At 42.0% G+C, this 144179-nt stretch overlaps 1 protein-coding gene across 1 annotated transcript; it reads left to right on the top strand.

The window, feature by feature from the left end:
• Positions 1-23605: 23605 nt before the first annotated feature.
• Positions 23606-97302, top strand: STIMATE (STIM activating enhancer). Its single transcript, XM_089681956.1, has 8 exons — positions 23606-23831; positions 60019-60067; positions 71714-71809; positions 78157-78278; positions 81778-81890; positions 82085-82165; positions 86129-86278; positions 94208-97302. The coding sequence occupies exons 1-8, from the start codon at positions 23684-23686 to the stop codon at positions 94322-94324; spliced, it is 876 nt and encodes a 291-aa protein (XP_089538082.1). The 5' UTR covers positions 23606-23683; the 3' UTR covers positions 94325-97302.
• The last annotated feature ends 46877 nt before the right edge of the window (positions 97303-144179 follow it).

Here is a 144179-nt window from a genome sequence, read left to right as displayed (position 1 = left end):
CACAGGTGATCAAATACCATCAAAAGAAAGCTCTATTTGTGTGAAAAAAAGGATGTAAATTTTGTTTGGGTACAGCATTGCGTGACCGCGCAATTATCATTTGAATTAGTGCAGCACCGAGTAGCAAAAAGAAGCCTGGTCATTAAGGGGGGTAAATCCTCTAGAGGGCAAGTGGTTCAAGTAGATTTGAATACGGCTTTGGTTCAAATTTTTTTTTTTTTTTGTATCAGGACAAGTAGATTGTCACGAGGGACAAGTAGATTGGGGCACCAATTTAGTCCCTGGACAAGTAGTTTTTAAAAAAATTTCCACACCCCTGTCATAGAGATGTCCAGGCTGTCCACGAAAGTTAACACCTCAACAGGAGTGTCTTCCAATGAAAAAGGTTGAAGAAAATCACCATGCAAGTTCACTGCAGTTAGCTAAAGAAGTGGAAAGCCAAACTGGGGTGATTGTTTCCCATGACACAATACAGTGTACACTCATGGCATGCATGAGTGTTGTCCATGAAGGAAGCCTCTCCTAAAGCCTATGCACAAAAAATGTATCATAAATAATAAAATGCAGCGCTAATAGCCATAAGTGTTAAAATAAATAAATCTGGGTGGAAAATCACATATGAGTAAAAAACAATATAAAACATATAATCAACTCTTATAAGTCCGTAAGTTATAAGCTGCAGGGTAAAGAGTGAACGCTATAGAAAAGTCAGTCGAGTAATGAAGCAGAATATCCGTGACTCCTGTGTTGGTGAAACTGAGAATAGATTGCACTAACCAGATAGAAGAAGTGCTTGCGCATGGAGTATATAAGACCTACTCCTGGTACTCTGGACATGGAATGCTGGAATAGGTAGTAGTCATCTAAACTGCAGCCACCAGGTGTCACACATCAGGGATCCAGAGAAGGCCTCCAGAAATGCCAGTTACAGCCCCCAGGGGGGTCATCCCAAAAATCAGACGTCAGATAGGCAGGAGTCAGGCAAACCTTCAAGAAGTATGGGGCTCCCATACAAAAAAGAGCCCTAGGCAAAGCCTCTGATAGTGTAGTAGCCTTTAATAATGGTAATGCACATATGAAACAAGCACTTACAGAGTAATAAAAATGGCCGCCGTCCGTCCTCAACAAGCCATGCGGTATGGTAAACCAATGGGGGGCACCTCCCTGACGTGTTTCATGTAAAGGACACGTTTTCAAAGGTAGTGTACAGGGATAAAAAGGACCTTTAAATATCATTCGGCGCGCATGCGCCGTGTAAAGCCGCTACGTCATCACGGATGTCACGTGCATGTGCAGTGCATGTGCGTGGCGGCCATTTTCATGTAGTAATAGGAACAAAGACAATGGACAGATCACGCATGCGCGGTAAGCGTCAGCGGAGGCCATTTTACTGGTGATCAGTCTCATAACAGCCTGAATAGCACTTAGACCACCAGGGTGATTGAACAGAGGAACAAATAGATAAAAATATATTATCAACAAGACTCTTTGGACAGCAATAATTATTCAAGAGTCTTGTACTGCTAGATAATGGCCAGTGAATAGATATTAATATAACAAAGAATAGAAAAAGAAGAAAATAAAACAGTTAGAGGGTAGCAGTTTGCATAGCGCCATCTAGCTAAAGATAATAAGCAGGACAATGTTTAAAATAGATATTAAATGGGTATATCCCCTGTTCAATCACAAATGGGAAGGATAAATATATAATTAAAATACATGCAGATAGAATAGGATGGTCCAGTCAAAGGTGTAAACCTAATAACTGGAATCACCTGATTATAAATATTAAGAGCAAACATAAATCTAATGACAGTATAGTACCGTATTTGCCAGCGTATAAGACGACTGGGCGTATAAGACGACCCCCTACTTTTCCTGTTAAAATATAGGGTTTGAGCTATACTCGCCGTATAAGACTACCCCTCTTCCAACGCACACCAAATAAAAATGAAAAAACATCAGATTTGATTTCAATATGGTATGGTATTTCAGTATGGTATTCAAATGATGGGGTGCTATTCCTCCCACTGACACCAATGATGGGGCATGATTCCTCCCACTGATACCAATGATGAGGCACTACTCCTCCCACTGACACTAATTATGGGGCACTATTTCATCCACTGACACCAATGATGGGGTACTATTCCTCCCACTGATACCAATGATGGGGCACTATTCCTCCCACTGATACCAATGATGGGGCGCTATTCCTCCCACTGATACCAATGATGGGACACTATTCCTCCCACTGACAGCAATGATGGTGCCCCATCATTAGTGTCAGCGTGTGAGGAATAGTATCCCATCATTAGTGTCAGTGGGAGGAATAGTGCCCCATCATTGGTGTCAGTGGGAAGAATCGTGCCCCATCATTGGTGTCAGTGGGAGGAATAGTGTCCCATCATTAGTGTCAGTGGGAGGAATAGTGCTCCATCATTAGTGTCAGTGGGAGGAATAGCACCCCATCATTAGTGTCAGTGGGAGGAATAGCACCCCATCATTGGTGTCAGTGGGAGGAATATAGCCCCATCATTGGTATCAGTGGCAGGAATTGCGCCCCATCATTGGTGTCAGTGGGAGGAATAGCGCCCCATCATTGGTATCAGTGGAAGGAATAGTGCCCCATCGTTGGTGTCAGTGGGGAGGAGGAATAGTGCCCCATCGTTGGTGTCAGTGGGGAGGAGGAATAGTGCCCCATCATTGGTGTCAGTGGGGATAATAGTGCCCCATCATTGGTGTCAGTGGGGAGAAAAGTGCCCCATCATTGGTGTCAGTGGGGGAGGAATAGTGCCCCATCGTTGGTGTCAGTGGGGAGGAGGAATAGTGCCCCATCGTTGGTGTCAGTGGGGAGGAGGAATAGTGCCCCATCATTGGTGTCAGTGGGGGAGGAATAGTGCCCCATCGTTAGTGTCAGTGGGGGAGGAACAGTGCCTCATCGTTAGTGTCAGTGGGGGAGAGGAGCGGCTGCTCCTTCTTTCAGTTCGGCCGCTTGATTTTCGTGGGGCCGTTCAGCTCCGCCTCCTCGCCGGTGATTGGTCGCCTGTGTGCCTTTCCAGTGCTGGCGCCCAATCACCGGTGAGGAGGCGGAGCCGAGCGGGCGGCGGGACCATCGAGCGGCCGAACTGAAAGGAGCAGCCGCGCTTCCTGGACCGGATCATCGTGGGACCGGGACCGGAGCCAGGTAAGGTACAGCAGCCCCTCTGCCCACCCCTGTACTTGGTGTCCGTTGGAGGAGGAGGGGGGGCCGCGCCGCCCCTCGAAAAAGTGCCGCCCTGACACCGGCTCGCTGTATACCGGCGTATAAGACGACCCCCGACTTTTCAAAAGATTTTCACGGGTTAAAAGTCGTCTTATATGCCGGCAAATACGGTACATAAAATATATAGAAATGTATAAAAAATACATATGTAAAATGCAATAAAATGAAATAAAAGCAGAAATAAAACAATAAAACTGAATAAATATAAAATTGTAAAAATTAGCAACCCTATGAGAAATAGAACGTACCAAGATATAATAGTATACATATGGAGATAAACAGTAAAGACAAAATAAAAATAAGCATAATAAAAATAAAAATTAGCTGGTGTCTATGAAACAATTGATGTCTAAATCTATGTTTAGACCATGCGGAGACTGTGTATGTAATAGATAAATCCACTTCGTATCTAACATAGACACTGCCCTCTTTTTATGAACTCCTCTCCAATGTTTTTGAATAGTGTCAATACCAATAAAGTTAAGGAAATGAGGGTTCCTAGTTCCTATTGTGATGTTGACGATAGTGCATGGAGACTGAGTGTTCTCTATAACCTTTTTTAATATTAGTTAAATGCTCACATAGTATATTTCTGAGTCTCCTAGTAGTCCTGCCCACATATTGTTTACCACAGGAGCATTCTAAAAGATAGACCACATACAAACTGTTACATGTAATGGTAGACGTGATATCAAAACTTTTGCCAGTCGAGTTAGAACAGAATGTGTGTAGAGGATTCTTGTGAATGCCATTATGCACACATAGCATGCACCTATTGCACGGAAAGAACCCCTTGCGATCAAAGAAAAAAGTAAGTGGCTTCGGGGGATTAACCACAAATCAGGGGCTAGCTTATTTCTTAAAGACGGAGCCTTCCGATAAGTTATTTCTGGATGGTCAGGCAAAGAAATTCCAAAAACTGGGTCATTTTTTAGAATGCTCCAGTTTTTCTTTAAATTTTTTGCAAGATCCTTAAATTGAGCTGAGAAGTTGGTTAAAAAAGGACAAAATCTTTCAGTCTTATTTTTGTTAGTGGAAGAAAGGAGGATATCCCTGCTGGTGTCCATAGCCCGATTAATTTCTGTTTCTAATGCAATGTTATCATAGCCTTTTTCAATAAATCTATTTTTAAGTACATTGGATTGTATGATAAAGTCATCCAACTTATCGCAGTTCCTGCGAATCCTGAGGGATTGTCCTCTGGGGATATTATTTAACCATCTAGGCAGGTGACAACTGTTCTTAGAAATAAAAAAATTTCTGTCTGTAATTTTGAAAAAAGTTTTGGATGATATCCTTGTGCCATTGTTACACAGGGTTAGATCTTCGTAGTAATCATACTAAAATGTTAACTTAATATTGAGAGTATTATAATTAAGAGTGGTAAAGAAATTCATTAATGAAAATTCATCACCGTCCCACAGTAGCAGAATATCGTCAATATAACGGCGGTAGAAAAGAAGGTGTGGCCAAACCCTAGAGTAAATCAAATCCTCTTCCCACATAGCCATGAATAAATTAGCCAAGCTTGGTGCAAACTTAACACCCATGGCTACACCAGTAATTTGGAGATAATATTTGTCGCTAAACCAAAAATAATTGTGGCTCATCGCCAAAAAAAAAGCCCGCCTAGAAGTCACAAAGGTGAGGAGTACAAAGAAAAATGCATGGTGCCTACAGTGAAACGTGGTGGCAGTGTCTTTCTGTGTGGCTGCATGAGTGCTGCTGTTGTCAGGGAGCTGCATTTCATTGATGGTACCATGAATTCACAAATGTACTGCTCTATATTGAAAGAGAAGATGCTACCATCACTGCATGCCCTTGGTCGTTGTGCACTTTTCTAACATGACAATGATCTAAAACACACCTCTAAGGCCACTGTTGCATTTCTGAAGAACAGGGTGAAAGTGAATTAATAGCCAAGTATGTCTCCTGATCTGAACCCAATCGAACACTGATGGGGAATTCTGAAGAGACAAGTTGAGCATCACTCTCCATCCAGCATCCAAGCTCTAAAATAGGTCGTTCTTGAAGAATGAAAAAAGATAGATGTGGTAATATGTCACCAACCTGTTCATTCCATGCCTAGAAGACTTGGTGATGTCCTTAAAATCATGGAGGTCATACAAAATACTAGATGGAGTAGTTTTTGTTGTAGGGTGTAGCCATTTTTGTATCAACTAATTTTAGTAAAACTGAAGATTGTGTAATCTAAGTTATATTATTAACTTTACTTAAATGTAATGAGCTAAGCAAAACATTTTGGAAATTGTTCATTAAGATATTGATTAAAATCTTTCTTTTCAGAAGAGGTGTACTCATTTATGCTGAGAACTTACTGTGTGTGTGTGTATATATATATATACACACACACACACACTGTACTGCCAGAAGTATTGGGACACCTGCCTTTACACACACACACACACACACACACACACACACACACACACACACACAAACAAACTTCAATGGCATCCCAGTCTTAGTCTGAAGGGTTCAATATTGCGTTGGCCCACCCTTTGCAGCTATAACAGCTTCAACTCTTCTAGGAAGGCTATCCATAACGTTTGGGGCTCACAGTCCCCACTCTAATTCATCCCAAAGGTGTTCTATTGGGTTGAGGTCAGGATTGTTCCCACAAAGTTGGGAGCATGAAATTGTCCAAAATGTCTTGGTTTGCTGATGCCGTAGGAGTTCCCTTCACTGGAACTAAGGGGCCAAGCCCAACCCCTGAAAAACAACCCCACACCATAATCCCCCTCCACCAAACTTTACACTTGGCATAATGCAGTCAAGCAGGTACTGTTCTCTTTGCAACCGCCAAACTCAGACATGTCCATCGCAATGCTAGACAGAGAAATGTGGTTCGTCACTCCAGAAAACACGTCTCCACTGCTCTAGAGTCCAGCGGCAGCGTGCTTTACACTACTACAGCCACAATTGGTGATGTAAGTCTTGGATTCAGCTTCTCAACCATGGAAACCCATTCCATGAAGCTCTGTATGCACTTTGTGCTAATCTGAAGGCCACATGAAGTTTGAAAGCCTTTAGCTATTGACAGTTGGTGACGTCTGCGCACTGTAAACTGCAAACAACTTTTGATGCACTCAAGAGACCAAGGTTGTCACCACTGTGGTAGATAACACTGATTTGCATTTTTGCTTGATTTCCATATACTTTGAATCTGCAGAAAACATATCAAATCATGGTAAGATATATTGTGAGCTGGGGATAAGAAGTGGGTATAATGCACCCTGGGGTGAGCAGCCTTTTCAAGCACAGATACTAGTCCAGTAGTATAGTGACAAACAGTGGTGTGTTATTGGTGCTATTTACAGGCTATAAAAGTGTTGCACATTGTTGCCCCATCATTGGTGTCAGTGGGAGGAAAAGTGCCCTATCATTGGTGTCAGTGGAATAGTGCCCCATCATTGGTGTCAGTGGGAGGAATAGTGCGCCACCATTGGTGTCAGTGGGAGGAATAGTGCCGCATCATTGGTGTCAGTGGGAGGAATAGTGCCCCCTCATTGGTGTCAGTGGGAGTAATAGTGCCCCATCATTGGTGTCAGTGACACCAGTGATGGGGCATTATTCCTACCACACTGACTGTCAGGAATGGACTTGCCAATAGTGGTGGGACTCACCTGCCTTGTGGGCTGCAGTACCAGGGCTGGCCAGCGGGTGCTCTCAACAACCAGAGGTTCACTTCGGCATTTAGCCATCACCTGGGGCTGATTGCAGGTGGTGTATTTAAGGGATGGCCAGACCTGCACTCTGTGCCTTGGTGTGTGTTTTTCCATGGGCCCCTGTACCTTGTAACCTGCATTCCTGTTCCTGTTCCTGCCTGACTTGTTGCCGACCCTGCCTGATCCTGACCTCTGCTGACTTCTCCTGTTTTATCCCTGGCTTGTGACCCTGACCATTCTCTCCGCCTGCTCCTCCTGTACCTACCTGCCCGATAGTTATCGACCCGGCCTGCCTGACTACATTGTGCTCTATATGTGTATGTACCTGTGTATCTATATCAGTTTAGGTTTGGGTTTGTTTCACCTTGTTGTATGTATTTGTGTTAGCTTGGGGTTTGGTGCACTGCGTTTATATTTGTATTGTTAGTCTTAATAAATTGTCTTATTTATACCATATCTGAAGCCTGCGTTTCCCTGTGTCAGTACACACATCTCTGGTCACACCCGCATCTCTGACACTGACACTAATAATGGGGCACTATTACTCCTACTGACACCAATGATACTTCCATTGCTGACCCCTGCTCCAGTCCAGGCTCCCTCCCTTTCCCATCCACAGCCAGCATACCCGGCTGCAGCAGCACCACCTGCTCAGCCCAGATCCTGGCCACACTTACCCTACCCATCAGCTGTCTTCCTTCTCCGCCTGGGTCCCTCACTTGATCTCCGTGCTGCCGCTCAGCTCCTCCTCTCCAAGCTCCACCTCCTCACCGGTGATTGGCTGTCTGTTTGCCTTTCCTGAGCTACAGATCTGGCGGCCAATCACCAGCGAGGGGGCAGAGCTTGCAGAGGGAAGGACAGGCTTCCGTAGGCTGCCCAGTGATCCCGGGGTGTGGCCAGATGAGAGGGGCGGCATGTAATCCCGCCCACATCGCAATGAAGATCCAGGAAGATGAAGGCATCGGACAGACAACCTCTGCACCCCTCCTACAGCAGCACCTTGTGGACCGGATCGAAGTGGGCATGGAGTTGCGGACACAGGTAAGACACAGAAGCCACATGCCGCCATGCTGCCTCACCTGAAAAGTGCAGCCCTAGGCAAACGCCTTGTTTGCCTCACAGCAAATAAGCCCCTGGGGTGGCTCTAATGTAAGAGAGGTGGACTCTGAGAACCTTGATATGGGGGATGACTCTAGAGTTCCTGACATTAGGGGTGTGACTCTGGGGATCCTGATGTAAGGTGAGATGCACTGGGGACCCTGAGGTAAGGCTGAGCACCCTGGAAACCCTGATGTAAAGGGATGGTGACTCTGGGGACCCTGATATAAAGGGGAAGGACTTTGAAGGGGATTCCTGATGTAATGGGAAAATCTGATGAACAGGTGAGCTCTTCCTGATCCATGTTGTTTTTTATGTTAGTGACTCCTGCCCCCTGCACTCTATACATTATATACATAGTTAGTCTGGCTGAAAAAAGACAAAATTCCATCCAGTTCAACCATAGAAAAAAAAAAGTTATAAACCTATACCCACAGTTGATCCAGAAGAAGGCAAAAAGACCCAGCAAAAGCATGATCCAATTTGCTCCTGCTGGGAAGAAATCCTTCCTGATCCCCTGAGAGGCAATTGGATATTCCCTGGATCAACTTTACCTATAAATGTTAGTATCCAGTTATATTATGTGTATCTAAGAAACAATCCAGGCCTTTTTGAAGCAATCCACTGAGCTGGCCAGAACCAACTCTTGAGGGAGTCTATTCCACATTTTCACAGCTCTTACTGTGAAGAAACCTTTCCGTGTTTGGAGATTAAATTTCTTTTCCTCCAGATGTAAAGAGTGCCCTCGTCCTCTGTGATGACCTCAGGGTGAATAGCTCTACACCGAGTTCACTATATGAACCACTGATGTATTTATACATGTTGATCATATCCCCCCTTAATCTCCTCTTCTTAAGAGACAATAAATTCAGTTCCTCTAATCTTTCCTCATAGCTGAGCTCCTCCATGCCTCTTATCAGTTTGGTTGCCCTTCTCTGTACTTTCTCCAGTTCCCCAATGTTCTTTTTGTGAATTGGTGTCCAAAACTGCATATTCCAGATGAGGTCTTACTTATGATTTGTACAGGGGTAGAATGATATCTCTCTCTCTGGAGTCTATACCTCTTTTAATACAAGAGAGGATTTTGTTCGCTTTAGAAACCGCAGCTTGGCATTGCATGCCATTATTAAGCTTGTGATCTACTAGAACCCCCACATCCTTCTCCACAATTGATTCCCCCAGTTGTACTCCCCCTAGTATGTATGATGCATGCATATTCTTAGCCCCCAAGTGCATAACCTTACATTTATCAACATTAAACCTCATTTGCCACATAGTTGCCCAATTACACAGCAGTGCATTGAGGTTGGCTTGTAAATTGAAGACATCCTGTAAGGACATTATTGCACTGCACAGCTTGGTGTCATCTGCAAAGACTGAAATGGGATTTTTAATCCCAGGCCCTATATCATTTATAAATATATTAAAAAGTAAGGGTCCCAACACTGAACCTTGGGGTACGCCACTGATAACCCCAGACCATTCAGAGTATGAATCATTAACCACTACTCTTTGAATATGATCTTTTAGCCAGTTTTCTATCCATCTACATACAGATTTTTCCAAGCCCATAGACTTTACCTTACACATTAGCTGTGTGTGGGGAACTGTGTCAAACGCTTTTGCAAAATCCAAGTATACCACGTCCACCGCCACCCCTCTGTCCAAGGTTTTGCTCACTCCCTCATAAAAAGAAATCAGATTTGTTTGACTTCTGTCTTTCATGAATCCATGCTATCTGTTGCTTAAAATATTTTTTACCAGCAAGAACTCGTCTATATTATTATTATTATTATTATTATACAGGATTTATATAGCGCCAACAGTTTGCTCAGCGCTTTACAATATAACGGGAGACAATACAGCAACAGTACAATTCAATACAAGAGGGATAGGAGGGCCGTGCCCCTCGGAGCTTACAATCTAAGAGGTATTTGAAAGATCAGGATGTACTAGACTGCTGGTGCTTGCTAGTTCACCAAAAGGTAGCGCGGCACTAGTACTGGCACTCTGCTGCATATGAGAGTCATCAAAATTTATCGGCAAGTGCTAAAAGAGATCAGGCCTGATCCTGCCAACACTGAGGTTTTGTGTGCAATGTATCAAGTGACAGTGACCTACTGGCACTACACTTGCTGGGGGAGAAGGGGGGGGGTTAAGCGTAGGGGCTAAACGCAGGTGACGGGGCTGATTCCTCGGAGCTTACAATCTAGGAGGGAGGGGCTAGTAGTACAAAAGGTAGTAACTGTGGGGGATGGACTGGTTAGAAGAGTAGAAGATTCCATTATTAGCTGAGGGCAGGATAGGCTTCCCTGAAGAGATAGGTTTTCAGAGATCGCCTAAAAGTGAGCAGAGTAGGTGATAGTCTGATAAATTGGGGTAGAGAGTTCCAGAGGATGAAAGAAGTCCTGGAGACGAGCATGGGAGGAGGAGACAAGGGAGCTAGAGAGCAGGAGGTCCTGCGAGGAGCAAAGAGTGCGGTTTGGGTGATATTTAGAGATAAGATCGGTGATGTAATTTGGGGCTGAGTTATAAATGGCTTTATACGTTATTGTTAATTTCTTGAATTTTATCCGTTGGGCAACGGGAAGCCAGTGGAGGGATTGGCAGAGAGGGGTGGCAGATACAGAATGGTAAGAAAGGTGGATGAGTCTGGCAGCAGCATTCATGATAGACTGAAGAGGGGATAGCCTGTGATGAGGTAGGCCAATGAGGCGGGAGTTACAATAGTCAAGGCGAGCTATAACAAGGGAGTGAATAAGTTGCTTAGAGGTTTCCGAGGTTAGGAACGGGCGTATCTTGGAGATGTTGCGGAGGTGAAGTCTACAAGATTTAGACAGCGATTGGATTTGGGGCTGAAAGGACAGATGGGAGTCTAGGATTACACCTAGTACCCTGGCATGAGGGGAGGGACTGATTATTGTGTTATTTAATCTTGATGGAGAAGTCAAGGGAGGGGGCACAGGCTGGGGGGAATACTAAGAGCTCAGTTTTGGAAAGATTGAGTTTGAGGAAGCGGAGTGAGATCCATGCCAATATGTCACTTAGTAGGTTAGTAATGCGAGAGGAGACTGAAGGGGTGAGGTGAGGGGTAGAAAGATAGATTTGTGTGTCATCAGCATAGAGATGGTACTTAAAGCCATGGGAGTTTATCAAGTGACCAAGGGAGGAGGTGTAGATGGAGAAGAGAAGGGGTCCAAGGACAGCACCTTGAGGGACCCTTACAGAAAGAGGGAGTGAAGAGGAGGAGGCAGCATTATAGGTAATGCTGAAGGAGCGCTGCGATAGGTAGGAGGAGAACCAGGAGAGAGCAGAGTCTTGGAGGCCAAGAGAGTGGAGTTTTTTGAGGAGGAGGGGATGGTCAACAGTATCAAAAGCTGTAGAGGTCAAGTAGTAAGAGTACGGAGTAGTGGCCATTGGTTTTAGCTATTAGTAGATCGTTATTGAGTTTTAGTAAGTCAGTTTCAGTGGAGTGTAGTGTGCGAAAGCCAGACTGTAAAGGGTCAAGAAGGTTGTTGTCGGTGAGGTGGGAGCCAAGGCGATTGAAGACTAAGCGTTCTAGGAGTTTAGAGGTAAATGGCAGCAGGGAGATGGGTCTTAAGTTGTTCGGGTTGGTGGGGTCCAGGGAGGGCTTTTTAAGTATGGGAGTGATGTGCGCATGTTTTAGAGGGGAGGGGAAGGCACCGTTAGAGACGGAGAGATTGAAGACGTGAGTGAGGGAGCCTAGGATGGAAGAAGAGGGTGACCGTAGTAGTTGTGAGGGGACAGGATCCAGGGGGCAGGTAGTGAGACGGGCTTCTGAGAAAACCTTAGTGACCTCTTCAGTAGTAGCAAGGTCAAAAGAGGAAAGTGTTGAGGGAGGTTTAGTATAAGGTATGCTAAGTGGGATGGATGTCTGTGCAGTGGCAATGCCCCTACGAATTGCTTCAATCTTGTTTTTGAAATGACTTGCAATCTTGTGAGCAGTGAGTGAGGTACTTGGTGGAGGTGGAGAAAGTAGAGAGTTAAAAGTAGAGAAGAAACGACGAGGACTGGATGACAAGGTATTAATAAGAGTGACAAAGTAGGCTTGTTTGGCAGCATGAAGGGAGGAAGTATATGTTAAGAAAGCAGATTTATATAGCGTGAATGCTTGTTGAGATTTGGTTTTACGCCACAATCACTCCAGCACACGGCTATGTCGTTTAAGATTTCTGGTGTGGTCAGTCTGCCAAGGCTGTAACGGTCGGGGCGAGTCTAATGCGGATGAAAGCGAACTGTTGTAGACAGCAGGGGCCAGGTCAGGGCAGGACATGTGTTCTTTTATTAAACTCTCCAGTATCTTCCAAACTATAGAAGTTAAACTAACAGGTCTATAATTACTTGGTAAAGATTTTGACCCCTTTTTAATTATTGGCACCACATTGGCCTTACGCCAATCCAGTGGTTCTATGCCAGTCATTAAAGAATCCCTAAAAATTAGACAGAATGGCTTTGAAATGACAGAGCTCAATTCTTTAAGGACCCGTGGGTGTATGCCATCCGGTCCAGGTGCTTTATTCACCTTTATACTGTCTAAATATTTTTCGATCATATCGATTGTGAGCCAGTGTGGATCATCTGGAGCTGTGTCAATACCATGCCCATTATGGACAAGAGCTCCCCCATGCTCCTTTGTATACACAGAGCTGAAGGTATTAAATACATTTTCCTTCTCTTTGGCCCCTGTCACCTACTCTAGATTATTTTGTAAAAAGGCCTACATGCTTGGACCGAACCTTTTTACTAGTAATATATTTGAAGAATTTTTTGGGGTTTGTCTTGCTATCCTTTGCAATCTGTCGGTCGTTTTTCAATTTTTGCGGCCTTTATTTACTTTTTGCATATTCTGTACATTACATAGGTCTGACCAAAGTGGTCATTGTCCCAACAGTTTCTGGGTTTAATGAAGTTATACTGTATAATAATGCTGTATAATAATAATAAGTTGTTCTTTAATCACTTGGGCTCCGGAAGGTTTTACTCCCTTCATGAGCAGGCCATTTTTTGCTATTTGGCACTGTGCTACTATTAACTGGCAATTGTGTGGTCAATAAAATTTCTATAATTTTTTTTAAACAAATAAAGTTTTCTTTTGGTGGTATTTGATCACAATTGGGTTTTTAAATTTTTGGACTAAAAAAAGAAGACAGAAAATGTTGAAAAAAATATATATATATTTTTACTTTCTACTATAAAACCTATCCAATCAAAAAAAAAAAATCAAATGTCTTAATGTACTCTGCTACATGTTTTTGATTTTAAAAAATTCCAATAAGTGTATATATGTTGGTTTGGGTGAAATTTATAGCACCTACAAGCTATGATATATATACTAGAATTTTTCTTTTCCTTTATACTGCTAATGGAGGCGATCAGCGACTTACAATGGGACTATGGTACTGTGGCGGGCAATCTGACACTGACGGAAACTGACTATCCTGACATCACCAGTAACATTAAAACAGTGATCAGTGATAATACTATACACTGCCACTGTACTAATGACACTGGCTGGGAAAGGGTTAAGATCTAGGGCAGGGTTGTCAAACCAGTGGCCCTCCAGCTGTTGCAAAACAACAAGTCTCATCATGCCTCTGCCTTTGGGAGTCAATCTTGCAATGCCTCATGGGACTTGTAGTTTGGCAACAGCTGGAGGGCCACCAGTTTGACACCTGTGATCTAGGGCAATTAAGGGGTTAAATATGTGCCTAACTATGTGTAATATGTGTAATGTGTGCTGTTTTTACTAACTGATCTTTCAGTTTCTTATACCTGCAAAGTAGAGCAAACCTGAGAGGTTACAAATGCATTCCTTTCTGTGTTGCTTTCAATCAAGGGGATTTGCCAATATCCTTTTGTCAAGTCCAAAGCTGTCAAATAATGGGCCTTCTCTAGTCTGTCTATGAGCTTATCAACCCACTCACTGAATTAATCTTTCTAAACTTGTTACAAAACCTCCAACTACTGTTTGGTTTCGGAACCTAAAACAATGAGAGTAGAGCAGTCACTACAGGACTCTTTGGTTATGTCTAGCGCAAGTATTCTCTCAACTTCATCACTGAAGTCTTTTCTCCTCGCTTTAGGAATCCAGTAGGGTTTGAGTTTGACCTGCATGCCCAGGTTCAATAATAAAAAAAAAGCGCACTGAACTGCATCTAGTGTGAACTAGTCCTTAACCTCCCTGGAGGTATTCCCGAGTGTAGCTCGGGGTAAAGTTTCAGCACCACAAGCGGTAACCTTGAGCTACACTCGGGACTACCTTGTCACTAAATAGAGTAATCCAAAAACATAAAAAAGAGGCCAATTGCGGACTTTAGAGGCACTGCGACAAAAATATTTTTAAAATCACTTTATTATAGGAATGTAAACCATATAAATCAGTGCATACATGTTACTCCGCTAAGAATACAAGACCCCCAAAGGGGGGTAGGGCATTCTATGCTGGTTACAAAACTCTTCAAATATTATTATTACTAAAATTGACACAAATCTACCATATCCTGGTAAAGATATTAAAAGACATAAAGCGAATGTCGATGTGGGTAATCACATAATAGATACATAATGGTTACTCGATGCAACATTGTCGCTTCTTCAGGAGTTACTACATAGAGAAAAGAATTGAATATAAGTGTAACGTAATATCACATAATATAGAATTGGTTGTGAATTATATGATTTCAAAAATACCTTAAGGTATCGGTTACAGTGCAGAAAGTGTGTTGGGATAGATGTCAATAACGCATGGATCAAACGCATGTCAAGCAAGTCAGCAGCATCACTTGATAGTCCCTATAAAGGGGTTGTTTTCAAAATCTATAAAAGGTACATAAATCATAAAATAGCTATATAACCCTTCCCCAATCCAGATAGTAATATAATAGAGGTCAAATAATGTGTTCCACTAACCTTCCAAAGATAAAGGCTGTAAGATTGATGCGAACATGGAGTTTAAAGCCCAAAAGGCCACTAGAGAATATTCACTGAAATAATAAATGTAGATAAGTATATAAGGGTCTCAAAATATCCACTCGACCACAATGGTTGCTAAGCAGTATATGTAAAACCTAAAAGAAACCCAGAGAGAAGGGAAGGGAGAGAAATAAGAAATAAATTGTTAGGGAAGATGTTTCTACATATTTTCATTGTGTTGGAGCTAGCCCCAATGAGGACCACTCCAATATCGGGTAATGAACAGTAATTGCCAAACAGTATCCTGACCTTGTTGTGATACAGGCAAGGATGGAGCAATGGGGAGGATAGGGCCAATTAGGTGCACTACCTCAATTCCACAAAGTAGGAATAGCCCAAGCAGCTGGGGTGGTAGAGCCAATACGTCTCTGTAAATACAAGGATCATATAGGTCTAAGTCTCGATAAATAATAACTACAGCGAACAATCTCTCAAAAGTATATATGACGTATATATAGCATATATAATATACAACATATACACTGCCATACCTAAACTTAAAGATATAGTCTACAGCCAGTATCAACCTAAACACCTCCTGTAGTGGGGCACACTAAGGGATTACCTAGAGGTAGAGCTGCCCTACTCCTTAGGACTGCCAGAAGATGAATTGGGGGTGTCAGATAGAGGAACCACACAGTCTCCGTCCCGCTGTACCTGCAGGATCAGGAGATGCGGCTTCCTCTTATGGAATCCCAACATGGGATGCCAAAAGCTCCGGGAAACGGCGCATGGCATCATCACGCCTGGCCATGGATGGCTGCGCATGCGCAGAGTGGCACGCACCCGCCGCAGGGAGGAGGCGAGATATTGCACAAGCGATGCTTGGCCAACGTCGGCCACTACACAGAGGGGTGGAGCGGCCCAATGTCGCCGCATAGTGGACCCGGTCCACATGCAAAAAGCGGGACATCCAGGCCCAAAAACACCACCGGTCGCCTGCTGATTAAAGCCATAGAAATGCCAGTGATCCATGATAATCCCCCTTGTCCAATCCCACAATCCCATGTCACTACCAACTTATTGGGGACCAGAGCCACGGGTGGAATGGGAATGGGGAAGGAAAAGGGAGAGGGGTAGGACAATCCCAAAGGGTACCCCAGACACATCCTATCTGCAAAAGATAACAAACAACATAGAGCAATAATACAGGATAAACAAACAAAATAGTGGCTGAGACCTTAACAAGATGGCTGTCGCATACAGCTTCCACGATAAGGGATTTTGTCCCCACTGACCCCCCCGATAAGGGGTATACTCCCCACTGACCCCCTCCCGATAAGGGACATTCCCCCCACTGACCCCACAATAAGGGACTTTGTCCCCACTGACCCCCCGATAAGGGGCATTCTCCTCACTAACCCCCCCAATAAGGGGCATTCTCCCCCCTAACCCCCCCCCCCCCGATAAGAGACATTCTCCCCACTAACCCCCTCCGATAAGAGACATTCTTCCCACTAACCCCCCCGATAAGAGACTTTCTCCCCACTGACCCCCCTAATAAGGGACGTTCTCCCCATTGACCCCCACGATAAGGGGCTTTCCCCCCACTGACCCCCCACCCCGATAAGGGACATTCTCCCCACTGACCCCCTCCCGATAAGGGACATTCCCCCCACTGACCCCCCCAAGGGGACTTTGTCCCCACTGACCCCCCCGATAAGTGGAATTCTCCCCACTAACCCCCCCCCGATAAGGGACTTTCTCCCCACTGACCCCCCCCCGATAAGGGACTTTCTCCCCATTGACCCCCACGATAAGGAGCATTCTCACCACTGACTCCCCTGATAAGGGGGATTCTCCCCACTTACTCTACCAAAAAGGGACATTCTCACCACTGACCCCCCGATAAGGGTCTTTCTCCCCACTGACCCCCCGATAAGGGACTTTCTCCCCACTGACCCCTCCAATAAGGGGCATTCTCCCCACAATAAGGGACTTTCTCCTCACTGGCCCCCCCGATAAGGGACTTTCTCCCCTCTGACCCCCCCGATAAGGGACTTTCTCTCCACTGATCCCCCTGATAAGGGGCATTCTCTCCACTGACCCCCCCAATAAGGGGCATTCTCCCCACTGACCCCCCTCATAAGGGACTTTCTCCCCACTGACCCCCCCGATAAGGGACTTTCTCCCCACTGAACCCCCCCATAAGGGGCATTCTCCCCATTGACCCCCCCAATAAGGGAAATTCTCCCCATTGACCCCCCCAATAAGTGACTTTCTCCCCACTGTCCCCCCCGATAAGGGACTTTCTCCCCACTGACCCCAGAGCCCGCTGATAAGGGGGTACCCTGGCCCTCCTCTAGGGGGCCTGGTCCCATCAGCTGCAGAGGGGGGCCTGGGCAGCTGACAAGCCCATCTGCAGCTGCTAAATAACATTGTAGCCTCCTGTCATTCTATCACACAGAAGCTCAGTGTTCTGAATGTAAGGGCTCATGTACACAGGGCGTTTGAAAAACTTTTCTGACAGCTGGAAACTGACTGCTAGAAAACAAAGGTTAAAAATATCAGTTTAGCCGTGTTTATGTGCGTTTAGCTGTGTTTGCGTTTAGAAGCGTTTTTAAAAGACAACCTCAGGAGACCCTCCTAAATGCCCAGAATACACTGAAAATAGTAAATAATTAACTATTTCAGACATTTTGTGAGAAATAGAGCAGAATGTTTTGAGATTACCTGTCTTTTCTGGTTGTATTCACTATGGATCCCATCATAAGAATAATGCAGCACGTTCTACCATTTTTTCCTTCACGCAAAACCTGGAACTGACTGCACTGGTGTATTAGGTCCATTTGAATACATGGAAAAAAATGTGCATGCATTTTTGATGAAGAAAAGAGGCACTGGACAGCATCTGGATATAGACCAGCCCAAAAATGCGTCTAAGCACAAACGCGCATAAACGCGTTTACACATGGTTACAAGCGTTTGAAACGCCAGTAAACTCCTGAACATGATTTTTGTGCTTTAAAAAAAAAATGCCAGTAACCTCAACTGTCTGCAAACTATTGTAAATGACTATGTGTACATGGACACATAGGAAAACATAAAGGAGAGTTCAGGGGCTGCTGAAAAAAACGCACAACTGTTCCTAAACTTCAGTTTAGCAGCTGCAGTGTACATGAGCCCTTAGCTGTGCACCTGCTCTGCTCCACAAGTTTGACTCTGTCAAGTTTCCTTCTGTTACATCTGACTGCAACTTTGTTTCTCTCCTGTCCTCCTTCCAGATACTTGCTGTACTCACTCTGCCTCTCAGATATTTCTGCAATCACACTCTGATGTTTCTCTCTGATATCTCTCATAGTGCATGGTGTCTCCCTGCAGTCCTTCACTCATGTATTCCTCCTCCTGTCAGATCTCTCCTGTCTGCCCAGCCTATATATCTTCCCTGTTCTCTCCCCGGTCCCGGCCTCCCTTAGGCTTCATGTACAGGAGCAGCTCCTAAACTCAATTCAATAAAAGGCTTTGCGTCTATGTACACCTAGGCTTCTAGCAGAGTTTAAGAGCTGCTGCGTTTAGCTGAGGTTAAACCTCCCTCTCCTGAACACGGAAGAATTTCATTCAGGATAGGAACATTTTGACCGCGGACCACGGGAAAACGCAAAATGTGGCAAAACACAGTAACATGTTTTTGCCACGATTTGTGTTCTCCAGCGGTCAGGGTAGGCTTGTGTACATGAAGCCTGACACAGTCACAGCCAACCAGGTCTATTCCTTTCCTGTCACTGTCTTCTATCTTCTCCCAGCACAGCACTATGACCTTTATGTATCTGGGCTTCTCACTCCTCTCCCCCAGACTGATCCCCTTCTGTTCACTGCTACAAACCACTCTTTCCTGATAATACAACTTTGCCTCCTCCCCCACTGTCCTCACCTGTTCCCCCAAATCTATACATCAGCTCTTTTTATTTAACTGTTTACTAAGTGATTTTGTTACTGTGTCCCATTTCCTATCACCTACAGCTCAAATCTAGCATTATTATAAGATTCCTAATTGAATCTCACCACTAGTCTGATTGCATTCACAATTCCTGATCAGTCCCGTTCCGACCTATAATACCCTTTAGGACTTGATCACACCATTTGTGGTGCAGAATCCATGTAAGAGCACGCATTTTCCTGCACAGCAAAGAAATGCAATTCCCTTTGCATATGTGCGCATGCACCATGAATACTTAATTGCAGCTCCACACATCTAATAAACGCAGATGCATTCACAGCCACCAAAACGCATGTTACCACACTACTGTGTGGTTACATGCAACACACTTAAAAAATCATGCCTGCAGTACTTTTGCATGTGGCAGCCCATTGAAATTAATGGGCTAAGGAAAAAAATTGTCAAAAATGCCACATTAACATAGGTCCTCTGGCCTGTACAGCATGAATGAGTGGGTTGTTCACGTGGCTGGAGCCTGCGGTTATGCTATGGGGACACAGAAGCTGTATGAACACAGGTTTTATTTTCCAATCATTTCTATTAAACAATTTTCAAATAACAAATAGACAGATGTCATAATAAATAGGTTTCAATCAACACAAAAAACATGGTTTATCTAACATAAGACATACATTAGGAAACCAGAGAATCTGTATAAAAGCAATTGAATAATTCAAATAGAGAGTCTCCATCATTTATCCAACCATATATAGGTGACGAAGGTAGTGGTGGGGTAAGGGGGGAGAGAGGAAGGCTGGAAAGGGGCAGGAAAAGAGAGAGTCAGGAGATGTAATAGAAGGGGAAGGAAGAGAACCACTGTTCGTAAACCTAAGAATACACACAGAATGAGTGTCATTTGAAACATGACAAATGTTTTAGAGCGAATAGGGACTAGTTTCAACTAACCCCGGAGAACAGAAAAAAAGGATTAGTAAAAAGTAAAGAAAAAGAAGTACAAAAGGAAAAGGAGAGGGTGAGGGTCAAGTAGGGAGACATCAAGGCACGGAAATGTATTGAATCCACGGGTCCCACGTTTTATCAAAGTTTTTTGTATTGTTGTGTAGAACACAAGCGAGTCTGTCATTGATCATAATCCAATTCAATTTATTCTTAACATATTCAAGCGGGATAATTGATTTCTTCCAATATCTAGCAATAGTAATTCTCGCTGCCAACAGCAAATAAGTGAGCAATTTAAGGGATTTTTTTGGAATAGTATTTGGAAATGTATGAAAGAGGGCTGTCTCCGGGGATCTGTGAATATTCACCCCCCTCACCTGATAGATTCAAAATCTGGTTGCTATTGGACATTGCCACCAGCCGTGATACATACAGCCCATCTGACCGCAACGCCGAAAGCACATTGGTGAGGCAGATGGATGCATCCCCGCAGTCCGAGTTTGGACCAAGTACCATCGTAATAGTGTTTTATAATTTGCTTCAATAAGGGTGGTATTGATGTAAACTTTAGATAATGCCAAGGCAATGTCTTGCCAATCAGATAGGTTGTAAGTAACATTCAGGTCCCCATTCCCATTGATCCATAGAGGGAAGCTTACAAATCAAATCAGTGAGGAGGGCATACACCATAGAGATACTGCCTCTGAAGAAATCTTTATTCTGGCAGGAAAGTTCAAAATTGGTAAGAAAGGGTGGTCTGTCTAACAAAGCGATTTTCAAGTGGATAAAAGAGACAACTTGATTATATTTAAATATTTCAGTAGGAGGCATTTGCAATTTATCTTTAAAATGTTGGAAAGAGTGAGTTTGATCACCCTGGAGGTAGTCTCCTATCCGCAATAACCCCTTTATTGATCTACCTTTGGAATGGGGCTAAACCAGGTACAAATTCAAGATTACAAAAAACAGGAGCCAAGGGCATGTGTGGGGAAGCTAGTGATTTGCGATGGCGCACTTTATCCAAGGACTGTCAAGGAATAAGACAGAGTGGGACATAATATGGAAAAGCAAGATCGTTTGGGAATCCAAAGTAAAGAACCGACTGCTAAAGGATGGCAGGAGAGAGCTTCAATAGAATCCCAGAGGGGAGCAGATCCTTTAGCAGTGGTATAGGCCAGTTGATCAGCTTTGAAATATGCTTGAAGATTAGGAAGGCCAATCCCACCGCGCGGTTTTGAGGCGTATAGTGTCTCCTGGTTCATCCGAGGTCTTCTATTTTTCCAAACAAAAAGAACACAGGTTTTAATCTGAAAGGTGTGGGTAAGTGGCCCTGAATGCTCACTGAGGGCCAATTCACACTAGATGCAGTTCAGTGTGCTTTTTTTTTGCATCACAAATGCATACACAGGGTTTTCCATGTATGCCAATGGCCCTAGTTCACACTAGTGCAGTCAATTCCAGTTTTTGGTGCAGAAAAAAGTAGAAAATGCTGCATTTGTTCTGCACAGAACCATACTGGAACATGGCAAACTGCATGGGAACTGTGTGTGGTGTGAACTGTAAGCAAAAACGTATCTGGAATGCATCCGGAGTGCATTTTTGTAGTGTGAACTGGCCCTAGGTTCAGGGCTGTACACCTGCACCCATATGCCTGTAAAATTAGGACCTGCAGCATTTCCATAGTGTAACATAGGTTGCCTGAAAACGGATCCAAGCAGAATCAGCCACAAAAACAAACCACTGATTCACACTCTACAGGCCACAGCACCCATGTGAATGAGCCCCAGGACCTCAATTATACACACCGCTTTATTAACTCAGCACAGTTTTATCAGTTAGATGTAACAGCAATTTTGTTGTGATTGTGTACATTAACCCCTTACCCTTTTGAGGATTTACCCCCCCCCTTCCTGACCAGGCCATTTTTTTGCGATACGGCGCTGTTACTTTAACTGACAATTGCGCGGTCATGCAACGCTGCACCCAAATGAAATTTATGTCCTTTTTTTCCCATAAATTGAGTTTTCTTTCAGAGGTATTTGATCGCCTGTTTGTTTTTTTCTTTGCACTATTAAAAAAAAGACGACAATTTTGAGAAAAAAAAATTATTTTTGAAATTTTGCTATTACACATGTCCAATAAAAAAATTTTAAAAATCAAATTTTGTCAAATTTAGGCCAAAATGTATTCTGCTATGTCTTTGCTAAAAAAAAAATCCCAATACGTGAAAATAATTGGTTTACATGAAAGTTATAGCGTTTACAAATGGTGGTATAGATACTGGGATTTTTTTCTTAACTTTTTACTAGTAATGGCGGCGATCAGCGACATTGTGACACTGGGGGGAACTGACTTGGTGTCACTGACATCCCCAGTGACACCAATAGTACTAAAAAAAAAAAGCACTGACACTGTACTAATGACACTGGGCAGGAAGGGGTTAACATGAGGGGCGATCAAAGGGTTAACTGTTTGCAGGGAATGTTTTACTAGGGGGCCCCTTCTGTGTGCTTCACTGTAATCACACTGCTCTGCACAGCCATCCAGAGCAATGTGCCCGAGGTGACAGGGAGAACTATTCATAAACAAAACAGTCCTCCTCCCTGTCGGAGATGCTCGGTAATCCCCGGCCGCTGGTGGGTAATCACCGGAAGGGACCCGATTGACAGCTGCAAAAGGTGGCACAGGTCGGGTGCATGCGCCCCCTACCTAGAAATGAATTATCACGTTTATATATAGGGGATTTTGCGCACCCCTGCAGCAGTATATGTGCTATAGGGTGGCAGGAAAGCGGTTAATGTTTTTAGTGTATTTTTACCATAAATATAATTTGTATATTTTCTCTGGCAGTGGGGGAGGGGGAAAGAAAACAAACTCTCTTGCGCTCTATCACCCAACAGGGGGTAGGTAGATGGAGTCAGGACTTGGATGTTTCTACCACCAGTGCATATGGGGTTGTGCAGCTCCAAACAAGGCTGGGGAAGCCCGACCAATACTGTGAAGCAAAAACAAAGAACGCACCAACCTTGCGCATTACCTCAGTAAGCCAAAACGTATTAATTACAGAATACTCACAAACACTGAAGTATATCATGCAAGTCCTCAAAGGGACTAAGGATAAAGCACCCTGTATGAGTCCCATCAGAGTAGACACTCAGGGAACAACTGATGCGTTTCGAAGGACAAACTTTCTTCATCAGAGTCCCTTTGAGGACTTACATGCATTATTTACTTCAGTGTTTGTATTATTCTGTAATTAATAAATTTTGGCTTACTGAGGTAATGCGCAAGGTTGGTGCGCTCTTTGTTTTCGCTTCACAGTGGGGGAGGGGGCCCTGTCAGATCGATAACATGGGCCCCATACAGCAGCCCTGACTGACCCCCAATGCACCCTTTCAGTAGAGGTTCCCTAAAACCCTAAATTTCCTCTAAGGGTTCCTGTGGATAAAATCTTAGAGGCTGCTGAGAAGGAAGGCGGCTATTCTATAAACCCCCGCCTCCGAACGTCGGCTGTCCATGAGGTAACGCTGTTTGCCGCCTGCTCGGAGCAGAGCCAAGTCCCGCCGTCTCACTCACACAAAACAACTACATCGTTTTTCCCGCAAGAAACTCCAGTCATGACAATGTTCCCGCCCTCTAGACTGTCAGACAAACAGCTCCGCCTCCTGACTGGCTGACAAGAACGCCTCCTCCTGTCACGTGTTTACACCCATGTGACACCCTGACACGTCCCCTCCCGGCTACCGTCCTGTGGTTGCCGCGGTGACCAGCTGGGCTGGCTCCGGGCCCGGTAACGAAGTCATGGGGCTCAGCACCGGGAATAGGAACGTGACAGCCACGACGGACGTCCCGGGCTCAGTTCAGGGCTGCGGCAATGGAGCGTTTATGGACAGTTTCGGGATCTTTCTGCAGGGCCTGCTTGCTGTGATGGCCTTCAGCATCCTGATGTGTGAGTACATTGTACTGGGCAGGAATGGACAGCTCTTCTATTGCAGTGTGCTGACTGGAAAGTTTTCCCTCTGGGTGTATAGGACCTTCTTGCTGTATATATGAAGAAGTGAGGCTGTGTACACATACTTCACCAAGTTAAAGGGGAACTCCAGGCAGGTAATAACTCATAAAGAACTGACCTTAGACCACAGCCCTGTGATCACTGACACTCCAGTCCTCTGTCTCTGCCATGCCAGAGCTCCCATGTCATCACATAGAATGCCGGAGTAGCAATGGGCGCTGATCCTGGGTTGTATCTGGTGACATCGACAGGAGGGTGTCAAGGAAAAGCGGAACTGAGTAACTGCCACTGACATCCCAATGACGCTAATACAAAGCACTGACACTGGGCAGGAAGGGGTTAACATCTGGGGCGATCAAAGGGTTAACTGTGTGCTGTGTGCGATTTACTAGGGAAACATACTGCTGTGTACTTCTCTGCTGTGCAGAGAAATACACAGCAGCATGTTACTGCTGGCAGGAGAGAGACCTGTGTTGTTTACACATAGGTCTCTCCCCTGTCAGTGATACTTGGCGATCGCCGACGGGGAATCTGGCTGAAACCCAGTGATCGACATCTGTAGTCGCCAATGACGGCGTGGGTAGGGCGGAGTCCCTAGCCAGAAATGCAAAATCACATATATATAGGTGATTTTGTGCAGCCCTGTAGCAGTAGTTCTGCTATAGGGCTGTCGGGAAGCAGTTAATCATGAGTTGTATCATAACTTTTAGATACAATAAATTTTAGAATGGTTCCCTGAGACCGTAAAGTTATTTCAAGGGTTCCTCTGTGTTGAAAAGGCAGAGAAAGGCTGCTTTGTACAATTTACCAAAATATGGGGCCAACCTAAACTATCCACTTAATGTGTATCTGATCCAGCAGGTAGTGCGTCCTTCCTAAAGGAGATTGTACAATCCAGTTGTATATTGTGTGGTCAGATCACCCCTCCCTAAACACCTGACTACTCCACCAAGCCAGTGCTGTCCTGTCTACAGCAGTACTGCTCCCTCTTTCTAGTCTTACAGGAGTCTCTGAGAGCAGTAGGAGCCATAGGCCCCCCTGCTGTTTTCAGTCAAATCTTGTGAGGAGGGAGAAGGAGGCATGGCTGAGCCATGCTTTGTGTGTCTATGGGTGCACACAGCCTGGCTAAGGTGCACATGCATGGTTGCCCCCTTAGCAACCAGCTTGCTGAGGGGGCACTTGCTGAAAGGAGGAGCAAAGAGCACCAGTGGGGGACTTTCAAAATGTAGGTAAGAGACCAGTTTGTGCTATAATATTGCACATAGCAGAGAAGTAAAACATCATTTTTATTGTAACTGTTCTATGCTTTCTACAGGTACAGGGAACTGTGTGTAGCTCGAGATGCAGCTGAACTCTCCATGTCTGCAATAAGCCAGACTGTTTTATTGATAAAGCTTCAAGATTTAATTCAGAGTGGGGTGAAACTATTAAGAAAACCAGATAAGAAGTACATATAATCAATATACGAAGCATACAGAAAACACAATGAATAGTTAGGCTATAGATGGCAATAAGTGATTCTCACCAGTGATGCCGCCTTTAGGGGATGCAAGTGCTCGTTCAACATGTGCTCTGATAGCTTGCTCCTTCTCTCCCAGTTTCTAAGATGGAGTCTGAGCTCCCAAAATGCATCTCTTTTCTTTCACTCAGAATTGTGAGAATTTTTATTAACTCTTATCTATACAGTAAATGTATCTAGGGGTCAAATTTGATATTGCAGGCAGGACAGGCATAATACAGTATATTCACCTGATGGAGGCAGAGCATTAACTAAAATAAAAATTAGCCTTTAATATCACTTTAATTTTGTAGCACAAGGGCACTGCCTACCTGATCGAATACACATTAAAGGTAGCACTAAAGGAAATTGTACAATCAGATTGTATATTGTGTGGTCAGATCCTTAAAGCAGAAGTGAAGTCGGTAAAAAAAAAATTAAAGACTTCCCCAAGCCACCCCCCCACACACAGATTTTAAGTCATAATGTACTTGTATGCAGTGCCTACTAGCACACTATGACACTTGCCTGTCATAATGTGCTCTCCAATGCTGTGCTGTACCGATCCCGTATGCTTGAGTGCTTCTATCTTCCCCTGGTTTTCCTTCCATGTTGCATATCTTTGGGTGCTTCAATGGCCAGGCCGTGATGACATCACTCCTGCATAGGAGTCACGTCACCATGGCACACATTGGATGCTGTAAATGTGGTCTGAGCTGCGTACCACTGACAGGTGGGTGGGATTTATGACAGAAGATAACACTAAGGTCTTTTCGGTTATAAGAACCCCGCCTGTCAGTCTTTTTTATCAAAATTGCTTCAATATCACTTTATTAAAGCAAACTTTAACCCCTTCCAGCCGCTCTTTTAGTGGGACTTAACACTGGGAGGCAGGACGCGCTTCCCAGACACTTGATTCCTGTGATTTGCTGTCACATGGTTGAGAGCCCATCCTGCTGGCTCCCAATAACAGAGACCAGGATCTGTCTGTGACAGCTCAGTCACCGTGCTGGGATTGCAAAGTGAGTGCACACTCGGCTCAGAAACCTCAGCTCCCATAGATGCGTATGTGTGGTGTGTGAGTGTTAAGGCCCTCCCGCCCTGCTATCGCACATATGTTTTGCGTGATCTCCAAGAGATGTAGAGAGACCCTTTTGCCAGACCATCCGTTTTTTAAAAAATCTTCTTAAAATATTATATGGGCAATTAACATATGTTATTTACCTGTAAAAGCCTTTCTTGTGTAGACTTCCAAAAGCCCTGAGACTACTGCTGGGAGCCACCAGCTTGGATGTGATGTTAGCTGCCCCAGGAGAATTTGATCTGTCACTCAAGTGATAATCTATAGTATTCCTTTTTACTCCTCCCAGGCATCTAAATACATTTGTTTTTGGAAAACAGTTGCAAGAAAGCATTTATAGTTAGTTACTCAGTGTAATGTTTGTACTAAAGTGACAGGGTCTCTTTAAATTCTTCATCAGTAAGAGATTCTAGTACAAAGTAAGTGTTTGCATCACTTCTAAATTTGGTGCAAAATTGGGAATACAGTTAGGCCCATATATATTTGGACACAGGCACAATTTTCATACTTTTGGCTCTGTATGCCACCAGAATAAATTAAAACAATCAATCTAAATGAATTTGAAGTGCAGATTTTCAGCTTTATTCAAGGGGTTGAACATAAATATCAACTACAAATTTTAGGAACTGCAACCATTTTTATACACAGTCCCTCCATTTTCAGTGGCTCAAATGTAATTGGACAAATGAATATAATCATAAAATGTTCATTTTTAATATTTTGTTGAGAATCCTTTGCTGGCAATGACTGCCTGAAGTCTGGAACCCATGGACATTACCAAAGACTGGGTTTCCTCCTTTCTGATGCTTTGCTAGGCTCTAACTGCAGCTGTCTTCAGTTGTTCTTTGTTGGTCTTTCTGCCTTTAGTTTTGTCTTCAGCAAGTGAAATGCATTCTCAATTGGGTTGAGATCAGGTGATTGACTCGGCCATTGCAGAATATTCCCCTTTTTTTTTTTTTTTTCTTCAAAAGCTCCTGGGTTGCTTTTGCAGTGTGTTTTGGATCATTGTCCATCCCTTGTGAAACGCCATCCAATCAACTTTGTTGCATTTGGCTGAATCTGGGCTGCCAGTATATCTCTAAACACTGCACAATTCATCCGGCTGCTTCTGTCACATCATCAATAAACACCAATGACCCAGTGCCACTGGAAGCCATGCAGGCACATGCCATCTCACTGCCTCCACCATGTTTTACAGATGACATTGTGTGCTTTGCATCCTTCTCCACACTTTTTTCTTCCTGTCATTCTGGTACAGATTAATCTTAGTTTCATCCGTCCAAAGAATGCTTTTCCAGAACTGGTCTGGCTTTTTTATATTTTTTTTGGCAAAGTCTAATCTGGCTTTTCTATTCTTCAGGTTTATGAATGATTTGCACCTTATGGTGAACCCTCTGTATTTGCTCTTCTGGAGTGTGTCCTTCACTTATCTGGATGTAGTGAATGGGTTTTTCTTTACTACAGAGAGGATCCTGCGATCATCCACCACTGTTGTGTTCCGTGGACGTCCATGCCTTTTGTATGTTGCGAAGCTCACCAGTGCGATCTTCTTTCCTCAGAATGTACCAAACTGTTTATTTGGCCACTCCTAATGTTGCTGCTATCTCTCTAATGGATCTGTTTAGTTTTTGAAGCCTTCCAATGGCCTGTTTCACTTGCATGGACAGCTAATTTGAACACATGATGTAGGTTCACAGCAATAGATTCCAAATGCCAATACCACACTTAGAATCAACTCCAGACCTTTTACCTGCCTAATTGATGAAGAAATAACAAAGGAGTAGCCCACACCTGGACATGAAACCGCTTTTGATTCAATTGTCAAATTTACTTTTGGTCCCTTGAAAAAGGGGGGATGGCTACTCTTAAGAGCTGTAATTCCTAAACCCTTTCTCCACTTTGGATGTACATACCCTCAGATTAAACCTGAGAGTATGCACTTTCAGCCCATATCCATTATATAACTATAGCCTGACTATGTTTTGGTAAATGCCTGAAAAAAAACAATTTTGCCTGTGTCCAAATATATATGGACCTAACTGTATATTTGGTACTTTTTGCAAAATAGTGAGAGCTCTTCTTATGGCACATACATCTCAACAGCGTGACTGTGAGTGATCAGCTATTCAAACACAAGAGGTTGTATTATTACTTACAACAGACAGCTGTCACAAATAGACCATACTGTCCTTTTTCAGTTATGTTGTACAGAAAAATGTAAACAGTTTTTAATTTTATTAGACTGAACTGTCAGGCCTCCTTCACCTAGATAAGTCCCTAACCACAGGTAACCCTGTGCTGTGTGGTTACATGCAAACAACAGCAACTGCTGTCAGCCCGTCATTAGTTTTTATAGGCTGAGCGGCCGTTGCTTTTCTCATGCAACTGTTATTCCAGACGTAAACATCTGCTGATTCTTGTTTCTGGAATCCAGTGGATTCAGCTATATGGCTTTTAACTGTTACATTTTAAAGTAAACATTGCAGCGTGCTAAAATGTAGAAGTCCAACTTTCCCATAGTATAAGTAGTGTCTGCTACCATGTGAGGGCTGCAGTGCAGCATGTATTTTAAAAATTGACGTTTTCTGTGTTTTAGTGCATTGAAAGGCCTATAGATATCAATAGCAGCACATCAGAATGCATAGACACATGGCAACAGTCATTGATAAGTCTTAAGTCAATGGCTGTTAACCCTATCTATTCCAAAATATTAATTAAAAAAATGCATTGAAAATGTGTCAACACTCAAATGAAATGCATGTTGATGCATAACAAAGCACCTGCCTAGCACTTCTGGAAAATGATCTGTATACACAAACACAAAAAAAAGAAAAGAGGCAAGCTAGAATAAGAATTGCAACCTTTAAATTGGTTATAAAGGCTGAAGTTTTTTTTACCTTCTTGCATTCTATGCACACTGCAATCAACGTTTTTTGGCTGGGAAAAAACCCCAGGACTAGTGGGTTTCAAGAGGAGTTTTGTAGCTGTAAAAATGCTCTAACACTGAAAAACGTTTTTTTGACCCCCCCCCCATGTGTTTTTTTTTTTTTTTTTTTTGGTTAAAAAAAAAAACACGGCTAAACTCTAATGCAAAAACGCTAAAAAAAAGCTGACAAACTCATTTTTGTAGCGTAATTTTACACAGCTAACATTACCAGCGTTATCAAAACTCCCAGTGTGCATAAAGACTAAGATTTGATAGTCATATCATTCACCACTGATTTTGCTTATCAACTCTGTCATACTATATTTCCCCATGCTATCCCCATCTCCTTTAAAACGACTGCAGATACAGAAAAATAGCAGTTGAGTAGCCAGATATCCAGCATGCTCCTGTTTGCGTTGACTACACAGTTACTTTGCTGTACTGGATTTTTAACCAGCCTTTCCTGCTGGACTACAGAACTCTCTCTATCCCCCACCACTCTTAGTCTCACTCCACAGGCATACTTAGTTTTCTTTACCTGTAAAACAATGCTGCTGCCTTGATGCAAAATAGCCTGCCTACACTGTTTGTAAGGAAAAGGCTCTTGGGAGATGTATTTATGGGTAGGAACCTATTTCAATAGGCCTGATTTCTGTTGCAACCGCTACAACCTTAAAGCAGTATTAAACCCAAAAGGAAACATTTATTATATTGCAGCTTACCAATTCTTAGATGTGATGGCTGCATTAGTTTTCTTTTTTTTTAGGGTTTCTTTCCTCCCTTTTTCATCTGGTGATCTATCCAGTAAGTCTGTATTTCAATCGATCAAGCTCTCCTCCAAATGTGTCAGTTACTGTGTTGAGACAAAGCATTTAACACTGGCAGGGATGCTTGCAGTAATCCGCTTTTATTTATTTAATACCTTCATCACAAAAGAAAAAAAAAACTGTTACACTTGCTTATGAAGTCCTTAGCTTTGGTTTGGCTTCAATTTGTTAGTGTAACTAAATCTGTTAGTACATCTAACACTTCCCCCCCCCCCCCCCCCCGACTGACAATGCTGCTGTCCAAAGGTGTCCCCTGTGCTCCTTCATCCAGATTGGAGGCACCTTAATACAGAAGGTGTGTTACTAACCAGATCACCAGGTGAAAACAGAGGGGGAAAAAGCCAGTAGGAAAAAAAAACGAATGCAGCCACCACATCTAATTATTGGTAGGCTGCAATATATTAAATTTTTGGTTTGTTTCCACTTTAAAGGCTAAGTTCACCAAAGCATTACACCAGTGATCAGTGATTGCGAGTGCAATGTCAGGCTCCTGCAGACAAGCTATACAGCTTTCAGTCTGCACCTCTGTACATACTGTCTGTTTGAAAGGTGCAGGGCTTGTGAATGAAATACAAGCGCGCTCATAAGTGCTATGGCAGATGAGACTTGTAGTTCTCTCAGATTCCTGTGTATGAGTACTGTAGCTGTTTGGTGGGGCTGTACACAACCATGCTGTTTATAAAATGTGACGGCAGATGCATGGAGAGGATCCCCCACCAGCTGTCCCGTTGGGGGAACAAGTAGAGAAGAGGACATGTACTGAAGCATGTTACATGTGAAAATGAATTCCAGGTATGGATATGTTTACATAAAGTAGAACTAAAGGCAAAACTTTTTTTTTTTTTTTTTTTTAGAATAAAGAGTTATAACCCTGGTAAGGTTTATTTTTGCCATCTTTGTCCCATTGGGAAGATTTCTCTTCACTTCCTGTCCCATAGCCACAATAAGAAGTAAGAGAAAATCCCTCTAAACTGGGGGAGTCCATGGGTGTCACAAGGGTTGTCAGAATTACTGTCCCTATTGGAAGATATCCCCACTATTCTTGTTCTAGAGACAACTTAAAATTGAGGATTTTCTTTTACCATTATTACCAGAAGTGAAAGTAAACAGGTGAATCTCCCTAACGAGCATAACTGGAATGTACTTTTTACCTTTTTTTTTTTCTTCATCTTTCAAATGCAATTTTCTTTCTGTTGTTCTCAGACTCCCCCCTGCGTATGTGAACATAGCTATCATCTCCGGCTTGGCCCCCAGATTGAATACATATTTACCTGCAGACACAGTCAGCTCACTGGGACATGTAGCACACTTGGCCCCGGTTCACAGTGGCGAGGCTTGGAAATCGTGCTACTTCGGCGTGATTTCAAAGCCGCACATCAGTGTGATTTGCACTGCTGTTTTCATTGAGACTTCATATAACAGAAGTCTATGGAAGTTGCAATAAATTGGAAAAAAGTAGTGCAGGAACCCATTTCATAATTGCTGCATTTGAGTTGCAGTGATATGAATGGTTTCATTGTCAGCAATGGGGTGTGACTTGTCATGTGATTTGTAACTGTCAAATCGCATGACAATTCACACTGGTGTGAACTGGGGCTTAGAGTGGAGCATCTGAACAGAAATATCAGCACTTCTCAATCTACACTAGTAGCAGTGAGGTGGAGAATAGGAAGCATGCACAGGACAAAAAAAAGCCTGAAAAGGTTAAGAGACTTTAAAAAAAACAAACAGAGGCATGGAATACCTCATATCTTAGAATAACTGATGTCATTGAGTTTAGCGTCACTTTAACAGGCTGTAGATTAGATTCAGTGTGCATTTACAGCTGTTCTCCCACACATGTATTATTATTATTAATAATAAACATCATTTTTTTTTTTTTTTTAAAAGCACAAAAGTTATAAGATATTTAGGGGAAGTCCTGTGTTAAAATCTAGTTGATACTGTTGCATGAAGAAAGCCTTGTTTGCAGATTGCATGTTCCAGCAAGTAATTTTCCCGTCACCATTGTCTGGATATGTATACATGGTTATGCACAGCTGTGCGTATTATTTCCCCCAGGCAAAGGCATACTACTTAGTGTAATCCCATGGGGGGGCGGGGTTTCCAATATGTGTCTCTTATTGCTTATATGTTAACAAATTCCACTGTGTTTGCTGCATATTCTTTACCTTTCCGAAATAAAAAAACGAATGTCTTTGCTCAGAAGGCCAACATAATCCAAACACTGATATACTGATGTTTATAATTCCCATCAATCTTTTATCTCTCTTACATACTTCATTTGTGAGACTTTTTTTGCTACTTTTACTCTATGGCTGTTGGACTTTCTACTTTAATAATTCAGCATAATGTGGAGTCCAGTCTGGAGGGAATGACATAATTTGGCTTTGTAATGACCACAGTGAATGGTCCAATTACATATAGGAAGCCAGCATACAAATGAGCTTGCCAGCAACTATACAAAGCTATGGTAAAAAGTCATAAATTGTTGCTGGGCAGTTGGTGTTATAGAAGCATTGTTTTATTTATTGTTTTCGTTTTATATTTATTTGTTTTTTTTGAAGTAACGTATCATGAAAATTACCCCAATTGAAGTAAAATCTGGTTTCGTTCTATAGAGTAGTAAATGGATAGAACCCCTGTAATTTATAAATTATTCACCAGTACATTTCCTGTCCTGGTGGGAGGAGACAGAGGCTCCTCTCACTGGGATCAGGGAACACCTTAAAGTCAAAGGTGAAAAGAAGGTTCTTTTGACTTCCTCCCCAGTTATCATGTTTCTTCTGTCAGGAGGAGTCATGTTTTGGAAACTTTGGTAGAGATTCTGCCTTTCCTTTGCTCTTTGATTGCAATTAGGGATGTCCCTCTTAGCAACCCTGCTATTTCCTAGGTGGATCTCCCTGACTACTAGGAATTGGTGGAAGGTGATGCTTCCGGACCTTCTAAGTTTAAATTGTTCCTGGTAGCTGTTGTGAATTTGCTAAATGTATTCTATCCAGGAAGAAAAAAAGTTCATGATTCATTTGCATGATCACACATATCAGGATCTCTAGGAAAAGAAATCTAGGGTATTTCCTGTGCATAAGGTTTTATCCTACTCCCTTACAAAAATATGGGCAGATCCCGAGAGCCATTCTCTGCAATCTTTTCAAATAATCTAAAGAGGTTCTGGAATGCTTGTGGAACAAAAACACTTCTTGAGACACGCATTTCCAAGGTGTCTAAAAATGTGCATCTTGCATTTGAAGATATGTGCTTGTAGCCATGAATCTGGCCAGGAATTTGTCTCTCTCTCTCAATTGAAATCTAAGCTTGAAGCAGGCACCTTAAGAGAGAAAATGTAAGATTCCTGCCATGTGATTTTCAGGACTGTTGGCTTTAAAGCTGAGACCTTCACTGAAACTGTTAGGTTGTCTGCCAGATCCTAATTAATTTGTCCCATAGGACCTGGTAGCTTACGACTTGGTCAGGGGCCCAGCACTTAAACTTGCCCCTATTAGGGGGTATCTCCTGTTCAAGCTTAAATTGAAAGTTGCTGTGTAACATACAACAGATAAAACCTTCCCGATCAAGAAGAAATACAAGAAGAACCCCCTCCATTTAACAGTAACTTTGATTGAGGTGTAAGATTCCAGTCTCAGGGTACAATCAGGGAAAAGAATTGGTTAGCCAGAAGGAAGAGAGCAAAGTGGGAGACGTATTTAACCCTCCTGACCAGCCTGTAAAGTCCTATTGAGATTCTGATTCTTGTGGGAGAAAGGTTAGGAGGGTTTCACCCACAATAGAAACAAGTGATCTCTGGATTTGTGGAGCACGACTACAGCCTACAGTTCCGTAGACCTACCCCAGCTAGATTTCTAGTGACAAACCTTCAGAGAGACCCAGAGAAGTCAAGGGCACGTTCTCTTCTTCTGGGGGAACTGCTTAGAACAACTAAAAACTTACTACTCATCTCTTTGGAGGCCAAAAGACCTTTTGGAAATTCTGATTATACCTAAACCTTAAAGCGGAACTAAAGTGACCAGTACTTAACTATTTCCAGCTCCAGGTGCTGGTCTGCAGCCGTTTCCATTGGCTGGCACTGGATGACATCGCTCTTGCACATACACAAGAGTTCACTCATCCTGTCACACATGATTTGTTCCAGAATGTAATCTGAGCTGCGCTTGATTTTGCTGTCTTTGTTTGGTTAGAAAGATTTCACTTTCCTTCGCATTTCAGTGACAAAGTACAAAGTGAAAACTAAATCCCATCATAGATGTCACCAGAACAAGTGTCCCCATTGTAAGGTTTTTTTTTTTCCTCACCTCCTATTCAGTTAGTAACTGTTATATTTTGCAAAAGTGCAACTCCAGCACAGATGGCCCAAAAACCCAATAAGGTTTTAGCCGTTTCACCCTCAGTCCAAAACTCAGTTTTAGCTTTAGATATACATTAAATAAAACCTGTTATGGCAGGTTACGGACTTGAAAAATGCAGGTTGCGTGACTGTCAGGAAAACCCTCATGCTACAGTACTCAGAGTTGCTAAACTAGAACAAATACCTGTATGCACAAACTGCTTTAAAAATTGGTAAAATGTTTGGTAATCCAAGAAGTCAAGTGCTAGGATTCGCCATATATTTATACCTTAGCCCCATTGTCTGTCCTGTAAAGGTTTGGAAAGCCCAATTGCTTAGACTTCCCCCTTTTTTCTATCCAAAATTAGGAAACCAGATTCAGCTTTAAAGTGGTTGTAAAGGGTGTGTGTGTCTGTGTGTGTTTACTGTTACATTTTCAGCCTTTAGAACCACTTTAAGGTACAGCGGTGTTTTGTTAATTACCCTTTTGAATAGACTAGGGAAGTGTTGCAATTTTAGTCATGTTTTCTTTTCTGTTTGTTTCCCCACTGGGGACTTTTCCTTTCTGCCCCAGGTGACACAACAGGGAGTATAGGGACTTGGACAGGGTAAAAAAAGACATGGGTGCTAATGCCCTGCAACGCTATTTAAAGCGCTTTGCTTTTTATTGATGTGTCCCTGTTGAGTTTATCCTCACATTCTGTACCTGTGACAATTTATATGAAGTGAAAGTAAATTTCCCCATCAAGGACAAAGACGGCAATATATTGCTGAGCGAGGCTCCAAGTGTTCCCCAGTCTATCAAAAGAAAATTTGAACAGGCGTTCTGACTTAAATATGTCAGATCATCATTTTTCATTTAGTTAAATAAACTTTGTCAGTGCACAGTTTTCTTTTATGGTTGGTGCTGTAAAGGGGACATTTTGTGAGGGATTATGGAGCTGCCATTGCTAAATACAGTTCTGTCAATGCTAATTCCCATGCTGTCATGCTTTTTCTTTGGATTCAGGGCTTATTAAACTGCCACCCTGGAACAGTTATAGAAATCGGGAACACGGCCCACATTTACTGCTTGCTTGTAAGGTCTGTGACTCAAAAGTACTTTAAGGGCTCGTTCACACTTGACTTTATTTCTAACTCTTGCCAAACGCCTCTATAGCGTTTGACAGGTGTTAGACAGGCGTTTGGGAAGCATTTTTAACGCTGCTCAAACGCTCCCAAAACGCCACCAAAACACCCTATGCGCGATTTTGAGGCGGTTGATAGGCGTTTGCCAAGTGTTAAAGTCGCACCACAAACTGCTATAATGAAGTTAAATGGTATTAATACGTAGTGTTTGCAGATCTATACCCAGCTGGTACACAGTGATCACACCACTGTAAAAATAAAAGCAAAAATGTCAATGCTCAGATTTAGTTTTAAAGTCTAATACAGCATTAAAAAACACGCCTAATGCCATTAAAATGAATGAATGCTCAAGCGCTAAAAGAATTTAGGTGCACTTAGACATGTTTACACGTGTCGGGTGTTTTTTCTACCCAAAATTTCCTCTCCAGATTTCTGCCTCTGAACACCTGTAAAAGCCTATCTGTGCATGGGCACACAGCCTAACATAGAGGGGCATTTAGGGGTAGAAAAAAGGTCAAACGCCTATAAAACAGGCATTTGACAGCTGCAGAGTACATAAGACCTCAGTCAGATACAGTCAAGCAACATTTTCAAAAGAAGGCCAGCAGTGCAGCCCCTCTCCTGTCATGACAGAGTCACTTTAAACCTAAATCTGAGCATTGGCATTTCTGCTTTTATTTGTAGAGTGATGTGATTGCTGTGTACCAGCTGGGTGTAGATCTGCAAACAACACTATATTGCAGCTTTGTAACCTGTTACGTTGATGTAAAAACAGTTCATGTTTATCAGGAGTGTGGGCCTCTGTGTAGCTTGTGGGTACACTGCATACAGTATGTCATGGCTGGATGGAAAATCATAGGTTTCCAGAACTCATCAGTCATATTCTGTTCTTTGATTTTTCAGTGACCTGAATGTTCACAATGCTGTGGAAAGTCATAGAGGAGTATGGAACACTATCCATTTCATCTAGTATTTTTATAGCATTTAAAGTGTTACTAAACCCAGGACCCTGCATTCACTGTATCTTGTCTCCTATAGTACACAAAATATGGAAATGCACTTATTGTAGTAAATATAAACTGCTAAATACCTTTTCTCATCAGCAGAATCTAGCAGTTTTGTGACTACTATCGGTGTCCGGCTGAGCACTGGTTAAAGCTTGTAAGTTTTCATTCTCCTCTGACTGTCCTATGAGGTTGCATGACCCCTGGCCCCCTCTGTCTGGACAGTGCAAGTGCTGATCACATGCAACCTCCCAAAAAAAAAAAAAACCCAAAAAACCTCTCTAGCAATACACGCCAAACTGAGCATGTGCAGAGTGCCTCCTAGGGCTCTGTGCTATCAGCAGATGGATTGGGGACTGTGGAAGTAAGGGAGGTTCAGTGAAGACAGGATCAAAAGGCCTTTTTACACATTTCAGAGGATTAACCCCTTAGGTTCCACAGTGAGTTTAACAAGCATGCTTTACTGTGTGTGTGTGTGTGTATATGTGTGTGTGTATGTATGTATGTATGTATGTATGTATGTATATGTATGTATATACAGTCATGGCCGAAATTGTTGGCACCCTTGATATTTCTCCAGGAAATCATGTATTTCTCACGAAACGTATTGCATTAACACATGTTTTGCTATACACATGTTTATTCCCTTTGTGTGTATTGGGACAAAACAAAAAAAGGGAGGAAAGAAAGCAAATTCGACATAATGTCACACAAACCTCCAAAAATGGGCTGGACAAAAGTATTGGCACCCTTTCACAACTGCGGATAAATAAGAATGTTACAAGCATGTGATGCTCCTGTAAACTCACCTGGGGCAAGTAACAGGTGTGGGCAATATAGAAATCACACCTGAAAGCAGATAAAAAGGAGAGACGTTCACTTAACCTTTGCATTGTGTGTCTGTCTGTGCCACACTAAGCATGGACAACAGAAAGAGGAGACGAGAACTGTCTGAGGACCTGAGAACCAAAATTGTGGCAAAATATCAACAATCTCAAGGTTACAAGTCCATCTCCAGAGAACTAGATTTGCCTTTGTCCACAGTGCGCAACATTATCAAGAAGTTTGCAACCCATGGCACTGTAGCTAATCTCCCTGGTCGTGGACGGATGAGGAAAATTGATGAAAGATTGCAACGCAGAATAGTCCGGATGGTGGATAAGCAGCCCCAAACATGTTCCAAAGACATTCAAGCTGTCCTGCAGGCTCAGGGAGCATCAGTGTCAGCGCGAACTATCCGTCGACATTTAAATGAAATGAAACGCTATGGCAGGAGACCCAGGAGGACCCCACTGCTGATACAGAGACATAAAAAAGCAAGACTACAGTTTGCCAAAATGTACTTGAGTAAGCCAAAAGCCTTCTGGGAAAACGTCTTGTGGACAGATGAGACCAAGATAGAGCTTTTCGGTAAAGCACATCATTCTACTGTTTACCGAAAACGGAATGAGGCCTACAAAGAACAAAACACAGTACCTACGGTAAAATATGGTGGAGGTTCAATGATGTTTTGGGGTTGTTTTGCTGCCTCTGGCACTGGGTGCCTTGACTGTGTGCAAGGCATCATGAAATCTGAGGATTACCAAAGGATTTTGGGTCGCACTGTAGGGCCCAGTGTCAGAAAGCTGGGTTTGCGTCCAAGATCCTGGGTCTTCCAGCAGGACAATGACCCCAAACATACGTCAAAAAGCACTCAGAAATGGATGGCAAAGAAGCGCTGGAGAGTTCTGAAGTGGCCAGCAATGAGCCCAGATCTAAATCCCATTGAACACCTGTGGAGAGATCTTAAAATTGCTGTTGGGAAAAGGTGTCCTTCCAATAAGAGAGACCTGGAGCTGTTTGCAAAGGAAGAGTGGTCCAAAATTCCGGGTGAGAGGTGTCAGAAGCTTATTGATGGTTATAGGAAGCGACTGATTTCAGTTATGTTTTCCAAAGGGTGTGCAACCAAATATTAAGTTAAGGGTGCCAATACTTTTGTCCAGCCCATTTTTGGGGTTTTGTGTGACATTATGTCATATTTGCTTTTCTGCCTCTGTTTTATATTTGTTCCAATACATACAAAGGGAATAAACATGTGTATAGCAAAACATGTGTTAATGCAATACCTTTTTTGTGTGAAATACTTGATTTTCAGGAAAAATATCAAGGGTGCCAACAATTTCGGCCATGACTGTATATGTATATGTATGTATGTATGTATGTATATATATATATATATATATATATATATATATATATATATATATATACAGTTGCAAGAAAAAGTATGTGAACCCCTTGGGATTACGTGGAGTTTTGCATGAATTGGGCATAAAATGTGCTCTGAACGTCATCTAAGTCACAACAATAGAAGAACACAGTCTGCTGAACATAATACTACACAAACATTAGATGTTGCCATGGTTTAATTGCACATAACATGTACACATTCACAGTGCAGGGAGGAAAAAGTATGTGAGGCCCTAGCTGAATGACTTCTCCCAGAGCTAATTGGAGCCAGGAGTGAGCCAACCTTGACTCCAATCAGTGTGATGATATTGGAAGTGTTGCTGACAGCTGTCCTGCCCTTAAAAAACACACACCTGTTTTGGGTTTACTGGTTTCAAGAAGCACTGTGTGATGTGAACCATGCCTTGCAGAAAAGAGCTCTCAGAAGACCTACGATCCAGAATTGTTGACTTGCATGAAGCTGGAAAGGGTTACAAAAGTATCTCCAAAAGCCTTGATGTTCATGTGTCCACGGTAAAACAGACTGTCTACAAATGGAGAAAGTTTAGCACTGTTGCTACTCTCCCTAGGCGCGGTCGTCCTGTAAAAATGACTGCAAGAGCACAGCGCAGAATGCTGCATGAGGTAAAGAAGAACCCCAGAGTGTCAGCTAAAGACCTACAGAAATCTCTGGCACATGCTAACATTTTTGTTGACACATCTACAATAAGGAAAACATTAAACAAGAATGGAGTACATGGGAGGACACCACGGAGGAAGCCATTGCTGTCCAAAAAGAATATTGCAGCACGTTTGAAGTTTGCAAAAGAGCACCTGGATGTTCCACAGCACTACTGGCAGAATATACTGTGGACAGATGAAACCAAGATTGAGTTGTTTGGGAAGAACACACAACACTATGTGTGGAGAAAAAAAGGCACAGCACACCAACATCAAAACCTCATCCCCACTGTAAAACATGGCGGAGGGAGCATCATGGTTTTTGGCTGCTTTGCTGCCTCAGGGCCTGGACGGATTGTTGTCATTGATGGGAAAATGAATTCCAGAGTTTATCAAGACATTTTGCAGGAAAACAGACGACCATCTGTCCGCCAACTGAAGCTCCGCAGAGGATGGGTGATGCAACAGGACAATGACCCAAAGCATACAAGTAATTCAACAAAACAATGGCTGCAAAAGCACAGAATACGCCTTCTGGAGTGGCCCAGTCAGAGTCCTGACCTCAACCCGATTGAAATGCTGTGGCATGACATTAAGAGAGCGATTCACACCAGACATCCCAAGAATATTGCTACACTGAAACAGTTTTGTTAAGAGGAGTGGTCCAAAATGACTCCAGATCATTGTGCAGGTCTGATCTGCAACTACAGGAAACGTTTGGTTGAGGTTGTTGCTGCCAAAGGAGGGTCAACCAGTTATTAAGTCCATAGGTTCACATACTTTTTCCTCCCTGTACTGTGAATGTTTACATGTTATGTGCAATTAAACCATGGCAACATCTAATGTTTGTGTAGTATTATGTTCAGCAGACTGTGTTCTTCTATTGTTGTGACTTAGATGACGTTCAGAGCACATTTTATGCCCAATTCATGTAAAACTCCACGTAATCCCAAGGGGTTCACATACTTTTTCTTGCAACTGTATATATATATATATATATATATATATATATATATATATATGACTGATTTTTCTCTTGTGGGTTTAGTAACACTTTAAAAGATGTAATGCAAATGTAGAAAAACTACATTTTTCCATTGCTGACCACTCATTCTAAAATTACTGGTTGCCTCCCTCTCACATTCCACTCCATTCCATTCCACATCCCTATCCCTATTAATTAGCCTAAGCCAACCAATGGGCAAATGTTTTTATCTGCAAACTACAGTGATCTGTTTTCTACAAGCCCTCTTATTTTAAAAGGGGTTTGAAGAATGCCTCTGGGTTATTGAGATCTTTAAATTATTAAGAAGGAAGCTGGAAATGTGAGCAGCTTATTTTAGAGATCATAGCCAGCTGTATAACTACCCTGTTCTCTGAAAGACAAGAGTGTAGTAAATAGTAGAATATTTAGTCCTACTGAAAGGCATTATATTGTCTTAAATGACACACGTGATGCATCATTTTATATTATTGATGAGCTCTATGTCATACTTTGTACCGTTTTGAGTTGAGTATAGACAGCATACCTCTTAAACTGCATTTCTATGATAAAGTATTTTTATTATTATTATTATTATTATACAGGATTTATATAGCGCAAACAGTTTGCTCAGCGCTTTACAATATAACGGGAGACAATACAGCAACAATACAGTTCAATACAAGAGGGTTAGGAGGGCCCTGATCCTTGGAGCTTACAATCTAGGAGATAAATGAAAAGTATTTAAAGTCCAACTCTAGTCTGTTCACTAGAATGGTTTTTCCTCAATTTCTGTTCCTGAGACACCAAGAAATATAGGAAGGGGGCATCACAGGGACAGGAAGATACAGATTGCAATAAAGATACATCCCATGTTTGTTCCCAATGTTTGTCCATTTCTCTAATGTTCAGATTTTTTTTGTTATTCCTGTCCCTGTGGCACCCTGTCATCAGGATATTATTATTATTATTATACAGTATATAGTGCCAAAAAGTTTGCTCAGCGCTGTACATTATAGTGGGGGACAGTACATGAGACAATACAGTAACAATAAAATACACGAGGGGTTCGAGGGCCCTGCTCCTTGGAGCTTACAATCTAGGAGGGAGGGGATAGTGGTACAGGAGGAAATGGCTGTGGGTGATGGAGTAGTAGGAGGAGATCGGCTGTTAGGTGAGGGCGGGGTAGGCTTCCCTGAAGAGATGGGTTTTCAGGGTGCGACAAAAGGTGAGGAAGGTAGATGACAGTCTGATGGATTGGAGTAGTGAGTTCCAGAGGATGGGGGAAGACCTGGAGAAGTCCTGGAGTCGGGCATGGGGGGAGGAGACCAGGGAACTGGAGAGTAGGAGGTCTTGTGAGGAGCGAATAGTACGTGTTGGGTGGTATTTGGATATCAGGTCGGTGAGGTAGTTTGGGGCAGTATTATGAATAGCTTTGTATGCCAATGTTGGTAGTTTGAATTTTATATGTTGGGCAATCGGAAGCCAGTGGAGGGAATGACAGAGGGGGGTGGCAGATACGGAGCGGTTGGTAAGGTGGATGAGTCTGGCCGCTGAGTTCAGGATAGACTGAAGCGAGGAGAGTCTGTGTTGAGGTAGGCCGGTGAGGAGGGAGTTGCAGTAGTCGAGTCGTGAGATAATAAGGGAGTGAATGAGTTGTTTAGTAGTGTCTGGGGTTAGGAACGAGCGTATTTTGGAGATGTTGCGGAGGTGGATATGAAGTTAACTTTACTCTCAAGCAAATCTAACCAACATGGACACAGACAACGATAAAACCTGTAAGGTTCTTACCCTTCCCTACTATATCAAAAACTGGATAAAATATCTAGACTGTTGAACTTTAAAGTGTCACTAAAGGCATTTTTTTCAGTTTTGGAACGTGTAGAGGGATTAGAATCCCTGTCAGATCTATAGTTGTCTGTGCCCCGTTAGGGAGATTCACCCTCTCTATCTAAGTGCAGGTAAAAGAAAAACCCAATTTTTAGGTTGACAACAGAACAGGAATAAAAGGGAAATCTTTCAATGAGGACACTAACTCTGGTGACCCTGGTGCTACCCTATGATTCTCTCGCTTTGGAAGGATTTCCTCTCACTTCCTGTTTTGGCTATGGGAGAGGAAGTGAAGGGAATTCTCTGCAATGGGACACGGATGGCAAAACAACCGACTGGTTTTTTAAACCTCCCTTACTGTATCCAAAATGAGAAAGAAAAAACGTTTTGCCTCTAGTGACACTTTAATGCTTTGCTACATTGGATATTTTTGTGTTTGCTAAAATTTAAATCCGTGTGTTTCCACTCAGGTACCAAAGAGTGGTTAAAATCTTTCAGTGGCAGAAGATTAGTCACTCATGTAGTGGTTGTAAGGGCAGAACATTTTTTTTTATGTATGTAAGGCAGCAGTTGTATCGGCCCCTCACCCTACCTTATACCGAGTCCTATTTCATTCCAGCGCTGTGCCTGTCTGCAGTGGCACTCTCCTCTTTTATCTTTCTTTCCTCATAGGACATGGAGGCAGCAGTGGAAGCCATTGGCTCCGGCTGCTGTCAATAAAACTCTGTGAGGAGGAGGTGGGACCTAGACATGCTGTGTGTGTCTTTATAGCCTGCCTCAAGAGCAAGCCTGCAAGTGCGCCACCATTGGAAGCAGCTTCCTATGGGCGTGCACAGAGAGGAAGAGTAGCCAAGGGCACCGGTGAGGATCCCCAGAAGAGGAGGTTCAGGGAATGCTCTTCACAGTACCGTTACACAGTGCAGATAAGCATAACATGTTTATTAATTTCAAAAATGTTGTTTACAACTGCTTTATATCACCCTTTAATTTCTTTCTGTGAACTTTGAAAAGAGATCTCAATAGAAGGGCTGGCTGTTGGGCTGTCGGGCTGGCTGGATAACCAGAGGTGCAGTAAGGCTTACTGGCAGCAGAGCTCCGATCATCATGCTAGTGAAAGGGCAGCCTTCATCCAGAATTACTTTTTCGCATTCTATAATCCAGAGTGGATTTTTCCTAGCTTGTCACTGTTTGTCTCTAAGATTGTCTAGTGCTAGAAGTGTCAACAGAGGATGCTCCCTCTGCAAATGTAATAACAAACATACATGTTTACCCAGTCTACTCATGCTTGCTTTTACAGTGCTTGTTTTAGTATTCTCAATCCCATCTTGGATCATGCACAGTCTGATGGCAATGCGTCATGTAGACTGAATCAGAAGGCATGCATGACGGTCTGACTACACTACCATAGGAATAATGTTAGCATTGTCATGCCTAGGCAGGAAGAACCAAATGCTGGCAGCATCACCAGGTATTTTTCTAATTAAAATTAAATCTAAAAAAAAGTGTGTGTGTGTATGTATGTGTGTGTATATGTGTAATTTTATTTATATATATATATATATATATATAGCCAAAACTTTGTATATTTTGATTGAATAGGGAAGGGTTAAAACTCTTTTCATTTTGCTCTCTGATTCCCATTAGGGAGATTTCTCTATACATTGTCATACAAATACACCAGAAGTAAGGGGGGATCTCTACAAAATGAGGGGACAGTTGCCACTGAAACAGATGTCCCTATTGGCTATATTCCCCTTAAACAACTGTTTGGGATTTTTAATCGTTATTTGTCGTTCTGACAGTGGGCTTCTTGACTCTGCCTATAGGGTCCATTACAATATCAACTTGACAGAGGTTCTAATCCTTGTTTACACTATTCATATTGTTAAAAGAAAACAAGGGTATACATACACTTAAAGTGGACCTTTACCCTCCCCACACACTTTTCCTTATTGCCCTCCTACCCTCCTCTTTCACAATGTATTTATATACATTTATTTATTTATTCTGAATTACCTTTTTTTTCAGGACCCCTCCCAGCATTTTTGGGATTCTCATGTCACAGTGGCCATCGGTCTCCTAGGATACTGACGTCACTAATTCAAGTAGGCCCGGTGCATATGCCACTGCGGGTCTCCAGGGGGGCCAACTATCTCTTCCTGGTTTTTGCAGCCATCCCCTGATGATACGCATATGTTGTGGTGCAGCATGGTTCTTACACTAATTACATTTAATAAGTATATACATAATCTGTATCTGCCTAGAGTTCTGTGTTAACATTATTTTATGTGTATAGCACACTCTGGAGTAAATAATATTATACTACACACTGATTTTACCAAACTGGCAAATTAAAGGACCGTTTTAGCGTTGGGCTTACTCCTTTTTTCCACCCCTTGTGTTGTGTGTACAGTGTCATTCTAGCACATCTATACAAACCAGACTACTGGGGATTTTGAACAGTGACCTTTCTACTCATTAGAAACTGCAAATAGAGTGCAGTATGCCTTGAGGAACACAGATGACACGTAATAAAATACATTTTAAACTTTCATTGTAATTGTGTAATTTCCAGGTGAAGAAGCTTTACAGCATAGCTTAACTGCCCCCCATTTTTCTACTATTACCTGTATTGCTGGGTTATCTTCAAAACAAATACGCACCCGCTCAGTAAATCTTGCACTGTCCCTCTGCAATCTGCTGTTCGGGTGACATATCTGGGTCTTTTGCCATAATCTTTATCCTCTTCAATTGGCTGACTCTTCTGGGTTCAGGCAGCCAGCTCCCAGTGACATGCTAGGCCCATCCTTCTGTGGCTAAATTTTAGGCTGTTCTAATTAGGCACAGCTTCTGGTATCGTCAACACTTTAATTCTCTCTCTGCCTCTCTTACTTTCTTATTGTCTATTACTCTGATGGACTTTTCTACTGGCAAATAGGAAGATGCATGAGGCAGAAAAGGGAAGGCAAGCTTTGACGCTATAGGAAGTCCTGGAGCACTGCTCGAGCAAAAAGCCAGAATCCTGGGTTGTTCAGGGTATTCACAGGTTGACAAGGTGTGTAGACCTGTAGATCAGTACTTGTATGGATCTTGCAGAAGTAAGGATGTTGTAGGTTACATGGAATGTGGACAAAGGTGATTTAAGAATACGTTTTGACTTAAGTAAAATATAATATTAATATATAATAATTTTATCAATTAATTCCCTGACATTGCTTTTATACTAGGTAGGCCTTTAGTTACTTTAAAGTACAGGCTGTTCATTGTCTAAGAAAGCCTTTTTCAACCAGAGCGCCTTTAGGTTTCATCATGGATATCTTGGCAAAATGCCTGAAATAAAAATGCCCAAAAATTGTATATAAGGCATTGAGTGGATGAAGCTCGCCTCTTATTTTGTCTATTATAATTTTTATTAAAGTTTTGCATCAAAATGAACACAAGCACACACATTCACATAATCTTATAGATTGCGAGTCTCTGTATTCCTCAATAAGCCAACCACAACCGGCATTGTCATAAATGATCACCTACATGCTTAAGTTCTCCAATAAAGAAACCTCTTGTGACAACAACTCACCCTGCATAAAAAACGAACCCACAACCAACCAGAAAGAGAAAAAAAAAAAAAAAAAAAAGCCTGCCTTTTAGCTACACAAAGGCACAGGTTTTCTTTGTGCATCATTACAATTTTCCAGCTGCCAGCATCCCATCAAACAATTATACTATCGAATGATAAGGGGGGCAGTATCCTTGTTTGCCTCTCCCTTGCCCCTCTCCATAAACACTGGGGCCACATTAGCTGAAGGAGAAGAGAAATATTGGAATACTAGTCAGTACCAGTGTGCAATGGTGTATTTGCTTTGGAAGTATAAATCAACTGTAATTATGGATAAATCGCATAACATTAGTGGAAAGAGCATTGGGGCAAGATTTGCAGAGAGCAGTCATGAGAATCCTTTAGCCTAAGGCTCTATGCACACTGGGCTTACAAATAACGCCAGTTCCATTGGCAGAAAAACAAACCGCTGATGTGGAGCGTTTTTGTGCACGATTATGCAAATTTAGGAGAGTTTAGCATTTTTTTTCTGTCAGCTCCAATCAAAAACACAAACCAGAAGCATTTTATTCCTGCCTCTAAATGCTGAATCAAAATATGCCTCTAATCGACCTAATGTGCATGGACTGATAGGATAACATTGAGCTGCTTGTACATGCAAAACATTTTGTTTTTAAATTATATACTTATAAAATTTACTTGTACAGGATTGGTTTAGCCTGTTGGCAAATTGTCATAATGTTACATGGGCCCAGTAGAGCCTGTTCTTATACTTTAGCCCTGCTTCTGTCCATTTTATGTATAGACTGCGTCATGGCTCAATAGTACCACTAATCATGTTGGTGTTTAAGCTCCGGAAGATTATAACTGGCAATTGCGTTGTCATGCAACTCTGTACCGAAATGAAATTTGTATAATTTTTGTTCCCCATAAATGGAGCTTTCTTTTGGTGATATTTGATCACCACTGGGTTTTTTATTACATAATTGAAAGTCCAGAAATCTTGAAAAAAAAAAAAAGATTTTTTACTTTCTGCTGTAAATTTTTTTTTTTTTTTTTTTAAACATCACATTTCTTCATGAATTTAGGCCAAAATGTATTTTGCTACATGTCTTTAATAAAATAAAAAAAATCCCAATAAGCGTATATTAACTGGTTTGCATGAAAGTTATATAGTGTATATATACTGGAATGTTTATTTTTTAATACTAGTGATGATGGCGATCAGCGACTTATAGCAGGGCTATGATAGCACGGCCAGCAATCTAACACTAACTGACACTTTGTGGGAACTAACTGACATCACCAGTGACACTAATACAGTGATCAGTGCTAATATATACTGACACTGTACTAATGACACTGGCTAGGAAGGGGTTAACATTTACAGGAAAAGGGTTAACTGTCCTGTTTTTACTAAGCAGTGTGCCAGTTTTTATTCCCTGCTTTACAGGGATACAAGAACCAGAACATCGTCGCTGTCAGTAGAAAGCTCCATGTCGTTTACCAAGAACTGATGTTCAGAAATACATACAGGAGTTCAGTACCCAGAATAGAGTAATGTAAAGGATAGCTGAGCCAGACACTGGTGAATGGAAAGGAGGAGGAAAATGTCAGGGCAGGGGCCGAGGAACGGACAGGCAGGTCTAACAATGTAACGCACTGGCTGACGACAACCACTACCCACAGACCGAAGTCCCTCAGGGCGCGGAGTCTAAGTCCCAGGCTGCCCTTCACCAGGGCCCCTGATGGTGGGGATGGACTTGACGCAGCCAGGAACCAGGTCGCGGCCCCCGAGACACCTCAGCTGCGGTAATGGCCGCCGCCAATGGCGTGTAGCTGGTGGAAGAGACAAAAGAGTAGTCAGACAAGCCGGGTCAACAACAACAGGACAAAACAGTACAGGACAGCAGACGAGAATCACAGGTCACGAGCCGGGTTCAGCAACAGAGGGTCAGATCAAGGGAGAATACAAAGAATAGTCAAGTCACAAGCCGAATCAGATACCAGGAGAGTCACGAGAGTCAGAACAGAGTAATAGCGACACAAAGACACAAGTGCAAAGAGCATGTGCGGGCCACAGGCTTATATGTCATCAGCCACACCCCTCTGGGGGATGGAATACAGAGACCTGAAGGCATAAAAGGATTCCCATCATGCACAGCAGAATCCAAGATGGACGCCAGCACATGCAGTAACATAACCTCAGGGAAAAGGTAGGACCTTGACAGAAAAACAAACATTTCAGGGATGTAAGAACTCCCTTTTTCAAGAATCTTCTACCTAATTTATTATTGCAGCACGTGTTCCTTATATACACTGCTCAAAAAAATTGAAGGAACACTTTGAAAACACATCAGATTTCAATGGGGAAAATATGCTGGATATCTATACTGATATGGACTGGGTAATGTGTTAGGAATGTAAGGATGCCCCATCATTTGATGGAAATTAAATTGATCAACCTACAGAGGACTGAATTCAGAGACACCCCAAAAATCAAAGTGAAAAAATAATGCAGCAGACTATTCCATTTTGCAATTTCATTGCAGCAACTCAAAATGGTACTCAGTAGTTTGTATGGCCCACACGTGCTTGTATGCATGCCTGACAACACCGGGGGATGCTCCTAATGAGACGATGGATGGTGTCCTTTGGTATTTCCTCCCAGATCTGGACCAGGGCATCACTGAGCTCCTGGACAGTCTGATAGACCAAAACATGATATCCCAGAGGTGTTCTATTGGATTTAAGTCTGGCAAGTGTGGGGGTAATCCAGTGGCATCAATTTCTTCATCCTCCAAGAACTGCCTGCATACTCTCACCACATGAGACTGGGCGTTGTCGTGCACCACGAGGAACCTAGGACCCACTGCACAAGTGTAGGGTCTGACAATGGGTCCAAGGATTTCATCCCGATATCGAATAGCAGTCAGGATGCCATTGTCTAGCCTGTAGAGGTCTGTTTTTCCATGGATATGCATCCCCAGACCATCACGGACCCAGCACCAGAACAGTCATGCTGAACAATGTTACAGGCAGCATAATGTTCTCCACAGCTTCTCCAGACCCTTTCATGTCTGTCACATGTGCTCAGGGGGAACCTGCTCTCATCTGTGAAAAGCACAGGGCGCCAGTGGCAGACCTGCCAATTCTGGTGTTCAATGGCAAATGCCAATCGAGCTCTATGGTGCCGGGAAGTGAGCACAGGGCCCACTAGAGGACGTTGGGCCCTCAGGCCACCCTCATGAAGACTGTCTCTGACCAATCAGAAACATTCACACCAGTGGAGGTCATTGGTGCAGGACATAGGGATCTGCAAGGAGAAGGGAGGGGGGAGGATCAAAGGGGAACGAGGGGGAGCTGCTGCCACCTGTGAACTGAGGGGAGGGGGGAGGAAGGAAGAGCAGGCGAGGGGGTAGATTGTGACATAAAGTCACTATTAAAATATAATACTTGTAACCGTTTATTTTTATCATCCCTTGTTGCACTAATGCTGATCCCATCTCACCACTTCTTATCTCCTGCAGTCAATTTCTGACTATATGAAAGCATGTGTGGCAGGGTGACCATAAGGCTCCATGCACACTGGAAGTTTTAATAACGCTGGTAACGTTAGCTGTGTAAAGTCACTTTAAAAATGTGAGTTTTTGTGCGGTTTTTTTTTAGCGTTTTTACATTAGCGGTCTTTAGTGTTTTTTTGCATTTACAGTTTTTAGCATTTTTTTTACCCCCCAAAATTTTTCTTTTTTGCTCAAAAAATGTCCAAAAACGCCTGTTTGCTGGGTTTTGCTGCGTTTTACAGCTAAAAAAAACTCTACAAACACACTAGTTCTGGGTTTTTTTTCCAGGCAAAAAACGCTGTTTACAGTCCATGTGTGCATGGACACATAGGATAACATGCTTGGGGTTTACTAGCTGTTCGCCAAAAGCCTAAAACAGCAGCTGTAAAAACGTCCAATGTACATGAGGACTAAAGGAGCACAATATGGAGATGAGGACAGTATGTTGTCACCATATAAAAGGAAGTTTATGAGCTAAGAATCACGATCACTAGGTATTTTAAAAACTACAGACTTATAATTTAGAATACTGAAAATGTTTTGAAATTACATTACCATGTTAGACTTTATATAAGGTTTTTACTGACTGGGTTAACATTCTTGAGCCTGGGTTCACACTGATGCGGTGAGGAATTTGCAGCGTTTTCTGTGCGAATTCCGCACTGCATCAGAATCGCACCCCGTTCATGCGAACCGATGAGGGTGTGTATGTTAACACCCTGAAATCGGTCCGCCAAAACGCAGTGCGATGTGCAGAATCGGACCGCATAGGTGTGAATACCCATCCGATCCGATTATATTGCAGACCCAAAAAAGGGTCCTGCACCTTTCTGGTGTGGTGCAGTTTGAGCCATACAAAATGTATGGCTCCGATCGCACCACACACAAATCGCATGTGATTTGCACAGGAATGCTGTGCGGTTCCTGTGCGAATCACATGCGATGTACCGCACCACATTAGTGTGAACCTAGCATTAGGGGAAAGTGCACCTTAAAGTTAGAGTAACAGTGTCAGAAAGTTCATCAGTATTTGGTAGTAAATAACTTTTGGGCAATACAACTGACTAGTAATCTTCCTTGAAATTATGTATGAAGTTGAGAGCATTACAACTGTTTTGTTTTTTGTTAGTCTCCCTTTAAATACAAATCAAGACTTTTAAAGTTCAAGAGATCCATAAATTTTGCACATTTGTGAAACCACCTTGGGGTTAGAAAGTTTTTCTATCTCCTATCTCATCTGTGCTTAATAACATAGCTGGATGACATTCATTTTTGTTAAACTACCATGTATCATAAACAATTGCCATATTATTTTCTTTATAAAATACCGATTTCATCATTTTTGTCATTTGTATCTTAGTAGTTCTGATCTTCTACAGACTTTGAGGCCACTTCTTGTCTGCTTGCTTTGCCCCGGCAGCTGCTGCATGTCATTGCTCAGGGTGGACTTCCTAGTGGTGACAACAGCAGAACATGCCTGCACAGTAACTGTATCCACAGCTACTTATTGTCTTCACTGGAAGTGCATGTTACAGGGTGGCAACACAGGAGAGCAATTAGGAGACCGTGTTATCCCCCCATAACAGGAAGTGCCTGAACAAGGGCATACATGAAAAAATGACCAGGTATAGTATTAATGGAAGCTATAGTGTTTAACACATCAAAAATTCCTTTTAAAAATATATTGGCATTTTAAAGATCATATAAGATTTTAGTGAATATCAAGTATACCATTACCGTGGTTCTGGGTTTTTTTTTTAAGTCCTCTTTCCATTGATTTCAGGCTTCTTTTATGTCCTGTGCATGCTCCCTTTCCTCCACTGATGCAATCCATTGCTAGTTGTGTAGGGCAAAAGGTGCCATTATTTCCAGTCTATTTCTGGCTGCACCAGATTTTGCACTCTACAGTTTTAGTAAATCCTCCCCATTGTGTACTTCAATTCCCATGGAGCTGAAAGTGTCTGCAGGTAGATGTGTAGTCCATCTCAGGGGTGAGCAGGAAAGTGTGGCTATGTACACAAGGGGGGCTTCGAGAATGAACATAGCCATTCTAGAACAGGAAGCATGAGAACAGCTCAAAGAGCTTGCATCTGAGAGATGAAACAAGGGAAAAGAGAAATAGAAGGTACATTCTAGTTATATTTAGACATGTATTTATTATGTAAAAAAAGTGATTTTAGCACCACTTTGTGGATGTATGAAAGTATGGCTGTGTGGTTCTGCCCTGTCTAGAGTAATCTGACCTCTACCTTAATGATTAGTGATTTTAAAACGAGTCGTCAATTAGTTCATGTTTTGCAAATATCCACGCAAGTAGCTAAATTGCATTGCTGAGCACAAATTATTCCACCTCTACATAGTAGAGGTTATTTGAAATATGAATTGGCTGTGACTAAAGGACAGGTTTGGGAAAACTAGAATATTCCACAATATAAACTGGGGTTTCTACAGAGGCCTGGACAGTGGAGTTCTGAATTAGTTTTGGATGGTCCCTATATTCATCATAATTTCATACAAAACTATGGAATGCACAAAGCCTATTTTTTTTTCACAATTTGTACCAGTGCCTTCAAAAAGTATTCATACCCCTTGAAATTTTCCACATTTTTGTCATGTTACAACCAAAAACGTAAATGTATTTTATCGGGGTTTTATGTGATAGATCAACACAAAATGGCGCATAATTGTGAAGTGGAAGGAAAATGATAAATGTGCAAAGTGAGATGCAGCGCGAATACTAATAACAAAATGTGAAACACACAATTATAAATTGCCCAGTATAAAATTGCTTAATATGATAACATTCCATACATATATAGGATAATAAGTGAAGAAAACATGCAAAGTTATAAAACCTCTCAGGCACTGCCTTAGTAAAGAGGTTCATCAAATGATGAAGTAAATATCCATACACAATGAAATCATACACATCCAATTAGTGTTAACAACACTCGCACAACCGTGTATGTGATGTGATCCTCCTGGGTCATAAATGTGATAAACAAAAGTCCAAATGGGACCATATTTCCAAATGATCCTAAAATTGGATCAGAAAGTGAAGAATCCAAAAGGACTGGACAATTAATGGTGTTCAGGTGCTGACTGACCCCAAAACGCACTTAATGCATAAATAATTCCCCCACTCTATCAAAAATGCTTCCAAACAATGTAAAACGCACCTAAAGTAACATGCGTGATAGTGCAATACAAAAACATATAAGGTGCTCACACAAAACAAACATAAAAACAATGCATGAAGCTTAATATGCGTTTGCTTCGACACAAATTAAAGTGTCCAATGTGGCAAAATACCACCATAAATTTCTACACGATGAATCAAATCAAAGTGTCCAATGTGGTGAAAATAACACCATAAATTCCTATACGGTGAAAACTCCTCATGCTGGTGGATATATAGGTGTATCAACTGACAGGAAGCTATCCAAAATCAGCTGCAATGCACGCTCACCTCCTTGCCTTGACCTGTCTGTGATTAGATATTTTGTTCCCTAACCATACAGCTGGTTATTTATATTTACCACTGCATATAGATATTCAAGAATAAATTGTCTTAATTAAACTTTGCATATTAACTAAATTATACACCAAGCTTTTTTTAGGTTTCTATCCGATTTAATCGACTAATCGAAACAATAATCGGCCAACTAATCGATTATGAAAATAATCGTTAGTTACAGTCCCAAAATGATATTGTTAACTAATATGGTGTTGGACCGTCTTTGGCATCCAAGATGGCCTGCATTTTCCTGGGAATTGATATACTGTATATAAGACTTTAGATGGTGGATAATGGAATCTGACACCACTCTTCTTTCAAATTGTTCCAGTGTTTGGCAGAGATGCTGGAGACAAAAAAATAAGCCTGAACCTTGTTCCCCAAATTTGACCATAGTGGCTCTATGATATTAAGGTCCAGCAATTGCGGCGCCCAGGGAAGGTGCGTGACTTTGTCTGCATGCTTGTCAAACCATGATTTTACAACACCAGCTGTGTGAATCGGACCATTACCGTCTTGGTAAATGGCACGGTCTTCAGGAAACTGTCTGTGCCATGGGGTGCACATGGTCAGCCAAAATTTGTACATATTTACTGGCAGAGGCTCTACTTTTCAAGGTGATGATGGAGCCTGCGGAATACCAAGATATGGCTGCCCAAACCATGATTGCGCTGCCACCATGCTTTACCTTTGGCAAAAGACAGTCCTGATCATAAGCTAGGGACGGAGTTTGCCACACGTTAACACGTCCGAGGGTTGGGAACAGTGCGAAGTTGAATTCATCAGACCATATTGCAGTCTTCCTTTGATCGATAGTCCACGATATATGGGTGTTGCACCACTCTCTTCTCTTCTGAGCATTAATATGGGTGGTTTGGCAATTGCAGCTCGCCCATGAATGTTTTGCTTATGGAGTTCCCTCCGCACAGTTTTTGTGGAGACAGACTTTGAAAAACTAAACGATCGATACTGCATCCACTCAGGTGAGTGTAAATGGTTACTACTGCTGGATGTACTTAAGGTGGTTCTAAAGGCTGAAGGTTTTTTTACCTTTATGCATTCTATGCATGAAAGTAAAAAACTTTGTGTGCTGCTCCCCCCTCAGCCCCCCTAATACATAACTCAGCCTGATCCAGCACTGTGCAGGAGAGCAGCGGCTCTCCCGGGTCTTTCCCACCTCATTGGTTGAGACAATGGCTCCCGTTGCTGTTAATCACAATCAATGAGGAGGGAGAGGGTGACGGAGCCAAGCCGCACTCTGTGTGTCTCATATCAAACAATAAAAGCAAAAAATTCCCAGCTCAACGTACTAACCAGCTTGCAAACAAACCGAATTAGCCTGTCTAACAATATGCATTAAAAAAAAAAGAGGGGGGTTTAGATGGCACATTTGCAAATATATGCTTAAGCTGCAGAGCCTCTTCACGGCACCCCAATATTCTCCAGTTCCTAACTCTACAAATTTTGAGAGCCCCCATAGTAGAGGCAGATTTATTTAATGGATAGACCAAAGGCAGGTGAACCTGAGGGAGCCCACCCCTCATTAAATGTACAGGAGTGCACTGGGCACCCAGCATATAGCACAGGGGCAGCCAAGGTGTCCAGTGCACCCCCTCACCAACAAGTCAACAGTACACTGGGGCAATGGCCATTTTTTTGTACTGTGTCTCTCATAGACACACAGAGGTGGCTGGGAAGTGAGCACACAAGTGCCCCCAGGGCTCAGGGCTTCTCTGTGCAAAACCATTGCACAGAGCAGGTAAGTATAACATGTTTCTTACTAAAAGGTTTTTTTTTTTTTTTTTTCTTTTAATATAACTTTAACACTAGAGACTCTTTTTGGTTGAAAAGCAGCTACTTATTGGATATATCCTCCATTTGTAACCAATAAAAAAATCCATCGTCAAAGCTGCTAAAACTCACTTCTTCCCCACATAAACTGAGGGACAGGAGACGATTGGGTTAGGGAAGACTTTGGAGGACGCCCAAGCTCATCTCTGGCTGGTTGGCATGTTAAATTGATTCTTTGACATACTCTCTGAAACACCAAAACACAGAACAATTAGCTATTAGTATATACAGTATTTCTGGCTATGGACCCAGGCCTAAACAGAGCTCCCTCTGGTGGTTACAAGAAAACTTTTCCCCAAGAGGGTTATATCCCTTCCCTAGGTATCTGGCTGGCTGTAATTATACCAGCTACCCTTTCCATGCAGTTAGGACTGGTAGGTCTGTTTCTGGGACCCCTTGGCATACTGTGCATAGTGGAACTATGTTCAGGGGTGAATTTCAGCATATGTGAGGTTAAGAAACTTTATTTTCTGTTACAGGGTTTCCTGGCACCAACTATTGTTTGCTGTCATTAGGTTTAGATGATAAGCTCTCACTTTAACTATCTCCAAAGTCCAGACTGCTAGGTGTTGGGAAGGAATACATTGTTTTTTCTTATGTTTTGATTGTTTATATGTTTATGTAATGTAGTTTTCTCCTGGGACTTGTAATGTGGGCCATACCTGTCTAGGGGGAAGATTTTTATGTATAAATGCTGTACTGTTTAATATAATCAATCCTAGATTTCTCTTCAACATTGGTTCTGTCTGATGCTTGGGTTAAGTTTTCTGTATTCTGGTTTCACAATGGAGGAAGCTGTAGTTTGGCAGAGATACCCAGTTTGGGGGGTCAGGCAGTAGGTCACAGGGCAAAAAAAACCCAGCTAAAGAGATTTAGTAAAGTGCTGACAACATAAGCATGTAGTTTTTGTTTTACTGTGTATAATTGTATCACAATTCACCTGATCTGCCTGCACTTCCTTGGAGTGGAACCCATTGTTATGTTTAAAGCTCATTGGATATATGGCTAGCACTTCTGCTGGCAGCACTAGAGTCATAGGTTCAAATCCCAGCCATGGTATCATGTGCCTGGGCTTTGCATGGGTTTCCTTCAGGCACTCCAATTTCCTCCCACGCTCCAAAGACATGTTAGTAGATTAATTGCCTCCTGTCTAAATTGACCCTAGTATGTGTGTATAAATGTGAGTTGGGAACCTTGGATTGTAAGATCCTTAATGTCAGGGACATAAGTGAATGTACAATATGTATGTAAAGCACTGCATAGATTATCAGCACTATATAAGTATTTATAATAAATAGAGCAGATCAGCAACCTTTTCCACATTAAGTGTCAATTTACAAGCATTAAATAACTGGTGTGCCAGTGCACAATAGCAGGCCATAACTGTATCATTTATTTTCCATTTTTTGCACACAGTTGTTGGTAATGGAATGGTAAAATTATTATTATTATACTGTATTAACAGGTACACACAAAACATGATCATTAACGTGTGTTGAACAGTAAACTGGAGTACAGTTTCAGTGTAATTCCTGTTCTTGTCTTTTACAGCTTAACCCCTTCACGCCAAAGGGTAAAACAAATCCTAACGCCGAAGCACAGTCATGCAATGTTGACATGTGTTAGTAAAACCGTCCATATCATTACAGCTACTTTGTATATCCAGGTGGATTATACCTTATTTTGTTCAGGATAAATTGGGCTTTCATTTGTTGGTAAATGGTAATGGATATCTCCTGATTTTTTTTTTTTTTTTTTAATTGTGAAAGGAAAACTGGCCCAAAATAGTAAAAAATTTTTTTTTTTTTTAAATTTAGCTCGGTTTCTTTTTACTATCATAACCTACCACCAAAGAACAACCCAAAATACATTTTCCAGCTCTTGTTGATCGAAGCGATACCATATATGTGTATGTTATTTGTTGTTTGTACCCACAGTACAGCCCAGAAACAATAGTGCGCATGTTGTTTTTTTTTTGTTTTGTTGTTTTTTTTTTGTTTTGTTGTTTTTTTGTTTTTTTTACCTAAAACACACTGTCACCATTTTTTTTTTTTTAATCCTTATGTTGGCGGGAAGGGGTTAAGCTGACTATACACACTTTGTATTTCTCTTCTGCAGCCCTTGAGATTGAATGAGATGAATCCATTTATTTCCCCCATCCATGTCGAGCTGCGTGCATAGAAGAATGTCAGCTGCTGGGTATTGTATTCAGCAGGTGCTGCTCCAGTGGCTGCTGAATACCCGAACAGTGCTAGAATATGTATTCACGTTTTGGCCAGGAATTCCTGGGCTGGCTCCTTCAAAAGAAGTTGATTTGAAAAATTGACTTTTGTTGAGTGGGATGGTGCAAGCAGTGCCGCCCACAGCTCATGTTATTGGGCAGTCCAGCAGTAATTGGCAAAATTCAAGCAGTGTATTGCCAGCTTTAGTTGTGCAGTGTTAGCCTGTAGGATGTTACTTTTACCTGTACATATACTTCTGAATTATCAAGATGGCTTTAGCAGTATCCTCAGGTGTAAAATAAAATCAGTTCATCTGATGTGTGGATCCAAATGCAAAATTAATGCAAAGGCCACTTTTTTTTATAGTATAACCAAAAGCAAAACCTTTTTTTGTAGGTATGAACAGAGTGGAGAGGGATTAGAACACCTGTCAGTTTTTATTGCTGTCTGAGGCCATGCTGGGGAGATTTACCCTCTATATTTGTCCTGCTTATCATTATTGAAAAGGGAAATCCCAAATTTTGGGTTGATGTCAGAACACTAATAGAGGGTAAATCTTCCAATGGGGACACTAGTTCTGGTGACACATTGGGATTCCTTTATTTTACTTTGGAGGAATTTCCTCACTTCCTATTTTGGCTATGAGACCGGAAGTGAAGGGAAATCTCCCCGACAGGAAACAGATGACGAAAAAAGACAGGGGTTATAACCCTCCATTACTCTGTCCCAGGGGTCTCAAAACTTTCAAAAGAAAGGGTCAGTTTTCTGTCCTTCAGACTTCAAGGGGGATGGCTGTGCCCAGTGCGAGTAAACAATGCCCTTTGGTATTAGAGGGAGAAATAGTTGGTGCCAGTGGGAGGAATAGTGCCCCATTTTAGGTATCAGTGGAAGGAATAGTGCTCTGTTGTTGGTGTCATTGGGAGGAATAATGCCTCAAGGACCAGATAAAGGCAAGCAAAAGGCTGCAGTTTGGAGACCACTGCTCTATCTAAAATGGGAAAAAAAAAAAGTTTTGTCTTTTAGTTTTATTTTAACCACTTGCCTACCGGGCACTTTTACCTCCTTCCTGCACAGGCCAATTTTCAGCTTTCAGCGCTTTTGCACTTTGAATGACAGTTGCACGATACCCATGTGAAATTTTTATAATTTTTTTCACACAAATAGAGCTCTTTTGGTGGTATTTAATTACCACTGGGTGTTTTATTTTATGTTGAACAAACGAAGACAGACCGAAAATTTTGAAGGGGAAAAAAAAGTTTTTCTAAGTTTCTATTATACAATTTTGCAAACAGGTAATTTTTCTACTTCACTGATGTGCGTTGATGAGCCTGCACTGATAGTCGGCACTGATGAGACAACACTGATAGGCGGCACTGATGGGCACTAGTAGGCAGCACTGATCGGTGGCATTGAATGGCACTGTTGGGGCTGCACTGATAATCAGTGCAGATATCTCCTTTCACACTTGCCAGGTATCTGTAATACTTTCCTCACACTGTCACAGCGTGAGGAAAGTACTGCCGATAACCAGCATCTGTGTTTACCACATGATCATCTGTGTCCAATCACAGCTGATCACAATGTAAACGGCCACTGTGATTGGCTCTTTACTGTGACATGTGATCAGCTGTGTGCGAAGGACACAGCGATCACAGAGAGCGCCTAGTGCGTGCAACAGCGGGCGCACAGGGGGCTGGTTCTGGGAGGACATTATAAGACGCTCTCCCAGAACTGGACAACCACTTTGAGCAGTTATTTGACTATGGCATGGTCAGCAAGTGCTTAAAAATAAAATTTGTCAGGTAAACTCAATGCATTATCGACTAGGTAACATTTAACAAAGTTGTCTGTGATTGTGTTTTAATGCAACTATGTGATAATAAATGTCTTTATATGATCTCTATCCTTAAATAAAAGACAGTTGTTTGGCATGATCAATCATATTTTCAATATCAATGCCAAACTTTTCACAATCTCTGCCAGGGTATGCAAACTTTTGAGCACAACTGTAGTTAAAGTGGTTCTAAAGGCAGAAGGTTTTTTAACTTGATGCATTCTATACCCCATCCCCTCTAATACTTTCCTGAGCCCTTTTTTCGATCCAGTGATGTGCATATGAGCCACGGCACTCCTGGATCTCTCTTTTCATTGGCTCACACAGCAGCGAGAGCCATTGGATCCTGCTGCTGTCAATCACAGCCAGTGAGCCTGCTCAAGTGCCCCCATAGCAAGAGTCTTGCTTTTGGGGGAACTTGGCAGGGGAGAGGAACCAGGATCACTGGGGGGGGACCCAAAAATAAGAGGATCAGGGCTGCTCTGTGCAAAACCATTGCACAGAGCAGGTAAGTATAACCTGTTTTTTTTTTTCTTAAATTGCAACCTTTTATTTCACTTTATTTCAAAATGTATTTATTCTGTAAAAGTGTTCTCCACTTGGGTGTGTCTTTTTTCATCCACCCTACCACCACAGGTGGTGCTTTCCAGCCTACAGAATATAATTGCATTTTACGGCATTTTATAGATGGCATCTCTAGATGAAGCTACATGACTTTCCGCATACAAAGTGTTGTAGAACATTCCATAAATGTAGTCCGAAAATGCCTACCTCTTTTTACGGAGTTGTCAAAGCCAGTGAAAGCACTACAGTGCCACAACATACTGTATAATTATTTAAATGAGTACCCAGTTGTTCCTACAGTCTTAACAGTTCATACAACTTCTCAAAGTTGCGTGTGCCCTATAAGTTATTTTAATCACTGATATCCATTTATGTGCCTAGAACAGTTGATACATTAGACTGTTTACCTTTAGCACCCTCCTGTAAACCAAAGCAGATCAAATATTTGTTTGCAAAAAGCATTTTTGGTAAAGTCTCCAGTACCCTTATTGTGTTTGTTTTATTTTTCAGTGAAACGTTTAAGAGAACCTAAGCATGAGCGACGTCCTTGGAAAATATGGTAGGTCCTGTAAGTTTACATATACAGTGTGTGGTAATAGCATTTTTTTTGCTTTATTCATAAAAGTAGGGTAAAGTAAAGCAAAGTCTGACAACCTGTACTTTTCTACTCTTTACTAAAAATACATAAATAGGGATTCCTACAGTCGTGTTTGGATCCTGGTACAAACCCATCTGAGCGATCCCGCCAGCAAGCTATCATCTGTACCAGGCCAATTAGAGGCAGCCAAGGCATCCCTCGTCCTGCAGCTACATGTGTACAAGGGACTTGTATACCTACAGCTGTAAGGCGGGGAATGTCACAGCCGCTTAGAAATGGCATAGGAAGATGTCACTGTATTGTACTCCTGCTTAGCTAGAGTACACTGAATGAGCATTGTTAACCTAGGACAGGAAGTTTGTTACTGGCAGAATTGCCAGGTCAAAATAAAGAGAAAACCTCGAAAAAAAGAGAATTAGTGTAGGCAATTTAATTCCTTCCTGCCAGCCATACACATATATGTGGCAGCACAGTGGTGGGCTTTAATGCCTTCTGCCACATGTATGCATACAGCTGGCATCACACTTCTGTTTCTGAATGAGTGTACTCCCAGCACTGTGACCCAGCTTTCACTGACGGCTCCTAGTCACTGGTTACAATCAGAAACTGGTAGGATAGGCTCCTGATTATGTGACCACTCTGACAGACTGGTGGAATTAGGATGTCCTTACAGGTCGGCTCCTGGTGGCAGTAAAAGGGTTTCTAAATCATTTTTACTTAGAGGCTTTTCACCCTGTAAACAAAAATTTAAAAGTCAGCAGCTACAAATACTGCAGCTGCAGTATTTGTCCTAGGATCCGGCAGTGTCCTCGCCTGACCTGGTTCTTTGCGGTCTTCGGGTCCAGGCACCAACATCCTCCCTGTGGGCAGCCGGCTGTAACTCTTTTGTGCCCCGTGAATGGTTCTGCAGTCTCCTGGGACTTGTGACATGTCCCAAGAGGCTGTGGGAGAAAGGAGGGTGGGGGGGCTGAACTTCCACTTGGATTGTCGCGGTGATCTGAGCAGAAGTGGGAGTGGGTACCTGTCAAGTAAAAAAGGTTTTTAGTTTCCCTGTGTGAAGAGGAAGAGAGGGGAGGAGAGATCAGTGCTTTACACGGCTGCATCTCTTCTCCCCTTGCTTCCTCTTCACACAAGGACTCAAACAGCAGCAGGAGCCATTGGCTCTTGCTGCTGTCGATCAATGCGGTGAAGAGGAAGTGGGGGATGGTGGGGCCAAGTACCGCTGTGTGTGTGTTTGTGTGTGTGTGTGTGTGTGTGTGTGTGTGTGTGTCTATGGAGTGTGGCTCCATAGACACACACACAGGTTGGGAGCGAGCAGGCATTCATCGCGTGTCCCCTAGCAAACAGCTTGGAATAGGGATACACATAGAAAAGCCAGGATTGCCATCAGGGAACTGAGAAGGATTGGGGCTGCTCTGCAATACCACTGTACAGAGCAAGGGAGTGTAATATGCTTGTGATTTTACTTAAAAAAAAAAAAAAAACCCCAAAAAAAAAAGCCAAAAAACTAAAGGCAGGATTTTTTTCAACACTAACTACAGATATTACGATTACAGTGAATAAAGAAAGTTGCCTAAAGTGAGGATCACAATTAGCACACAGGAAGATGTGATGCATACTAAAGGAAGAAAATAAGATAAGCCAATATGGTAAAGTATACCTAAAGGCAAAACTTTTTTTAGTTTTTGATGGAGTGCAGAGGGATTAGAATGCCTGTCAGGTTTTATTGCTGTCTGTGCCCCCGTTAGGGAGATTCACCCTCTCTTTTTTTTTTTTTTTGTCAAGTTTACCATTATCATTGAATGTGAAAGTAAAATAAATAAATAAAATACCTAATTTTGCATTTGTCCCCAGAAAAGTGATAGAGGGGAAATCTTCCAATGGGGACACTGGTTCTAGTGACCTGGTTGTCCCCAAGGAATTCTCTTAGTTTGCAGGGATTTCCTCTCACATCCTGTTTGGCTATAGGACAGGAAGTGAAGGGAGATCTCCCAAATGGGACACAGATGGCAAAAAAATCTTAAAGGGGTTATAATTCTCCCTTGCTCTATCCAAAATGGGGGAAAAAATGTTTTTCCTATAGTTCTACTTTAATACTGTTTACTGCTAGAATTTGAGTACTTTAGGAAAACACAGTATATCTCCACTCCTTAAACTGCATTAGTTATTGTTAGATAAATATACAATTCCTTAGCGTAAAGGGTATAGTGTACAGTACAAACAATTGTTTTGCTTGTTGTCATACACTTGAATGTGTAGCGAGACATTATTATTTTTTATTTTTTTTGGTTTTTTTAAGTTAATCATGAAATTGGCAGTGGATTTGACTTTTTTCTCAGTCTGTGTTACCCCGTAGCACCCAGTTTAGAGCCATTCCTTCTAAATCCTCTAAAGATACTGTCTATATGATAGGCCCTAGTTCAGCCTATTTTCACAACCTCATAGTTCTTCATAGTGGCGTTAAACTTGTATTGATGGGGGAGAATAGAAAGCCAGCATATGATCTTGGACTAAAAGCTTATTTAATGGGTTCGGTTAAAACGAGAGACCTAGGGGAATTTATAAAAGATGCAGTTAACAATAAAACCTGTCATTCCAGCCTTCTTAATATCCAATAATAAAGTCATCAAGAGTGACAAACATATGTTACCCAGCTTACCATGAACTGAGCGATACAGGTTTTTTTTAATGGGCTCAAACACAAAGCATCGCAGTTTTATGTGAGGTCATCGGCAAGAAATGCTGAGCTCTTTCCTCAAAGACAGCCTTCAATTTTTCTTAGCTGTTTTATTTGTCTTTTGAAACTGCCTTTGTGGCAATCAATTTGCTCTTCCCTAATGACTGACTGATCTTAGTTTAAAATGGAGATCAACAAATAATATCTTGTTAACCTGTATAACGCTGTTAAATTGTATGTATGCCTTCCCATGGGTAGCTCCTGCCGTATATATATTTTTTTTTCAGTAGTCTAGTGCTGGTAGGTTTGAGCACTGAAAGTTAGTGTGCATATTGTAAACAAACTAAAAAAATCCCAGCGCCAATCAAAGAAAGTATACAATTATGCAGCTGTGCACCAGTGAAAACCACCAATAATAAATAACACAAAAAACAGCGCAAAAATTAAATAAATAAAAATAATCACAAATAAATAAATGTCCGTGCAAAAATATATATATAATATTTCAAACATAAGTCCTTCTTTTCCCAAAAGGATTTTCAAAACAATGTTCCAAAATGTGCTTCCACCTAATCACCACGTGAAAAATAATATTGACCGCACTCACCAGATGGAGGTGAGTAATAAGCCTCATAGGATATAAGGGATCCTATAGCCCCTCAGGAGGAACTCAAATCACCTTCTTCACCCTGCTTAGATACAGCAATCGACTCCATTCTACTTCTCCATGGAATCCTCAATAATGTGCAAGGAAAGAAAGGCTACATAGTGTAATACTGCCACTCAATACCATATAAATCCATAGAATAAGGACACTCACATGTTTCAATAAAATAACAGGCCTTGTTTAATAGCCTCAAAGGCTTCAAAGGAACAAGTTTCCAAATTGTAAATATAGGGATCTCACGCTTTAAGGATCACTGTAGAGGATGACCAGCTTTCCACCTCAAAAATGGCTGCTTGAACCGCAAAAGTCGGCGTGCGTTCCAAATACCGGAAGTGACGTAGGCCAAGAAGACGGCAGACCGGAAGTGCGTCAACTTCCGGTCTGCCGTCTTCTTGGCCTACGTCACTTCCGGTATTTGGAACGCACGCCGACTTTTGCGGTTCAAGCAGCCATTTTTGAGGTGGAAAGCTGGTGTCCGTATTCTATGGATTTATATGGTATTGAGTGGCAGTATTACACTATGTAGCCTTTCTTTCCTTGCACATTATTGAGGATTCCATGGAGAAGTAGAGTGGAGTCGATTGCTGTATCTAAGCAGGGTGAAGAAGGTGATTTGAGTTCCTCCTGAGGGGCTATAGGATCCCTTATATCCTATGAGGCTTATTACTCACCTCCATCTGGTGAGTGCAGTCAATATTATTTTTCACGTGGTGATTAGGTGGAAGCACATTTTGGAACATTGTTTTGAAAATCCTTTTAAGTGTGCATATTGTAGCTACCTAAATGTTTCACTAATAACATCCCCTGCATTAAAGAGAGTTTTTCAGATCTCTAAAGATATAAAACTAGCAGCTACCTGTAGTAGAAGGCACTCACTTCTTGGGCAGGCCATATCTCCTGTCTCCTTCTGTACAAACCCTGCAGCCTCTGTAAGCCCCTTCAGCATTCAACACTTCCAGTAGTGTCAGATGCCTGTGTTCCCCCCTCCGGTGTCATTATTCCTTCCTCTAACCTCTACATCATTATAAGACAGAGCAATGTTTTGTAGTCCTTGGAAACCATTGGGAGCTATTCTTACTGATAGCAGTCAGCTGAGAAGAGAGCACAGGAAGTTATCAGTTTTCTGGTAGGGTTAAGGGTTTTTTTTTCTTTATAAAGCAGTTATAAAAAGGAAGAAGTTGGGCTGGTCTGTGGTGTGACCTGTAGGCATCGGCTCTGCTGAGGTGCTCTCCTAGACACTTTGTATAACATGTAAGTTAGCCACAGAACGCTTTACAAGTCCAGGGCTGCGGTACGCCCACCTTATGGAACCATGTGCCTGAAGATTCCTTGGGCAGTATGCCCACCGGGAGGGTGAAGGCTGCCTAAATGGGGCTTGCTTTCCTGGATCCTGCCTGGCTCACTCTCTAGCTTGACCACCTTATGGTTGCCGCAAGCCATCTTCTGGACCATCCCTGCGGTAAATCAGGTCTTTCCCTTTTGTCGAGGGAGATTTCTATTGATCTTGGTACTGAGCTGTTCTTCCCAGAAGGGGGTCACGTGGAGCCCTGGCTATGACACTTTCACAGTCTGGTGGTGGAAACGGGGGCTGTGCTTTTTTTTTTAATTTAGAGCCTATTAAAGGCTGAGATACAATATATCCTCATACCTAACCCAAAAGATATGAGTTGCTGCAGATACCTAACTGTGTTCCCACAAACTTAAATTCAATCAACTAGAAGTGGATGCTGCGCTACTTACTTAATGGTACATAATACGATATAAAAGGATAGGTAAAGAAAACACCTGGCTGAACACCTATAGATAAATACTGCAAAATGTGCCTACAATATCTAATTAATACACTACACAAAATAATAATCACAAAGACAAAAAAGTAAACGTCGCACTAACATATCATCATGAATGGTAAAGTGCAAAATAATGTAATCATAGCAAAAAATAAAATTCAAAATATATGAATAAAAGGGATATCAAACACATATAAGTAATTATATTAGTAAACCCCCAACTGAGTGCCTCACTGATAACACATAGTAACCAATATCAAAGGTGCAAAAAATAGTTGCATAATATCTATAGATATATGTATATTTGTAAAGTAGTCTTTTGGTGAAAACACTCTTCAAACGCAAATCAGTCCACCAGTGATCTTCAAAATTAAACACCAATTGTGCTCCTCCACCAGCTGTCATGCATGCTCACCTCAGGATTAGACCTATAGATTATAAATAGGCGAATCTCCAAACAGTTCTGTCAAGTATCCCCTTATCTGTGACTCCCTTAATATCTCCTTCCAGTCAGTTCAACAAAGGACTTTCCATAGTTTAATACATTCACATCTATTTAATAAAAACAGCTACTCACATCTTAAAAATGGGTCTGTAGACCCATGCAAACATGTACAGTGGTATGTATTGGACTGGGTGTACTAAGATGGCTGCTGCCATAACCGGAAATGGTGTCACCACACGTCCGTCCGACACGTTGTGTCACGAATCACGTGACTTCCTCAGGTATAGCTTTCTATTTACCTATCCCTGAGGAAGTCATATGATCCGTATATTTTGATGTGTATTTTTGCTGTGATCACATTATTTTGCACTTTATCATTTATGATTATGTGTTAATGCGGAGCTCAGCCAGGAGTTTACTTTTTTATCTTTGTGATTATTATTCTGTGTAGGGTATTAATTAGATATTGTAGGCACATTTTACAGTATTTATATATAGGTGCTTACCTATTCTTTCATAGCATGGTTCATTTATGTTATGTTCCATTAAGGGAGTAGCACAGTATCCTCTTCTAGTTCATTGTATTATAGGCTGAACTGAGTTTGTAAGGGCCTGTTTCTTTTAACCACACTGCACTTGCTCACACTGCTTTCTAGGGCACACAAACTAAGCTGCACCATCTCCATGATCCTCAGAGATGTTCACCCACGGACTGCCTTACAGTGATGAGGTCACAGATGGCATTTAACCCTTCCTCCTTCTGACCCACAAGCACCCATTGTGGAAAGTCCCTTACTTGAATACTTTAGTATGGTGGATCATAAGTGCAAAGGCAGTGTTCCTGTAGGCCTTGCCAGGCCATGATCCACTAACAACACCAGGTTGACTTGCAGTGTATCTCCTAAGAGACCTGCCAGCCATAGCCTGGACAACTGTCCCCTGCTTGAGTCACCACACTTCTCTGAGTTTTGTTTAACTCCTTCAGGTGTGGCTCTCTCCTCTGTCTTGTCCAGGGGCAAGCTCTGTGCAACTACACTCACAGGCCACTGTATTAGGTACACTTGTTTATTTATTTATTATTTATTTCAGGTACTTATATAGCGCCGTCAATTTACGCAGCACTTTACATATATATATTGTACATTCACATCAGTCCCTAACCCTCAAGGGGTGTACAATCTAAGGTCCCTAACTCACATTCATACATATACTATGGACAATGTAGACAGGATCCAGTTAACCTACCTGCATGTCTTTGGAGTGTGGGAGGAAACCGGATTACCCGGAGGAAACCCACGCAGGCACAGGGAGAACATGCAAACTCCAGGCTGGTGGTGCCGTGGTTGGGATTCGAACCAACAACCCTAGTACTGCCAGGCGGGAAGTGCTAACCACTAAGCCACTGTGCCGCCCGTTCAATTGCTTGGTAACATAAATTGCTAATAATACAATCGCATGGCAGCAACGCAAGGCATCTAGACATTGGGAATGTGACTTGCTGAAGTTCAAACCGAGCATCAGAATGTGGAAGAAAGGGGATTTAAGTGGCTTTGAACCTGGCATGGTTGTTGGTGCCAGACAAGCTGGTCTGAGTATTTCAAAAACTGCTGTTCTACTGGGATTTTCACGCACAACCATATCTAGGGAAATTGAGACTCATCAGACCAAGCAATGTTTTTCCAGTTTTCTATTGTCCAATTTTGGTGAGGGAACTGTAGCCTCCTTTTCCTGTTCTTAGCTGAAAGGAGTGGCATCTGCTGTGGTCTTCTGCTGTAACCCATCTGCTTCAAGGTTTGATGTGTTGTGCATTTAGAGATGGTATTCTGCATGCCTTGGTTGTAATAAGTGGTTATTTGAGTTACTGTTTCCTTTCTGTCATCTCGAACCAGTCCCATTCTCCTCTGACATCAAGGCATTTTCATCCACACAACTGCCGCTCACCGGATATTTTCTCCTTTTCAAACCATTCTCTGTAAACCCTAGAGATGGTTTTGCATGAAAATGCCAGTAGATCGACCGTTTTTCTCTTTTTTTTTTTTTTCTTTCAGATAATTTTTTTTAAATGGTTTATTCTATACGTTTTTTTACAACGTCGCATACATCCCAATTTCTATAGGATATTCATTCTTGGATTCAAATTAAGATTATTGTTTACATCTCTTGCACAGTTTTATATTTAGAACTGGGTATCTTTGAGTTGTATTGTATAAATTAAGACTTTAAGTTACATTCAAGCCATAAACAAAAAAATCAATAAAAGAGAGAGTAACAGTTGATTCTTCAAAATAATTCTATAATTTTTTAGGTCCCTTACTATAGCTTTAGAGATCCTGTGGTATATTACAATCATCCATTGCTATAGACACTGGAAGTGTTTGTTTCGTATTATTATAGTAATCTTTGTGATATTTGTGAGACTGCTGCTAGGCCTGGGACAGACAGCAATTTCCTGTCTTAACAAGACTCTGCCTGTTCCTGTGGAGTACATTTGGGTGTCATGAAGCCCATTCCAAGCTTGTATTCTCCCTCATGGGCCCTGCCCTACAGTTTACTATTGTGGCCATGTCCATCTGCCAGGATTTGGGTGTTTGGTCCAAGCATGTCAGGTGATCCTGGATCTGTCTAGGGATACTGGATCCATCCTAATTGATTCTTAAGTCTTTCGACAACTCAAAATGCTTCAAAAGGCTTAAAGATTTTTTTACCTTAATGCATTCTCTGCATTAAGGTAGAAACCCTTCTGTGCTGTAGGATCCCCCCCCCCGCCCCCCCATTGGCACGGGGCTGAGTAGCGCTGTCTGTCCATAGATGCAGGCAGTGCGGCTCCTGATTGTGCCCGCAAGTGTGCCACAATAGGAAGCAGCTTCCTATGGTGGCGCACCGAGAAGAGAAGGAGACAGGAGTACGCGCTGGGACCAGAGAAGAGGAGAATCAGGCCACTCTGAGCAATTTTATTGCACAGAGCAGGTAAATCTAACATGTTTCTTATTAAAAAAAAAAAAAAAAAAAAAAGGTTTGCAGTCACTTGAAGCTCATTATTCCACTTATTAATTATTGCATTCTTTACTGTATTTGTACTGAACACAAGCTACATTAAAGTACTAACAGTGATACAGCAGCAATCAAATTTAGGTTCACAATATATTCAGTATTGAAGTATTAAAGTGTATGCATATCCAAAATTTTTTGTTATTGTTTTGTAGGAGCGTTAAAGTCCTGCCAGTTTTTTCTGTCTGTACGATTGTGGAAATTTTCCTTTACTTCCTGTCTCAGAGACGTGTCAGTAAGGGGAAATCTCCCAAAGTGAAGGGAACTCCCCTCTCCTCTCCCTCTCCTCCCCAGAAAGTCGTTCTTTGAACAGATAGCCATTTGGATGATTTCTCTTTGTCGCTTGTTTTGGAGACAACTCTAAGGCCTCATGCAGGGGCAGACTGACAACTCATGGGACCCCAGGGAATAGGGGATCATGGGGCCCCTATGTCCTAGCCCACACTCAAACCACACCCCAAAAAGCCTATGACAGGTACCAGGGGCATCTCATGGGGCCCCCTACTGACCCTGGGCCCTCGAGAAGTGCCCGAGTTCCCAAATGGTCAGTCCGCTCCTGGCCTCATGCACATAGAATGTGTTTTTTGTTTTTTTTCCCCAATGGACATCTGTGCTCCAGGGGAAGCAATTCAGCTGAAAAAACGTGCTTAAAGCCACATCATGCGTTTTTGTTAATGCACTCTATTGGCCAGAATATTACTCTAAACGCACAAGCACTTTGCGTTATTTCTGCCCAGATGCTCCTCTCCGGAACGCACTGGTGGAGCATTTCTTTTTCTGCCTCTAAGTGCCTGTAAATGCCTATGGGTGCATGGACACATAGGCTAACATAAAGGGGTGTTTAGAGGCATAAAAAAGGCAAATGCAGGTAAAAGCGGTGTTTTTGACACTGTGTGCATGAGGCCTAAAATTTCAGACTTCTCACTTTTTGTTGGTGACAGTGGTCACCAGTGCAAATAGAGGAGCGAATATTCCCAGTGTGGACACAGACAGCAATAAAAACTGGTCTGGTCTCTAGTGACCCTTGTTCACTCGTTCTCTTTTAACATCTCCCTGCAGATGCTGGAGAACCTCTATTTTTGCACACTGTACCAATCTGTACTTTAACGTAGTTTGACAGGTTCAAACTGCAAAAGTTCAATTTTTATGCTTGGCAATGTGTGTTCCCTGAATTGATTTGCACTCAGTGAATGTGGTTCCCTCCATTTTTCAATAGGAAGACATAAATTCTTCTTCACTTGCTGACTGATGTGAAAAAGGCACTTTGGCAAAGGTATCATGTAGGCTAAATTGCCCTTATATAAAGCCGAAATTTTTTAGGTGTCAAGCATAGTTAATGGATTAAAGGGATTGTATACTGTTTTGTAAGTAGAGTTGGTAACTTGTTGACCGTAATATACCCGGTGATCATGGACATGTGACAGATCGTGCCTGACCCTGCATGCCATCGCTTAGGCCTCAAATCATGATTCATGTGACTACAGTCTCCCCAGCATCCTGTCATTCTTCCTTGAGCTGAAGGCTGGGTGTTTTACTCACTACTGAGCTTTTAAAACTTTTCTTATTTAATGGAGCCTTGCTGGGTTATCTACTTAAAATATATTGCTTTGCACCATAGTGACCTCTGATCTCTTCTGTGTTGTTCAGGTTGATATCCACCTCTCCATGGTAATTTTGCAGGAAAGAAATGTGGGAGCTACAAATGCTAACTTGTTTTTAAAGGTGCATGCTTCAAGGCTGTCATTCTAACCCAGGGGTGGGCAAACTTTTTGACTTGAGGGCCGCAATGGGTTCATATATTGGACCCGGGGGCCGGACCAAGAGTAGATGAATGATGTGTATGTGTGAATTAATATAAATTAAATTAAAATTTGTAACATTAAATGTTTAGATTAATTTAAGGTAGAAAAGCATAAAAAGAGTTATTTTACGAAACTTTTATGCCCCCACTAGCTGCTGGCCAGCCCAGCCACTACCATGCCATCCATAGTAAGTATAGTAATATTCCCCTATAGTAAGCATAGTAATTAATCCCCCATAGTAATTCATCCCCCCTATAGTAATTCATTCCCCATAGTAATTCATCCCCCATAGCAATTCATCCCTCATATAGTATTTCATCCCCCATAGTACTATTCCCCCCCAAGTAGTAAGCCAAGTCCCCCCTGTGTCAATTTACTTACCTGTGCTCCGCGCGTTCCTCTCGCCGTGTTCCCGCGCCGTTCCGGTCTTCAGGGCGGACTGTGAGAGGAGCCTAGCTCCCCTCACGTTCGTCACGCTGCCCCGCCTACACACATCCTGACAGCCAATGTTTGCCTGCCCTGGCTGTTTTTTTTTTTTTTTTTTTTTATCACGCTCCGCGGGCCGGATTAAAAGGTCCGCCGGGCTGTAGTTTGCCCATTGCTGTTCTAACCCTTTTAGTTATAGAGTCACGCTCCTGAAACAAGCGTGCACCTAGTATGAGTCTGAATTTTTGTCCCACGTGCTTGTTCCAGGTAGATTATTAAATAGGTAGTTAAGTTACCTATTAGAATGAGAGCTCAAGAGTTTGCACCTTTAAAACAAGTCTACAAGAACAGATCCTATATTTCTTTTTTTTTTTTTTTGCTGGTTTACGATAAGAATTTCTATCTAATGAGACATAAAACAATTACTGTAGTTTTTGACAACCATATATACCCATTCAACTTTTCGGATGTGGCACTAGGGAGGGTACAGGTAAATCTGGTTGAAGACTTGTGCCTATTCTCACTTTCACGCTACGCTTCCTTTGTCAAACACGTTACTGGCTAATGCTGTATGTAACCGGTCTCTAGCATTTAAAGATGAAAGTAGTGATATGCTTATGATCACTGCAATAGTACAGTGTTTAGAGTATGCACCCAAATTGTCTCTAATAGTGATAGTTTCTCTGCTTTGAAAAAAATGACTAAGCTTTTCTTTCTTCATGTATTTCACATTTTGTTTTTCTTTTCTGAAGGTTCCTGGATACATCCAAGCAGGCTATAGGAATGCTGTTCATCCACTTTGCGAATGTCTACTTATCAGATCTCACCAGGGAGGATCCATGTACCCTGTAAGTATACTGATAATTCATATGAGGGGTTTAATAAGAAAGAAAAGAAGATAGGCACATAAAAACTAGAGCAAAACTGAAAGATCTGTTTTCAGGGCAGCCAATATAGTAATTTGCTTCTACTATCTTTCCATTACTAGAAAAGTTATTGGTGAAATCTTATTTGTTATTCTATATAGACAGTGGCTTTACATTTCTGTTACTCCAAGTATTGGGTGTGTATTAACTTGGTGAGTGAATAGTACCCTCTTAAAGTGGTTGTAAACCCTTACATATACTCAGTCAAGTGACTGGCCTCAGGTGGTACACAGCGATGAAACAAACCCTCCTACACAAGTTGTACCTGTTTACCTACTTCTTTCCCCTACATTTATTCAAAGTGCAGAATTTACGCAGGATCTCTCAGCTCTGAAAAGCACGGGGTGGAGAGCTGAAGTTACACTCAGTAACTCTGAGAGTTGATGGGAGGAAAGGGACACACCCCCTTCACACAGCACTCAGATATATATTTGAGGCTGTCAATCACAGGCTGCTTTTTACTTTCTCCATCAACTCATCCCCCACAGCTATTACCTTTTGTAACACTCAACCCTTTCTCTTAGATTGTAAGCTCTAACAAGCAGGGCCCTCTGTTTCCTCTTGCACCAAATTGTATTGTAACTGTAATATCTACTTTCATATCGTAAAGCGCTGCGCAAACTGTTGGTGCTATATAAATCCTGTAAAATAATAATAATATGCTTTGTTCATATTTCATGCCTGAGGTTTACAACCACTTTAAGGCAAAGAGATTTAGCAGATTTATTATTCCTATGCATTGATTAATGACAAAAGTGTTGTGTTTTTTTTGTTTTTTTAAGTCAAAGAAAAGTGTTTATTAAGCCAGCTAAATAAAATACAGAGACTTACAGTATGTTTCAAACATACAAAAAGCAAGTAAATCACTCTGTCAGGTTCAACAAAATTGTATGACAAAGCTACATATCACAGCATAATTATCAACTGGCATCAAAACTGTCAAGCAAAGCATTTAGGTAGCCTTCCAAGCGTAATAGTGACATATTTAGAGTGCATAGTAAGCAAGTAAGAATTGAACATAAGATAAAGAAAAACTTCTGATAAGGCTGGCAAACACGCTGCTTATCCACAGCGTAGTTAGCAGCATAAAGTACATAATGGGAATTTCAACTTTTAGCATGTCATATCAAAATAAAAATTTAAGATTTAGAAAAAACGTATTAGTTCTTACACCTGTAATAATCGTTCCATGACTAATTGGTGATGAGCTAGTGCAGGGGTCTCAAGCCATGCTTGCCATAGAAAAAACAATTTACGATGTGCATTCCTATGTTGGCAAGTTAGTTTTTCCCAGATCAGAATAGAGTTAACCTTATTGATCCAGTGTTTTATGGTAGGGGCATGGGGAGACATCCAGAATTGGGCATTTTGCTTTCGGGCTATATAAAGTAATCTGATAATAGCTATATATGTTGTGGTGAAGAAAAGAGTTCTTACTCAGCCGTGCCCAGTAGGCATACTACAGGATGATCCATAGGTACTGTAAGCATATATACAGCAGATATTATGTTGGTAACTTCTTTCCAATATTGAAAACATTTTGGACATCTCCATAACAGGTGTATAAGGTCGCCCTTGTCACTACGACATTTAGGGCAAAGAGGAGAATCATATCTGCCCCATGTATATAGCTGGGCTGCTGTAAGTTAAGCTCTATGTAGCAGGAATAATTGAGATCATTTGTATGATGGAGAAATAGAACTAAGTGGGATGGATTGTAAGCCCAGTTCCAAGTCCCTCCCCCAAAATCTCCCAGGTCATGTTGACACTTGCTCATACAGGGCAATTTCTGTATAGTAGAGGTCAAGTTGGAATAAATCCTAGAGATCATACTCTTTTTATTTATTTCCAACATTACTTCCCTCAATAAAGGATGATCAGCTAGAGACAAAGTGTAAAGTCTGGCCTGGGCCTGAAGGGCATGTCTTGTAGTTACATATAGTCTGTCTGGCTGAAAAAAGACAAAAGTCCATCTAATTCAACCATAGCAGTCTTTTTTTTTTTTTTTTTATTGCGCAAAAATAAAAAGCGCACAGGCGATCAAATACCAACGAAAGAAAGCTCAATTTGTGAGGAAAAAAAAGGATGTAAAGTTAATTTCGGTGCAACGTTGCATGACTGCGCAATCGTCAGTTAAAGTAACGCAGTGCCTAACGCAAACAATGGCCTGGTCAGGAAGGCGGGGGGTGTAAATCCTCAGGAGGGCAAGTAGTTAAAATAAAAAAACATTTTTTATTTGTTTAACATTTTTTTATCACATAGGGGACAAAAAGTCCCCTATGTTATGATTTTTTTTTTTTTTTTTTTTTTTTTTGAGACATTCAGGGTCTAACAGACCCTGCTTGTCTCCCCTGTGCTCCACTGAATGTAATGCACATCGCACTGCATTACATTCCTGGTCTCGATGGCTGTGAATCTGTCTGCGGGACCTGGAAGTGACGTAACATCACTTTGGGGTCAAGACAAGAAGGGGAGGGGAGCGTATATGTCCACTCTCCTCTCTCCCCTATACATCCCCTATATATAAGATTCAAAAACAACCTTTGAATATTCAACGCAGTCAATCTAACCGTGATTAAACCCGATTGGTCTGTTTGTAAAATTTTAGAGATAACTTTAGCAAGACGCGTTGCAAGCACCCTTGCACAATTATTAGGGAAGTGAGTATGCTGTATGAATGTGAATGCTTATTGGATTTAGCAGATCACGTGATGTGTATTTGTGTAATGAGGGAGGGTGTGGCCTAAGATCAACACCCTGTATCAAGGTATGCATAATTATTAGGCAGCTTCTCCTCAGTCAAAATGGGCCAAAAAAGAGATTTAACTGACTCTGAAAAGTAAAAAATTGTAAAAAGTCTTTCAGAGGGATTCAGCCTGTGGTTGGCTCAGTAAGGGCACAGAGCTCTACTTCCACTCAGACGTCAGCAAGGCGGAGGTTGGGTACTGGTATGGGCTGGTATTATTACTGTAATAATACCAGAACCCCACCTCCTTGCTGGCGTCTGAGTTGAAGTGCAGCTCTGTGCCTGTTACTGATCCTGCCACAGGCCCATCCATCTGGTACGTCAAGAGTCACTCATTTCATCAGTCCATAAAACCTTTGAAAAATCTGTCTTCAGCTATTTCTTGGCCCAGATGTGATGTTTCAACTTATGTGCCTTGTTCAATGGTGGTTGGGTTTTAGCCTACCTTACCTTGGCCATGTCTCTGAGCACTGAACACCTTGAACGTCAGGGCATTTCAGATCGGTTGCAACTCTGAAATATGTCAGCACTGAAGGATAATGGGTTCCTGGTAGCTTCACATTTGGGTCTTCTCAAATTTTTTTTTTCTCAACACGTTTCTTGCGACCCTGTTGACTATTTGCAACAAACGTTTGATGGTTCTGTGATCATGCCCTAATGTCTTAGCAATTTCAAGAGTTCTGCATCCCTCCTGGAAGACGTTTTACAATTTTTGAATCAGTTCAATATCTTTTTTTAGCCCATTTTGCCTGAGGAAAAGAAGCTGCCTAATAATTATGTACACCTTGATTTAGGGTGTTGATCTCTTTAGACCACACCCTCCCTCAATATACACATACACTTCGCCTGATATGCTTAAATCCAATAAGCATTCAAGTTTATACAGCTTGGAGTTGGACAATATGCATAAAAATGATCATTTGGTCAAAAAACTCACTTGCCTAATAATTGTGCACACAGTGTTTATCTGTTAGAGAAGTGTTTTTACTATCTAGTACTCAATTACCTTAACAAACCTTGTCCATGACATACAAAGATTAAGACAAGGAGGTTGTCATAAGGGCAGCTTCCCAGTAGGCCTCCCTATGTAGAACAGGGCTTCGGCCCAGCCCTTTATTCTCTGCAGCTCAAAACACCCAGTGGGCCTCTCCGCCCCTGCATTTGTGAAGGCATGTCTCAGTCCACTTACTCTGCTGCCCTCCCTTTCCTGAATGGTCCTTGATACTCCCTGGGTTCTCTGCCATCTCCTGCTTGTCCTCCTTCTCTCAGGACACACAGTGCCACCAGCCTTAACTGCATGAGGCTATAGCATTTTCCTGTGACATCGCTTGGACATACTTGATGTGTCTGCATAGCAAATGTTCATGTTACAATGCAGGAGAGTACATTCCTTGTCTATGTACGCTGCAGTTTTTGACAGCAAGGCTTTGGCCTGGAGCTGCTCTCAATCAACACACAGCATGGCTGAGCAGAGGGCTTGGTTGTAAAACTTTTCTATGGAAGATACAGACAGGTATCCTGTAACTCCTAGCATTGATCGCAGGGATACAAACTGACCACACCAGTATAGATCTTCTTTCATGCTGGGCGTGGTCAGATTCAAACAGGAACAAGGGGGAACTAGCAGGATCACTGGGTAGTTCTGAGCAAATGAAAAACTAAATAAAGAAAAAGCTACAGTTACCATTTTCATCAAGAGTAGAGTACCATGTGCGCCTTCGACAAAAGTAGAAGCTTGAATTTATGGTGATGCCATTTATTGACGAAAAGATTGTAATGCATGCCTTCAAAGCAAACTGGCCTTTTCTTCAGGCAATTGAACTGACAGGAAGCATACAGTGAAGGAAATAAGTATTTGATCCCCTGCTGATTTTGAATGTTTGCCCACTCACAAAGAAATGATCAGTCTAAAAAATCGAAAGGTGTATTTGCATGTTCATGAGGGAAATAAGTATTTGATCCCCTATCTTTCAGCAGGATTTCTGGCTACCAGGTGTCTTTTTTTTTTTTTTTTTTTTTTTTTATACAGGTAACAAGCTGAGATTAGAAGCCGTCTCTTAAAGGGAGTGCTGCTAATCCCATTTGTTACCTGTATAAAAGACACCTGTCCACAGGAGCAATCAAACAATCAGATTCCAAACTCCCCACCATGGCAAGGACATCAGGGACAGGATTGTAGACCTACACAAGGCTGGACTGGGCTACCAAACTATCGCCAAGCAGCTTGGTGAGAAGGTCACAATAGTTGGTGCAATCATTCGCAAATGGAAGAAACACAAAACAACGGTCAGTCTCCCTAGGTCTGGTGCACCATGCAAGATCTCATCTCGTGAAGTGTCAATGATCATGAGAACAGTGAGGAATTATCCCAGAACTACACTTGAGGATCTTGTCAATGATCTCCAGACAGCTGGGACCACAGTCTCCAAGAAAACAATTGGTAACACACTACGCCGACAAGGATTGAAATCCTGCAGTGCCCGCAAGGTCCCTCTGCTCAAGAAAGCACATGTCCAGGCCCGTCTGAACTTTGCCACTGAACATCTGAATAATGCAGAGGAGGACTGGTTGAAAGTGTTGTGGTCAGATGTGACCAAAATCGAGCTCTTTGGCATCAACTCAACTCGCCGTGTTTGGAGGAGGAGGAATGCTGCCTATGACCCCAAGAACACCATCCCAACTGTCAAACATTGTGGTGGAAACATTCTGCTTTGGGGGTGTTTTTCTGCTAAGGGGACAGGACAACTGCACCGCATCAAAGGGACGATGGACGGGGCAATGTACCGTCAAAACTTGGGTGAGAACCTTCTTCCCTTAGCCAGGGCATTGAAAATGGGTCGTGGATGGGTGTTCCAGCATGATAATGACCCAAAACACCCAGCCATGGCAACAAAGGAGTGGCTCAAGAAGAAGCACATTAAGGTCCTGGAGTGGCCTAGCCAGTCTCCAGACCTTAATTCGATTGAAAATCTGTGGAGGGAGCTGAAAGTTCAAGTTACCAAACATCAGCCACCAAACCTTAATGACTTGAAGAGGATCTGGCAAGAAACGTCTGACCTCTGTGATTGTCAACAAGGGATTTGCCACCAAGTACTAAGTCATGTTTTGTGAAGGGGATCATATACTTATTTCCCTCGTGAACATGCAAATCGGTGCATAATTTGTTAGACATGCATTTCTTTTGAATTTTGTGTTGCTATTCTGTCTCAGTGTTACAATACACCTACCATTCGATTTTTAGACTGATCATTTCTTTGTGAGTGAGCAAACATTCAAAATCAGCAGGGGATTAAATACTTATTTCCTTCACTGTACATTATATACAGAAAGCAACAAAGAGATGAAGATGTTCCCAATTTGACACATGAATGGCATGAAAACACAGACACCTATATGTGATATGATTTTTTAGTGAACCACATTTTAACGTAAAGCAAGTGTGTACACTGCCACAATATATTTTACAGATCCAGTTTTTTGTATGTGGCATGACCTGTAGTTTTTAATGTTTAATCTTTTACAGGTATTTAATAAATTTCCTTCTTGATGCCACTCTGGGCATGCTGCTGATATATGCAGGCGTGAGAGTGGTAAGCTGTGTGGTGGAATGGAGGCAGTGGGACTCTTTACGCTTTGGAGAATACGGTACATTATTTTTGTACATTTGCTAATTATGATAGATTATGTCTACATGTTGTTTTTTTTCCTTGGAACTGGGTTACCAGTTTTAGTCAGAAATTTAAAGTGACACTTAACCCAATAAATTAAAAATATACTTACTCAGTGCACCTTTATTCGGACCGATCTGGGTCCCTTCTAGACAAGTCACTATCTGGTAGCACCTGACAACTAGATAAATGCTTTTGAAATCTCCCCTGCTCCAGCTTCCTGTAGGAGTGTGGTTGTGCGTGCTCTAGCACTGAACTATTCTCATAGAGTTGCCAGCTGGATCAGTAATGGAATACTTACCCACACTGCCACAGCTTTGGTACTGACAGCAGGGAGTACAAGGAGAGTGGGCCATGTCTCTGGGTTGGGCAGGGAGCCACTCCTATGCACATATCTTTCAGCTCACTGCACATTATTGCCTTTGAACTGCCGTGCCTGAGTATGCAAGGGGACTGAGGATCGGGTACACACTGCCCTCTTCTACTTCATTTTCAAATTCAAGACTAAGACGGGCCATAGCAACGCTCCCACCATCTTAAACTGCTAATATCCTACCTACTATACTATACTAAAAGGGAAGTTTTATTGAGATGGACCTCAGTGGACCCCACTGTTGTGTTGTCCTGGGAGTTCACAATTGATATGGTATTGCCTATGTATAAATTCACCTACTTGAAACGTGAATGTCCATGGAAATATGATAAAGTGTGGCTCCCTTGGACGTTGCAGTACTTGGACTTATGGTTGGGTCCCCTTAGGGCTCTGGGCTCAGCACCTATGGGAGATATGCTATAAGGTATCTGGCACTTCCTTCCCCTCCCTCTCGTCTTGTTCAATCTCCCCCCCCCCCCTTCCATTCCACCTATTTCCATGGATTCCATCAGCCCTAATCTTGAGAACTCTGTGTGATACATTACTGTTTAGTGTGCAAGTGTGACTACCCAACTGGCTTTTCAGTCCTCCTTCAATGCTGTTGTTTCATTTGTACTGTATCCATTACAGCTGTGTTTTGTATGCCATATCAAAGTTCTTTATATGCATTGTGTTATATTGTGCTAATTTATTTTTAAATAAAGCACTCCTGCTTTGTAAGACTTACATTACATACATTACACAGTTTTTCTTATCAATCAACCACAGGTTGATTGATTGACTTCAGTACAACTAGCCTGCCCATAGATGGATTGAATTAATTTTGACCTGTCTATGACCGGCTTAAGAATAGAAGGCAGATAAGTCAATATTTGTGTTGAATTAATAAAACATTTATTTTCAAAATACCTCCCAATTACTCTAGTGACACACTGTCAAGTCTTTTTCAGTCTTTCTGCCCTGAAAGGACAGACTTTGTTTTTTTTTTTTTTGTTTTTTTTTTTTTTAAGATCTCAGGGAACCCCTAAAATAATTTTTTGATCCACCGTTCATGGAGTGATAGTTGTCTCTGTAGATATAACAGCAAATACATATAGATAGAACAATGAATACAAGTATAAATGTTAGATTTTACTCCTTTGCAGTTGTGCTAGGTGCAAAGTTAACTTTCCATTGTTGCACAGTGCAAACCGCCATCTACATCAGCAATCAGGGCAAAACGTACTGTGACAGTGCTCAGTGCAAACCTTATTCTACATCCGTGTTCAGTGTGTGTGCATGTTTTTTCGCCTTTTTTCCTTTTTGTCTTTTTTTTTTTTTTTTTTTTATATGTTGCTTGTGTGCAGTCACCAAAAGTAGCCATTGTGTCATGTTCTCTCTATAGAAGAATGATTGATTCAGTTTTATTACCAAACATACAGCAATATTTACAGCATTCCCTAGACTGGAAATGTTATATTATCGTTTGAACTATATATAGCAGATGTTCATCGACTATTTATACAGTATAGTTCTGTGTCACTTTATTCCCGGAAGACCGGTCAAAACGATGTTTCATTTCTAAATGCATTGACTACTGACTGGCTTAAGTAGGAATGTTCTTCTCGGGGTGTTTTTCTGGGTGTCTGAGTCACTTGTTCCCTGCTCTAAAATTTGTTCTGCTTCCTGGCACAATGTCAGCTGTTGTGTAGTAAGCACATGTTATGTTAACAGTCTCTCTGTATGCTGTATAGCTGTTAACATTGAAAAGGATACTGGCCTGTGGCTGATTTAAAATTAAATTCAGCAATTTCTTATGTTTCCCTTCAGGAAATGAAGAGATCTGTGACCCACTTTATAGCAGTGATAATGCTTGATTCTGTAGAATGGGAGGAAGGGACATTGCCCAGAGCTCAGTGGCTGTGCTTGGCTTTGGTATTTGTGAACACATTTTCTTTTGAAGGTATTTGTGAAGATGCGGGTTCTTTTATGCAGCTGTTAGTGTTTAGCAGTTAAAGCATAGCTAGTGTATAACCACAGTGTTATCTTTTGGTGTCTTTTAGATGCACAGGTAACATGGAATAAAGGCCAACAGTTTTTGGTGGGAATCACAGACTGGTAAAATCTATTGACGAGGGGGAATGTCATAAATTTCTGTTGGGAAATCTCGCTATTAAGAGAAATAAGATGCCATTGGGCAGTTGAAGTAGTTTATTTTGGAGTTGATTTTTTTTTTTTTTTTTAATTCTTAAACGCAAACACAATACATACTCCCATCTGATGTTGTATTCTGCATGTTAACATCACGTATAGACATTTCTCCAACAGATCACATAAGTTTACAAACAGGAGAGAGAAAAAATGCAAAAAGGTGGCATAAAACTACAATGCACTCTAGAAACATGCAAGACTCATGAGGTGCAGAACATTCATAGCCTGGTACCCTCCAGCAACAGCCAGGGCATACTTAGGAGGGCCAACATTCAGTTTTTGCACCTACGGCAAATACAGAAGTCTTGGAAGAAATGAAGTCTAAAATGTGCAATGCAACACAATGTACAATCTTCTTTTTTTTTTTTTTTTTTTCTTTTTTCCTTTCCCCCTCTATTCCCCAAGGCAAGGGTAACAAGTTGGATACACACCCCTCATCCCACCAAGGGGGGGTTAAGGAGACAGAGAAGGAAAAGCAGCTGGAGCTGAAATTTTTTTTAGTTATTTTAATATACATCCACTGATATCCTGGTTGAATACACCAACAATGAGGCACTATTGCTTCCACTGACACCAAGATAGGAAAGTATTTCTCCCACTGAAACCAAAGATGAGAGACTATTCCTTCCACTGATACCAACTGTGGAACACTATTTCTCCCACTTACACCAATGATGGGGCAATATTCCTCCCGTTGGCACCAATGATGGAGCACAATTACTCCACCTACTGATTACAAGTACTATTTTTTTTTTTTTTTTTTTTTTTACTCACACTGATGCTGGAGCACTTTCTACTTCCACTGGTCACAGTCCAGCCCCCCTAAAGTCTGAAGGGCAGTACACTGGTCCTTTGTTGAGAAAGTTTGGAGATGTACTCTGTCGTGTACTAACTATCATTTCTTGTATCACAGGTGATCCTATCCAGTGTAAAGCTTGGGTTGGCCAGTGTGCCCTCTACATCCTCATCATGATGTTTGAAAAAACTGCAATAGTTCTAGTCCTGCTTATACCCAGACTAAAAGAGGTATTAGTTTTACAATTTATACACGTGTGAGAGTGTATGTGATTTACTTCTGAATATTTAAAAAACACTTGGATCATGTGACTTTTTTAACACTTAACTCATGCACACGAAGAACAATTTCTACAATGTGCACATGACTAGTGCTTCTGACATTCCACAACAAAAATGAAAAATGTTGTTTTCCTATTCTGCAGGTTGCCATGTTAAATTTACCATCTAATAGCCCTAGACTGGAGCTGGCCATCGTGATGCTTATTGTGCCCTTCTTTGTTAATGTAAGTTTATTTTTCAATTTAATGATAACCTAATTGATAAAAATTATTTCCTTAACTAAATTCCTTACTATATTCATATATTTATCAGACATATTTTAAATAAGGGAGAGGTTGTTAAGGGGATTGGCAATAAAGGATATTTAAGGATTTTTTTAAGGCTCTGTTAATTTTCTCCAAGTACAGAATAATACTTGTATTACCAGTTACCAGTATCCTTTTTATTTCTGTGCACTGAACGAGTCTCGTCATCACCCTTCCAAGTCCTATTCTTTGACCTAAAGAAGACCTCTCTATTTTATGAACATGAGGAGAGCAAGGTGTTTGTAGTTTAAATCAGGAGATTAGCCTAGGGTGACAAGGCTTCTCCTCCCTAGCTACAGCACAGTGAGTGAGTGTTTTCACGCTAAGACAGGAAGTGTGTTACTAACAAAATTATGTGGGGAAAAAAAAGGAAGAAAAAAAAAACGTGAAACAATAATGCAGCAACTACATCTAACGACTGGCAAGCTACAATCTCTAAAATGTGTTTTTGGATTTAGATAGATAGATTTAAGGCAAGAGATATTTCCCTGATCAATGTGCTTTATATAATGTTTACATACATTGTGGAATATAATAATTTGATCTCCTGCAGATTTTGCAAGTTTGCCTACTTACAAAGAAATGAAGGGTCTTTTAATGTTTATCATAGGTGTATTTTAAATGATAGAGACAGAATATCAACCAAAAGTCCAGAAAAAACACATTATACAAATGTTATAAATTGAGTTGCAGTTCAGTGAGTAAAATAAGTATTTGATCCCCCCCCCCCCCCCCTACCAACGAACAATTCTGGCTCCCTCAGACTGGGTTTGTGCTCATGTGGTACACAGATTGGTCCTGTCAATTTCTTCTTCACCATCCTGGACAAGACCAAAGAGCTGTCAAAGGACATCAGGGACAAGATTGTATACCTGCACACGGCTGGAATGGGCTACAAAACCATCAGCAAGAAGCTTGGTGAGAAGAAGACAACTGTTGGAGTGATTATTCGCAAATGGAAGAAATACAAAATAACCATCAATTGCCCTTGGTCTGGAGCTCCATGCAAGATTTCACCTCATGGGGTAAGTATGATCATGATAAATTTAAGGATCAGCCCGAACTACATGGAAGGAGCTTGTGAATGATCTGAAGGCAGTTGAGACCACAGTTACCAAACAAACTATTGGTAACACAATACGCCACCATGAATCCTGTAGCACCCGCAAGGTTCCCCTCCTCAAGAAGGCACATGTACATGACTGTCTAAAGTTTGCCTATGAACATCTAAATGATTCATAGAAGGATTAGTGCTGTGGTCAGATGATACCAAAATTGAGCTCTTTGGCATTTACTCAACTCACTGTGTTTGAAGAAAGAAAAATTCTGATTATGACCCTAAGAACACCATCCCTACAGTCAAGCATGGAGATGGAAACAGTATGCTTTGGGGCTGTTTCTCTGCTAAAGGTGCAAGCTGACTTTGCCACATTGAGGGGACAATGGACGGGGCCATGTATTGTAAAATCTTGGATGAGAACCTTCTTCCCTTAGCCAGAACATTGAAGATGGGTCTTCCAGCATGACAATGACCCAAAATATACTGCCAAGGCAACAAAGGAGTGGCTCAAGAAGAAACATATTAAGGTCATGGAGTGGCCTAGCCAGTCTCCAAACCTTAATTCTCTTGAAAATGTATGTAGGGTGCTGAAACTTGAAGTTGCCAAGAAATCTTTAGGATTTAAAAAAGATCTGTAAAGAAGAGTGGACCAATATCCCTCCTGAGATGTGAGCAAACCTGGTAACCAACTACAAGAATCGTCTTACCTCTGTGCTTGCCAACAATGGTTTCTCCACGAAGTACTAAGTCACGTTTTGCTTGAGGATCAAATACTTATTTTACTCACTGAACTGCAACTCAATTTCTAACAGTTGTGTCATGTGTTTTTTTTTCTGGATTTTTGGTTGATATTCTGTCTCTATCATTTAAGATACACCTATGATAAAAATGATAGACCCTTCATTTCTTTGTAAGTGGGCAAACTTACGAAATCTGCAGGGGATCAAATAATTACTTTTCCCACTGTAGCTGTCTATGCTTGTCACTTGCTGCTCAAGTGACCAGAGTGTAGAGGGACCTGCTTAAAAGTACATTTATGCACATTTCAACACCACCCATTGATCTTCCTTTAGGCTGAGCCAATTTCCTCATCCACACATATAATTTGTATGGGGGAATCCTTCCCACTGCGGTATTGTATTCTGACAGTGGAGAGGTATCCCTGCCATCAAAATATAATGATCGATGTTGCTAGTTGCCGGTGGTACAGATTGTTCGGGAAAAACCTGACAGGCTGGTTGCACACAAGGTGTTCGATAGATTGACTGTGTAACCAGCTAGCACATACATGGATTGAAATTTGGCTGCTCCCTGCTGAACTAGCTGAATTTCAATCCATGTATGTGGTAAGAGCAGCTTGAAGGAAGCAGAGGCAAAGTCTATTATAAAATACACGGACAGAAACACACTGTGAAATGCTGCATGAGGAGGGGAGGCATGTTAGCTGGTGGCAGAGAAACACTAGTACACTGATCTTTCCAGTGAAGCAGGAGGACATGCCAGCAGAAGTGTGACTACTATAGTACAGGTAGGCTTTGCTCCCATGTAGAATGCAAAGAGGCAAACTGAACATGCTGGGATGGATTTACTTTCATGCTTGGTCTGGTCAGAAACAGGAATGTAGATTTTTACATGCGGGATCACCAGGTATTTCACACAAAAGACGCTATGTAAAGTGAATAGGTTACTTTTTCATAAAAGTACTTGGTAACAGACACCTTACAGGAATATGAAATGTTGGGGCAACATACACTTTAACTATATCAGCTGTTTGCTTGTGATGTTTACAAAGTTTGTATTTTCTTAAAAGCATTAGCAGTTCACTGGTTGGTTTCACTCACTACATGAAATTGATTGTAAAAACCTGCATTGATATATGGAAAGCAATGTAGCAATTGTTTCCAGTTGTCTTTTTTTTTTTTTTTTTTCCTCTCCATAATTTAGTAGTAATAATTGTAGTTGCATTATCTCTAGTGAATAAAACTGAGTTAGGTTAAAGATAGTCTCACTTCAGGGGACAAAACACATGCAGCACTTTGTCCTACCTTCCTGGGTGCTGTCTAAAGCAGCCCAGAAGTTATTTCATTTTTTTTTCGTTCAACCTGCGGGTTGAATGAAAAAAAAAATCACTCGATTTCCCCCATCCACACATTCAGAATGGATGGAGGAATCCTTCGCTGTGCCTTTGTTTTCTGACAATGAAGAGATGTCCCTGCAATCAGAATACACTGATCAGGAAAAAATCCAGCAGAGTGGTTGTACAGTTGTTAACCAGTAGATCGACTTCAGCACAGCTCCCCTGCCCATACTTAGATTGAAATTCACCTGATCTCTACTGAGGCTTTTGTTCCATGTATGGCCAGATTAATGCAAGCTGTGAGATTAAGCAGGGCAGCTTCTTTCCCCACAGTCATCCAACATTGCAGCTAGGAAAAAGATGGCTGCTTCAACAGATTGTATTTTTCTCAAAGCACTTACCCACTTGCATTTTAGCTGACTTGTCCATCTCCCCCTGCACTCCTCGTAAGGAGCTTGTCTTGAGCAAGTGCTTGAAGATGAAGTAAAGTTCCATCTGTCTAAGCAGCTGAGCTTAGTTATCAAATGACCATGGGGGTGGGCGAGTTGCCCTGTCTATCCTCACAGCTACAAGGGACGAAGTACTACATGTACCTTGCTCCCTGGGGAACAGAACACATTAATAAAATTGAAATTGAACTTCTTCCATATTCTGACTATACATTTATTATACAGCCTAATTCAGGATGCTAGTTTAGTTCTGGTGGTTGTTGGATAAGTTCTTGCTGTTTGTTTCTCTTCAACAGGCATTAATGTTCTGGGTGGTGGACAATTTTCTGATGAAGAAAGGGAAAACAAAAGCCAAGATGGAAGAGAAGGAAGGAAGTCCAGACTCCCGCAATGGTAACAAAGTGCGATACCGACGGGCAGCCTCTTATGATGAATCAGAGTCTGAGGTAAGCAAACAGGGGAAAAAATAGCTTTCCGAGTTCCAAAATAAAATTGTTTGTTTTTGCCCCAACAAAACAAGGCTAAGCCTCAGACTGGTAAGCCCTCCACCTCAGAGGCTAAAAGATTTCCTTTCATTCTTCTTCAAAACCTCCATGGCAAATCCTGGAACTCAGTTCTGCCGTACGTCCTGGACACCTAAATCCTCTAAGTCCATAATTAAGTCCTCCTCACATTAAAGGCTGCCAAAACCAGTCTAGAGTTGGAGAATGTCTGTTTGCCTTTGTGGACAATCTGTTTCCTGGACATTTTACATATTTGGGCCCAGAGCGTTGTATCTAGAGGCTACAAGCCTGAAATTTCTGTCTCTACTGCCGCCTATCTGCATGTTGTCCAACTTGCTAACGTCCCTGCAGAGATTGTTGAACCTTCATGCTACCTTTCTCTAGGTACAAATTTTCAAAGGGAATTCACCAGGTTGGTCATCCAGGAGACCTTCTGGCTTCTGTGGGCATGAAGGTTGCCTACTTACAGGGTGCGCTTAGGAAATTAAAATTCTCTTTACAACTTCCCCTTATAGAACAGAAAACTGACTAGAGTAGAGAAAGTGGGCATTGACAAATTATCTTCTGAGAGGGCCAGAGGAGTGGGCAGGAGCCAACCATAACCTTTCCAACCCAGTCCATCTCTTGTATGCCCAAAGAGTCAACCATGAAGCGAAATGCCATGGATGCGCTTGTATAAATAATTATTGCTAAAATTTGAAACAGACTAAATTCCAATATTCTAGATCCGTAGTCTCCAAACTGCGGCCCTTTGCTTACTTTATCTGGTCTTTAGGGCACTTTTCCTGCCACTAATGCAATACACTATTCCTCCCCCTGACACCAACTAAGGGGCATAGTTACTGTTAATAACATCAACAAGGGAGCAGTATTTCTCCCACTGACACCAAAGATGGGGAACTATTCCTCCCACTGACACCTACGATAGTGCACTATTCCTCCCCCTAATACCAAAGATGCACTGTTTACTCTCGCAGACACTATCTACTCCCAATGGCTATAGTCCGGCCCCCCTGAAATCTGAAGGACAGTAAACTGGCACTTTGTTTACAAAGTTTGCAGACCCCTGTTCTAGATGATAGAAGGGTATTCTAAAGGTTTTACTATTACAAATAATAATTTAAGATAAGCCTTTTTATACTTTTTAAGAGTGACCTTTTATTTTCACTGGAATGTTTTAAAAAGGACAGAGTAGATATGCTCATAATTCATCCAAAAAAAAGGTTATGGGAGGGCCAAACATGAAGAATGAAGCCCTAACTTCATGGAACTTTGGAAGAAAGTTGATTGAGTAAAGGTCCTGGTTAGAAGAGGTTATATTAAACGGTGAATGGATAACATGCACCATGAGTGATCAAAATTATATTTAAAGATATATAAATTGTGTGGGGGAAGACAGTTCCAGTGCTTTGAAAAAGTATTCATACTCCTTGAAATTTTCCACATTTTGTGATGTTACAACCAAAAACATAAATTTATTTTATTGGGATTTTATGTGATAGACCAACACAAAGTGGCACATAATTGTGAAGCGGAAGGAACATGATAATTGGTTTTCAAAATGTTTTACAAATAAATATCTGAAAAGTGTGGCATGCATTTGTGTTCAGCCCCATTTTCTCTGATACCCCTAACAAAAATCTAGTGGAACCAATTGCCTTCAGAAGTCACCTAATTAGCAAATAGAGTCCACCTGTGTGTAATTTAACCTCAGTATAAATACAGCTGTTTTGTGAAGCCCTCAGCGGTTTGTTAGAGAATATTAGTTAACAAACAGCATCATGAAGGCCAAGGAAAACGCCAGATAGGTCAGGGATAAAGTTGTGGAGAAGTTTAATGCAGTATTCGGGTATAAAAAAAATATCCCAAACTTTGAACATCTCACGGAGCACTGTTCAATCCATCCGCCAAAAATTGAAAGAGTATGGTACAACTACAAACCTAACAAGACATGGCCGTGCACCTAAACTGAGAGGTTGGGCAAGGAGAGCATTAATCAGAGAAGCAGACAAGAGGCCCATGATAACTCTGGAGGAGCTGTAAAGATCCGCAGCTCAGGTGGGAGAATCTGTCCATAGGACAACTATTATTCGTGCACTCCACAAATCTGGCCTTTTATGGAAGGGTGGCAAGAAGAAATCCATTGTTGAAAGCCATAAGAAGTCCGGTTTGCAGTTTTTGAGAAGCCATGTGTGGGACACAGCAAACATGTGGAAGAAGGTGTTCTGGTCAGATGAGACCAAAATTGGATTTTATGCTTTACAAGCAAAACTCTGTGTGGCGGAAAACTAACACTGCACATCACCCTGAACACACCATCCCCACCGTGAAACATTGTGGCAGCATCATGTTGTGGGGATGCTTTTCTTCAGCAGGGACAGGGAAGCTGGTCAGAGTTTATGGGAAGATGGATGGAGCCAAATACAGGGCATTATTAGAAGAAAACCTGGTAAGAGTCTGCAAAAGACTTGAGAATGGGTCAGAGGTTCACCTTCCAGCAGGACAAGGGCCCTGAACATACAGCCAAAGCTACAATAGAATGGTTTAGATCAAAGCATATGAATGTGTTAGAATGGCCCAGTCAAAGTCCAGACCTAAATCCAATTGGGAATCTGGCAAGACTTGGAAATTGCTGTCCACAGACACTCTCCATCCAGTCTGACAGAGCTTGAGCTATTTTGTAAAAGAAAGGGCAAAAATGTCACTCTTAAGATGAGCAAAGTTGGTAGAGACATATGCAAAAAGACTTGCAGGTATAATTGCAGCGAAAAGGTGGTTCTAGAAAGTATTGACTCAGGGGGCATTCAATGCATGCCACGCTTTTCAAATACAGTGAGGCCTCGGTTCACGAACAAAAGAGTTCGCAAAAATTTGCTTTGGTTTCCGAACTCCGCTCCGGTTAACGAGCACGAGCCGCGACAATCTTCCCTGCTCTGACACATGGTCGTGACTTCCTGTAGGCAAGATTGTGGTCACAGACAGACACTGAAAATGTACTGTGAAGACACTTGCAGTACTGAGAAGCTTTTTGGTGTGCTTTTTAGCACATACTGTACATCCCTGTGCACACTTGCTGTAAAGCTTTTTTGTGTGCTTTTTAGCACTTACTGTACCGGACATGCAGTATGGCTCCAAAGAAAATTCAGAGCAAGCATGGTGGTAAGAAAAATGTGCAGAGCTGTGATAAAGGTGACAAGAATATGCAGAGCAAGCATGTTGTTGAAAAGAAAGTGCAGAGTGGTAATGAAGGTGACCAGAACTTGCAGAGCAGTAATGAAGGTGACCAGAATGTGCAGAGCAAGCATGTTGTTAAAAAAGTGCAGAGTGGTAATGAAGGTGACAAGAATGTGCAGAGCAGTAATGAAGATGACAAGAACGTGCAAAGCGGTAATGAAGGTGACAAGAACGTGCAGAGCGGTAATGAAGGGGACAAGAACGTGCAGAGCCGTAATGAAGGTGACAAGAACGTGCAGAGCTGTAATGAAGGTGACAAGAACGTGCAGAGCGGTAATGAAGGTGACAAGAACGTGCAGAGCGGTAATGAAGGGGACAAGAACGTGCAGAGCGGTAATGAAGGGGACAAGAACGTGCAGAGCGGTAATGAAGGGGACAAGAACGTGCAGAGCGGTAATGAAGGGGACAAGAACGTGCAGAGCGGTAATGAAGGTGACAAGAACGTGCAGAGCGGGAATGAAGGTGACAAGAACGTGCAGAGCTGTAATGAAGGTGACAAGAACATGCAGAGCAAGCATGGTAAGAATAAGGTTGTGAAGAAAATAACCATTGAGTTGAGGAAGAAAATTCTAGAAAAGCATGACTGTGGTATTCGTGTGACTGATCTGGCCTTGGAGTACAAGATGATGAAGTCGACAATTTCGACTATTTTGAAGAAGGAAGCTGCCATCAAAGGAGCTGATGTGGCAAATGGAGTAATGATGTTAACCAAGCAGAGGACGCAAGCGCTGGAAGAGGTGGAAAAACTTTTATTAGTGTGGTTGAATGAGAAACAGGTGACAGGCGATAGTGTTAGTGAAACTATAATATGTTAAAAAGCCAAAAAATTGCACACGATTTACTGCAAAAAAAAAAAAAAAACCCTCTACAAGTGCAGCAAGTGAAGAATTTAAAGCCAGTAGTGGGTGGTTTAAAAAATTCCGCAAGAGAAGTGGCATCCACAGTGTGACAAGACATGGTGAATATTCCAGTTCTGACAAGGCCGCTGCAAAAACCTACAAGAAAGAATTTGCGGAATTCATGAAGGCAGAAGGATACATAGCTCTACAAGTGTTCAACTGTGATTAAACAGGGATCTTCTGGAAAAAGATGCTGAACAGAACCTATATCACATAGGAGGAAAAGGCACTGCCGGGGCACAAGCCCACGAAGGACAGTTTGACCCTTTTGCTGCGTGCGAACGCAAGCGCCGATCTGAAGATTAAGTCACTACTGGTGTACCATTCCCAGACCCCTCGTGCATCAGGGAACATAATGTGAACAAGGCCACACTTCCTGTGCTGTGGAGGGCCAATGCGAAAGCTTGGGTCACAAGGCAATTGTTCATGGAATGGCTGCATGAGGTGTTTGCACCCACTGTGCGAAAATATCTTTCTGACAACCAATTGCCTGAAAGGTTCCTTCTTCTGATAGACAATGCTTCGGCACACCCTTCAGCCTTGGTGGATGATATGGACACTGAGTATGACTTCATAAAGGTCAAGTTCCTCCTCCCCAACACGACACCTCTTCTACAGCCCATGGACCAGTAAGTGACCTGCAAATTCAAGAAGCTGTACACAAAGGCGTTCTTCACTAGGTGTTTTAATTCTACTAAAGAGATGTTCTTGAGTCTGAAAGAATTCTGGAAGAAACATTTCAATTTTCTCCACTGCATCAACCTCATTGACAAAGCCTGGGAAGATGTCATGTAGCGGATCTTAAACTCAGCCTGGAGGAAACTGTGGCCAGAATGTGTCACTGAATGTGACTTTGAAGGGTCTGATGCAGAGGTAGTGGAGGAGATCGTGTCCGTGGGCAAGAGTATGGGTTTGGACGTCGATGGTGCAGACATATAGGAGCTTGTTGAGGAACATAAGGAGGAGCTAACCACAGAATAACTTTCTGAACTCCACAGTGAGCAGCAGAAGGCGCATATTGAGGAGCATTCCACTGAGGAAGAGGAAGAATGGAGAGGAGGTTAGCAGTGATGCCATAAAATCCGTTATGGAAAAATGAAGTGAGTGCCATGATTTTTTTGAGAAGCACCACCCCAACATAACTTAACCGAGTGTTGAATCTGATGAGCCATAACATGGTCTCTTATTTCTGGGGGTTATGCAGCGCAGGAAAAGACAAGTGATGTTGGACAGATTTTTTTTTTTAAAAAAACGGAGCCTGCAGCTAAGAGACAATGAAAGGAGGTGTTTTTTTTTTTTTTGTTTTTTTTTTGTTTTTTTTTTGGGGTGGAGGGGCTCTGGTGAAATATCAGAAGTGTAAGCAAACCCCTGATGTTTTTTTTGAGACAGAGAAAGGGACTGAAGACATTCCCTTTCTCTGCAGCCTCAGCTGCACTGTTGTGAATACATAGGAGTCTATAATGACTCCAATGCATATATGTAAACTTCAGTATAGTAGTGTGCACTATCCAGTATAGTGTTCACTATAGTTTAGCAATGAATGTAGAGGAGCAATCACTACTGACTGCTCATTATATCCAAAGAAAGGGGGCTGGTAAACACATGTTTACCAGAACCCCTTCCCCATTGCACCAGCGGTCAGCAGATCACTGGTTCCATGCAGGTCTCTTGCAGACCTGAACTACCACAGCACTCCACAGCGCCATGCATGTAACTTGTTCCCAAAGGTGAACTTATCCTTTAACTCAGACCCTTATATCAGTTGATGCTGTTTGGACACATCTTCCTTCTTTGCCCTCCTTGTTGTTAATTGTTATATCTATACATTGGATTTATGATTATCACATGTATGGTGCTTGTATAAATAATGTTTTCTTACCCTTTTTAAAGAGAAAGTTCACTGCTGTTGACCTAGTAATAGGCTTCCTGATTTTCTGGCTTTGCATATATAAACAGTACCATCTGTGTTTCATAAAACTGTGGCATTGGTGTTGTCATACTTATTGGCATACATGTACTTGGCACTGGCACAATCCAGTCTCCACTGCCACTTTATTTCTTACTAGAAGGCTTGAAGTCTAAAAAAGGAAAGGTATTTTTCTCAATGTTGTCATTGTATTCCTTTACATATTGGGCTTTTGCACAGTCCTATTATGAGTGTCTGATATTGTAACTTCATTACTGCCTCCTCACTTTTCTAGAGACAAAGCCTCTTTCTTTCTTTGTAGGTGTTGTTGGTAAAGGAGGGCCACATCATTCTAATAGTCCTACATGCAATATTTTCCTACATTATACTTGATTTAAATCAAGGACTGTACAGCATGAGACTACTAGTTGAAGTTGCTGAGCAAGCATGACATGTTGCAATTTTCAGTCACCATTTTTTCCTTTCCCTTACCTTTTAAAACTGTTAGAAGCACTCTTTTGTGATACCTCTACATTATCCTTTTGTTTTGTGCTTGTTGTCACATTGTCTTTATAGCAATTGTGTCATTATTGCAAAACCAAATGAAACAATGCAGAATCATTTTTACTTTTTAAAGAAAAAATAAAAACTAAGGCCTATAGCATACGTCCATGCGAGGGCATGTTTGCCTGTATAGGGATGCACAGGTATTCCATGCATCTCTGTGTGGGCAGTTCCATTCATATCAATTGGGATACAGCTGCTGCATGGAAACAGCCTTCTCCCAATTTGACAGCAGCATGGGTGCAGGTGCACAGCCCTGAAAGCACAGCCCTCACATGAGCGTACATTAAAGTACGCTTGTGAGAACGTGTCCTAACCGATAAATCATGCAGCTGACATACATACATACATACATACATACATACATGCAAATTTAAATCCTGTTCATTTTCACATTTTTGGTAATTCTAGCCTAGTTGTATTAATCTGAACAATCTCGAGGAATCCCACACATTCACTTTATTGAATTTTGTGACACATTATGCCTTGTGAATATGCAGTGCTGTGTTACAAATTTCACACAACCTGCTGTCTGAACTACAGAGGTAGCATAATTATTAATGTGGAATGTATATTCTTTTGCTGAAGAAGGTGGCCTTGGTCTGGAGAATCGTGTTTTCTTTGACATCATGCGGATGGCTGGGTGCATGTGCGTTGCTTTCCTAGAGAGGCGATGGCACCAGGATGCAGTATGGGTAGAAGGTTTCTGCTGGGAAACCCTGGGTCTTGCCATTCATGTGGCTGTTACATTGCACGTACCACCTACCTAAACAGTGTTGCTGGCTAAGTACACCCTTTCATTAAAATGGTGTTTCCTGATAGTAGTGGCCTCTTTAACAGTGTTTCCACACTTCAAAAATGGTGAATCACGATGAGTTTGAGGTGTGGATTTTACCTCCAAATTTTTCAGATCTCAATCCATTCAAGTATCTGTGGGATGTGCTGGAAAAACAAGTCCAAACCATGGTTGCACTTAAAGGATCTGCTACCGACAACTTGGTGCCAGATACCACAGCATACCTTCAGAGCTCTAGTGGCATCATGCCTCACTGGGTCAGGGCTGTCTTGGTGGCCAACGAGGATCCTACTCAATATTATTTGAGTGGTCATAAGGTTATGGCTGATCGGTGTGTGTGTGATATATATATATAATGTATGTATGTTATGATTCTGGCTGTAGTTACACTTTGAGTTTTGCTTGCCTAGGAGGTGAAGTCTATCTTGAAACTGTAAAGCTTAATGCCTTAATCTATTCTCTTTTTATGCTAGATTCTCATATCAGCGGATGATGAAATGGAAGAATCTGACGGTGAGGAGGATCTACGTAGGTTAACAAACTCAAAGTCTGTGAAGAAAAAGAAGCACCGCTTTGGCCTACCTGTATGATACCGCTTCCGGTGTTTGCACAACAATGCCTCCACTGATCTGAGGCTTGCAGGAGGAGATCTGGCTTCTTGGCACAGGAACTCTACAAGCCGCTACCTCTAATGTTCTGTTGGCTTCGTGGATTGGGGTGATGGAAGACTGCTATAACCGTCACTCTTCCCAATAGAGAGTGCTAAGGTTGGGCACAAAACTTAAGTTGCACTAAAAGCTGCCAACCTCCTACACACCTTACACAGGCAATACAAGGGAGAAAGTGCAGCTGCCTGTTTGTTTTTAGGGCAAACAAAGGTTAATAACTGTTCATTAATCCTTTCCAATATGGCAGTTCATTCCAAATTTAAGTAATGCAAACTATTCTTTTTTTTAATTGAGGGTCTAGGTTTTTGACCATTACTTTTTTGTTTCTATCTAATGTTCACCACCATATTAATGAAGTTAAAGTTTTTCAGTTACTTTTATATGAAATCTCTTACAATCTGACTCTATCAAGCTCTGCAGCCACTTACAGCTAAATGCGAATGTTGAATTTGTGCACTCAAGATGACCCAAATGATGTTTGGGCATTGCAGGTGTTTTAGACATATCTTTTTCCAGAGCATTCCATTATAACTCTCTATGCATTGTTACATTATTTAACATGGCTGGCATCTGCAGTAAGCAACACAAACTTCTTAGCTGCTATGTTGAAAGTATTCATCCTATACCTTACTCTGTTACAGGACAATTACAGAATTATTGATTTGGATCTTTTATTTTTAAACTTTAGGTACTTATTTTCTGTTTCATGACTTTTCAGAAGATGGCTGTGCTGCATCTATTGGTGAAGGCAAAATACAGTATACTTTGTATCTGTCTTTTAGTATGAGAATGTTTAAGAACATAACTTCAGTAGTATCAATCAAACTGAACTCATCCAGATCTAACAGACTTTGACTTTTCAACCTGCACCTTCGCTTGGACTTAAAGGTATTGATATTATTTGGAAAGGATCTTGACATCATATTCTGGGATTCCAGTGTACCTGTCTAACAACAAACACTAATTTATGTGATCAAGAGACAGACATAAGAGATATGGATTGATGTTGACCATCTGTTGAGTTCAGATCAAATGCAACTTATGAACGACTTAAGCACCTGTTTTATCCCATCTACTCCCTGAGGGATCCACAGTATCACTTTACTACTTAACCCCCTTCCCCCAGCCCCAGATGGAAGACTTTGCCTTAATTTTGTTTTTACTGTTACAGTCACTTTAGCGTTAGACCATTCCCGTATACCTTTGCTCTCAGGGCTGACAGCGAGCTATTGCTGTGCAATGCTTTGCTCTTCTCCCTGGCTGCACAGGGGCTCCTATAGTGTTCTGCAGTGTGTCTAGTGTGTTTTTGCGCCTTTTTAATTTATATTTTCATACAAATGAGTGTTTTCTTCTAAAGGTCAAAAAGGGTGACAAAAACGTTTTTTGTTTTGTTGTTCATATACAATTTTTTGCGTGTTACAAGAAATACATTGGAAGTACAAAATACGGTTTTGTTTTTCCTTTTGTGTTTCCAGACAGCAGTATTTCTGTCCAAGATTGGCAGTCTGCATGCAGCTTTCATGAAATATAACCCATTTTGCAGGACATGCTGATGTTCATTGTATCACAAGGCTGGTTTATTAAAATAAGGACTAACAAAAGTGGGGCTGATGTAAGCACTCAGTTTCTAACTTTTCGTTTCCCATTAAGTTTGGAAAGTTAAATCTGATTTCTTATTTGTTGTCATGGACAGCATCCTCAGTTTTTTTTTATTGTTCATGTTTTTATTAGTCAGCCTCAATGTATGTTTAGTCTTCAGGGATTGTTAACCCCTACTCTGCCAAAGACAACTAGGTCTTAAAGTTACAGTGTACTACAAGAATATTGGCATAATGTTTATTATATGTGGGCTCAGCTGCAAGTAAAATTTTTAGTAGCACCTAATTAACCCTTGTTGACAGCCCCCCACCCCAAAATGCAATACAATAATTTCACAGTGTTGAAATTAAGACATTTAGTCTCGGTTCACACTGATGCAGTGCGGGAGTCGCAGCGATTCCTGTGCGATCCCCGCACCGCATCATGTGTGAACTGAGGCTTAAATTAAAACTATAGGCAACACTTTTTTTTTTTCATTGTGGATAGAGCAAGGGAGGGTTATAACCCCTGTCAGATTTTTTTTATTTTCATCTGTGTCCCATTGCAGAGATTTCCCTTTACCTCCTGCTCCATAGCCAAACAGGAAGTGAGACTAAATCCCTGCAAATTAAGGGAATTCCTTGGGGGTCCCCAGGTCACCAGAACTAGTGTCCCCATTGGAAGATTTTCCTCTATTACTTTTTTGGGGACAGCCCAAAATTTGGGATTTTCTTTTACTTTTCAATGACAATGGTAAACAGGACAAACCGAGAGGGTGAATCTTTTTACTAGGGGCACAGAGAGCAATAAAAACTGACAGGGGTACTAATCCCTCTCCACTCTATCCGAAACTAAAAAAATGGTTTTGCTTTTAGTTATACTTTAAGGATTATTTTTGTGCTACTAAATGATTAACTGTGCATGTAGAGAAGTCACTTCGTTTGAAGGGAATGTGTCACAATGCTAAGTGAGTTAGAGGGTAATTTCACTAAACAGCATTCCAGCAGTGCAGGGGAAAGTGAGTGAAGTGCTGGGCACTTATGAGTGCTGTCTGCCCATTGCAGCAAAATAAGATACACTATACACTGACAATAACTGTCCTATTTAAATCCCTGCATCCAACACCTCCAAACAGCAGAAAGATTTATGTACTTGTAACACTCACCCCAAAACCATGACAGAATGCTGTTGAGTGGAGTTTTCCAATACTTACAAGATCCTTGTATCAGATGTATGCATTTTAAAAATCAGTGAAGTGTGATGAACAGAGGTGTTTTTTGTCTCTTCATCATAAATACAACTTTTCAAATGTTGGTCATAAATCATGTTTGTGATTTTTTTTTTTTTTGCACTTATGATTGTTGCTTTAATGATAGGCACTTTTAAGTTAAAGTAAAATTATTTGAAAAAAACAGAATGGCTTTCAAAGCTTGTAATGCAGCTGAATAATACACTGATAAGGGCAGTAAAAGAAAATTGTCTTGATGGCAAATCAGCATGTGGAAAATATGTCGATGGTATATCTATGTGTAAAACGATTTGTGGGGTGGAAAATGAAAGGGTTAGAACATCTCTCAGGTTTGTATTTCTTTCTCTGTTTGGAGGGAATCGCCCGCTATATTTCTCTTGATGACTATTGTCATTGAGGCAGGAAGTGATGGGAAATCCAAAACTTTACGTTTGTCACCTGGACAGGAGGTGAGGGGAAATCTTTCAATGGGGACATCAATTTTGATGAAATCTGTGGAAAAAAGGGGAATTCCTCTTCCTTTTTTATGCCTCTGGGAAAGGAAGTGAAAGTAAATTCCCCCAATGGGACACTGACAGCAGATGAAACACTCAAGTTTCAATAATTTTCTTATCTTCAAAAACACAAAAAAACATTTGACTTAAGTTGTGCTTTAATGATTTTAAATTGGGTTTTTAGGTTAAAAAGTTAAATACATATTTGAACATTAAACAGGATTTTTGTGTATGCTATACAATTCTTTTCTTGGAGTATGCTGAGGGACATAGAATTCAGAGAATTTTTGGTATGCTATCACCTACAGGTCATTAGCATGCAAAAAAAAAAACCCACCCATTAAAACCCCTCCATGCCTCAGTTTTGTTACAAAGCAGTACAGAGAATATGTCAATAGATATAATAGTGCAGTGCTACCCCAACACAAAAACCAAACAAAAATTAATAATATATAACAAAATAAGAAAATACACATAGAATATATGTTCACAGTGCAAATAATATGTGAGGATGTAGATAGAAAGTCCTGAACAATAGTGAAATTAATTCAAGAGACAAAATAGTCTCATAGGAAAGCCCGTGATGAAAAATTGTGTGACTCTTCTATGATGGTGACATCCCTCTTCAAAAACGGTCCAAAACACACTTCACCCTGTGTAACATGAGTCTGCTCATCTCAGTATCTGACATCAAAGCTTCCTAATAGATCAGGTCATAACTGCTTCTCCCACATGCGAGTACATCATTCTGGTCTATCTTCTGTCTTTATTCCTCTGCCATACATCCTCTGTGAACTATAAACGCATCAATAGTATAGGACAGAAATTAAGATGTATAATGCTCAATTTATGCATTTATTTAAATAAAAGGATAAAATTACAGTCACATAAAACAATCTGAAAAGTTTGCAGATCACAACACAATCCTCCAGCTCCTAGACGAATAGTGTGATGACATCATTAAGAAAGAACTGCTCCTATACGCATTAGGCCCTGCAAATTACTTCTTCAGTAGGTAGCGGGCCGACAAACTATCATGTTTAAATACACCACATTTCCTGGTCAAAGGGGGTACTTCTGGTCAATACAGTCTAAAACCAACAGTGACATCACATCCAGTCTGGAAAATTAGAGCAAATATGGCTATACATCATAAGAACATAATATATTAAGAGTCATCGTATTGATAAAATCTCCTTAGCACATCCTAGTTGAAAAAAAAGAAAATAGGTATTTTGAATTGTACAGCACCACCTCTGGCTTGTGCAGCTAATTTCAGAAGTGATGTCAATAAACAACCGGAAATGGTGTTCGCATCCAGTCCGGAGCCATACAAGAACATAATGGTTAAAAATCCTAGCACATAATAGACCAGAAGTGACAAAAAAATTATCTTCCGGGCGAAGCTTGCACAGTAACCAAGGAAACCACATGCATAGCTCTGGACACATCACTAAAACAATACATCCATCAGAGAGTAAAAATAATAGACAAGCCTTTTATGGACAATACCAAAGCAAATACACTGCTCAAAATAATTAAAGGAACACTTTTTAATCAGAGTATAGCATCAAGTCAATTAAACTCCTGGGATATTGATCTGGTCAGTTAAGTAGCAGAGGGGGTTGTTAATCAGTTTCAGCTGCTTTGGTGTTAATGAAATTAGCAACAGGTGCACTAGATGGGCAACGAGACAGCCCCCAAATTGGTTCTAACGGAATGGTTTTACAGGTGGAGGCCACTGACATTTTTTCCCCTACTCATTTTTTATGACTGTTTTTTTCACTAGTTTTGCATTTGGCTAGGTTCAGTGTCACTACTGGTAGCATGAGCCGATACCTGGACCCTACAGAGGTTGTACAGGCAGTCCAACTCCTCCAGGATGGCACGTGCCATTTCCAAAAGGTTTGTTGTGTCTCCCAGCACAGTCTCAAGAGCATGGAAAAGATTCCAGGAGACAGGCAGTTACTCTAGGAGAGCTGGACAGGGCTGTAGTGTAGAAGGTCCTTAACCCATCAGCAGAACTGGTATCTGCTCTTTTGTGCAAGAAGAAATAGGATGAGCAATGCCAGAGCCTTACAAAATGACGTCTAGCAGGCCACTGGTGTGAATGTCTCTGACCAAACGATCAGAAACAGACTTCATGAGGGTGGCCTGAGGGCCCGACATCCTCTAGTGGGCCCTGTGCTCACTGCCCAGCACTATAGAGCTCGATTGGCATTTGCCATTGAACACCAGAATTGGAAGGTCTGCCACTGGCAGACTGGCTCTGTGACGGACATGAAAGGGTCTGGAGAAGCCATGGAGAATGTTATGCTTCCTGTAACATTGTTCAGCATGACTGTTTTGGTGGTGGGTCAGTGATGGTCTGGAGAAGCATTTCCAAGGAAGGATGCACAGACCTCTACAGGCTAGACAATAGCATCCTGACTGCCATTAGGTGTCAGGATGAAATCTTTGGACCCATTGTCAGACCCTACGCTGGGGCAGTGGTCCTGGGTTCCTCCTGGTGCACAACTATGCATGGCCTCATGTGAGCGTATGCAGGCAGTTCCTGGAGGACGAAGGAATTGATACCATTGAATGGCCCCCACGCGCGCCTGACCTAAATCCAATAGAACACCTCAGGGATATCATGTATCTGTGCATCCGACGCTGCTAGATTACACCTCAAATTGTCCAGGAGCTCAGTGATGCCCTGGTCCAGATCTGGGAGGAAATACCCAGGACACCATCCATCATCTCGTTAGGAGCATGCCCCATGTTGTCAGGCATGCATACAAGCATGTGGGGGCCATACAAGCTACAGAGTGCCATTTTGAGTTGCTGCAATTAAATTTCAGCAAAATGGACTAGCCTGCTACATAATTTCTTCACCTTGCTTTTCGGGTGTCTTTGATGGAAAGGAAAAATGATCGACCTACAGAGGACTGAATTCAAACGATGGGGCATCCTTATGTTCCTAACACATTACCCAGTCTATATCAGTATAGATATCCAGCATAATATTTTTCCCCATTGAGATCTGATGTGTTTTCAACTTGTTCCTTTAGGTTTTTTGAGCAGTGTATATAATGGTTGCACATTTGAAATTCAAAAAAAATAAAATAAATTAAAATTCATATAAAAACTACAAAACTCACATCTGAACTAATATATTAAGAAAAGGCACAGAGAGCCAAAGCATAACAGTGCACCTATGCAGAAATATCTCTATGATGTACTAAGAAGGACAAACTATGAATCACTAATGAAACAATTTTAATTCAACATAATTTATTCCAGAGGGGACCAATACTTTTATTCAAAGATCCAGTATTCCTCTCCATTGCTTCTTCACTTTTTAGATTCCCCAGGATTTTAACCCACTGGGGTGTCTGTTATGATGACGGCTAAAATGGTGTGAGGCATTATGCTTCTTATTTCCATTTCTAATGTTACAAATATGCTCTCTTACCCATACTTCCAGTGGTGTAGATGTTCAACCTACATATTGGAGGCTGCAGGGGCATTCAAGCATGCGCATTCTGTTTTACAGCAAATAAAATGCAGAATCTGGTAAACATTTTCTTTTCAAGTTCCCCCTTGCAGTCACACATGCCCTGCATCTGTCGCAAACATAGAAGCCAAAACCATAAAAGAACGTAAAATTTCTAATGGGGGATGGGGCAATCACTACCTTAACCAAATGGTCCCTTAGACTTGGTGCTTTATTATAAAACAAATGTATGAAGGACTGGTAGTACAGCTCCCAATATGCTATCCTTCTTTCTATTTCAATATTTTTATTAAGAAAGTTTTGTTTAAGATTACAACAAGCTCAAGATGCGCCCACGCAGGGGCAGAGCAGAACAATAACATACATAAACAGATACATCCTGCTGACTTGTATTAGCCAAATAACAGAATGTCCAATGACATCAAGGACGGACGGCAAAAAGCCAAACCAAATACCAGCAGCAATCCATCATATTACCTGAAAAGAAAAAAAAAAGTTAGAAGGAAAAAAGAAAATATAAAAAGTGCGAAAAAAGTACAGGATCTTTGGCAAGATAGTCATCTTGACAGCATGTATCCAGCCAATCCATGATAAAGAAGGAAACTGCCAAGAATGAAGCAGGGAAGTAACCGAGCACAATAAGGGGTAATAATTAGTCAAAAATAAAGCAGAGTAGGAGGTAGTAAGTGTAACGCCAACATAAGCTAGGGATGCCCAATGGTAGGGAAATTGTGTCTGCTGCCGTTCAACCAGGTCGACGGAGCGTAATTTTCAATGCCGTGGTATGACCTGGAGTTTGGGGAGAGTGATGAGTGGATTGGTTAAAACCAAAAGAGCATCACCCACATAAAAGTTGGCCTTGTATTGAGTGCCGGCATAGGGGACACCAGAAATATCCGGGTGATTTCGAATGGCTGCAGCTAGAGGTTTGAGAGCGAGAACAAAGCGCAGGTAATAGTGGGCATCCCTGTCTCTTGCCCCTAAAAATAGGGAAAGATGAGGAATAAAAACCTGCATATTTGACAGAGGCAGAGGGAGACGAATATAAAGCCGAGATCCAAGCCAGAAATGCGTCACCAAACCCCCATCTAGACAGCGTACAGTTGCAAGAAAAAGTATGTGAACCCCTTGGGATTACGTGGAGTTTTGCTTGAATTGGGCATAAAATGAGCTCTGAACGTCATCTAAGTCACAACAATAGAAGAACACAGTCTGCTGAACATAATACTACACAAACAGATGTTGCCATGGTTTAATTGCACATAACATGTAAACATTCACAGTGCAGGGAGGAAAAAGTATGTGAACCTTTGGACTTATAACTGGTTGACCCTCCTTTGGCAGCAATAACCCCAACCAAACGTTTCCTGTAGTTGCAGATCAGACCTGCACAACAATCTGGAGTCATTTTGGACCACTCCTCTTCACAAAACTTTTTCAGGGAAGCAATATTCTTGGGATGTCTGGTGTGAATCGCTTTCTTAAGGTCATTCCACAGCATTTCAATCGGATTGAGGTCAGGACTCTGACTGGGCCACTCCAGAAGGCGTATTATGTGCTGTTGCAGCTATTGTTTTGTTGAATTACTTGTATGCTTTGAATCATTGTCCTGTTGCATCACCCATCCTCTGCGGAGATTCAGTTGTCGGACAGATGGTCGTACGTTTTCTTGCAAAATGTCTTGATAAACTCTGGAATTCATTTTCCCATCAATGACAACAATCCGTCCAGGCCTTGAGGCAGCAAAGCAGTCCCAAACCATGATGCTCCCTCCGCCATGTTTTACAGTGGGGATGAGGTTTTGATGTTGGTGTGCTGTGCCTTTTTTTTCTCCACACATAGTGTTGTGTGTTCTTCCCAAACAACTCAATCTTGGTTTCATCTGTCCACAGTATATTTTGGCAGTAGTGCTGTGGATGATCCAGGTGCTCTTTTGCAAACTTTAAACGTGCTGCAATATTCTTTTTGGACAGCAATGGCTTCCTCCGTGGTGTCCTCCCATGTACTCCATTCTTGTTTAATGTTTTCCTTATTGTAGATGTGTCAACAAAAATGTTAGCATGTGCCAGAGATTTCTGTAGGTCTTTAGCTGACACTCTGGGATTCTTCTTTACCTCATGCAGCATTCTGTGCTGTGCTCTTGCAGTCATTTTTACAGGACGACCAAGCCTAGGGAGAGTAGCAACCGTGCTAAACTTTCTCCATTTGTAGACAGTCTGTCTTACCGTGGACACATGAACATCAAGGCTTTTGGTGATACTTTTGTAACCCTTTCCAGCTTCATGCAAGTCAACAATTCTTGATCGTAGGTCTTCTGAGAGCTCTTTTCTGCGAGGCATGGTTCACATCAGACAGTGCTTCTTGAAACCAGTAAACCCAAAACAGATGTGTGTTTTTTAAGGGCAGGACAGCTGTCAGCAACACATCCAATATCATCACACTGATTGGAGTCAAGGTTGGCTCACTCCTGGCTCCAATTAGCTCTGGGAGAAGTCATTAAGCTAGGGCCTCACATACTTTTTCCTTCCTGCACTGTGAATGTTTACATGTTATGTGCAATTAAACCATGGCAACATCTAATGTTTGTGTAGTATTATGTTCAGCAGACTGTTCTTCTATTGTTGTGACTTAGATGACGTTCAGAGCACAATTTATGCCCAATTCAAGCAAAACTCCACGTAATCCCAAGGGGTTCACATACTTTTTCTTGCAACTGTATGTCAAATACTCCCAAGAAAGCGAATCAAACGCTTTATAAATGTCCAGGGATAAAAGAAACCCGGTATCCTGCGGCGATGTAAGATATGAATGAGATGGATGACTTTACGGATGTTATCGGCAGCTTGTCGCCCAGAACGAAGCCAAACTGATCTCGATTGATAAGTGAGAGTAGATATTTATTAATTTGGGTGCTCAGAACCTTTCCCAGAATCTTCAAGTGCACATTTAGCAGCGAGATCGGTCTGAAAGCTTGCAGTTCAAAGGCATCTTCAGACTTCTTAGGGTTCATAGTAATATGCACCTAAAAAAAGGCTCCAAAGAAAGCCTGGAACCCTGCTTCAAAGAATTGAAAAGTGAGTAACCAGAACAGTGGCAACTTTTTTATATTAGAGGCCAGAAAACCCATCTGGGCCTGGAGCCTTGGAAGCCTTAAAAGATTTGATGGCTTAGTAGAGTTCAGGTTCGGAGATATCCGGATTCAGGGCATCCCGGGCTGCAACGGATAAAGACGGTAGGCGCAGCTCAGCAAAAAAACTATCAGCATGTTCCGCGACAAAGGTGTTTTGGTTTCTGGTAAAGTGAGGGCAAAAAATCTGCAAATCTATGTGTAATCTTCACAGGGTCTAAGGTAAGGCCACCGCCCCTCACTCGGAGTTGAACAGGTTTAAACTTGCTACCTAGCGAATTAAGTTTCTTGGCCAACATTGGCGCATGTATAAAACTTATGTCCGGCCCAACGCAAGGCCTTCTCAGCACGTGTAGTGGAAAGATCAAGTTCAGCAGCCACCACATCTCGACCTTTCCTATTGGCCGTAGTCGGGCAGGCTTTCCAGGTAGTGTCTACCACGGCCAATCGCGAGGTCAATTCCAACATCCTCTTCTCTCTGGCCCATTTCCTGGACAAGGCAATCTGAATCAATTGACCCCTAATGGTGGCTTTGTGAGCCTCCCCCAGAGAGACGGCCGAGGATACAGAACCCACATTGTCCGTAAAATAAGACTGAATGTGTGAAAGAACCTGGGAGCAAGAAGCCTGAGTAGTGAGCAGGGATTCATTGAGTCTCCACAGAAAAGAGGGCCAAGCCATACCAGAAAGACCGTGAAAAAAACAACGGGTCATGATCAGACCAGGGTGAGGTTGAGATGACAATCTTTTGAATTAAAGATCAATGTTGGAAGGAAATGAAGATGTGATCTATTCTAAAAAGTGTATTCCCGCGACGTAGGATGCATTTCCCGCCAGACATCTACCAAACCATAAGCTTGTAACGTATCACGCAATTTAGATTCCTGAGAAACAGAGGGACACCAGGGTCACCTCCTGGTCCCAAAGGGTACCCCGGAGGAGCAAATACCTGCCGCTGGAGTCAGCTATTTCCAGGTTGCAAGAGGTGAAAAAGTAAGGGAAGGGAGGAAAGAAAAAAAAGAAAAGGGGGATAACAACCGGCAAAAAAAACATCAAGTAAATGACCTTAAGAAATGCATAATATGACACCATAATATATAAAGAAAATGTAAACAGGTACACAGACATATCAGCATAATAGAGATGAGGCATTCCCGGGTCATGGTCTCCTTAGATCAAAATCTGGCACCAACCATATAAGGCATAGGACCACGAGCCAGGAAGACCCCCGGTATATATTAATAGGCACAATAACCCCCCCCCCCCCCCCAAAAAAAAAAATTGACCCGGGGATCCACATAAACAAACTCCAGGTATAACAGTAAAATTAGTGGAAACAAAACAAACAAAAAAAAAACAAGGGGATAGGACACAAAGCTTACAAACATATCGCCTACCCCCAAAAAAAAAATTCAACTCAAAGCTGGACCGTGAGGAGTCGGCGGGGACCGGGGATCATCTCCAGTACAGACTAGTGTTGCATAGAAGAACATTTCAAACTGTAAAACTAAAAATAAGTGTCAGGGAACAAGAAGATCTCCGCAGCACATGAATCTGCGCATGTGCAGGATCCCGACAAGGCATACAGGCAGGCACTAGGAACCAGGCGCGCCTGTCACCAATGACGGCACCGGCAGGCACTAGGACCCAGGCGCGTCTGTCGGCGCTGGGCGGGCTATTTAAGTGTACCTCAGTGCTCATTCAGTGCTGACTGGTCTTCAGCTCCCCACCGTGTCCTGCTTGTTTCCTGTGCGATTTCCTTTGGTTCTGACCCGGCTTGTTCCTGACCCGACTCTGAGTACTCTCCTGCCAACCCGGTTCCTGACTTCGGCTCTGTTCCTGACTCTGGCATTTCCTCCTGATCCTGTGCCTCGCTGCCCGACTGTTATGACCCTGGCTATCCTACGACTCCATTCCAGTTCTGTGTCCTGGCTACATACCAGTCTCCCATCAGGTACTTGACAACAAGCAACATACAAAACATTCAAAAAGTTCGCCCAAGAAGGGCCAGTCAAGGTCTCTGCCCCATCAGAAACGTGGAGAGTCACAGCAGTGGATCAAGCCATCTGAAAAGTGAAAAGCTTACCCATCCAGCCATACTCAACCTGGATCAGAGCGGGAGGATCCGGATAACGGAGGGGTACTAGGAAGGGAGCGTTTACGGATGCCAACTCTCTCCCATATACGCCCCAGCTGAGATGGAGGATGTGAACCGGAGGGCCGCACCGGGCTGTCGGAGGTATCCCGAAGGGCAGAAGGTGTAGGGCCTCCAGGGTCGACTTGGCCTCTTCCGGATTGTGGACATGAACGTAAGCTTAAATGGAAAGCCCCATTGGTACTTGATGTGACGGTTCAAGAGGACTGACGTGAAGGATTTCACCTGTCGATGTTTCTGTATGGTGGATGGTGCCAGATCCGCGAATAGCTGGTACGAATGACCTTGAAAGCGAAGATCCTGCATGTCTCGCACAGAGCGAAGGAGCGATTCTTTCGTACGGTAATAGGTGAATTTAATTGTGATGTCCCTGGGAGGACTCTCGGATCCAGGGCCTGATGAATGCAATCGAACTCCAGACGGTCTGTCGGTATGGCCGGATCCAACTCTTGAAAGAGCACGGTAGCAACGATGGCTTCAGGCAAGCCACGTAGGCTAAGATTACCCTGACAGGACCTATTCTCAAAGTTTTCCAGACGCAAGAGAGCCACATCAAGCTCTCTTCTCAGATCTGAAAGGTCCTGTTCATGATTTTTGATCACCGTAGCCGCGGCGTCTATCTTATCTTCAAGAACATCAGTGCGGCTTCCCAATTCGCGAATTTCCTTGGTGAGATGAGTCGCTAGTCTGGAGGTGGCAGTGTGAAGATCCTGCTGCAGCATGGTCTTAAACCTGGCCAGGAGGTCTGCGTCCCGCAATGGGGGCTGTGGGAGGTCTGCGTTCCGCAAGGGGGGCTCTGGGATGACTGCAGGGTTGTCAGGCAGGCTCTTCAAGTCCTAGGGGGCGCCCGGGCCGCCCGAGGGTAGCGGCGGGGAAGTGGACGAAATCGAGGCCGGGGCCTCTGCAAGCGAGTAGGCCGCATTGCCGGACCGGCCCAGCAATTGAGCGCTGGAGGCACAGGAAGCCACCGATTTCTTCCCCATAGGTGGCGGGAGGGTCAGCAGAGGATGAGGGCAAGGGTGGTGGACAGAACAGGCTCCCCAGGAGGCAGAGAAGGAGCTGATGTGCCCGGCGGTGGAGGAGCGCAGGCTAACAAGCAGCCATCCTCCTGTGCTGCTCACGAGCGCCCCCATTCTATCCTTCTTTAATATATTTTAGTGCTTGTTAATTCTTTCAAAATTTTTGTCCAAAATAATGCTGTAATCCTGACTTCTGTCCTCCAACCGATTCACCTGCTTGTCCCTAGCTAATGTGTTCCTATCTATATCTCTTACTTTTACCACTTCCTGTTTATTCTGATCCAGATTTTAGCCTTTCTGTAGGAATCTGTTACTCACCAGCACTGACTGTTGCAAACAGTCCTTTTCAGTGGTACAATTTTGACGTAATCAAATTAACTGACTCTTCCATTTAAATTCATGGAGGATGTATGGCAGAGGAAAAAAAGACAGATAGACCAGAATGATGTACTCGCATGTTAGGATGCTTTGAGGTCAGATACTGAGGTGAGCAGACTCGTGTTACACCAGGTAAAGAGTGTTTTGGACCTTTTTGGAAGAAGGATGGCTCTGTTATAGAAGATTAACACTTTTTTTTTTTCCATGGACTTTCCTATGGGACTGTATGTTGTTTCACTATTGTGTAGGACTTTCTAACTACATCCTCACTTAAGTAAGTTTTGTGAAGTTATTTGCACTGTGAACATATTTTGTACCGTGTGAGTATTTTCTTATTTATATTATAGTTGGTATATATTAGGATTAACTTTTGTTTGGTTATTGTGTTGGGGTACCGCTGCACTAAGGTAAGGTTCATTACATGACGAGGCTGGCAGTTCAGATACCTGCCTTGCAGAGGTGGTTGCAACAATACAATCAACTATAGAAAGAAGAATATCTCTAATCGGTTCAATTGGTGGTTTCTGAAGTGCTGAAAAAGAACAAATTAAAATCCTGAGTGATGGGTGAACGTTCTGCGGAACCACATGAGGCAATCTGTACAAAAGTCTCAAAGAATAGGAGAATAGTAGCTTCCAGAACAAGATCCCAACTGCTGAGATGGCCCTTGATGGTATTCCAGGCAAAATTCTGATCTAAGCCTAATTATAAAATGGTCACAAAAGGACCCACAAAATATTTTCTAGTAAAATGGGATAAAAGACGAGCGCTTGGTCTCAAAGAAAATATTTTCTAAGATGAAAGTTTGAAAGTGCCCATGGAGAGTCTGCTGGGTGTCTGATCAGGTTGGAGAACCACATCCACCTAGGCGAGCCTGAAGCTATGAGGATCACTGGAATTCTTACTTTCTCAATCCTGTGGAGCAGATAAGGGAAGAATGTCAGGAAAAGAAAATTGATTCGGCTGTCCAGTTTGCCATTGAACATGGAGGCCCTGAGGTCTACATCTTGTATCTCTCTGCCTGGAATGCTTTCAGGTATACAGCCTAGTTCCCCTTCATCCAAGCACTGGAGGCTGAGAATGAAGGCCTGCTAATTTTCCACGTCTTAGATGTAAAAGGTTGACTAGGTTGGAACTGAAAGTTTTGTGTTGGACAGAATCCTTTCTCCCTCTCTTGCCTTTCTACTACTCTTCCTCAGCCTGAAAGGCTGCATTCCATTATGAGGATACTCACAAGAGATCGAAAGGGCATGTTTTAACAAATCCAAAGCTGAATTAGTGAGCCACCAGGCCAGAGACAACCTGGTCTTCAACAACAAGCAATTTGTTCAAAGATGACAGGATATTGAGTTGTAGGTTTCTGGAGTGGAACTGAGCAGATAGGAGTGCCTGGAAGGAGGCTGTCATCGCCCTGATAACTCGTGCAGAAGTGAAGAGTTGGTCGACTCTTGGACAAAAGCGGAGAGTTTGAAGTTGCTCTTGGAAAAAAAATATCTTTGCTTGAGGCATGTCTATGGCCCAAGTAAGGGGTCGACTTTAGTGCTGACTTCTGTAGGTTCAGAAACAAACTGAACCTTTTTTAGGTATGAACTGTCTTTTGTCGCATTGTCGGTCAAGACTGACTGTTCCTTCAACAGGAGTTTGCCTAGATATCGCACAATGGGTAAGCCCTGAGAATGTAATAAGGGAAGCGTAGGACTGAACACGTAGTGAATATGTGAATGGTATGGCCTTGAACTGAAAGTGTCCCAGGTTCAGATTCTCCATTGGTAAGTAACATTCATTCACTATGTGCACAGTTATTAGGCACGTGAGTATTGTGACCAAATCATTTTATAGCATACTGTGCAAATCCAAGATGTATAAACTTTAATGCTTATTGGATTTAAGCATATCAGGTGATGTATATTTGTATCATGAGGGAGGGTAACTGATTCAAAAATTGTAAAAAGTCTTTCAGAGAGATGCAGCACTCCTGAAATTGCTGAGATGTTGGGGCGTAATCACAGACCCATCAAACATTTAGTTGCAAATAGTCAACAGGGTCGCAAGCAACGTGTTAAGAAAAAGAATACTCAAATTAACTGCCAAAGATTTAAGACAAATCAAATGTGAAGCTACCAGGAACCCATTATCCTCCATTGCTGTCATATTCCAAAACTGCAACCTACCTAGAGTGCTATGATCCGATGAGATGAAGCAGATGGATGGGCCCGAGGCTGGATCAGTAACAGGCACAGAGCTCTACTTTGATTCAAACGCCAGCAAGGTGGAGGGTGGGGTACTGGTATGGGCTGGTATTAAGATGAGCTAGTTGGACCTTTTCAGGTTGAAAATGGACTCAAAATCAACTCCCAAACCTACTACCAGTTTTTAGAAGATTTTCTTTAAGCAGTGATACAAGAAAAAGCCTGCATCTTTCAAGAAGACCATGATATTTATGCAGGACAATGTCACATCACATTCATCAAAGTACTCCACTGCGTGGCTAGCCAGTAAAGGCCTTAAAGATGAAAAAATGACGTGACCCCCTTCCTCACCTGACTTAAACCCTACTGAGAACTTGTGGACCCTTCTTAAACGATATACGGTGAAGGAAAACAGTACACAGTGTCTGGGAGGCTGTGGTTGCTGGTGCACAAAATGTTGATCGTCAACAGATCAAGAAACTGACAGACTACATGTATGGAAGGCTTATGACTGGGTTTGAAAAGAAGGGTCGCTATATTGGTCACTGATTTTTTTTTTTTTTTTTTTTTTTTTTTTTAACCACTTGAGCTCCTGAGGATTTACCCCCTTAATGACCAGGCCTCTTTTTGCTACTCGGCGCTGCACTAATTCAACTGATAATTGCGCGGTCATGCAATGCTGCACCCAAACGAAATTTACGTCCTTTTTTTCACACAAATAGAGCTTTCTTTCGGTGTAATTTGATCACCTGTGCGCTTTTTATTTTTCACGCTATAAACAAAAGACCAAAAATTTTGAAGAAAAACAATATTTTTTATTTTCAGCTATAAAAAATATATAGTAAACTCAAAGTTGGTTATAAATTTAGGCCAAAATGTATTCTGCTCCATGTTTTTGGTAGAAAAAATCCCAATAAGTGTATATTGATTGCTTTTTGTGGAAGTTATAGCGTCTACAAACTATGGTATAAATACTGCAATTTACGCCATTTTTTTGCTATACAGCGCTGCGCTAGTTTAACGGACAATTGTGCGGTCATGCAATATGGTACATAAATGAAATTTACATCCTTTTTTCCCCACAAATTGAGCCTTCTTTCGGTGGTATTTGATCGCCTGTGCGGTTTTTATTTTTTGCGCTAAAAAAAAAAGGCTGACAATTTTGAGGAAAAAAAAAAAATATTTTGGACTTTTTGCTATAAAACATGTCCAGTAAAAAAAAAATGCAAAAATCAAATTTAGTCATAAATTTCTGCCAAAATGCATTCTGCAACATGTCTTTGCTAAAAAAAAAACCCAATACGTGTAAAATTACTTGGTTTACGTGAAAGTTATAGCGTTTACAAATGGCGGGAAAGATACTGGGATTTTTAGGGTTTTTTTTATACTAATAATGGCGGCGATCAGCGAATTATGGCGGCGATCAGGGACTTATGGCAGCAACCAGCGACTTATGGCGGGACTGCGGCAGACATTTTGACATTGGGGGGTACTGACTTGGGGTCACTGACATCCCCAAAAACACTAATACAGTGATCAGTGCAAAAAAAAAAAAAACTGACACTGTACTAATGGCAATGGGGAGGAAGGGTTAACTTTATTTTTCAGGGAAGGGTTATAGGAGTGAGGGGAGTGTTTTACTAGGGGGCGGGGGAGTGTACTGGGAGGGACAAGGCTGATCGAGAAAGAGAAACTGTTCTTTCTCGATCAGCTCATCCTCGAGCTGAGAAGGAAGTGACAGACAGCACAGCTACTGCAGCTGTGCTCTCTGTCACTGTTTGCCGCCGATCGCCGGGACATAGCCGCTAAGGAGTGGCTGTGACCCGGCGACTGACATCTGCGGCGGTGATCCGTGGGACAATAAGGGCGGCGCGCGCCCCCTATTTGTTTACAAAACACACGTCTTAAACTGTGGTTGTGCCTGTGAGTGCTGCCCTGCCGCCGTATATGTACAGTGGCTGGGCGGCATGCGGTTAAATGTCAAAAATATTTGTTTGTAAATTTTGAGGCGTTTGTTTTTTATGCTGACTTTAACAGATGAAAATAAACAAGTGAGATGGGAAATTTTTCGTATTTGCATTATAATTCTGCACACCAATAGTTGCCCAATAATTCTGCACACATATTCTCCTAAGAAAGCCAAAATGTCACGTTTACTTTCTTAAATATTCAAGTTTGAGGTTTATTGGATTGACCCAGAGCACTGAATTTGTCTAATAATGAAACAAATCCTCAAAAATACAACTTGCCTAATAATTCTGTACACCGTGTATATGTATTTTATATTTTAGACTGGGTGAGTTGAAACCTTGCATACTTTTAAAGGGTGGCGCTACTGAAAAGAAGCTTGAGAAACACTGCTCTAAGGTATCCCAGACTAGTAACAGTGCTACCAAAAACTACAGGCTGTTCTGTTTTTAGGATATCACACAGAGTTGAACTGGCTTCTCTAAACCTGCCAGCTACCTTTGACTCTTTGGGAGGAATTTAATCTGCAATGAGTATTTGTGATTTGTCAGAGCGTCTAAAAAAGAAGAATTGGAGGCTGCAAAAGCTGCAGCCAGGTCAGATAATGATTCTGAAGAGGAAAATGTTCAGGTACACTTTTTTTATAGAATCTGTGGTGAGAGCTAGCAATCCAAAGTTGCAGTTTGATCCATGAAATTCTGCATGATTGCATTGAAATCCTCCTGGGATAAGGATGAGGGAGGGGGCTGCACCCAGTGGGGCTAAGGAAGCCTTCAAGGAAGCAGGGAATAATGTTGCAAGCTGTGTCAGACCCTAGAGAGGAAGAGCTGCAGGTTTCCCCGAAACTGTTGGTGAATTATGAGCTTGGAGGGACCCAATACAGTGGAACTGCTTCCCACGTGTATGGAATCTGATTCGTCCCACTGCTTGGCAGGGACACATTAACTCAGAATACCAGATAAAACCTTGCATGGTGTCCTGGCATACGAATAGACAAGATGGCTCTTCTGAATGGACTTCTGTGCACAGACTAATACATGTTCCCTCTATTGCTTGCAGAAATTGGGCACATGCTAATGCGCATATACATTGGTGCGCATACTCATGCACGCAGATGCACATGTGCACTCGTGACAGATGCTGGCGCCAAACAGGCTATTAAACTGGGCTAGTGTTCAGAATCAGTGCTGCTTTGTTTTCAGCTGCCTGTTTATCTTGTATTCCTGTGATCCTGATTCCAGTTGCTGACCTGAATTGTCCTGACTACCCCCTGAACTCTGCCTGCACTGACCTCGGCTTGTCCTCTGACCTCCACTTCTGTCTGTTCCATTGGCTTCTGCTCCATGGATTGGCTTCCAGACCGAGCTTGTACCTAGACCATGCCTTCTACCTGTGCCCTGTACATAATCCGTCCTGCTTGTGTATGACCCGGCCTGTCTGACTCTGCTACTTGCCTGCTGCTACTGATACCTACCTACCACTCTGCTGTTCCTGACGATCTACAGTCTGCTACCAGCCACTGTCTCCTCTGCCTGCTGCCACCAGTCCCAGTCTTCGTCAGTCTTCTGCCTGCCTTACTGTAGACCCCTGACTACATCACCTGCCCAGCATGGACACCTGCTCTGCTGCTAGCAAGACTTACAGGGCTAACCAAGGTGAATCTGCAGGTCTCTTGTAATTAGGAGCACTGGTAGGAAGGTGCTACCTCATGCTGGCTGCTTGGAACAGAGGTCATGCTGTGTGCATGCTCGATTATCCACCTAGTGACACAACACTCAATCCCTCAGTGTTTTAACCCTTTCTGTGGAATCAGTGGATACAAGGAGATAATTGCACCCAACGGTTCTAATGAATGATGTAGCTCACACTGCTTGGCCCGCATGGTCTCACAAATGAGCCTTCAGAGGCTGTGCTACAGCTCTGGCTTTGGAAAGCGATTCATGGCTTACTAACATGGTACACATCGGTCTGGAATGCACCACAATGTAGAGTGCAGTACCCAAAGTGTCAGAGCCTGGGTCCGAATCTGGGCCTTCTAAGTTGAGTGGCAATGTTTCTTCTTGCTGAGCCACCTGGAATGCTGGACAGCTCCCTTGACAATTATTTGGAAGATCATGCCTTGACCTTGTTTGTTATGAAACTTGAACCCCTTGCTCCTCCCATGAACTTCCTGATATAAGCCATGTCTCTGCACTTCCTGTTTGCCAGTAACTTGCTCCTTGCCTTCTCTGCTGTTATCCATATTTTGCTACCACTCGTTATTGACCCTTGGCTTGTTCTCGACTACACTTCTGCCTGATCCCAACCTGCGACTGCTCATTACTGACCTTGGCTTGTTTACGGACCATGCTTCCAATTGATCCTTATCTGCTTAATGTGCTGCTGGACCCTCCGCTTGCTCACCTCCTAGTGGGGTGATCCTGAGGACCGCGACCTGGTGCTAACACGCAGCAAAATCCATCTCCACCATCAGGAGCTCTGGTGAACACCGGTTGGTACTTAGACTCCGCCCCTCAGATGAGCCCACTCCTCCGCCCTGGTGACCTGCCTGTGTACCTATCATGCTGGTGTCGGTGTTAGCCTTTCCACTGCCATAGCAACTGGTCGTAGAAGCCTGACCCCTGATCGTGACACAAAGGTCACATTCCAGGCAGTCCAGTGGGGCCTCGATATGGCCTCCAAAGCTATTTCTGAGATATGCTGATCCAGAAATCTGAATTAAATTACTACATCAAGGAGGGTGTAAAGTCCTGATTGACAAAAAATGAATAAACTTTTCATAGTAGAGAAAATGCATCCATCCTCCTAGGACACTAGCAAAGAAAAAAAAATATTTTCGGTATAACTCTCCCTACTCCCAGCATGCCTGTTTTTTGTTTGCCATTTCCAAATCCTACTGTAGGCAGAATAACCAGAAGATCTCAAAATCCTCTGTCCCTCAATGAACAAGTAACACAGTGGTATTAAAATTAGGTTTGCTTCACAACTGTCAACAATTGTGGTGTAGCTTTCAGAACATTATTTGAAATGCTATACTATACTCAAGTCTCTATACCGTGGGTGCTCTTTACAAAAAATAGATTATAAAGCACATCGGTGTAGTTTAAAAGTATTGTGTAGATCCAAGAAAAGTACATTTTAGACTTCACACACACAACCATACAGCATGCAGAGCCTGCATAATGAGGATCCGGGGACCCGCTGCAGCCAGGATTTTGGACTTGTGGTGTGCTCCTGTGTATAACTGATATCTTGGTCAAGATGGCTAAATTGCTGCGTCTGCTAGTATTAATATTTGCAGATATTTAATAATGCAGATAATGCGTCCATTGCACTAAAGCAAGACCCTGTTTTAACATCTTTTCTTCCGCTTCTAGCGCTATTTGAGGCATACAAGTGGCCTGCTTGACAAAAGCAACATTTTCTCCATCTATGTCACAATTCCTCAGACAGATTACAGCCTTAATGCAGAAGAAAAGGAGGACGCCAGCTTCCCTTGGCTTTGACAAAGGAGGCCGAGCTTTTGAAATGCATTGCAGCCCCACCCACAGGCCCTGTCATGGTATCTGTCAACCTCTCCACCGCTTGGTGGGAATTTTGAACGGACGCTTCTGAGCCAGCGAGCAGCTCCCTGCTTTGTCCCGCTGTAATTACTGATCCATCCACCTGAGTGACCACGATCCTGCTCCTCTGCCTGTTCTTCATTTCCACATGCTGACTGGAGGATTTTTATATCTAAGTCTTCTGCATTAAAGTCTTTACTGTTTTTCCACAATTCTCACCTGGTGCCTCCTTTCCTCTGCTTTCCATGGCACCTGTCATCTTCTTCCCTGCCGGGTGGGAACTTTGAACATACAGTTGTGCTCAAAAGTTTACATACCCTGGCAGAAATTGTGAACTTTTGGCATTGATATTGAAAATATGACTGATCATGCCAAAAAATGCTCTTTTATTGAAGGATGATCATATAAAACCATTTATTATCAAATAGTTGTTTGGCTCCTTTTTAAATCATAATCAGAACAGAAATCACCCAAATGGCCATGATCAAAAGTTTTTACATACCCTGGAATGTTTGGTCTTGGTACAGACACACAAGGTAACACACACGGGTTAAAATGCCAATTAGAGGTTAATGTCCCACATCTGTGGCTTTTTAAATTGCAATTAGTGTCAGTGTATAAATAGTCAATGTGTTTGTTAGCTTTTACGTGGAAGCACTGACTAAGCTAGATACTGAGCCATGGGGATCAGAAAAGAACTGTCAAAAGTCCTGCGTAACAAGGTAATGAAACTTTATAAAGATGGAAAAGGACATAAAAAGATGTCCAAAGCCTTGAATATGCCACTCAGTATTGTTAAATCGCCTATAAAGAAGTGGAAAGTTCTGGGATCTCTTGATACCAAGCCAAGGTCAGGTAGACCAAGAAAGATTGCAGCCATAACTGACAAGAATTGTCCGGGATTCAAAGAAAAACACACAGGCAACCTCAAAAGAAATACAGGCTGCTCTGGAAATAGATGGTGTGGTTGTTTTTAAGGAGTATAATACGGTGATACTTGCACAAAAATTAGCTGTTTGGTCGAGGTGCCAGAAAGAAGCCTTTACTGCATCAATGACACAAAAATATACCTTCCTCCCCACTGGGGATCCAAGCCTGTGGCAGTACCAGGCTCCCCGATTGCACAGGCGAACCCGGTAAAGGGGAATGGGAGTTTTTCTTACATAGCCACTCGGATCACTTCTACATGAAAGCTCTTTGCCAGCTGAATACTTTGATACCAGGATGATGCCTGCTGGTGCAGGCATCATCCCGGTATAACCACTTCAACCCGAGTATGTACAGGTATTTCTTAAAGCTTGGTACACACTAAGTTTTGTTTTTGTTTTTTTTTTTTTTGTTTTTTTCATTCAACCCAGAGCAAAAAAGAACCTGATGGATCACTGTACTAACACAAGCTATGTCAGTATAGCAATCTCCGCTGTGCTGTTGTGTTTTAACAGGGGCTGCCATTGGCTGCAAGCGCTGATCAGATGCTGATTAGCTGCGGGTTTTCAAGCATTGCAAGCAACAGCTTCTGTTGGTTGGACAGCTGTACACATGGGCTGAAAGTCGGACAGTTTCTACCACAAAGGCTGATTTTGGCTGTTTTTTGGCCTGTGTGTAGGGAGCTTAAGGGGTTGAAGTTGTTAAAAAAGGTACTTCATGCATTATGCTTGCTAACATTGAAAAGCTCATTGTCTCTGTCCACAACGCCTTGGCATTGTGCCAAATGGACTCTCCTCAAACATTCCCTGTTTGTAAACAGATTGTTACAGGAAACACCTAGACAATTAATTTAGTCAGTTAAAGGTGCTTTCAAATATAACAGTAAATTATAAAACTAATTTGACTGACTTTATATTTGAGTAAATTTTGAGCCAAACAAAATCATTTAGGAACACAAATAAGATCTATGTGAATAATGACTCGATTATGAAATAAATTAATATTTATTTACATAAGTCACTTGCAACACATTATTATTATACAGGATTTATATAGCGCCAACAGTTTGCTCAGCGCTTTACAATATAACGGGAGACAATACAGCAACAATACAGTTCAATACAAGAGGTTTTTGAGGGCCCTGCTCCTTGGAGCTTACAATCCAGGAGGGAGAGGCTAGTGGTACAAAAGGTAGTAACTGTGGGGGATGGACTGGTTGGAAGAGTAGAAGATTCCAGTATTAGCTGAGGGCAGGATAGGCTTCCCTGGAGAGAGGTTTTCAGAGATCGCCTAAAAGTGAGCAGAGTAGGTGATAGTCTGATAAATTGGCGTAGAAAGTTCCAGAGGATGGGGGAAGCTCTGGAGAAGTCCTGGAGATGAGCATGTGAGGAGGAGACAAGGGAGCTAGAGAGTAGGAGGTCTTGCAAGGAGCAGAGAGTACGGTTTGGATGATATTTAGAGACAAGATAGGTGATGTAATTTGGGGCATAGTTATGAATGGCTTTATATGTTGTTAGTGTTTTGAATTTTATCCGTTGGGCAATGGAGCCAGTGGAGGGATTGGCAGAGAGGGGTGGCAGATACAGAATGGTTAGTGGATGATTCTGGCAGCAGCGTTCATGATAGACTGAAGAGGGGATAGCCTGCGATGGGGTAGGCCAATGAGGAGGGAGTTACAATAGTCAAGGCAAGATATAACAAGGGAGTGGATAAGTTGCTTAGTGGTTTCCGAGGTTAGGAACAGGCGTATCTTGGAGATGTTGCGGAGGTGAAGTCTACAAGATTTGGACAGTGATTGGATTTGGGGCTGAAAGGACAGATGGAAGTCTAGGATTACACCTAGTACCCTGGCATGAGGGGAGGGACTGATGTTTGTGTTATTGATCTTGATGGAGAAGTCAGGGGAGGGGGCACGGGCTGGGGGGGTAATACTAAGAGCTCAGTTTTGGAAAGATTGATTTTCAGGAAGTGGAGTGACATCCATGCTGATATGTCACTTAGTAGGTTAGTGATGTGAGAGGAGACTGAAGGGGTGAGGTGAGGGGTAGAAAGATAGATTTGTGTGTCATCCGCATAGAGATGGTACTTAAAGCCATGGGAGTTTATCAAGTGACCAAGGGAGGAGGTTTAGATGGAGAAGAGAAGGGGTTCAAGGACAGAACCTTGAGGGACTCCTACAGAAAGAGGGAGTGAAGAGGAGGAGGCAACGTTATAGGTAACACTGAAGGAGCGCTGCGATAGGTAGGAGGAGAACCAGGAGAGAGCAGAGTCTCTGAGGCCAAGAGAGTGGAGTTTTTTGAGGAGGAGGGGATGGTCAACCGTAGCAAAAGCCGCATAGAGGTCAAGTAGTAAGAGTACGGAGTAGTGGCCATTGGTTTTAGCAGTTAGTAGATCATTAGTGAGTTTTAGTAGGGCAGTTTCAGTGGAGTGTAGTGAGCGAAAGCCAGATTGTAAAGGGTCAAGAAGGTTGTTGTCGGTGAGGTGGGAGCTCAGGCGATTGTAGACTAAGCGTTCTAGGAGTTTATAGGTAAATGGCAGCAGGGAGATGGGTCTTAAGTTCAGGTTGATGGGGTCCAGGGAGGGCTTTTTAAGTATGGGAGCGATGTGTGCATGCTTTAGAGGGGAGGGGAAGGCACCAGTAGAGAGGGAAAGATTGAAGATGTGAGTGAGGGAGTATAGGATGGAAGAAGAGGGTGACCGTAGTAGTTGTGAGCGGACAGGATCCAGGGGGCAGGTAGTGAGACGAGCTTCTGAGAAAACCTTAGTGACCTCTTCGGTAGTGGCAAGTTCAAAAGAGGAAAGTGTTGAGGGAGGTTTAGTATAAGGTATGCTAAGTGGGATGGATGTCTGTGAAGTGGCGATGCCCCTACGAATTGCGTCATTCTTGTTTTTGAAATGATTTGCAATCTCGTGAGCAGTGAGTGAGGTACTGGGTGGGGGTGGAGAAAGTAGAGAGTTAAAAGTAGAAAATAGACAACGAGGACTGGATGACAAGGTATTAATAAGAGTGACAAAGTAGGCTTGTTTGGCAGCATGAAGGGAGGACTTGTATGTTAAGAGAGCAGATTTATATAGGGTGAATTCTTGTTGAGATTTGGTTTTACGCCACAATCGCTCCAGCGCACGACTATGTCGATTAAGATATCTGGTGTCGTCAGTCTGCCAAGGTTGTAATGGTCGTGGCCTGATGCTTTGTGTTGTTAGAGGAGCAAGTGAGTCTAATGTGGATGAAAGTAAACTGTTATAGACAGCAGTGGCTAGGTCAGAGCAGGACAGGGGAGATATTCTGTCATAGAGTTGGTCAGTTGCAGAGTGGAAAGGAGCAGGGTTCAAGTTGTGAAGGTTTCTGCGGGTAATTGTTTGCCGCTTGGAGGGATAGGTGTTTGAAGACGAGGACACTGTGAAGGTGATGAGATTGTGATCAGAGAGAGGAAAGGAGGTGTTTGTGAGGTTGTAGGGAGTGCAAAGACAGGAGAAAACAAGGTCTAATGTATTCCCATCAGAGTGAGTGGAGGACTGTATACATTGTGCTAATGCAAAAGATGAGGTTATGTTGAAGAGTTGAGATGTAGCCAGGTTGTTGACATTAATAGGGATGTTAAAATCTCCGAGAATGATAGTGGGTAGTTCAGAGGAGAGAAAGTAGGGTAGCCAGGCGAAGAAATCATCAAGAAAGCGGGACACTGATCCAGGAGGCTGATAGATCACTGCAATCCTCAGAGAAATGGGAGAAAACAGCCGGATGCAGTGAGTCTCGAAAGAAGAGAAGGATAGAGAGGGAGAGTTATGAAGGACTTGAAAGTTGCTGAGTGGGGATAGAAGCAAACTAACTCCACCACCTTTCCGACCACTGGGTCTGGGTGAGTGGGTCCAGAGGAGGCCTCCATAGGAAAGTGGTGCTGGAGAAGCAGAATCTGCTGCTTGGAGCCAGGTTTCTGTAATTGCTAGTAGGTTAAGGGAGCGGGAGACAAAAAGGTCATGGACAGAGGCGAGCTTATTACAGACAGAGCGGGCATTCCAGAGCGTATATGAAAAAGAGAGTGTGGATTTTGGGAGCACGGGGACCGATATTAAATTGAGGGGTTGCGGCTATTCCCAGAAGAAAGAGGATGCCTGGTGTGGGGGTGAAATAGTGGAGGACCAGGGTTTGGGGAGATATCCCCAGAGGTTAGGAGAAGAAGAAGGGTGAGGAAAGTAACATGGGAGAGGGATGTACACGAGTGCACATGCCTTCCAGTCCTGGTGTTTGGGTCAGCAGGAGAGTTAAGTATCAGCAGGAGGTGATGAGAGCAGTAGTAGGGAGATGGTAGCCGTGAGGGTGAGATGTACAAGTTTTGGGGTGGAGCAGAGGGGTAAAGAAGTGAGATTTTGGGAACGCAGGAAAGTAATATGAAAAGGATGAGTAGAGGGGACATATTAAAAAGGTACACGGAGTGGGACTTGTAAGAGATGTTTCCCAGGGTGTTTGCTTTCAGTCTGTTCAGCATGCAGTAGAGTTTCTTGTTGTATCTTCCTGCTGCTTGAGTTATCCTGCTTTAGTTAAACTGCTGTGTTTAACTGCGTCTTGGCACTCCATCAACACAGCACTCACGCAAAAGCAGCACCCCATCTGTGATTTCACCCCATGAGCTGATCTAAATTTATAGAGAGATGGTCAAATGAGCACTCTTCTCCGCCCTAATTAGGAACTGATAAGGATCAAATGCATGGGGGGGGATGTTTCTCAAACACAGACCAGACACAGGCTACAGTCATAAAAAAGGGGGCAACTAGAGATGAGAACTAATCAACAGACAAAAATATATATACACTATTCTGAAATTAACAGGAGTCCATGCGTTGTAGTTTAGAGTGGAGAAGCAGATAGCAGCATTTACCCAGAAATAGCAGGAGTATATATAATAGCCGATTGTGATGCACATAGACACCAAGATAATTTGCATAAATGTTACCAAATTTGCCTGTAGCGATAGAGTATGTATAGATAGAATAAGTAAAATTGATAATTTCTCCCTGTAGACAAAATAACCAATGATAATGAGCCACATAAATATTAATAAAAAAAAAATTATGCGTGCAAAAACCCAAATTGTGATCTGAAAATTAATCTTCTAAATAAATCCAAAAGGTCACTAAAAATCATCCAGTGTCCAAAAAATATTTTTCTTAAGTTGTGAACTGTCCGAAGATATGCGTAGTCATACACAGTTCTTCCTTGTTCCCCTATTACCTCAAAATAAAGAAATAAACATAGTGCATCACCCTTATAACTTAATATGCCTACAAAACATCTCAGTGTACCCGTGTGGGAAAAATATATAAATAAATCAAAACTCTATGTGCTACCAGCACTAAGTGACTGCAAACGTGAAAATCTATCACAGAAAAAGTGAATGCACAAACACAAGATCTCCTGTCAATCGATGTACCTTACCAAATTGACAAAAGAAACCAAGTACAAAACATGCTGCAAATCCTCCAATTGCAAGCAAAATGGATGATGTGAACCCATACACTCAAATAATAGTGAAAAAGGTGTTTTCTGTGAACCAAAACCTGTTATCCAGTGCACCTTACCAGAGGACAGGTAAACAGGGCTTAGAATAGACAACCAGCTATCCCGGATCCTGTCTTCATATGCTCCGCACAATAATGATGGTACCACAAAGAGAAAAATATAGCAATAGTGCAAAACCTTCAAACAACTTAAAGGCACTTTAATAGAACTGCTTACATTTAAAATTGCAGAGTTAGCGCAGCTAAAAACAACCAGCAGCAAACGTATAAGGCTCACTATCTCCCAGATGGATAAACCACTTCCAAGATGGCCGATTCAGAAATTCTGGCTAAATCTGACATCACTTCCTGACATGTTTCGTCATTCTGACTTATTCATAGGATCCTATAAATGTGACCTATAAACTGTACAACTCAGCTGAACAGCAAACTGAAATCTTTTAGGTGGAGGGAAGTAAAAATAAAAAACTAAAATAATATGGTTATATAAGTGTGCACACCCTTAAACTAATCCTTTTTTGAAGCACCTTTTGATTTTTATTCTAGCACTGTCTTTTTGGATATGAGTCTTATCAGCATGGCACATCTTGACTCTTTCTTGCAAAAACACTCCAAATCTGTCAGATTGCGAGGGCATCTCCTGTGCACAGCCCTCTTCAGATGACCCCACAGATTTTCGATCAGATTCAGGTCTGGGCTCTGGCTGGGCCATTCCAAAACTGTAATCTTCTGGTGAACCCATTCCTTTGTTGATTTGGATGTATGATTTGGGTCGTTATCATGCTGAAAGATGAAATTCTTCTTCATGCCCAGCTTTCTAGCAGAAGCCTGATATTTGTGCCAGTATTGACTGGTAGTTGAAACTGTTGATAATTCCCTCTACCTTGACTAAGGCCCCAGTTCTAGCTGAAGAAAAACAGCCCCCAAAGCATGATGCTGCCAACACCATGCTTCACTGTGGGCATGGTGTTCTTTTGGTGATGTGCAGTGTTGTTTTTGCGCCAAACATATCTTTTGGAATTATGGCCATAAGTTCAACCTTGCTTTCATCAGACCATGCCACTTTTTCCCAAATGCTTTTGGGAGACTTCAGATGTGTTTTTGGAAACATATGAAGAATATGGGAGATTGTTGTCACATGTACCACACAGCCAGTACTTCCCAGATATTCCTGCAGCTCCTTTAATGTTGCTGTAGGCCTCTGGGCAGCCTCCCAGACCAGTTTTCTTCTCATCTTTTCATCAATTTTGGAGGGATGTCCAGTTCTTGGTAATGTCACTGCTGCACCATATTTTCTCCACTTGATGATGATGGTCTTCACTGTGTTCCATGGTATATCTAATGCCTTGGAAATTATTTTGTACCCTACTGACTACTACCTTTTAAAAATGAGATCCCTCTGATGCTTTGGAAGCTCTTTGCATGGCTTTCGCTATAGGATGCGACTAAGAAGATGTCAGGAAAGACCTACTAGAACAGCTGAACTTTATTTGGGGTTAATCAGAGGCACTTTAAATGATGGCAGGTGTGCACTGACTCCTATATAACATGATTTTGAATGTGATTGCTTAATTCTGAACACAGCTCCATGTTTGCTTCCACCCCTAAAAGATTTCAGTTTGTTTTTCAATTGAGTGGTACAGTTTATAGGTTACATTTGTTTTGGCTGTTTTTCCACCGCACTTATTCACTTGGTTCTATCTAAGATTATAAATGTAATAAGTGATTACAACCTTTTGTCTATACATGAATTCAGCCAATCCTCATGTGGCTATTACCAATATTGTTAATACCAAATGATAACAACTGTGCAATAAATAAAGATCTAATTTATTTACACAGCAAAGAAGCTGACTACTAATCAATTATGACAAAATAAATAGTAGCCGGTAAAACTTTAAAAGTAGTAATATTACAATGCAAATACAGAATGTTACCAAAACAAAGAAAGATGACTATAAGAAAGAATGTTACAGAAAAAAAACATAGAATAATACATTACGCAGACATCCTGATGACTGGTCTTGCAAAGAGGCAAGAGGGCAAAGACAGTGTGAGTCTCGTTTTGGTGTTATATACTCTTTGCAAAAGACCACCCCTAGACTCACCCACCCAAGTAAATTCAAACCTTTCCACATATCTTAACCTCCAATGGGTGGGCTCAGAACACTGGTCAGTTTAGTTAAAGAAAAACAGGAATTCCCATTTGCCTGCCATCCCCCTCACCTCAATTGAGTCTTTTTAAGTGGCATTCCCACAGTTCAAAAGTTCACAATAACCTTCATGAAGGTGAAAATTATTATAGGGCCAAGAAGGTGAAAATGATTATAGGCCCAAAACAGCCATTACACATTAAAGATGGAAAAAGTTCTGAAATTATTTATCTTTGTCTAATTTTTTTGGTGTGTAGACTTTTTTTATATCCAGTGTGTGTGTGTCTACCTTCAAAAAGATACATTTAAACAGTCTAAATATATAGTGAGATTACACATAACAACCTGTGTGGATATTCAGAAATCCTTTCTAGCGATGGGAACTTGTATCAGGATAAAATCTTTTATAGATACCTTGCAACATTGTATTATGCTTTAAAATCACATACTTATACATATGATACTCCTATACACTCTTATACACATGGTATTCATAATGGTTTTGTCCAAAAAAAGAATTTAGTGATATGGATAGTTTTAAGCATATAAAGAATTCCAAAATTCAAATGCATAACCTCCCATAGAGATCCCTTTAACCACTTCCATACAAGGGCACTTTTACCCCCTTCCTGCCCAGGCCAATTTTCAGGTTTCAGCGCTGTCACACTTTGAATGACAATTGCGCAGTCATACAACACTGTACCCATTTTCTTCACACAACTAGAGCTTTCTTTTGGTGGTATTTAATCACCTCTGGGGTTTTTATATTATGCTAAATTAACAAAAAAAAGGCCAAAAATGAAAAAAAAAAACATGTTTTTCTTTGTTTCTCTTATAAAAGTTTGCAAATAAATAATTATTCTTCATAAATTTAGGCTAAGATGTATTCTGCTACATTTCTTTGGTGAAAATAAGCCAAATTAGTATTTATTATTTAGTCTGTAGGAAAGTTATAGAGTTCACAAACTATGGGATATAGCTGAAAATTGATCTATCCTGAAGTACTGACAGCCAATCTAATTTCTAGGTCCAAGAATGTCAGAACAGTACAGATATCCCCCAAATGAGCTATTTTTGTTATCAATCCGACATATTTCATAAGAAGCATGGCGAGTTTTTTAAAGTTGTAATTTTTTGGAAAATGAAGAAATTAAAAATATTATTTTCACAATTTTTTTGTACATACTGTCACCAGTGCAGTACAGCATCATCATATAACTGGCATGGCGGTGATCAGGGACACTGGTGACAGTATGAAAAAAAAAACATTTATTTTTTTTTTTTTCTCTTCTTTTAAGATTTTTTTTTTCATATTGCACTATGACCAAAGCAGTATAATGTTACCATAGTAACATTGTACTACTTTGGGGAAGTGATCAGTATTTTTTTTACACAATTTGCTTATAGCAAAGAATTACCGTATTTTCCGGCATATAAGACGACTTTTTTTACTTAAAAACATACCCCAACAATTGGGGGTCATCTTATACACTGGATATAGAATGCTGGATGTGCGGTAATACTGTATGGTAGCTTCAGCTACATACAGTGTACCGCGCTGAGCCAATCACGGCGAGCGATGTATTCTATTAATACAGAGCCTGCTCGGATTGGCTGAAGTTGTGACATCATCAGCCCGCCTCTCTGACACAGTCAATCCAAGCAGGCTCTGTATTCATTAATAGAATACATCACTTGCCGTGATTGGCTCATATGACGTCCTCCCATTCTCCACGCATGTCCCTCGGACACAGCTATCACCGATCACGGAAAGAACTGAAGATGTCGGCTCGGTCATGTGATCAGCTGTGTCCAATCACAGCTGATCACATGTAAACAGGGAAATGCCGGTTATCGGCATTTCTCTCCTCTCGAGCTGTCATGCTGACAGCTTGAGAGGAGAGTCGGTAATCGGCTTTCCGCAGAGGGGACATGTACACTGATCATCAGGGCACTGATGATCAGTGTAGCCCTAGCAGTGCCAGCTGTCAGTGCCACATCAATGCCACATATCAGTGCCTACCAGTGCACATCAATGCCACATATCAGTGCCCATCTGAGCTGCCTTTCAGTGCCACCTATCAGTGCTGCCAATCAGTGCCACCTATTAGTGCCAGTCAGTGCCGCCTATCATTGCCATGTATCAGTGCTGCCTTTCAGTGCCCATCAGTGATGCCTGCCAATGCCCATCAGTGCCACCTACCAGTGCCTCCTCATCAGTGCCACCTATTTCATATGGGTACAGTGTTGCATGACCGCGCAATTGTCATTCAAAGTGTGAGGGCTGAAAGCTTAAAATTGGCCTGGGGGGGAAGTGGGTATAGGTGCCCTGTAGGCTAGGGGTTAAATGGTGTTGCCTCAGAAGGGGGGTAGTCTTATATGACAAGTATAGCCCAAAACCTGTTTTAACTGGAAAATTAGGGGGTCGCCTTATACACCCAGTCGCCTTATATGCCGGAAAATACGGTACTTTGCTATAAGCAAGCATTTACCTGAATGAAATCGATTCATTCAGGGGTTTTTTTTGTGAATAGCTGTGATTTTGCCATGGCTAATCACATGACACAGCTGGGTTGTGATTGGCCAGCTTGTGCATATGATCGCTGTGACCATTCACAGTTATACACACTTGTATACCATGGATGGCATGAAAGGAAGCCATCCATTGCATACAACTGTCATGTGACCTGCTGTGATTGGTCACAGCAGGTCACATGGTACTGGCAATGGGGCCGGTACACAGATCTGTCATCGACCGTGTCCAAGATACATGGCCGGTGACCGATCTTGCCACAGCGCGGCCCTGGGGGCATGCGCAATGCGCATTCCGGAAGGGACGCCATATGGCATCCACCCGAAGGGACGAGCTGTTCGCCCAGCCGCCATCTGGCTATAGGCCGGGCGGCAACTGGTTAATGAGAGGTGTTTGTCTATTGTTTACCTTTCCCAGAAGGGGAAACAATAGTGGGTCATTGAATGACTTAGGCTGTTAATTTGTTGTGTCCATCTGGGCAAATAAAGTCCACATTCTCACAAACCCATACCAGTGCTTTTATTTAATCTGTTTTTTTTCTTTCCTGACACTCTGTCTCGTGCCCTAAAATGTTGGCCTGTGTTTGTTAGGTCCAAGGTCTTGTAAAACAGATACTATATGTATGACAATCAGAAAAATCTCTCCTAGGCTCCAAGTCTGGAGAGATCCTTTGTTCAAAAGATTAGCTCTGTAAATAGCTTTGTTTGCAGGTCCTCAGCAGTTTCGGTTGAGAAAAATGGAGTTTCTCTGATGAGAAGGTCAAACTTAAAATGAAGGTATTGCTTTGATTTGTTTGACATTTGTTTCATACAGTTCAAAGATAAAAATTATAAAATATACTTTATTTTTTTTCATAAAAGTTCTGACAAGATAGAATGTGCAGTCTATAATGATTGTGTCACTCTTGAAAGAATTTTCACTCCCCCAACAATCTTTGCTGAACTCTACTCCATGGAAAAAAGTTTGCAAAAAAGTGGCCTGTTACTGTGGTTGACCCTGCCATCTCTATCCTAAACAAACATCTTATTGTACCTGTCAAAGATGTTCCTTCTTTCAAATATTCTGCTGATATAAAATTTTAAACTTTGTTAAAACTCTCTTTAACCTGACAGGCCCAGTTCTCCAGCTAACTGAACTAATGAATGACCAACATGACCCTGTATTTCAGAAGCATGCTGTTATAGAATAATTTCTGCTCTTTTTTTTGTGTAGATGCCCTGGAACATGACATGATTGCTCTAATTTCCACTCATATGCACAGAATCTTATGGATAAAGACGCTGCCTGTAGAGCACTGGGGAGGAGCCTGAACATGGCGGCAGTGGGGAGTGAGCGGCACTAGCTTTCGGCTGGGTCCCGAGCCCCGACCTCCCTAGTGACCCTCAGGAACCGACTCACCGGAGTCTGGAGGGACGTGGAATAGAGCCCGGAGAGCCGGAGATGGTAGCCGGACGAAGGTTGCAGTGACGTGCCGGCCCCTCCGGTGCTTCGTGAGAGAGGGATCCGGACGGCTGGAAGACGAGGTGACGTAGCGGGGGCGTGTGACCAGCCGCGGAGGACCTCTGGGAAAAGAGGAAGCCGGCCGGCCGCCTGACTGGGCAGGGAGACGCCGACTTAGGTTACCGGCTCTCTGTTACCCACAACCCCCGGCTAACTGCTGCCTACAACCCCCAGCTACCTACTGTCTGTAGCCCCCGGTTTACTTCTGCCTGGGGCCCCCGGCCAGCTGACTGTTTGATCCTGGGTCAGGGAGACCCGGGAGTGCCAGGAGACCCACCCTGCATCCCTTGGACGAAATCCAGAGAGAAAAATTGAGGTACAGCGTTGGAAGCCCAGAGGAACCCCCCCCAGGACAGAGTTGCTGTGAAGGCCCTCCACCCAAGCTTGGAGCCACCGTCCTGGGAAGAGAAGGGTGAGTGAGAGATGCTGGGGGTCTATTGTATAGTTGACTCCTGAGTGACATTGGGGACCAAAGGGTTAAGGAGGAGAGGGGAGGATTCCCTGGGTTCAGAAGAGAAGAGTCCCACGTGCCCCTAGGAGAGCATAAGCAAAATTAGTAAACCTGTCTGGATCACAAATCATAAAGGAGAGGTACAACTCCATCTAGAGAATATAGAAGACAAAAGACTTATAGAGGATATGAAGAATAAAGGTCCTAAGGGAGCAGGGCTCAAAGGGTCTCAATCAGGCACGATAAAGAAATATACATCATATGGAAACAATACGCCAGAAAGGGCCCAAGGCGCAAGTGCTAAAGGGGAAATGGACACTAGCTTAGGAAACAGTCCAAGACTATCACTGGGTATGAACAGCAGTTGTAGCCAACAAATAGCGGATGGCTTGGGAAAAAAAGAACTAGGTGAATTACAAGTACCGAATAAGAAGGAGATGATAGAAATGTTTCAAAGTTTGGAGAAAACGATAAAACATGAAATGACAGCTATTCGAAACGACTTAGGGCATCTGCTATCGAGAATGGAAGAAACAGAGGAGAAAGTTAAAACCCAGGCCCAAACCATAGATAATCTAAGGAAAAAAATAACCCATTTGGAGAAAACCCAGAAAAAATTGTTCTATAGGATGGAAATTCAAGAAAATAAAGAAAGAAGGTGTAACCTTAGGGTGTGAGGAATTCCAGAGTCTGCAAAAGGGGAAACATTATATGAACTAGTTAATAAAATCTTAAACTCCATAAGAGACAGTCCTGAAACAGAAGTGATTGAACTGGATAGAGTGTTCAGAATAGGAAAGTTTAAACAAGATACTGAGAGGGAAAGATCGAGAGATATAGTTGTCCAGTTCCAGAAATTTGGGGTCAAAAATGAGATTTGGAAGAAGATCAAGGGAAGATCGTTAATTAAGTATGGAGATTTGACTATTCAAATTTTTGCGGATTTAACATCAGAGACTCTATGGAGAAGGAGATCCCTGAGACCCCTGTTAGAGCAAATGAGAAAACAGAATGTGCAATATAGATGGGGTACTTCGGCATCTCTAATTGGCTGGAAAAATGAGGTTACAGCATACCTGAGATTCCCGGAGGAACTGAGAGATTTTTGTGATAGACTGGATTTGCAAAGAATGGAGATAACTGGGTGGGAAGAAGAAGAAAAAGGAGATATGGACGATACAAGACAGGAGGACTGGCAGCGGGTCGGGGGGAGGGGGAGGGAGGCTCTGGGGTTGGGGAGAAAGGGGAGGGAGAATTAAGTAAAATATATGCTTTTTTTTTTTTTTCTCTCTTTTTCCCTTGCCCCCCTTGTTGAAGTGGAAGTCCCTCTGGAAGCTCCGGTTAAGGGGGGGGAAGTAAAGGTTATTGCTGAGCCTAGTTGATAGAGAAAGGGGAGCTAGGGAGGTCGGAGGAGAGGTGAGCCGTCCATGGGCGGAGCTTACGCCCAATATTTTAAATCAACTGTGGAAACAGTTCCACAAATGATTTGTAGGCAGTTTATAAGCCTAAAAATGGGTAAGGGAAAAATAAGAGAGGGGGGGCGGAGGTGAGTGGGAGACGGGGGTTGGGTGGGGGGGGGAGGGGTGGGGGGGCTAATATTCTGCAAGATATTCGGGCCTAATAGGAGGAGACGAATTAGAAGAGAGACAGAATCAAGAAGGATGGAAGAAATACAGTTTATAACATATAATGTGAATGGGTTGAATTGTCCTGGGAAAAGATTTAAGTTGTTTAAAGAGTTACATCACAGGGCAACGTCAGTGGTATTTTTACAGGAGACACATTTTGAGATAGAATCAAATGTGAAATTAAAATCCAAATATTATCCAACATGGTATTACGCTGACTCTCCAATCAAAAGAGCAAAGGGGGTGGCAATAGGATTGGCAAAGAATATGAGATTTGAGTTGGAAGATAGAAAGACTGACCCGGAAGGGAGATTCCTGTTTTTGAAGGGTAAACTACAGGGAATTGAATGTACACTAGCCAATATATATTGCCCCAACAAGAAACCTGAGATCTTTTTGAAGGGTTTGCTAAAAAAATTGATAGACTTTAAAAAAGGGCGTTTGATAATAGCAGGAGATTTAAATCTTTGTATGGACCCACAAAAGGATGCAATTTCCTTTGTGCAGAGAGAGGGGGGTAGGTCTCTGAGAGCCTTGAAGAAGGCGATCCACGAGTACCAACTGGTGGACACCTGGAGAATGATGCATATGAAAGACAGAGACTATACCTTCTTCTCTAATGCACATGAGATATACTCAAGACTGGATTATATTCTAATAGATCATCAACTCATTGAAATGCTGGTTAAAATAGAAATAGAGACAAGAACTTTTTCGGACCATGCCCCAGTCATAATGAAAATAGGATGGGGGAAAAGGTGGACGGGAGCTTTAGGATGGAGGTTAAATGAGGCTCTTCTCTTGGATGAGGATATTGTGCAGAAGATCAGGGAAGAGATTAAGGTATATTTCAAGGAGAATGAGACAGAGGAAGTATCGACAGCTACAGTATGGGAAAGTCATAAGGTATATATAAGAGGAATCTTGATTGCGATGGGAGCAAGGAAGAAAAAAGAAAGAAGAGAGAGGGTTAGTGGACTCTTAACGGAAATCCTGGATTTGGAGCAGATACATAAGAAGAAAATAACAATAGAAACAAGACAGAAGTTAATGGATAAAAGAGACGAATTAGAGAGACTGATGGAAGAGGAGAAGAGTATATAACAAAGTATTAAGTGAAAGATATAGATGGGGTGATAGACCAGGAAAATACTTAATGAGAGCCCTGAATAAAAAGAAAAACAGGAATTATATAGAAAAGATAAAAAGCCCTAAGGGGGAGTTGGTCCACTCAACTAAAGAAATCATTAAAGTATTCACGGAGTACTATAGAAAGTTGTATAACATCAGCCACCAAGGTTCACCAAAAGAAATTAGAGAAGGTATTAATGAAAAAAGGATGATATATTTAAAAAATGCGGGATTGCCAAAGCTCAGTAAAACACAATTGAACTACTTGGATGCAGAAATTACCCAGGAAGAAATAGAAGTAGCATTAAGAAGTACAGGGGGAGGGAAAAGCCCAGGCCCGGATGGTTATACAGTTAAGTACTATAAAAAATTTTGTGAAGTACTGTTACCAAAGTTAAAGAAATGTATGAATGACTTGGGAGGTGGGATGGAGGGGAGGAGGGAATCCCTTCAGGCCCATGTCGTTCTCATTCACAAGGAGGGAAAAGATCCTTCTCAGTGCTCTAGCTACAGACCAATTTCATTATTAAACACTGATACCAAGTTGTACGCAAAGGTCCTAGCAAACAGGCTGAAAGATCTAATGCCCGAATGGATCCATGGAGACCAGGTGGGCTTTGTCCCGGGGAGAGAGGGTAGAGACAATGGGTTGAGAACTTTGATGCTTATCCAGAAAAGTAGAAAAGGGAAAGCCCCGGTGGTGCTCTTGTCAATTGATGCCGAAAAGGCGTTTGATAGAGTGGACTGGGGCTTTATGATGGACAACTTGGAAGTGTTGGGTATTGGAGAGAGAATGCGTGAGTGGATAGGTAAATTATATAGGTAGCCCACCGCAATCATCACGGTAAATGGGGAGAGGTCGGAATCCATTGGGATGTCCAATGGAACAAGACAAGGATGTCCATTGTCCCCCTTGCTGTATGTTTTGACATTGGAACCCCTGCTATCAATAATAAGGAATAGTGGAGCGATAAAGGGAATACAGATAGAAAACATAGAACATAAAGTAGCGGCCTTTGCGGACGACCTACTGTTTTATGTAGGCAACCCCCGAATAACACTACCAAGTATAATGAAGATCCTGAAGGAATATGGTGAACTATCAAATCTAAAAATTAACCCAACAAAAACAGAGATTCTGAACATTAATATACCAAAGAGCGAAAAAGAAAAGCTACAAAAAGAATTCCCCTTTATCTGGAGAGAAAAAGATATAAAATACCTAGGCATAAAACTTGCTACCTCATATAAACAACTGTATAGATTAAACTATATTTCTCTGATAAATGAGACTAAGGACGAACTAAAAAGATTAGAAGGAGGAAACCCATCATGGTTAGGACGTATAAACCTACCGTATTTGCCGGCGTATAAGACGACTTTTTACCCCTTGAAAATCTTCTCAAAAGTAGGGGGTCGTCTTATACGCTGGTATACGGCATACTGACACTTTTTAGGGGGGCGGCGCGGTTTCGCCGCCCCCCCCCCTTCCAACAGGGGTGGGCAGGGGCTGCTGTCTCTTACCTGGATCGGGTCCCACGACGATCCGGTCCAGGAAGCGCGGCTGCTCCTTCAGTTCGGCCACTGGATGTTCGTGCGGCTGCTCGGCTCCGCCTCCTCACCGGTGATTGGCCGCCAGAACTGTAGCTCAGGAAAGGCACACAGGCGGCCAATCACCGGCGAGGGGGCGGAGCCGAGCGGCCCCGCGAAAATCGAGTGCAGGAGCAGCAGGTAAGTGTTCAGTGTAGAGGTGCTGCTGCAACCACATATGCTGGCTGCAGCAGCACCATACTAGAACAGGGTCAGCAAGTGTAATTGTGTCAGTGGGAGGAATAGTGCCCCATCATTGGTGTCACTGATACCAATGATGGAGCACTATTCCTCCCACTGACACCAATGATGGGGCACTATTCCTCCCACTGACACCAACGATGGGGCACTATTCCTTCCCCCCACTGACACCAACGATGGGGCACTATTCCTTCCCCCCACTGACACCAACGATGGGGTACTATTCCCCCCCCCCCCCACTGACACCAATGATGGGGCACTATTCCACCCCCCACTGACACCAATGATGGGGCACTATTCCACCCCCCACTGACACCAATGATGGGACACCATTCCTTCCACTGACACCAATGTTGGGACACTATTCCTCCCACTGACACCAATGATGGGGCACTATTCCCCCCACTGACACTAATGATGGGGCACTATTCCTGCCACTGATACCAATGATGGGGCACTATTCCTGCCACTGATACCAATGATGGGGCACCTATTCCCCCCACTGATACCAATGATGGGGCACTATTCCTCCCACTGATACCAATGATGGGGCACTATTCCTGCCACTGATACCAATGATGGGGCACCTATTCCCCCCACTGATACTAATGATGGGGCCCTATTCCCGCCACTAATACCAATGATGGGGCACTATTCCTGCCACTAATACCAATGATGGGGCACTATTCCTCCCACTGACACCGATGATGGGGTACTATTCCTCCCACTGGTGTGCATTGGAAGAGGGGTAGTCTTATACGGCGAGTATAGCTCAAACACTACATTTTAGCAGGAAAAGTAGGGGGTCGTCTTATACGCCCAGTCGTCTTATACGCCGGCAAATACGGTAATTAAAATGGTAATTTTACCTAAAATACTCTATAGATTTCAAATGATCCCAATCAAACTCCCAGAGGCGTTTTTTAAGATAATGAGAAGAATGTTAACAAGATATATATGGAGGAATAAAAAACCAAGAATATCATATGAAACACTAAGTAGGACTAAAGAGAAAGGGGGGATGGGACTACCTGATGTCAAGAGATATTACAAAGCAGTAATTTTAGCAAGAATTTATGATTGGACTTTTAACTATAAGGGGAAAAGTTGGGTAAAAATAGAAAATGAACTGAGTGGAATTAATTTGAGTAAGATGATATGGGTTCCAGCACATTATAGAAGAATTAAAGAAAGCACAAGCACTTACACTTTAAATGTTTTAAGGATATGGGATAATTTACATAAACACATGAAATGGGAATTCAACTCTATATTAATGCCTCTTGCAAACACGGAGTTCTTCCCTCCAGGAAAAGATGAGATATCAGGGAGATGGTTTAAAAAGGAAGATATCCAATTGAGAGACGTATTGGTAGAGGGGGAATTGAGAACAATTAAAGAATTAAAAGAGAGGGGAGGAGATATGTTTACTAAAATAGATGAGTGGAAATATCATCAATTAAAATGTTTTATTGGAACTCTCCCAAAACCTTTGAGATTAAAAAAGGAGTGGAACATGTTTGAAAGGCTATTAGAAACATGTCGAGATGGGAAACACGGTGTCACAAAAATGTATAGAATACTCACAGAATTAGACACAGACACAAAGTTAATTTTTATAACAAATTGGGAAAGAGATATGGAGGTGGAGATAGATGAAGATCAACAGAATAAGATATTTAGATTAGTTCACAAGAGTGTTAGTATGAGAGATGTTGAGATTAATTATAAATGTTTGACACGATGGCATATTACACCGAGCACTGAGCACAGGATGAGGGGGGAGAATTCAAAAATGTGTTGGAGGGGATGTGGGGAGGAGGGCACGGTGTTTCATATTTGGTGGCAATGTCCAAAAATTCAGGTTTTCTGGAAGACAATAGTCAAATTAATAGAAATAATAACTGGAAATGACATAGGATTAGACCCAACCATGTGTCTCCTACATAATGTTGAGACAACAGTAAATAAATACAAAGAATCAGGAGTATGGTACTACTTAAGTGCTGCAAAAGGGTTGATTGCAAAGTTTTGGTGGAAGACAGAGGTGCCGATGGAGGAGGATTGGATCAATAGGGTAAACCAGATTAGTAGAATGGAAAAATCTTATTATATTCAGGAAGACAGGTTGAAATTATACTATTCGCGATGGGAAAAATGGGAAAAATCAGGATTGAAAGAGAAATATAGAAAACTCTAAACTAGGAAGTTATTTAAAGTTATTGGGCCTTGAGAGATTGGAGATCTTGCAGAGGGGAGGGAGGGGGGAAGGGGGGAAAAGGTGGGTTGGGAGGGAAGGGAAAGAAAAGAGGTAAATAGAAGGGACAAAGTAGAAATGTATGGATTATTTATATGTATTGTGTCTCTTCTTATGGAATTTTTGTAATAACATGAAAAATTAATAAATATTTAAATTAAAAAAAAAAAAAAAGACACTGCCTGTAAATGTTTCCTCACTTTTATACCCTTCAAAGGAAGACATTTGTTTGGTGAGGCATCAGTTCATCAAAGAGGTCACAGGTGGGAAGGTTTTACTTCCTCAGAGGAAGGTACCAAAACCCCCCTCTTCAGTGGCCCCTATCTCCTTCACATACTAACCAGGATTCAATTCGTTCAGTCCTTTTTCAGCACCAGGCTTGGACCACAAAGGCCACCAAACCTTCCCCAAAGTGAAGGGGTGTCCTTGCTCCTAATAGTGGGGGGATGTCTGTTACAGTTTTCTCACGATCACAGACACACCTGTTGATTCAATCGGTTTCAAAAGGATCCGAGATAGAGTTCAAAACTCTACCAGCTCAACACTTTCAAATCAACCAAAAACTTTCTAAGGACAGTTAAGATTTGCAAGATGCCCTAAACCACTTCTTGTTCAAGGATGTTGTTGTACCAGTACCGCCACAGGACAGGTTCAAGGGATCCTACTCAAACTTGCTCTGGGTACCAAAGCCCAGCAGGTGTTTTTGTCCTATCCTTGACTTAAAATTCCTAAAAGGATCCCTTTAAATTCAAAAATTTCGCATGAAATTCGCAATGTCAGTAATTCTTTTGAAATGGCGCTGTGGACATCCAAGATGCCTATCTGTAAGTTCTATTTATCCACCTCATCAGTGATTTATACACTTTGCAGTAGCAGACAACCACTTTCACTTTCTTGCACTGCCCTTTGGGTTATCCTCTGCACCCAGAGCATTGCACCTTTGCTTTCCCTTCTCAGTACTTGGGGCATACAAATGACAGGTTGTCCAGACGACTCAGTGAGTGTCAAAGAGACAGTACAGCTGCTCCAGGCCTTTGGCTGGGTTATCGATTTCAACAAATCTGCTCTCCATCCATTCCTGTGCTTAGAATACTTGGGTCTGATCTTGAATACATCCCAAGCAAAAGTATTTTTCCAGAAAAGAATGTTATTTCTCTAAGAGCTCTTGCTTGATAACTGAGATCCCACAGTAAAATTCACTATGAGAATTTTGGGTCTAATGGTCACCCAATTCCACTCAATAACTCTCCAACAAAACATTCTGTTCCTAAGCATCCTAAGGAATTGTCTCTAAATTGGACTGGATGTAGTCAGAGCCATTAGAGTACACCTAAAAGCTACTGCTTCCATTAGACAAATGGATTCCCTGTTTGTTCTATCCTCAGGAGCTCACAAAGAGCTCCCTGCTTCAAAATCTACCATTTCACAACGGATCAAGAGCTTCTAAGAACAATAACCTCCTCCTGCGCTGTTGTGCACCCACTTCACTAGATCTGTAAAAGTGTACTGGACTTTCAGGCACCAAGCCTCTGTTGCACAACTGTGTAGGGCCATCACCTGGTCTTCTGTTAATGTTTTCTTAAGGTTTTACCAGGTGGATATCCAGTCTTTTGCAAATTCAGCTTTTGTCTGCCAGGTTCTTTCATTGGCACTCTGAACTTGAGTCTTGGGTCTTTGACCCCTGTTGTTTTTTAGCCTGTCGGCACAGTTCCATTTGCCTAGTTGTTGCCCACCCTTTATGTTCATATCTTGGGAACATCCCATGGTGTATAAATAAGTTACTTGTGTCATGTACTGTACAATTAAGAGGAATTTTGAGTTACCTGTAAATTCCTTATCTTGTAGTAGAATACAGAACACTGGCCCTAAACCCTCTTTGTATTTCTGCATTGCTTGCTACAAAACTAAGTGGAGTAGGGTTATGGGGAAAACATGTGACCTAGATGGTCTACACAAAAGCAGATACCTATAAAGAGACTATTGCGGTATACCAGATATCTATAACAAAGTATTGAAGTATCAAAACACAATTAAAATATAATAGGTACCTGTGGCCACTGTGTGGCGATATCACCAGAATGTGGAAATCTACTAGTCTGGATGTCACTCTTAATCAAATACCTCGTGGGAAGAGAGATCTCTCTGTAAGTGAACTGGCCATTTGCTTAATCAGTGGATGACATAAAAATGCCAATTGGGAGGAAAAAATAAGTCCACTATGCAGTATACGCAATATAGTAGAGCAGCTGAAAATGTCCATTTGGAGTCACTATGTTTGTGATAGTAAGCATAAACCTGGCAGTCGCAACTGAATGCTATGGAAGCAAGGGTGCAAACAGATTATGCTGGACAGTCTCTATATGTTAGTGGATAGTGTTCTGTGACAGCAGTAACTGACTTCAGAACTGAAAAGCTGACAGCAGTTAAAGAGGTGAAGTTATGGAGATATAGGCAGGTCAGTAGAGAAAGTAAATTTAGTAATCAGCGCAGCATGATTCACACTGAAAGTCCCATCCAGCCATGCCAGACATGCTCCACTGCCAATCCACATAGCCCTCTATCTTAAGTCAGTGTCTGTCAGATATATTTGGCTGTATAGGGTGTCAGTGCTATGCTTGACATTTCCGTGCCTTCTGCTGTGTCTGCTCTGATTAGGCAGATAACAGTTATTAAGTCCGCCATATACATTCCACCCTCACTAACATAGTCCATGCTCACTCACAATGTGGTTAACTTGCCTCTCTACATGGAAGTTGGTCGATGTCTCCCTTTTGGCATGACGGTCACATGCCTGATGAAGGGGTCCTGCGAGACTCTGAAACGTTGCCTTGCTGTAACTATGTGCTAGTTCGTTCATTAAAACTTTTGGACCCATATTGGTGATACTTGGTGTGCTGGTGACATTCTTCCTTTTGGCATGAATGACATCTACATGCTAGAATCGGTTGTCTCTTACCTGCGGATATGTGCTTCAGCCACATGTGACGCCATTGACTATAGGGTTATAGAAGAGTCAAGTCCTTGAAAGTTTGTCAGTATCCAATCACTTGAGGGTTCAAAGCTATATACAATTGTGCTCAAAATATTAGCAGTCCACCATCACTAAAAAGTTGAGTCACTGTTTTTGGTATAAATGATATTTCTACATGGCAAATAATTTACTAGTAGATGTAGTAGAGTAATAAAAAAATACAACAGACCCAACAGTCATGACATGCATGCTGTTGATTCTGTGTAATTGAATCATTAATTGAGCGGGGCGCGTTCAAAATAATAGCAGTGTAGAATTCAATTTGTGAGATCATTCAGTCTAGGAAAAAATAGGTGGCCCTTATTTAAGGATGAAGGCAGCAAATGTTGTACATGCTGGGTATAGTGCATTGCTCTCTGAAAATCTGAGTAAAATGGGTTGTTCCAGACATTGTTCAGAAGAACAGCGTACTTTGATCAAAAGGTTGATTGGAGAGGGGAAAACATATAAAGAAGTGCAGAAACTGATAAGCTGCTCAGCTAAAATGATCTAAAATGCTTTAAAATGGCAACCAAAACCAGAAAGACGTGGAAAAAAACTGCTATTCAAATTTATTTAAGAATAGCCAACATGGCAAAGACTCGGTGTTCAGATCCAGGCTCATGAAAGAAAGACTAAAGTTACCTGTGAGTAGTGTAACAATTAGAAGATGCCTATCTGAAGCCAAGCTATCAGTAAGAAGCCCCTGCAAAGTTTCATTATTGAAAAAATTATGTGCCGAAGAGGTTACAAGAACACATTGACTGGACTAAAGAGAAAAAGCGCAACATTTTGTGGACTGATGGCTGGGCAGGGACCCTGCTGTCAGAATACCATGGCTCAACAGGAAGCATTTGTCTCATAATTTTTTTTTTTTTTCATTCAATCCCCTGGCTGAGCGAAAAAAAAAAAAATAATAATGTATGGCAAGCCTTAGTCAAACTTTAAGGGTGCAGGGTCCAAAAAACACAAGACAAAGTTGCTTCAGAAATCTCCTCGATGTGTCAAAGTTCCCACCATAATAAGAAAGCTAAATATAAATAGTGTTATGGAAGGTTATTAAAGAAGAAACAGTGGCTTACCAAAAACACAGTATTGCATGTATCAAATTTTCACAATTTTTCTAGCACAATATTCTGCAGACCAAAAGTTAAACTCTGATACAAATGCTGTGCTTGGAAGTAAAAACTCCTACTTGCTAGCATCAAAACCTTGTGACAATAGAATAGGCCCCTTGAACTTCACCATTAACCCTTGGGTGGGTTCCCTTGGTTTGCCGTTGGAGAGGATAAAACTTTTTTTTTTTTTTTTTATAGTATGGGGATGGATGGGAACACCAAATGTTATAAGTGTGTCCCTGAAGGAAAGATGGTACCTTTGGAAACTTTGGATTACCCCTTTCTCCCATTATGAACCCTCCTATATAGTGTCTCAATCTGGTTAGACAGAATGCCTCATCCCAAAAAATTAATAACTAAAGAGAGATAGCAAAAAAGGGAATGGACTTTGACGGGAACCAAAAATATAAATACAAATTTAAAAATGAAAAAGTTTATTACCAATAGTTGTACAACACTGTACATCGAAGAACATCATACAGCATTGGTTTATAAAAAAAAGCATAGAACCACCATGAGGCATATAAGCATAATAGTACAGATGACAATCCCAATGTGTTTCAATTCTTAATGTGAAACTTCATCAGGGAACATATCAAGGTGGTTATATCTAAAATATAAACGAATACATTACGTCACAAGTACAATTTATTGGTGTCTCAAATAAATGTCTCAAAAGGCATTGTGTATGGACAATGATAAATCACTTACTGGACCACAATTACAGAAATTATGCCATTTCATCCCTATAATGGCAAGGTTATGGCTATTAGAGCACAGAGGACACCAAGGAATTTCCCACTAGGTGGAAAGGTGAATATACCATTGAAAAAAAAATTAGAATGAGAATGAAGAAAAAAAAAAGCAAAAATAATAAACAGCCTAAATATTTGTAATAAATGTTTTCATTTTTAAGTTTGTATTTATATTTTTGGGTGCCGTCAAAGTCCCTTCCCCTTTTTGCTAACTCTCTTTAGGGTTCACAATAGATTTAAAGGCAAATTTGTCTTTGTTATTATTTTCATGCTTTGTACTGTTAAATTTGATACAAAATATAATAAACAAGTAAGTGAGCAGAAAAACATCATAGGTGTGACTATGATCCATGTGGATGAATGAAAATGAATCCAAATAACAGCAGGATAGAGGGATCGATGACATAAATAATGGAGATAGGAAAAAACATAGATACAAAGGGAGCATCTCCAGATGAGATGTATGCAACAAAAATGAGAACTTCGTATAACCAAGAGTATAGACCCAAACAGAGAAGACAGAAGGAAAAAAAAAAAAAAAGGACACCAGTTGTAAAGATAGTGAAGGAGAAGAAGAGAAAGGGTCGGGAGACGGACACAGTAACAAGCAGAGTCAAGGCGGCCATCCACCAGTATCTCGTCGGAGTGACCCCACCGCCCGCACCCTCGTACGGACCGTGGGGCCAAACCGGTGAATATGCCAGAATGAAAAAGAATCGGAGGAGCAAGGCTCAACTCCTTTAAGGCACGACAGGGGAACACAAATCTCAGAGAGTCAAAGAGGAGGAGAAATGGAGCCAGACTGACCACAGTAACTGATGTTTCTCATAGGTATCATTGGCAAATGCTAGCATTTCCTCCATACACATGGTATCATTAAGCACAGAAATCCACATTGGAAGAGGCGGGGGATTGGCGGTTTTCCAAAAGAGAGGTATCAATTGGCGGGCCGCGGATAGAAATAAATGCAAAAAATGTTTCTTCTGTGCAGCCAGCGAGCCCGGTAATATAGAGAGGAGAGCAATTTCTAGTGAAGGGGCCAAGGACTCACCATAGATCCTGTCATATACAGCAAAGAACTGTTGCCAGAAGGGTTGTATTAGGGCACAATCCCACCAAATATGGAGCTGTGTGCCAACAGCTTTAGTACAGCGCCAGCAGAGATGAGTTGTTGAAGGAAATATTTTGGGTAGGGAGAGGGGGTCCCTGCAGGGGTGGACTGACCATTTGGAAACTCGGCCACTGCCCGAGGGCCCGGGGTCAGTAAGGGGCCCCATGAGATGCCCCTGGTACCTTTTTCATAGGCTTTTTTGAGTTTGGGCAAGGACACAGGGGCCCCATGATCCCCTATTGCCCGGGGGCCCCATGAGTTGTCAGTCCGCCCCTGGGTCCTTGTACCATCGAGAAAGGAGCTTAAAGTTCTTTTCTTGTGAATAACAAGAAATAGACGAGTTATGAGTGAAGTGGAACAACGTGGACCAGTATTCAGCCAATATGTCTTTACCACGTCTTGGTGTAGGGAGGGAGTTCAGAATGAAGAGCATTGTGTAACACTATATAGAGGGAGGCGAGGACATGCCTTGGTGGTTCAGAGAGGGAGCACAGCTGCTCAAACTCAGAGAGTGGACGTTGAGTGTAGGAGAAAGAGTATAAGTGTTTGCAAAATGAGGATAAATGTAAAGTGGTCAACCAATCCTTAGGCCCACCCTGAAGGAGCGGAAGACCCGACTGAGGGAAAATAAAGTCTCGAGCCACGGGCCAGGAGACACGCATAAAGGGACCAATGGTAGAAGAGCCCAACCCCTGAGAAAGAGCAGGGTTGTCAAATAGGGGTGATGAGGGAGAGGGATCAGAAGATAAGAGAGGAATGATGCCCCGTTGATACCACAATAGCAGTACAGCCACAGTCAATGGGGACAGGCCGGGAAAACGCTGATGGTCCTGGCTATAACCCCATGGTAAAGCCAGAAGATCAACCTGAGACAAATCTTGTTCAATCATACAAGAGGCTTTATGGAAGGGTCTGGGAAACCAGTCAAGCATCCGGGCAGTGAGCAGAGGGCCCATTAGAGGATGTCGGACCCTCAGTCCACCCTCATCAAGTCTGTTTCTGATTGTTAGGTCAAAGACATTCACACCAGTGGCCTGCTGGACATCATTTTGTAGGACTCTGGCAGTGCTCATTCTGTTCCTCCTTGCACAAAGGAGCAGATACCAGTCCTGCTGATGGATGAAAGATCTTCTATGGCCCTGTCTCCTGGAATCTCCTCTATGCTCTTGAGACTGCTGGGAGACCCAGCAAACATTCTGGCAATGGCACGTATTAATGTGCCATCCTGGAGTAGTTGCACTGCCAGCGTTACCTCTGTAGGGTCTAGGTATTGCCTCATGCTACCAGTAGTGACACTGACCCTAGCCCAATGCCAATCTAGTGAAAAACAGTCAGAAAAGATGAGTAGGGGGAAAACAATGTCAGTGGCCTCCACATGTAAAACCAATCCTGGTTTGGGGGTCGTTTCATTTACATGAAAGCAGCAGAAACTGATTAACAACCCCCTCTGCTACTTAACTGACCAGATCAATATCCCAGGAGTTTAATGGACTTGATGCTATACTCTGATTAAAAAGTGTTCCTTTAATTTTTTTGAACAGTGTATTATGTTGCAGCTCCTTACTGTTGTGTGTTCAAAAACCAATAGAAATCAAATGTAGAAGATGTAGCGCAACTAAATGTGCATAACTCACTATAAATATGCAAAGAGAAAAAAAAATGCAAATGCATGTAAATGTATAAAACACAATACGTAATATAACTGATTATAAAAGAAATGATAGAAAAAAACACAGGCAACTAATAGTGTATAACTCACTAGAAATGTGCAAAGAAAATGATAAAAATGAAAAACACATGTAAACGTATAAAACTGATTATAAAATTTGATAAAGTGCAATAAATCCCAACTTCCCTTGTACATACAGTGCTTAACCATTTGACGCTCGGCCAATAGCCATATGGCGTTTGGAAAAATGCACTAGCTTTCCGGGAGGCCGCCATTTGGCGTACTCCCGCACATGCACAGTTCCCGCGCTTGCAGAGCCGTGCAGCGGCGCAATCTGTCAACGGCCGTGTACCTCGGACACGGCCGATGACAGATCTGAGTATCGGCCCCGTTGCCGGTACCATGTGACCTGCTGTGACCAATCACAGCAGGTCACATGACAGTTGTATACAATGGATGGCTTCATTCATGCCATCCATTGTATACTAGTGTCTAGCTGTGAATTGTCACAGCTAATCACATGCACATGTCATGTGATTAGCTGTGGCCAAATCACAGCTAAGCACAAAAAAACAAAAAACAAAAAAAAACCCTGAATGAATCAATGTCATTCAGGTAAATGCTGCTTATAGCAAAGTAATTCTTTGCTATAAGCAAATTGTGTAAAAAAAAAAAAAATACTGATCACTTCCCCAAAGTAGTACAATGTTACTATGGTAACATTGTACTACTTTGGACATAGTGAAATATGAAAAAAAAATCTTAAAAAAGAGAAAAAAATGTAATAAAAAATTTCAAATAAAAAAAATAAAGAATATATATATTTTTTCTTTCACACTGTCACCAGTCAGTGTCCCTGATCACTGCCATGCCAGTTATATGATGATGCTGTACTGCAAAAATAGTGAAAATAATTTTTTTTATTTTTTCATTTTCCGAAAAATTATGACAAAAAAAATACAACTTCAAAAAACTTGCCATGCCTCTTATGAAGTATGTCAGACTGT

This window comes from Staurois parvus, unplaced genomic scaffold, assembly GCF_062004578.1.
Source record: "Staurois parvus isolate SC_StPar_1 unplaced genomic scaffold, SC_StPar_1.0 ptg000282l, whole genome shotgun sequence".
In the NCBI taxonomy this organism is placed as follows: domain Eukaryota; kingdom Metazoa; phylum Chordata; class Amphibia; order Anura; family Ranidae; genus Staurois; species Staurois parvus.
The sequence above is the reverse complement of the archived record's forward strand: the minus strand, read 5'-3'. Positions and strand labels throughout refer to the sequence as shown.

Bases quoted from the DNA above. Each gene is read 5' to 3' on its own strand.
- STIMATE (XM_089681956.1), top strand. From the start codon at position 23,684: ATGGGGCTCAGCACCGGGAATAGGAACGTGACAGCCACGACGGACGTC. The intron at 23,832-60,018 runs GTGAGTACATTG...TTTATTTTTCAG, and splicing joins GGCCTTCAGCATCCTGATGT to TGAAACGTTTAAGAGAACCT. The intron at 71,810-78,156 runs GTAAGTATACTG...AATCTTTTACAG, and splicing joins AGGGAGGATCCATGTACCCT to GTATTTAATAAATTTCCTTC.